The 139961-nt window shown below is 39.9% G+C and overlaps 12 protein-coding genes and 1 long non-coding RNA gene across 17 annotated transcripts in view; 5 read left to right on the top strand and 8 right to left on the bottom strand.

Annotated features, from left to right (window-relative positions):
- The window catches only part of LOC146317304 (tripartite motif-containing protein 16-like), a 2768-nt gene extending 727 nt beyond the window's left edge, over positions 1 to 2041 (top strand). The window contains exon 1 of the mRNA XM_084732994.1: positions 1 to 2041. This exon is cut by the window's left edge and continues 727 nt beyond it. Coding sequence (XP_084589120.1) covers positions 1 to 994 — 994 coding nt within the window. The 3' untranslated portion in view covers positions 995 to 2041.
- Positions 2042 to 5365: 3324 nt separating this feature from the next.
- Positions 5366 to 7787, bottom strand: LOC146317305 (tripartite motif-containing protein 16-like). The gene has a single exon (XM_084732995.1). It carries the CDS (start codon positions 7750 to 7752, stop codon positions 6079 to 6081), a length of 1674 nt encoding a protein of 557 aa, XP_084589121.1. The 5' UTR covers positions 7753 to 7787; the 3' UTR covers positions 5366 to 6078.
- Positions 7788 to 9294: 1507 nt separating this feature from the next.
- Positions 9295 to 14641, bottom strand: czib (CXXC motif containing zinc binding protein). The gene is made up of 8 exons (XM_084733082.1): positions 14568 to 14641; positions 14392 to 14475; positions 13802 to 13858; positions 12141 to 12222; positions 12014 to 12045; positions 11099 to 11176; positions 9886 to 9951; positions 9295 to 9591 (listed from the first exon to the last, which is right to left on the bottom strand). Exons 1-8 carry the CDS (start codon positions 14571 to 14573, stop codon positions 9514 to 9516), a joined length of 483 nt encoding a protein of 160 aa, XP_084589208.1. The 5' UTR covers positions 14574 to 14641; the 3' UTR covers positions 9295 to 9513.
- Positions 14642 to 16473: 1832 nt separating this feature from the next.
- On the bottom strand, positions 16474 to 22482 carry uck2b (uridine-cytidine kinase 2b). 2 transcript variants are annotated; one of them, XM_084732190.1, is made up of 7 exons: positions 22323 to 22482; positions 19560 to 19719; positions 18540 to 18636; positions 18227 to 18369; positions 17887 to 17984; positions 17562 to 17610; positions 16474 to 16966 (listed from the first exon to the last, which is right to left on the bottom strand). In XM_084732190.1, the coding sequence occupies exons 1-7, from the start codon at positions 22425 to 22427 to the stop codon at positions 16830 to 16832; spliced, it is 789 nt and encodes a 262-aa protein (XP_084588316.1). In that variant the 5' UTR covers positions 22428 to 22482; the 3' UTR covers positions 16474 to 16829. The 2 variants fall into 2 exon arrangements, with proteins under 2 accessions (XP_084588316.1, XP_084588317.1); XM_084732191.1 differs by lacking the exon at positions 22323 to 22482 and adding an exon at positions 19875 to 20313.
- A 1100-nt stretch (positions 22483 to 23582) lies between these two features.
- Positions 23583 to 29952, top strand: aldh9a1b (aldehyde dehydrogenase 9 family, member A1b). The gene is made up of 12 exons (XM_084732446.1): positions 23583 to 23736; positions 23956 to 24174; positions 25086 to 25231; positions 25699 to 25828; positions 26571 to 26705; positions 27255 to 27451; positions 27535 to 27675; positions 27750 to 27938; positions 28019 to 28106; positions 28420 to 28561; positions 28994 to 29106; positions 29377 to 29952. Exons 2-12 carry the CDS (start codon positions 23994 to 23996, stop codon positions 29469 to 29471), a joined length of 1557 nt encoding a protein of 518 aa, XP_084588572.1. The 5' UTR covers positions 23583 to 23736; positions 23956 to 23993; the 3' UTR covers positions 29472 to 29952.
- Positions 29953 to 30267: 315 nt separating this feature from the next.
- Positions 30268 to 35030, bottom strand: zte38 (zebrafish testis-expressed 38). Of its 2 annotated transcripts, XM_084732444.1 has the most exons (11): positions 34909 to 35030; positions 34541 to 34685; positions 33440 to 33503; positions 33197 to 33233; positions 33092 to 33112; positions 32968 to 32994; positions 32766 to 32833; positions 31983 to 32131; positions 31664 to 31896; positions 31465 to 31513; positions 30303 to 30399 (listed from the first exon to the last, which is right to left on the bottom strand). In XM_084732444.1, the coding sequence occupies exons 1-11, from the start codon at positions 34957 to 34959 to the stop codon at positions 30338 to 30340; spliced, it is 906 nt and encodes a 301-aa protein (XP_084588570.1). In that variant the 5' UTR covers positions 34960 to 35030; the 3' UTR covers positions 30303 to 30337. The 2 variants fall into 2 exon arrangements, with proteins under 2 accessions (XP_084588569.1, XP_084588570.1); XM_084732443.1 differs by lacking the exon at positions 34909 to 35030 and having other exon boundaries at positions 30268 to 30399; positions 34541 to 34811.
- A 1797-nt stretch (positions 35031 to 36827) lies between these two features.
- prdx1 (peroxiredoxin 1) lies at positions 36828 to 42998 on the bottom strand. Its single transcript, XM_084731328.1, has 6 exons — positions 42857 to 42998; positions 39654 to 39766; positions 39312 to 39465; positions 39089 to 39211; positions 38068 to 38198; positions 36828 to 37251 (listed from the first exon to the last, which is right to left on the bottom strand). The coding sequence occupies exons 2-6, from the start codon at positions 39757 to 39759 to the stop codon at positions 37169 to 37171; spliced, it is 597 nt and encodes a 198-aa protein (XP_084587454.1). The 5' UTR covers positions 39760 to 39766; positions 42857 to 42998; the 3' UTR covers positions 36828 to 37168.
- Positions 42999 to 48707: 5709 nt separating this feature from the next.
- Positions 48708 to 53981, top strand: LOC146317311 (histone-binding protein N1/N2-like). Its single transcript, XM_084733027.1, has 14 exons — positions 48708 to 48862; positions 49015 to 49125; positions 50146 to 50226; positions 50349 to 50461; positions 50574 to 50795; positions 50902 to 50993; positions 51076 to 51155; positions 51251 to 51324; positions 51801 to 51989; positions 52086 to 52258; positions 52711 to 52782; positions 52908 to 52994; positions 53090 to 53245; positions 53794 to 53981. The coding sequence occupies exons 2-13, from the start codon at positions 49025 to 49027 to the stop codon at positions 53225 to 53227; spliced, it is 1422 nt and encodes a 473-aa protein (XP_084589153.1). The 5' UTR covers positions 48708 to 48862; positions 49015 to 49024; the 3' UTR covers positions 53228 to 53245; positions 53794 to 53981.
- A 2222-nt stretch (positions 53982 to 56203) lies between these two features.
- gpbp1l1 (GC-rich promoter binding protein 1-like 1) lies at positions 56204 to 78209 on the bottom strand. 3 transcript variants are annotated; one of them, XM_084732266.1, is made up of 12 exons: positions 78123 to 78209; positions 73313 to 74683; positions 71775 to 71889; positions 68013 to 68142; positions 62613 to 62941; positions 62291 to 62366; positions 61560 to 61756; positions 61288 to 61431; positions 59372 to 59527; positions 57714 to 57838; positions 57514 to 57616; positions 56204 to 56832 (listed from the first exon to the last, which is right to left on the bottom strand). In XM_084732266.1, exons 3-12 carry the CDS (start codon positions 71832 to 71834, stop codon positions 56662 to 56664), a joined length of 1491 nt encoding a protein of 496 aa, XP_084588392.1. In that variant the 5' UTR covers positions 71835 to 71889; positions 73313 to 74683; positions 78123 to 78209; the 3' UTR covers positions 56204 to 56661. The 3 variants fall into 3 exon arrangements, with proteins under 3 accessions (XP_084588392.1, XP_084588390.1, XP_084588391.1); XM_084732264.1 differs by having other exon boundaries at positions 77976 to 78150; XM_084732265.1 differs by lacking the exon at positions 78123 to 78209 and adding an exon at positions 77850 to 77962.
- A 1036-nt stretch (positions 78210 to 79245) lies between these two features.
- On the top strand, positions 79246 to 81159 carry LOC146317313 (transmembrane protein 69-like). Its single transcript, XM_084732380.1, has 3 exons — positions 79246 to 79403; positions 79602 to 79647; positions 80396 to 81159. The coding sequence occupies exons 2-3, from the start codon at positions 79609 to 79611 to the stop codon at positions 81101 to 81103; spliced, it is 747 nt and encodes a 248-aa protein (XP_084588506.1). The 5' UTR covers positions 79246 to 79403; positions 79602 to 79608; the 3' UTR covers positions 81104 to 81159.
- Positions 81160 to 83081: 1922 nt separating this feature from the next.
- Positions 83082 to 91265, bottom strand: ipp (intracisternal A particle-promoted polypeptide). The gene is made up of 10 exons (XM_084731520.1): positions 91156 to 91265; positions 88695 to 89128; positions 88386 to 88597; positions 87427 to 87646; positions 86554 to 86709; positions 86261 to 86428; positions 86027 to 86164; positions 85116 to 85238; positions 84486 to 84706; positions 83082 to 84388 (listed from the first exon to the last, which is right to left on the bottom strand). Exons 2-10 carry the CDS (start codon positions 89035 to 89037, stop codon positions 84164 to 84166), a joined length of 1806 nt encoding a protein of 601 aa, XP_084587646.1. The 5' UTR covers positions 89038 to 89128; positions 91156 to 91265; the 3' UTR covers positions 83082 to 84163.
- A 3-nt stretch (positions 91266 to 91268) lies between these two features.
- LOC146317315 (uncharacterized) lies at positions 91269 to 111565 on the top strand. Its single transcript, XR_014771623.1, has 3 exons — positions 91269 to 91361; positions 100183 to 100270; positions 111480 to 111565. It is a non-coding gene; the product is annotated as an uncharacterized LOC146317315 (long non-coding RNA).
- LOC146317316 (phosphatidylinositol 3-kinase regulatory subunit gamma-like) lies at positions 101261 to 109577 on the bottom strand. Its single transcript, XM_084731521.1, has 10 exons — positions 109223 to 109577; positions 106117 to 106228; positions 105702 to 105800; positions 105417 to 105597; positions 105208 to 105324; positions 104962 to 105104; positions 104664 to 104840; positions 104465 to 104539; positions 103907 to 104077; positions 101261 to 103793 (listed from the first exon to the last, which is right to left on the bottom strand). The coding sequence occupies exons 1-10, from the start codon at positions 109275 to 109277 to the stop codon at positions 103520 to 103522; spliced, it is 1404 nt and encodes a 467-aa protein (XP_084587647.1). The 5' UTR covers positions 109278 to 109577; the 3' UTR covers positions 101261 to 103519.
- Positions 111566 to 139961: the final 28396 nt, after the last annotated feature.

Consider the following 139961-nt stretch of genomic DNA (forward strand, 5'->3'; position numbering starts at 1 on the left):
TATCAATCGCTCTGCTGATAAAGCAGTGGAGGACAGTGAGAAGATCTTCACTGAGCTGATCCGTCTCATGGAGAAAAGACGCTCTGATGTGAAGCAGCAGGTCAGATCCCAGCAGGAAACTGAAGTGAGTCGAGTCAAAGAGCTTCAGGAGAAGCTGGAGCAGGAGATCACTGAGCTGAAGAGGAAAGACGCTGAGCTGGAGCAGCTCTCACACACAGAGGATCACAACCAGTTTCTACACATCTACCCCTCACTGTCAGCACTCAGTGAGTCTACAGACTCATCCAGCATCAATACCCGTCCTCTGAGGTACTTTGAGGACGTGACAGCTGCTGTGTCAGAGCTCAGAGACAAACTACAGGACGTTCTGAGTCAGAAATGGACAAACGTCTCACTGACAGTGACTGAAGTGGATGTTTTACTGTCACAACCAGAACCCAAGACCAGAGCTGGATTCTTAAAATATTCATGTGAAATCACACTGGATCCAAACACAGCAAACACACTGCTGTTATTATCTGAGGGGAACAGAAAAGTAACAGCAATGAGACAAGAACAGTCTTATTCTAGTCACCCAGACAGATTCACAAGTTCTTGGCAGGTCCTGAGTAGAGAGAGTCTGACTGGACGTTGTTACTGGGAGGTGGAGTGGAGAGGGACAAGAGTTTATGTAGCAGTCGCATACAGGAATATCAGCAGAGCAGGGAAATGGAGTGAAAGTGCATTTGGACACAATGACAAATCTTGGGCATTAGAATGTAGCAGAAACAGTTATAAGTTTTGGTACAACAATGTGGAAACTCCTGTCTCAGGTCCTCAGTCCTCCAGAGTTGGAGTGTACCTGGATCACAGTGCAGGTATTCTGTCCTTCTACAGCGTCTCTGAAACCATGACTCTCCTCCACAGAGTCCAGACCACATTCACTCAGCCTCTTTATGCTGGAGTTAATCCTTATAGTTATGGAGACACTGCTGAGTTCTGTAAACTGAAATAGATAGAAGTCATTTAAGGGACAGTGGGTTAAATTCTGTTTTAATTCTTAAACTTATTTTGTCTTCATGTCTGTTGCTGAGAGCTGATTGTTGTGACATTTCTTCACTGCACAGAGATCACCTGTCAATCAAACATTATGGGCGGCACTTTGACATCTTCTCATTTGTTGTTCTGTAAATGTTTACCTTCTTTTAGGTGACGCTCCTTCCTGTGTCTGTTTAGTCATTGAGCCTCTCACTGCTAATAGTGATTTTTATGTTCCTGAACTGACATTTCTCTGCATTTCTCTGTGCTCCAAATGTTTTTTGAATATTTGTACTGATGTATTTGTATGTTGTTGTTTCTCTTCCACTGCAGGGGCCTTTAGAGAGAAAACACCAGACCTTCCTTTACATATTTTCTTCTCATCACTTTGGAAATATGTCAACAAATCTATAATTACATTTACATTTATTTGTCTGGAAGACCAGTGTTGTTAAGAGAGGATTTATAAAACAGATCATGATCATAATCAATAAGGAGATTGTTTATTATTTTCTTTACATAGCTGAGATTCTGAAAAAAAAAAAAATATTATATGGATGAAGTGAATCTGTACATGAAATGATTGAAGAAGACTCATTTAACAGACTTTACTGATGGGATGTGTGAACAAACTGCAGGTTTACATCATTAATAAAGATTTTCAAGAATGAGCAAAGTATTTTCTCCTTGTCTTCATTTCAGGCTCTCAAACAAAACTGATGGAGAAAATGTGAAACTAAAATGAGAGTATAACTGAGACATTTTCCTCCTGAAACACCACAAAGTTCAGTGTTCATGATTAGAGCAGAAGAACGTTTGTCAGTTTTGTCAGTCAGGCACCAGTGAATTAAAAATAATGTTGTTTCAGACACGTCACTTCACTCCATGAAGATGAATCCTTATTTAGTTGTTAGACTTCACCAACAGTCAGCTGTTGATTTCTCCTCATGTTGCTGTGATAAGTTCTGTAAAGTCATGTGACTCTGATCCAGTCAGAACCTGCAGTTTGACTCTAAACATTCTCAACATGTTACCAAAAAGAAATAAGATGCTTCAGCATTTTGGACAGTTGTTTTTGAACTGACCCTCTGTATTGTTTCACCATGAATATGATTCACACCCTGCTCGCCTCTCCTGTCAGCATTTACAACAAACACCACCTGTAACTACACCTGTCCAATGAAATAATAGTCACAAATCATACAGATGTCTTTAGAAGATTTATTTTCTGTTTCCTCAGCAGACACTCAGCAGCAGCAGCTCAACACAAGAAGACCTGAAGAAAAGTGTTCTGGCTCGTTCTAAACAGGCCGGAGTGAGTCTCAGTGTAGTTGTTACTGCCAGACCCTCGGTAACGCGTCGGCCCGGCGGTTCGACCGCAGCTCCGGCTGGTTCATCGAGGCAAGATCGTTAGCTCTGTTATCAAAGCTAGCCGTTAGCTGGAAGCAGAATTAGCTTGTGCTGATTTACCAATGTGTTCTTGCTTAAAATGTCAGTTAACAGTTAAGCTGCTGGCTGAACATCTGTTTTTCGCCGAAGCTCCAGTAGTGTATTGTGCACTTGAGGTCTTCACCCGTCCTCACATTGGCACGGCGGTGAGTGGGTGTCGAGCGCTGTTTGGTTTTCGGGGCGGACTGTGGCTTCAGGGTGACGTCCGACGGTCACGACGACTCGGAGCCTCTCCGCCCGGGACGGGTCCGGCCACCGGGCAGCGGAGGTGCGAGGGCCCGATCACAGCTGCTTGCAGCTTTAATTAAATTTGATTCTCTAACATTTAACAATACAGGACAAAATTGATTTATGTAATGTGGGTCTAGACAAAGCATTTAAGTCATGAAGTTATTTTGAGGAGTGGAGGCCTATTTCAATGGCAGAATAAAAAAAACAAAAAAAACAAAACAAGAATCAACAGAAGAAAGTTCATTTGTTGTTCTAAACACACTTTGGGTGTTTTTACTCAGTTTTTGTCTCTCCCACATTATTTCTTTCTCCCACAGTGTCCATTACAATTACATGCAAATTCCCAATAATGTAAATCAGGCGATTACGTCAATTAGCGACTTGTAGCAACTTGTAGGACAGGGATTTTACCAGCACCTCTGACTTGTCTTGTTTTCCTATATTTTTGTATGTTTCTGTAGGCTACTTTTAAAAAAACAATAACCAAAATTGCTGAGCTTGGTGAGATGAGAAAAGTAGTGTGGATGAAGGGATGAAGTAAGATAAGATAGGATTCCTAAAGTTAGTGAGGATTTGCTTCTGTAATACCAGAATAATTGGGAAAATCATCAACAATTTTTGGTTTAAGATAGGAAAGTTACATTCCAGCCCTGAATGCTGGGTTACTGCTGTGGTTTGTAAGCTGGTTAACTATGCATGGTAACATTTGCATTTTATGATAGGGAGTGTAAATTATATATATATATATATATGCAAACATATATGTATACAGGTACCTTCAGGTAAAATATCATTTTTAAAATCTAATGTCAGTTTTACAGCCACACTGGCAGCCTTGGCAGATGACATTTGCCAACAGAGTATAGTTATTCACCAGTTTCACGTATTTTTTGCACAGTGTTGCTAGGTCATCCTTACTTTCTTGGCTTACAGTACATATGCTTTTGTTGTACTGTGTACTTTTCATGTGTTCTATTCAGGTAGGTAATTTAATTAAGCTGCATTAATTGATTTTTTTTTGGGACACTGTTTTGTTTTTATAATGAATGGGTTATGTTATAATAACATATTGTCACAACAAGAAACTTTTCTTGCTGTAACAATATATTATTTATCTTGTTTTCCTTGATTTTTCTGCCCACCGTAGGTAAATCATCGACCTTAATTTGTTTCCTTGTGTTCTTCATTTTTGAATGCAGGTGTCTGACTTCAGGTGACTTCACTCAGGTTCCTGTCGGGGTTCTTGCAGTGAGAACTGAGGACAGACTGAAGACAGACGACCAGAGCTGAACACCTTCGCGATCATCATTGAAGGAAACCTTCTTATGGTTGTTGACCAGTGTTAAAGCAGCCAGACTAAATGTTGGCAGCTCTGTTTGTTGCTGTAAGTGACATAAACTTTTGTTAATTAATTTAAATATGGCCAAGTACTATTATTGACATTACAGCAGCTCAATTTTTTTGATAAAATTTGGTAAAATCATTACATGCTAAGTATTGTGGTGCTACCAAAATTCCCAGACCTTAACATTATACTTTGCAGACATAAGAGAACATATTAATATTGTAGTGGAGTGACACACTTTTTATTTTAGTAATTTTTTTTTTCTGTCTCCTCCTCATTGAGGCACAATCTTGACCCTCGGTGGTCTCTTTCTACTCTGAATGTAAATGAATGTGAATGGATTTAACAAGATTCAGAATGAACAGCGTGTTCAGCCTTTATTCACTCATCTTATTGTATTAAGAGTGTTACGTAAACAATCTTAATATTTTGCCTATTGTGCACAAATATTCTGAACTTTTTTTCTTTAAATACAGCACATTTTGTGAGTTGTTTTATTTTTAAATCGACTACACTGAGGCATATTAAGTACATTTTATTTCAACTTAAGTAGTGCTTACTTACTTTGGTTAAGTTCACCTTACTCAGTTTTTGAGTTGTAACAGCATGACTGAATTTGACTTTACTTAAATATATTAAGTGCTCAGATTGTTCAAGAAGTACTGCTGACTCAAATAATACATGTTCAGCTTAAACACATAAGTTAACACGACTTGATGAAATATAGTTGCTTTACTTAATGTTTTCAAGGCAGTCGGTTTCTTCACTTTTTTAAAGTAAACTTACAGCTGACCTATAATATTTAGTCATTGAAGAAATGAGAGTTTTGCAGCTGAGTGCAGATGTGACTCAACATGTTTCATAACACAGTGAGTCCTGACAGTGTTGAGCTTTAAGTTGTTCTCACTGCAGCAGGTCACCACGTGGTCCGTCTTCCAACCAGTGATGTCCCACTGCAGGAGCTCCGTGGACAGATGACTGGAGGTGCAGCTGTTTGTGTTCAGCACAGATGCACAAACTTTTTCCCTTGAAGAGCCAAAACTGAAACTTAATTGTGGGTCAAACGGACCAAAAGCAAATACATATTTTATTGTATTGTATTGTTAAGATATACAGTGGTACAAGGATCCCTGAAATCTTGTTGTTTTATGTCTTTTCTTTTGTTTGTTTCAGTTTTCATCTTCATGGAGTGAAGTGACTGTGTCTGAAAAAAGATCTTTTTCATTTCAGGAGGAAAATGTCTCAGTTATACTCTCATTTTAGTTTCACATTTTCTCCATCGGTTTTGTTTGAGAGCCTGAAATGAAGACGAGGAGAAAATACTTTGTTCATTCTTGAAAATCTTTATTAATGATGTAAACCTGCAGTTTGTTCACACATCCCATCAGTAAAGTCTGTTAAATGAGTCTTCTTCAATCATTTCATGTACAGATTCACTTCATCCATATAATATTTTTTTTTTTCAGAATCTCAGCTATGTAAAGAAAATAATAAACAATCTCCTTATTGATTATGATCATGATCTGTTTTATAAAATCTCTTTCGTACATCAATCTGGACAACAACACTGGTCTTCCAGACAAATAAATGTAAATGTAATTATAGATTTGTTGACATATTTCCAAAGTGATGAGAAGAAAATATGTAAAGGAAGGTCTGGTGTTTTCTCTCTAAAGGCCCCTGCAGTGGAAGAGAAACAACAACATACAAATACATCAATACAAATATTCAACAAACATTTGGAGCACAGAGAAATGCAGAGAAATGTCAGTTCAGGAACATAAAAATCACTATTAGCAGTGAGAGGCTCAATGACTAAACAGACACAGGAAGGAGCGCCACCTAAAAGAAGGTAAACATTTACAGAACAACAAATGAGAAGATGTCAAAGTGCCGCCCATAATGTTTGATTGACAGGTGATCTCTGTGCAGTGAAGAAATGACACAACAATCAGCTCTCAGCAACAGACATGAAGACAAAATAAGTTTAAGAATTAAAACAGAATTTAACCCACTGTCCCTTAAATGACTTCTGTCTATTTCAGTTTACAGAACTCAGCAGTGTCTCCGTCATTATAACAACGAAGTCCAGCATAGAGAGGCTGAGTGAATGTGGTCTGGACTCTGTGGAGGAGAGTCATGGTTTCAGAGACGCTGTAGAAGGACAGAATACCTGCACTGTGATCCAGGTACACTCCAACTCTGGAGGACTGAGGACCTGAGACAGGAGTTTGGATATTATTGTACCAAAACTTATAACTGTTGTTGTCACATTCTAATGCCCAAGATTTGTTATTGAATCCAAATCCACTTTCACTCCATGTCCCTGCTCTGCTGATATTCTTGTATGCGACTGCTACATAAACTCTTGTCCCTCTCCACTCCACCTCCCAGTAACAACGTCCAGTCAGACTCTTTCTACTCAGGACCTGCCAAGAACTTGTGAATCTGTCTGGGTGACTAGAATAAGACTGATGTTCTGCCATTGCTGTTACTTTTCTGTTCCCCTCAGATAATAACAGCCATGTGTTTGCTGTGTTTGGATCCAGTGTGATTTCACATGAATATTTTAAGAATCCAGCTCTGGTCTTGGGTTCTGGTTGTGGCAGTAAAACATCCACTTCAGTCACTGTCAGTGAGACGTTTGTCCATTTTTTACGCAGAACGTCCTTTAGTTTGTCTCTGAGCTCTGACACAGCAGCTGTCACGTCCTCAAAGTACCTCAGAGGACGGATATTGATGCTGGATGAGTCTGTAGATTCACTGAGTGGTGACAGTGAGGGGTAGTTGTGTAGAAACTGGTTGTGATCCTCTGTGTGTGAGAGTCGCTGCAGCTCAGCGTCTTTCCTCTTCAGCTCAGTGATCTCCTGCTCCAGCTTCTCCTGAAGCTCTTTGACTCGACTCACTTCAGTTTCCTGCTGGGATCTGACCTGCTGCTTCACATCAGAGCGTCTTTTCTCCATGAGACGGATCAGCTCAGTGAAGATCTTCTCACTGTCCTCCACTGCTTTATCAGCAGAGCGATTGATAGCCTCCACCTCCTGTTGAAGCACCTTCACATCTTTCTGTCTGTCCTGGATTCTCTGCTGGATGTTTTGTCGACTCACCTCCAGCTCTCTCTGCCTCTCAGTCCTTTCTGCTGCTGCTGACACTGTGTCATGGCCTTTATGTTCATCCACAGAGCAGAGATAACAGATACACTGCTGATCAGTACGACAGAACATCTTCATCACCTCATCATGACGAGAGCAGATGTTCTCCTGGAGCTTCTTGGAGGGCTCCACCAGCTTGTGTTTTTGAAATGTGGGAGATTCATAATGAGGCTGCAGGTGTTTCTCACAATAAGAGGCCAGACAGAATAAACAGGACTTGAGAGCTTTCAGTTTTCTTCCAGTGCAGACATCACAGGCCACATCTTCAGGTCCAGCATAGCAGTGATCAGCAGGAGAAGCTTGGACTCCAGTCTTCTTCAGTTGCTCTGCTAAAGCTGCTAACATGGTGTTTTTCAGCAGGACAGGCCTCGGTGTGAAGGTCTGTCTACACTGAGGGCAGCTATATATTTTCTTCTCATCCTCTTCATCCCAGAAGCCTTTAATACAGTTCATGCAGTAGCTGTGTCCACAGGGAATAGTCACCGGATCCTTCAGTAGATCCAGACAGATGGAACAAGTGAAGGTTTCCTGGTCCAGCTGAACTCCTTTCTGCGCCATTTCACCTCTCAGTAACAACGACTGTCTGAGTTTCACTTACTCAGAAACGAAACTAGTTTGAGCTCTGATCTAAACAGCATGTGTTCCTGCAGTGAATGTGGCCTGTCAGCTGCTGCACGTCACCACATGTTGGTTCCACCCATCTTCAAACTGTAGATCTGAAGAGGAGGGAACAAGGAAATACATGAACAGAGTAGAGCTGACTGAAGCCTCCAGCTGCAGCCTTGCAGATCCTCCAAATCACGCCCACCATCATGGCAACAACAAGTAAAGCAGCTGCAGAGTCCAAGACACGCCCACTTTGACAGACTCTACGGTGGCTTAGGAGGACAGGAAACTAAAGTAAATCAAGAATTATGAAAAATGTCATTGAAAATAGCCATTTTAGCAACTATTAGGTAAAGAAATAAGGGAAATCATCGAGTATAATGAATACATGACTTTCAGCACAAATAATGTGATCTAATCAATTATTTAATGCAAACAAAAAGTGTCTTAAAGGGATATTGATATTATAAAAAATAAAATGATTAATTCAAATGAAATTTAAAATTCATTAAAACATTAATTACTAATAAATTGTTGCCGTTTTAAACTGTTGGTTCAGGAAAACACAACATTTGAAAGCCTAGTTTTGGAGAAGTGACTGTGACATCACCAGTTAAAAGTAGCTAATACTCTGAGTCGTTTTTGTGATGAATACTTTGTATTTTTACTTAAGTATAGTTCTAACATTAGTACTTAAACTTGTAACTGAGTAATATTTTACCAATGTATTAGTACTACTGGGAGTGATAAGAGATCTACTTTAAGATTTATGTCCATACTGCAAAGTCCAAAAACAAACCAAACCATCTTTAATGATTAACTTTGATATTTATTTCACTTTCATAAGTTTAGAACACTGATTGTGATTCTCGCTCTGAAGTGTCCCGTTTCATTTCTCGCTCTCAGTCTCTGTTCACAGCATGATATTATATGAACATGTGTGCTGCAAAACCAGCAAGCAGTTCAACTGATACTTTCCCAAGATTGTCAGCTGTCAGCGGGACTTTTAAATAAACCAACACTATGACGTGGTTCTACTACTTTAATTCCTGTAGAGATTAAAGTGTCTTTTGTCGATCAGCAGCCAAACAAGACAACACTGTAGGCCTTTCTTTATCAAATTATTATTATTATATATGATGTAAAAGAGAGAGAAAGAGGTTTAACACACCTGGTTGATACAATCATTTCCTCACTGCTGAACTTTGACAGCAATGTCTGGACGGATTCTGTGTGTTAAAATTTTGACAGAGTGAGACCTCTACCACTTCTTCTCTTTGGTTAATAGTCACCATCAGTTCTTTCCAATCAGCTAATGTTGCTCCTGATGAGATACTGTTGCTCATTTCAGCTTCATAAAAATGATTTAAGTCTCTTCTGACACACAGGTGTTGTCTGACTGGTTGGTTTTGCTATAAAAGTACATACAACTATATATACCTACTGACCAATGAAAGTGGTAAAGTGTGCAAAGAAAAAGCTTAACTCAAAATGTTCACTTTTCAATTTTATTGAGGCAGTGAAAAAAAAAAGCCGTGTTGATTAATCCAAGATGTTTACGGACAACCTGTGGTGTTAATCCACACCTGTTAATGTTCATCATCAATCAAACCACGCCACCTCCATGTTTGAAGTTTCCTCTGACTCCAGGAACGAGGCCTGAGGATGTTTGGCCGTAGTGTTCATTCACCCATCTCTCATCGCGTGATGACATCAGCACTTTATGAACTGGTGTGTGACCTCGTATATTCCCACCGACTCGCTGACCTTCTCATCGTAGTCCGTCCAGTCCTGAAATTCACAAAATGAGGGGTCGTGAAGTCGCACAGATAAAAGATCTGAAAAGTTTCTGCAAACACTGTTGGGATCATTGACGGTTATTTTAAGAAGCAGAAGTACAAAAAAAATGGAACAAAAACTACAGGGATTCACTCAACAATCATATCCAGTGGTGCAGTATCAAATGTGGAAATTCTGTTTCCAAGTCAAGTATTCTCAAAAAAATTTAACACGTGCAATAAAAAAAATCTGAAGAAAACCTGACGTACTCTCAGGAACAGGTTGTTTCCACCAGACTGCACTTACCTTCTCTTGAAGGTTGATTTCAGGAAACTGTGTTCCAGACTCGGCTCCTTGTGCAGCGAAGCCGGCCTGAGGTGGAAATTCAGAATCATCACATGACATTATATTATCATCAAGTTCATGGACTTTTCTTCAGTTACATTAAAGTGATATCTCAGAGTTTTTAAAGACGGGTTGTGTCGACAGTCGGCAGCAAAACATATTTTAGCCACTTCAGTGAATCTGAACTAACCCTTTAAAACATTTAAGTCACACAACAACACAGACAGTCGCAGACCAGAAACTCCCACATTCTGCGAGGTAAAACAGTGGAGTCTGGTTGGTTTGGAGAGTATAGCTCTGCTAAATCACTGATTATGGATAAGTACCTCATACAACCCCACTTCAAAAAACCCAAACTATCCCTTTAAGTGAACTTTCTGACTCAGGAGCCAAAGGCTTTTTCCACAACAAATATTTTAACTCAGGGAGTACAGGTACATCTAATAACAATCAATTTTATTCAATTCATGTGTGCCAATAAGATGTTTCAGTGAGTCAGCATGCACTTTACAAAACAGACTCAATAAACTTATTAAGAAGGCTGGCTGTGTGATCAGATGTGACCCCGACTCAATTTGAAGCAGTGATGGAGAGGAGGACGTCGAACAAACTGCTGTCCATCATGGGTAACCCCGACCAACCTGACAAAGGAGCTCCTTCTCAAACAACACTCTGAATTTTCTGCAATTGGTTCTATATAGTTTTAGTCCAACCAAACTTTCTTTGTTTTGCACTGCTGTTTATTGCACCGTCACTACCAGCTCTTAATAGTTAGTTCATGGAGATAAGCAGCAGGTGGCGCCAGTTCTCCAGTTTAAGAACCATTGGACCGTTGCAGAAGGTGCAGCAAGACGACTGATGATTAAAAGAGTGCCAGTTGAAAAACAAATGAAAAGAAAATGTAGAAACATGACATTTCTGTTTGTTTTAGGTATTAATGTGAGGAAGGTTCCCTCAGATTTGTGTGAATGATCATGGAGCCAGGAGGAGACTGTCAGAGCAGAAACAGCCCATCAGTCGTATGAAGAAGGAAGTTTTAGGAAGTTAGGACGTTGGTTTTTTTTTTTTTTAACTTGAATGAAACAAAACCATTGTTAATGTTATTAGATGCACTTGTTCTGCACTGTTCTCACTGTGAAAAAGGCCTTTGTAAAACAATGTCAAAGATTCTCACTTGTGGTTGGAAGTCTACAGGCTCCAGACCTCGACACTCAAACTGCACCATTGTCTTGAAGCTTTCGCTGTTGTCGGCCTTCAACGCAGCAAACGTGCAGAAACCATCAGAGAGAGACAAACTGTTAATGGCTGGAAAAACAAGCAGAACTCAACAAACTGTCATTCTGTTGGTCTCAGGTCTTCTGCAAAGTCTTTTGGAGGTGCTTTATTTTCAGGAGTAAAAGGCACCAAAGTATTTGAGGCCATTAAAGGAAACATTCACAATAGTCCTCGTTTTTAAACATCTGAATACTTCACTGCCTACATTTCCTTTGAGAGCTCATTAGAAAGGGATCTATTGGTGGCCAATATAAAGAATTTGTGGCATCTAGTGGTGAAACAGCAGATTTCAACAAGAGAGGTTGAAAAAAGTGGCTGCAAATCTTGTGCAAAACGTTAAGATTCCATATCTAGAGCCATTGTTTGGTTTGTCTGTTCTGGGCTACCGTAGAAACATGGCAATGGGACATGGCGGCCTCCATGGAGGACGGCCTCCCTCTGTAGATATAAAGGGCTCATTCTAGTGTAAAAAAAAATACAACAATTCTTATTTTCAGGTGATTGTACATGAACGAATTGAAAAATTGCGAACGTAACCTTTAATTTGACCATCTTTCCTTTAAAACAAGCATCAGTGAAGCGTCATTCTGCTGCTGCTCGATGCATTTAAATCATCTGCGTTTGACTGAACGTGTTTTACTGCAATGAGAAGATAAGTGAAGTGAAAGTCCAGACTATGAGTCATGTGTTCAAGTGTTGGGAGAAGCTGTTTGCAATACAGCTGAACTGGAGACAGAACAAATAAATCTCCTGTTTGGACTGTCAGGCTGCATGAAAACACGTGGGTGATGTGTCCGCTTCGGTGTTTACTCACATTATACGCTGTTATTGTGTCTCGCAGGATGTCTGTAAGAAAACAGTTGACATTTTAAACCACAGCCAGACTTTTTAATCAACAAAACTTGAACACAAAATGAGTCAAACAGCATGTCACGTCGTACCGATAGAATTTTCCCTGGCACATAGTTTACACTTCTGCACCATGCTGGCGCTGCCTCTTCCTCCTTTTAGTGGCACGTTCTCCTATGAAAGAATTAAAAAAAAAACAGGTTATGCAACATAACTGTCCACCCTCCTGTTTTTGCAGAGATTCTCCTGTATTTTACTCTTCTCTCCTGCTGTCCTCCCAATTCAATATAGTCTCCAAAATCTCCTGTATTTTTAACCTTTTACTTTACATACTGTCGGGTAGTTTCTATCTGAGAAAATGTTTACATCGAGATATCTATCATATATCCTGGCATAGAGAAAAAAAAAATCTCAAGATAGTCTTTATAAGCCATATCTCCCCTGTCCGTTCCCCTGTGGTGAAGCAGATGTCAGTATGTAAAACATAAGCTGTAACATCTGGTGACTACAAGTCATTTAGCTGAGCAGCAACCGCCAACACAAGAAGAAAAGGAAGGAGGTCGAGGAGGATGAATGCGAGACAGATGGAGTACAAAGTACCAAAAAGGCTAAAAGTATCTCATAAACTGGGAGGAGGCTGAGCCAGACTTAATGGAGAGTGACGTTGGTGAAAGTCAGGCTTTTGGAAAAATATTCCACCTATCAGAGGTATCAGAGGGAAAAACGATGTGGGCCAGCATGACACATCTGCCAAGCATATGTGCTCCAAACAGATAGTTCACCCCAAAATGAAAATTCATTTTCTACTCATCCTCATGCTGATTCAAGGTCAGGTTTAGTTTGTTAGTCCACAAAACACTGCTGGAGTTTCACAGGAAAACAGTGTTGCAGAATCTCCCAAACAATGGAAGTGAATGGTGACCAGTTTTCAAAAGTCTGAATCTTCACTGTAGATCTTTAGCTCAGAGCCACGTTCACATACACACTGTCTGAAAAGGGTGTGTGTGGTCTGACGTTGTGCAAGTGACATGTCGGGGCTTTAGGAGACCTGGATCATGCAAGACAAGCGTCATGGAGACATTTTATGTTTTCTTTCTGTTGTGTTTTCACATTTGAAAACTTGTCACCATTCACTTCCATTGTTTGTGAGATAATGCAACACCGTTTTTCTGTTAAACTCCTGCAGTGTTTTGTGGATTAAAAAGATAAACCTGACCTTCAATCTGCATGAGGGTGAGTAGATCATCACTGAATTTTCATTTTTGGGTGAACTATCCCTTTAATGCAGGAATAAATTAAGCCAGTCCTTGATGTGCTGATATTTTAAGGTGAGTATTGGTGCTTTTAGGATTCACTGTGAACTTCTGTCTGAATGTAAGGGATAAGTGCACAGTGGTAAATGATCACAAAAATGTTTCGATGCCATAGTAGACTGTGATATCTGACACAGTTACATATTTAATTCTTTTATTTTATTATTTTTATTGTATAAAATGTCTGCTGAACAGCTGCATTGTGGTTCTTTTTCAATTACATGCACATGTTTAAGTGATGTCTGGCTACTTTAACTTCATTTGATTAAAGAAGGAAAGCAGAAGTGCTTTAATTCAACACTTTTTATGGACAAAAAAAAATCCTACACATTAGATTTATTATGGGATCGTGAACAGAGCTAGTCCCTTTTTTTCAAATCCCACTGTTGACAGGTTTGAATCAAAACTGTATGGACACAAAGATTAGTTTTGTTTCTTACCACCAGGGTTACATACTGCCATTTATCCGGGACCTCTCCACAGTTTCCACACTTCAGCTGAATTAAGATGGAAAGATACAAAAACAGTGTGAGTGAGACAGAAAGTTAAAGACACTGTAAACATTTTCAGCAAACTCTGTATCTGAGCATCAGTCATTAAATCAGTAAACAGTCTGTCAACGTTAACATCTGCACAGTTTACAGGTTTCCTTATTTAGTCCAGTGAGGGGTGATATCGGAACATTTACTCTGAGAACGCAGGATAAAATGAAGGAGGATGAGATGATGTACTAATGTATGAAGAAGCAAGCTAACTAGCATGCTAGCTTGACAGCTACCCTACAATCGTGTCTAGAAGAGAACCCCAGACCCGCGAAAAATCTCGCGAGCGTGATAATCTAAAAAAAACAATTCTTTCCCTAACTCTAACTGCGCGTTTTTCTACGTTAACTCCGATCTTAACCGCAGCGTTGTCACAATACAAAACAAAACTAGCTCGTACACTGAGCGCAATAGAAAGAAATAACGCGTACCAAATCTCGCGAGAGTTTCGCAGGTCGAGGGTTCCCATCTACAGGCTACCACCCTACCTTCAGAAACCAGCGGAAATCTTCACCCTCTGGTCTCACGTTGGTGACGTTCTCCAGAGTGGCTTTGAACTGGAGCCCAAACTTCTGTCGTGCATATAACAGAGGGAGAGGTTAACATTCATTCATTTCCCAAACTGAGCTAAATTACACCAGACACACGCTGCAGTGACACATACCACCATCTTGAAGCTTCCACACTAACAACTTTTCGTGTTGCCTTCACGGACACCTCGTAGATTTGTCACTTCTGGGTCATAAAGGACTAGTTTTCTCGATGCACGACAAAGTGGTGTAAAATAGTAACGTTTTGACGGCCGTGTTTTTATTTTAATGATGCAGCACAGGTTTTCTTACATAGTAGTAGTTACTGACTGCTACCGGGTCAGATTATCCACCAAATTAGATGAAACGAGCCTGTGATTATATTTTCCCCACTTAAGTTACAGTGAATAGTACATTATCCAGTTAAAACGAAGCAGGATGAGATTTTTAATCAGATCATTTTATTTTTGACGTTATATTTTGTGTTTATTATGGTGGAAACACTACAGCATTTGTCCAAAGGCGCCTCAGAAATTAACAAAGTACTCCTTGTTCCTTGTAATATCTTTAAACAACAGACTCCAGAGGGTAAATCGCATCGTTACAGAGATGTTACACTCTGATAGAAACACTGAAGTAACGACAGGGCCACCCCCATTAAATAATTGATTACCAACATATTAGTATCTAACAAATATTGCAGGAGCAGATAATTGTGAATGTTAGTCCCAGTGGTGAAAAGTATCCCCTCAAAAAAACTTAATTACAGTGACTTGAGTATTTATAACTAGTTACTTCACCCGTGGTTCTTCCAAATCAAACAGCTGCGAGCACACGCATCCAAATTATCACATGTCCGTCAGCATGTGAAGGCAGCATAACTAACAACGCCCTCTAGTGGACAAACTGAAAACAACCACAGTGACCTACTTTGCTGCCCATTACATTATTTCCCTGCAGGAAGCGTCTTTGTTCGCCTTTACAGTTCATATCATAAACAAATAATGACACTCTTCAGACGGAGGTTACTCGGCTTCATCAGTTTATTGACCATCAATCAAATGACGTCATTCAGTTATAAATCATCCAATATCCAATCCAACAGTCATACAGTACAAATCTTATGGTACAAATCATTCATTCAATTGCACTATACATAACAAATACAGCACATGGAATACAAAATTGATTCAACAGGTATTTTTTTATTTAATAGAACCTTAAATTAGAATGGAAACTGGTTTCTAGTGTGGATACTTACTGTACATGTTAACCTGAGGCAACTTTGCAGAGGCATTGTGGTGGGTCTTGGTGGTTAATAGCCACACACCTGGGAAAAACGGATATTGCTGTGGCATTGAACACCCTTACGACACCCATTTTTTCTGGCATTTTAAATCACAATGGTATCAACCTGAGAATATACATTTTATACTTCTTATTTACCAGGGCTGATTCAGTCATGTGGATGCAAGCAAAACCATCTAAATTGGTGAAGATAGGAAAATTATACATCCAAATTTGAATAACCTTATGATTTCCTTCCTATGAGTAAGATTCATACATGGACAGGTCATTCGTTACAGGGTACATGCATCTTGAAAATGTAACAAATAGCCACAACACTAGTTTGAGTTAATACAGTGTCAGTTGAACCTTTTAGCCTTTGGCTTCATTTGTCTTGTGGTCACATTATTCTGTATGCGACAATCAGTACTGAAAAATCATGTAGTGTGTTCCTGCTGCTGCAGATATTATACAGAATCAATGTGGTGGACACTTTGTGCAGTAAACAGACCTCTAGTGTAACACATTACACCACACAATACAATGAGGGAACTTAAAACACTGAAGAAGAAAAAAAATAATAAGGAAAACACTTCCAAGATTGTCAGTACAAACACAGAGTGCAATCCCGGTTTCTCCGACTCTTCTTCCCATCCGCACTCCTTCTCGTTTGGAACCCACCCCAAACATTTATCAGACTCCCCCCCGCCATTAGGGGTTTCAAGTTTTATCAGACATTACAATAAAAAAAAGTAAAAGGATTCCCCTCTTTTATTCATTAGCGGCATGATTTTCCATGGAGCAGCAGGGGGATACATAAAAAACAAAATGCAATCTGGGAGGAAAATGCATGGGGTCAATTTTAACCCATGGTCTCATCACAAGAATAACAAGAGCTTTTTCTTTTACTCTTCTGACAAAAAATCTAAATCTCAAGTTCAACAATTACAATGAAAGTAACTAATAACAAGAGTAGTCATAATAATAAAAGGCATTTCAATTCTTTTTGCATCTCTTTTTTCTCTTAAATACAGGGATGCCGACAGGCATTATTTACAGCGCGACCCCCCCACACCCCTCTCCGCCCTGTGAAGAGAGGTGTGATGAGGTCAATGAGGCCGGCTGCTGGACTCCGAGGTCCGCCGCTGACGTGGAGTGCTGTGGCCGTTCATGCAGCCGTTGTGGCGCTTGCTTAGTCCACCGTTGAGAATGTCTTGGATGTGCTGTACTATCAAGTTGATGGCCACTGCAGGAAACGAGGAGACGGAGATGATTATCAAGAGTTTAAAAAGTTAACTAATTTAGCACTGTACTTCTAAAACACTGTCAGACTCTTGTTAAAAATGATCAAAACTGACTAACAGAGTTAGCTTAATGTCTTTATCCCACACTCTCCTTCAGAATCTGGTGCCTACATTACCCACAATGCAACTCACACTGATTTTTAAAATTACTGAAAATTAAGCTTCAGTTTCATCCTCTTTAAGCCTCAGTTTAGTTTTACATTAAACCAAGGTTAAATTTTATTGGTGCACCAAAACTCTGAACTGCAATTTAAAGCTACTATAAGGAGTATTTAAACAGTTATGACAGTCTCGATTGAATACTGATGCCTTAATGTTGGAACAGAGCTCTGCTTAATTTTATATTAAATTTACTTCTTTTAAACTTGTTTTTACTAGAACTTGATCTTCAATTAATCTCTGTTGGTGAAACTCAGTCTCAGTCTCCAAAACCAGCTGACAGTCACGATACTTCATGCATCTCCCAAACTTGGAAACTATTCCTACACTGACCGACACAAACGAAACGTCTGCGCACTGTCTGATAATTGTCCTTACCAAGGTTATCTGCTCCTCGGGGAATAATCACATCTGCATACTTCTTTGTCTGGTGGAAATAAAGAGAAGGTCAACAAATTAACACAAAATACAAACAAATATTTCAATAAGGTTTCCTTAAAATTTGGTGTAACATTTTACAGGTAAAAAAGTAAAACATGAGCTCCATGCTTTAATACTCCGATTGGCCCAAATGCATCTTTGGCCTTTCTGTTCGACATCGGCTGACGTGCATTAAAAATATCATATCTGTTCTATATTTATATTGTCTGATAATGCCAGCCGTCGGTGTTACAGATGCTTTTGAATCAGGAGCATCACTCACTGGTAAACAGAACTCCTCAAAGGCCGGTTTCACAAAAGTGATGTACTGAGACAGAACTTGCTCCAGCTCTCTACCACGCTCACCGATGTCTCTTAGAACTGAAACAGAGGGGGAAAAAAACAACAAGATTGACAATATTAAACACAAGGCATTTAACAAAATGACAAAATACATCTGTGTAAAAGCCACACCAGTATTCAGCACCAGTGTTCAGTGGGAGAAATTAAACTGGTGTTAAAAATGTTCCTGCTGCAATAAAACTACTTGTGTCTATAATAATCTGCACTTTTGGATTATAATTTAATGAACACTTAAGTTAGGCGAGTCACAGCCTACACACCTCGGCGTGAGAGTCGTGTGTCTGGATCTGTGTCAACAAACAGTTTCATCTGGAACAGGTCTCTGATTTCCTGTGAGTAGAACATGAGGATGCCCTCGAACAGGACAACATCAGCCGGATACACCGTAACAAACTCCTCTTTCCTGGAACAAAACACACAGAAGAGTTTCCTTCTTGTGGTCAGTGACTAACAGACGTGGTCTGTTAGAATAATTATAATAACAACATAATACCTCAAACACAGGAACCTGTTTAACTTGACATTTAAGATTAGCATCTATTCTGTGGAACACAAACAGACAGAGGTGCTCACCTGGAATGAGTGACAAAGTCATAAACTGGGATCTGGACCGTCTTCCCCTGCAGGATCTGTCTGAGTGTCTGCATGATCAGCTCATTGTCAAAGGCATCTGAGGATAAGAAAAAGGCAAACGCTCAGTTGCCATGTTCATGGGATCATTTAACCCAGTTACCCCCAGCTCGGCGTGCGCCCACCGACACGTGGGGCCCTTAACGCCGCATGTTTGGTAACCTAGGAATCCCTTCCGTGTAACAGGTGTTGGCTTCAGTCTCTGAGCCTTGAAGCAGCTGCTTCTGAGAAAGGCCTGCTGACTGCGAGGATTTAAAGTCAGCCGAGAAAGGAAGCAGGAGCAAGAGGGGGGCAAAGCCAGTCACTCCAAAAATGGAGTCCCATGCTTCTGCCAAAAACACACTAGAAAAAATGATCAACGTGGCAGCAAAGCATGCTGCTGAACACGTTGTATTCTGTTTTGAACATTTTCACATTACACCAGCTATCTTCTAGCTCTGTTTTGCTACTTATGCAAGACTCAGATCTTTAATCTGAGCAGTGATAAAGCAGCATCAGATGTTATCAATTCCATGAATTATTGTATGTGAAACCTGCAGATTAAGTTTAAAATTCTAGATTAAGTATCAGGGGCCTCATTACAGAAACATTTCCTAACTTCTTGTCTTATCTCAAGTTTCAAAGATTGGATATTTCCCCATCTTCCTGTTACAGAAGCGATTCTTAAACTCATAACTGTGTCTGATCTCATCTCAGCACTTGTATCTTTTTGGCAGTGATTTTGAATTTAGGACAGGAAACTCTAAGGAAATTCTTTGGTAATGACAGCTCTTTAACAGCTAAATTCCTACCCTCATGTAGAAAAAAGAAAAATCCTGACCTGAGATTAGAAAGGATTTCAGACTTTAGCAAGTTCCTGTAATGAGGCCATTGGTTTCAGAACGTTAAAAAAAAATCTGTGATACATGTAGCACATGCTGCAGGCACACGAGGCGTAGCAACAACTATTCAGCGTCTGCATACCTGGATGATCAAAATTGAACTGGCCCTTTAGTGCCTTGGCTTTCTGCTCTGGAGTCAGCACCTTGTAGAAGCTATCCTGGCTGAGGATCGCCACCTGCCGCTGGTGGTGGTCGATCTTGTTCTGGCCCAGCAGCTCCATGATTTTCTCACATACTGACGACTGCAGAGACAGAGGAAAATGCTGGAGGTCACTGGGGAGGCAGTGGGATGAAAAACTGCAGCAACAGCAGCGAAAATATGAGTGAAAACATTGCAGTGACAACTGGTTTCAGTTCAGTCCACACTGCACAGAGATGACATTTGTGTTAAACTCACAGTCATATTTGCCAGGAAACAGGGTGGGTGGGTGATTTCCCCACTCTGTATGAGTCAGCGAACACACACCCATAGGTGATCTGCCCGGTGGCGCACCATGTTTGTCCCCTCTGACCTCCCCACCTAAATGAATCTCATACCCAGTGCTGACTGGGCATTCCCCGGCTGCCCCGAGGCTCTGATGCCTTTGTGTCCATGAAACTGTGCTACAATGAATTTGGACGCCCCCACTCGGGAGGTAGGAGGTTGTGTCAACGCACTCGAATGCAACAATATCAGACAAAAGGACATGACTTCGAACACAGGGATTTGACATTTAATGAGCCAATCTATCAACTTTTTTAAATACTTCAATGATAAGCTGACAAACCGACTTGTCTTGTCAGGAAATCCATTGATTTAGTTATTCATAAAGCACTTTTGAGCAAAATTAAGTTGAATTTTTTTTTTCTATATTGCTACTTTTTATTGGTCTATCACCTGCCTGAAATGGCTTTTGGGACGTGCAGGACTACTAAACATTCTCCAAGTCACTTTTAGAGCCTGACAGAAACTGGATTTTTAGAGACGATACTATTATCAGGCCGTAAAAAAAACGATCAATATAAATATAAAATCCAAAATGACATCAGTGCACTTAACGGTTAAACTTTCACTGCCATTTTTAATAATTAGAAATTAGGGCCAGACTGGTATGTCAGCCCAGTATTGACCTAGCACATCTAATCAGTGGCAACGTATATGATGATATGTCTATATCGGCCACAAAAATATGACATCGGTCGAGCTCCACTAATAAATAAAAAAAACTGAATTAAGAAAAAGGATCAAATATACACAAACGCTACCTATTAAAAAACATTATGCTGTGCAGAACAAAAAAGCACCATATTTGCAGATACAGATATTGCTGTCCAAGGCCAATAATATTCTCTGGCTCTCATCAATTTCAAGACAGTTTTCTTTGGTGCCCTGCCAACGTCAGTATTTGACATTCACATTAATTTGGCCATGTTAGTCCATCATCATTGATGGCTTAATGGATGCTGCAACGTATCTGCTAAAATATTTTCCCATCAATAGAGTTTCCCAAGAAAAGCCGATCTATGCTTGACTTGACCAATGAAAATACAGAACAATCTGCATTGCTGCCGCACTGAAGGGAGGGGGGGCTGCTTTCACAGGATGAGGCTAAAATTACACGATCCAACCCCACGAACAACCAAGTTAGTGATTAAAACTCGTCTAGTCTGGCGTCAAAACAGTACAGACAAGCCTTCGTCCAGTCCCTTGTGAGGGGTTTTCAGGAAGGAAAACAACACATGCTCAGTGTCAACGTGCCGATATCTGGGACAGACTGGAGTCATGCGAGTCTTGGCCTTCATATCTAATTCTGTAATCTACCTAAACTCAGAGTGAAACAAAGATTTCAGAGCTTTGGTTTTAAAGAACATCTCGGCTGTGCTTCTCTCACTGTGCGGATTTTCGGTACAACTTCCAGGTGTGGTTTCTAGCACCACTCTCAGACGCAAAATTACAGTCGGCTCATAACAAAGAAATCCAATGACGTCTTTAAAAATACTCACGGTGTGTGTGTGTGTGTGTGTGTGTGTGTGTGTGTGTGTAATTTCAGTGAGCAAGAAGCAGGTCAGAGGCGGCGAGCCACCGCTGGTTTAGCACCGTGACTGCCCACGCATCCGCGCAAGTTATAACAATAATAATAATTTCTGTTAAGGTTGAGCTACTCATCCCGGACAAAACCGATTTATTGTTGAAACTGTATCCGCATAGAACAAAGAGACGTGGGCGCGATGGCTTTAAAGAAATCTTTCGATCTGTTGTTTCCCGCTGGCGCCTGCGTCTGTTATCATCCGTTACGTTGGACCAACATCTAGGTTAACGGTAGAGGTTACCTCAGGTCACTAAAAAATGCGGTTAACGTTATACAACGGGTAATTTCCTGGTAGAAAAACACAGTTACAGTCGGATACAGATATTCTAAACAGGAAACAAGTGGAGTTCAATGTTTACAAACAGCTCCGTTAGCCCTGAGGCAAGCTAACACCAGCCAGCTATTGTCTAGCGCAGCCGGCTAGCGTGTGATGGAATTTAGCATGGCGGCTAAGTGAGCTAACATCAATCTCCACGTAGACTAAAGTTAGCCGGTCCTGCTAACAACCGCCTTCCCCGTACGGAAAGAGAAAGGCGCATCTCAACAAACTCAAAGTCCAGTAAAACAGGCGTGCTAAGCTAGCTAAACTAGTGCTAGCTGTGAGCTGGCTGGTTAAACAGATGATAGAGCTGTCAATCAAGCCTCAACGTTGCTTCGCTGAAGCCACGCGGTCACCGAGCAGCCGGCTGCCGACTGACCATCTGCCGTGAATTTAGCTCAAAATCTGACCATGACAGTTCGCGAAAACCGACAAATGAGTCAGCGAGGGTGCTAACCTTTCCGCTGGCGGTGCCTCCGGAGACACCGATGAGAAAAGGTTGTCGAATAATGTTGGTGTTCTCGTCACGGTCCCTTAGATGTGTCTCACTGTCCCCGGCCATACTTGCAATGTGCTGTCTGAGCTGCAGTGCTGGAAGATCATTGTGGCGAAGCTCCTCCCACAACGGCGCCGCTTCTTCTTCTTCGACGTTTATTGGCGGTTGGCAAACAACGAATAGGCTCATCACCGCCCCCATCCGGAAATAAATATGGATCACAACTTCTTTTTGTCAAGGCACAAATAAATGTATCCATCCATTGTTTGTTTGTTTACTTTCTGCTAGTTAATTAAGTAATCCTAAAAATCCATACACTAAAATAGCATCAGAGTTCTTAATTCGTGAATTTCTCTTGACCTCCCACTAACTTAGGCTATTCCATGGTACTTCACAGCTGCAGAAATGTTATACTATTTATACTAACTATAAAAATATCCCAGTAAGACCCATGATTTGGATTTTGTATGTTGTATTTATATCAAAATGTCTTGTCTGTTGACTGAATGTCTGTTCTGTAAAACACAAAAAGTGAACTTGTATCTGAACAAATGATTGCTCTTGTCTCTTCTACCCACTGCGATGGAAACAGTATTGCAAGCATTTCTCCCGTGCAAATTTAATATTCCCCAATTATCCTTCCTCTGTTTTGAAATGAAAATCTGTTACATAAATGCTGCTCCTATTTGATTTAACTCAGTGTGGATCTGGATCTAAGTTTCACAGTGGCGCCTCTTCTTCTTCTTCTTCCTAATTTACGGCGGTTAGCATCCAGTTTATTGATGCATTACCGCCACCTTCTGCTCACAATCTAAATACACTCCCAATTTTATTTACATTAATTTACATTAAATCACACGTGTTTTACGATATAGTTTAATCTTAATGCGTGTCCGGTTTGACTTAAATTAAACTATTAATTTGTGATTATGAGATTTTTTTGTGTTTGACAGTGAAAATATCCAATCGTTTGATACGTTCGACTGACTGGATGACTGTTAACGCTCAAGCCCCGCCTCCAGGTTGGGTAGTGTCTAGAAGGGAACCCCAGACCCGCAAAAAATCTCGCGAGAGTGACCATTAAAAAAAAAACAAATCATGATCTTTCCCTGAAATTAATTAGTTTTTTTGTCCACAGCCATACCTAGACATTAGCTACAAATTGTCAATTATAAAATATGTCTATTTTGTGCAACGCGTATAATAAATTAACAATGCGTGAAAATCTCGCGAGAGTTAAAAATCAAGGGTTCCTTTCCAAACACGACCTGCAGGTTGAGCCTCGGCAGAGCAATGCTACGTTAACCGAACACTATATGAGCTGTTATTCATATTCATAACATTAAAAGCGTAAAACGTGCGAAGGAGCCACTACGTAAGTTTACCAAGAACTAAATACATTGGTGAAACATTACACATGATAAAGTGAGAGAAAAATAACCAACGTTTTGTAAACTTGGTGCAGCTAACTGCTGAAGTGAGTTTAGTTAGTTGAGTGGAACTTATGTGACGTTTTCTAATGTTGTCGGTTTTGCTTTATTAGGTGTCAGTGTTGTACGGCGTTAACTTACAGTATGTATTGTATGTTTTACAGTTATTGGCTAAACTCCGAGCGGTAGAGCCAGTTTTATTATGCTGCTCCAGAGACTCGGTGCGTCCCTGCAGCGGCCCGCTGCTGCTCCGCTCGCTGCGGCGGTACGGTGCGTCTCCTCGGGCTCAGTGGACATCACGGCCCCGCTGAACTTCTGGGCTGGGAAGAGGAGGACGAGCCGAGAAAAATCCAACAAGGAAAATGTTTACGAACCTGCAACAGGTAATTTACATAAGCTGCCCGTCTTTTCACATTATTGACACAGTTTCCTAACTGGACTTTGGTCACTGTTGCCTGTGTGAAGATGTCTATATGGTGATTTTAACAGGTCATGACATTCTTAACACTCTCTTGTTGTCTTTCTGCATTATAGCTCTACATGTTATATTCTTTTATTTCCTTATCCAAGGACAGTCAGCTGTGCACACGTTGTTTTCAGCAGCACATTCCTCTACCTGCTGACCCATATAGTACATTAGTCAAACCTGGCCACTTGCCTGTTCCTTGTCTGTTACTTAATTCTTAGTAAGTTGTATTTTAAAGCTGTTTGTGTCCTATTTTCTAGTTTTAACTTGGACCGCTTAAAGGGGTAGCCCACCCCAGAATGAAAATTCAGCCATTATCTACTCACCCTCATGTCGATTGAAGGTCAGGTTTATTTTGTTAGTCCATAGAACACTGCTGCACCAAGCAGGTGGACTGAGGTAACTAGGGCTTTCACCCAGATTTACATTTTATTTCTTACACTGGACTGCTTTTGTGTTCTCTTTAACAATATGCAGTGGCAATGAGTCCATCTGTACATGACTGTTTTCTGCACCATACTTAACTTTTTGTTGCACATGGTTTTTGATAACTGTGTTGAGCTAACTGAGAGAATAACCTTTTATATAATATCTTCATTGACTGCGCCACCAGTACATTTCTGACAAATTTAATAAAGCGGAAGTGGAGCTCTGACTGTCGTGCACACCTGTAAGGACACTGTAAGGCATAATGCACATTGAACCTGTACTAAGTAAACAAAAAAACTCAGTGAGATGGCCTTGACAAATAAAAATTATGTAACCCTTTGTTTGTATATTTAACTTGTGTACTTAGCTGTCATCACTGTGATATGCTTCACTTGGCAGGGCGAGTCTTGTGTCATTTGGAGGCATGTGGTGCCGTGGAGGTCGATCAGGCCGTGGAGGCTGCCAAGTCAGCCTTCGGCCACTGGAGCAAAATGTCTGGGATGGAGAGAGCCAGGGTCATGATAGAAGCTGCACACATCATAGAGGTGTGTTTTCTTTTTTTGTTTTTTGTCCATTTGTATGTTCACGATAAAATGTTTGTTGGTGCAAAGACCACACAAGAATTGTTGCAGAGATGATTTTGATCATAGGCTTTGGCCTGGTTTCTTCAAAGCATTCAACGTGCTGAACCCAAAAAAACCCAACCTGAACGCCAAAAAGTTGGGAGGCTGCATGAAACGTAAATGAAAACAGAATGAAGTGTGTTTAATACAAAGACAAGATATGTAATGTTCAAACTGAAAAAAATATACACTTATTCTGAATTTGATGCCTGCAGCATGTTCAGAAAAGTAGTGACAGGGGCATGTTTACAGCTGTGATACATCAGGGATAATAGCTTCTACCTCTAATTTAATTTTACTCAATGTAAAGTGTCCTGTACTGTAATCCAGTGATGGATCTTAGATGTTACGTTCCAATTATCTTAACTTATCCTGGCTTTCGTGTGCAGAGCAGGAGAGAGGAAATAGCTCAAATGGAGGTGGTCAACAATGGGAAGACCATCACAGAGGCCCGACTGGATGTGGACTCTGCCAGACTGTGTATAGAGTACTATGCAGGACTGGCCAGCACCCTGGCAGGTTGGTACAGTACGTCTCTCTCTCTTTAGTTACATTTTTTCTCTCTTTCAAAGAGTGGTGTGGCTGGAGGCAAATAATATAACCAATAGAGGCACAGGACATTCAGTCAGTGTTATAAACTGTTATTCATGCTTTTTATTAACTACAAGATTTAGTTGGAATATGATGACACACGAGTCCCTTTCGAGATGATATTGAAAATGTGATTTAATGGACTTCATGGTTCATCTTTAACACACATTGCTATCGGGATGAAGCTCGCACCTGCTACCTTGCTAACTTCAGGGTAAACACTGTCTGTGGCAGGTAAAAAAATTAGGTATCATGACAGATAAGTTTTTCTTATATTAATAAATATTATTATTCTTAAAAAGCAGCACTTAAGAATACATGAGGATTCAGGTGACATGATATGTTCCATATTTCTACTGTCAGGGACCAGTAATTCAGGGTTTCCAATTCAAAAGTTTTCCACATAAATTTAAGAAGTGTCAGACAAAAGAAAATTGAGTGGCTGATAGAAATTGTTCAGTGACCTGCCACAGTGAGAAAAAAAAAGTCATTTTAGACCTTGATTGCTGTTGTACATGTTAGTAGAAGAACAAAGTTTATGCAAAAATGTTGCATAAATGACATACATTATTCAGATTTCCGGTGTCTGCACTTTTTAAAACTTAAATCTTAAAAAGCAAATTTTTTTAACCCTTTGTTTTACTGTCTATACTTCTTTTCCTTTGTCAAGGCCAACATGTCCAGCTGCCTGGAGGATCCTTCGCCTACACCCGCAGGGAGCCTCTGGGAGTCTGTGTCGGCATCGGTGCTTGGAATTATCCTTTTCAGATCGCTGCCTGGAAATCAGCTCCAGCGCTGGCCTGCGGTATGGGATACTTCTGAAGCTGTCAAGATAAGATATTGTCAAGATAAATTATTAGCTGTCACCCAAAAATGCAAAGTCAGTCATTATCTATGCACCCTCGGCTGATTTAAGATCAGGTTTATTTCGTTAGTCCGCAAAACTTTGCATCTTATATTTGTTAACTATTTTTCTGTATTTGGTTGTCAAACTCTTCGAGATTTGTATTTCTGTGACATTGTGATATTGCATATTAAATTTAAATGACAGTTAAACACGTTTAGTCCTGAAAATTTAAACAGCATTTCACCTGTAGATGGCACTACAGCAACATGGTGAATTTAACTGGTCATATCCCAGTGGTCATGAGTACGCATGTCTTTACACAAATGTTTTGGTGCAACAAGTCCTCACATTCACAGTTTAGACTTTGTCTCAAAATCACAGCAGCTGTCTGTGTCAATCACTATTTATATTTATAAAGAAGATATGTGTAATTTGTAACATCGTGCAGATTTGACAGGTATAATCTATGAGTCTTACTTGTTTCTTCTTGTCTGGCACCTGTAACAGGTAACTCCATGGTGTTCAAGCCATCACCGGTGACACCTGTGACGGCGGCCCTGTTGGCAGAGGTCTATGACGAGGCTGGAGCTCCAGAGGGGCTGTTCAATGTGGTGCAGGGCGGCCAGGAGACCGGCAGCCTACTCTGCCACCACCCTGACGTCGCCAAGGTGTCCTTCACCGGGAGCGTGCCCACAGGAAAGAAGGTCAGTGATATTTACAAGTGAACTTGTCTTGGTTTTATTAGTAACAGGTATTTTCTGTACTAATGTGGATAATCGACCCACAGATTATGGAGATGGCGTCCAAGGGGGTGAAACCTGTGACTCTGGAGCTCGGGGGGAAATCTCCTCTGCTCATCTTTCAGGACAGCGACATCGAGAACGCTGTGAGGGGAGCTCTCATGGCCAACTTCCTGTCTCAAGGCCAGGTAGACAGATGCTGTTACAATGCCAGCTTTGTCCAGTGTAAACATGTTATTTGATACGATTAAATGTGTCACAGGTCTGTAGCAACGGCACCAGGGTGTTTGTTCAGAGGGATATTCTGCCCGAGTTTGTTGAAGAGGTGGTGAAAAGAACCCGCGCGATCGAGATAGGAGACCCACTGGCGGAGAGCACCCGAATGGGAGCGCTGGTCAGCCGTCCTCACCTGGACAAAGTCCTGTCCTTTGTTGATCAGGCAAAGAAAGAGGTAAGACTTTTCCTAACAGCTTAACTTAGCTTTGTATAAACAGTCTATTTAGAGCTTGATGTAAATTGTACTGTTTGTAGGGAGCTACAGTGCTGTGTGGAGGGGAACCTTTCATCCCATCAGATCCCAAACTCAGAGGTGGATTCTACATGACTCCATGTGTACTGGGTAAGACGGTGCATTCAGAAGACTTTTTAAACTTTTTGATTATAGCGTGGCAAACTATCACTATCATCACTATCTCACTACAGTTTAGATAGGTGACTTCTTCCAGAATATTTTCTTCTACTATTGTGTATTTTTATTTTTCTTATTATTATTTTGTCATTTATTACTTAAAGTACTGTTATTTTTTTTAACGGAGCATCCCAAAGTTTTCCACCACTGTACTTGTATAACTGGTTGGACAATAAACATCTTGAATCTCTGAGGTCACACTGGTGACGCTACACTCGTGTCCTTTGTTTTTTTCTTCCTACAGGCGACTGCACAGATGAGATGACCTGTGTGAAGGAGGAGATCTTTGGTCCTGTCATGTCTGTGTTGTCTTTTGAGACAGAAGAGGAGGTGCTGCAGAGAGCCAATGACACCACCCTGGGCCTGGCGGCAGGAGTTTTCACAAGGTAGGTCGGCGATGAGGCATCACGGGCAGCCTCATGGGCTAATAATGGGATTTTTTTAACCGTGATTTAACTAGGGATGCACCTGCCTGAGCTTCCTCATGTCTGTGGAGGAGAAGGCGAAGGGAAACAACTTGCTTTAACCATAGATCATATATTAAATAAGACCTCAACCTGTTTAATATAACATCTTTGGCTGCAATTCGCTATTTGGACTGCAGTACTCATTTCTGGACAGGCAGGTGCTCCTTTAGGTTGAAAGCAGCAAAATGACCTGTAATATTTAGCAAAAAAGTTAAATAATTAATTGATATGTCGGTAAAGGCCAGTGCAGCTGGCAGCACATTAGTGCCTAATTGTTGTCAGTGTTAATGTTATTTTTGGCCAAAAAGTTATAAATACAGGTAATTGTGTTTTTTTTGTGTGTGTCTGCAGGGATGTGAGGCGAGCACATCGTGTGGTGGAGCACCTCAAGGCTGGTTCCTGTTTCATCAACAACTACAACATCACTCCTGTGGAGGTGCCCTTTGGAGGCTTCAAAATGTCAGGTACAGTCTGTAGTTACCGCGCAGACCGGGAGCCAAACTTAATTTACGCCAAGTTTTAAGAATGACCCAAGTCTGACTGCAGTAAATATGCAAAAAAGGAAAATTGTGATATTGTGCTCGCTTGCAGAATCATACAGCAGAACACAGAACACCATCAGTGGTTAATCTGATCATTGTTTGGAGGACTTCTCTATTTAAATACCTAGTTTCAATACTCTCCGGTCAGATCAGCTGAAGTGAAAGTAAACTTTAAATCTCTGCATTCGCCAGGCATTGGGCGGGAGAACGGCCAGGTGACGATTGAATACTACTCCCAGCTGAAGACCGTGTTTGTGGAGATGGGAGATGTGGACAGCTTATTCTGAGAGGAAGGTGGCGGAGCTGTAAACACCGACCCAGAGACTGAAACAAACGATCTGGACCAGAACACCTCCATCACGCAGGGAAGGACCATCAAACGCTGGCGCTCAAAGTGATGAGAAACAAGCCACGATGAAGGGAAATGAAGTCTGTCCAGAAAACGAGCCATGATGATTCTCTGAATGTGAAGAAAATGTAACACTGAGGCAATCAGAAACAACTAGCTGACTGATCAAATTAAAGATTGTTCTCAGTTTTTACTGAACTTTGGATGATTTCAGCTTCTAAAGGATGAGATTCGAGTCTAATATTGTGATACATGATTTGCACTGTGTGTTTTCTTGCTTAATATATTCTGTCATCCGTGTACAGAATAACATCTTACAGTGTTGTTTACAAGTCAAACTTTATTTCTTAAACAATACATGTCAATATATTTTTATACAGGAAAAATACTAAAAAATGAAGCACTTTGTATTGATTTAATTAATCTAGATTGTTCACTCCGTGTACACCTTTTGTACAATGTTGACTAAATTAGAACTGTGACAGTAACATCGTGCCTTGTAGGTAGAGATAATAATGTATGGAACCTGTCCAACACATTTTGCTTATCAGATCAGTTGTAACGTAACATTAAACTGTTTAACATGGCAGTAAAATGAAGAAATGGTTCATGTTTGTGTTTAACTTCACTGTCATTTTGTGTAATGTTGTATCTAAATTCTTCTTTTCTTCTTTGCCAGATTTTTGGCAGCTGCATTTTTCTAAGATAAGACAAAAAAGATAATCACCTGTCCAGTTTGCATTATTACAATTCATGAAGCTCTAATGTTATTTACTTTTCTGTAACCTGTGTACTCCAATATAATCATGCCTCGAGTAACTGTACCTTTGCCAGAGCTCTTCTAGGTTTCTTGAACTGTGCAGACTCTGTTTAAAGGAAAGTCAACAGTGTAAACCCTCTGACATATTTTACAGTTTTGTTACCAGAAGCAACCAGGGGTTAAAGTAGATTTGTAGATTTTCTCTAAAACCCAGCACCGACATCATCGTCCATCGCGATGTTTCACTGTTCACATCATCAATTTGGCAGACATCACCCAAGCCTAATCTCAAAATGTCTCTTGTGTGCACAATGAAATGGCAAACATTTTTTCCATCAAAGCAAAACACACCGGTGTTGGTTTGGTCATGAAAAAAATCAAAGTACAGAAACCGTACAATCGCAGCCCTCCAGCCAGAGTTACAGATCAACCCATGGAAGTCATACAGCTTGTTTGACCTGCTGTCTGTGTCGTCAGAATAAAACTGAACATCATGAAACATCACAACATACTTTATTTGTTATTTTACTTGGAAATGTTTTGCACGAACACCTGACTGCCTGCCAAAACCCCACAGCACTCGATATCAGCCTGTCAGCTGCAGCTGAAGTTCATGTTAAACATCAGTAACTAAACAGTTCTAGAGAGGCAGCGGGGTTCCCTCCAGCACGGATTAAAAACATAAACACTGGAGAAATTTTGAAGCAAAGTATCTGTTCTTTCTGTTGATCTAACATTATCACTTGTTAGAAATGTCATTGTGACGTGTTGTTGCATATGGACTTTGGCAGGCAGCTGCTGCGTCCTCCTCCTGGTGCTGCACACTGAATCTTTTAGTGCTTTTTTAGGGTTCAGTTTTGTCAGTCTGAATTAAAAATTAATGATTCATTTTCAGCAATCAGAACTTAAAAAAAACAAAAGACAAAAAAAAAACAAGCCATGGGATTTTAAATGTGCTATTCTTCATTTTTCTTACATCTCATCACTGGTATGTTTAGTTTTGTGTGTTGATCAGAGTTGTGATTAAAGGCTTGGGTGGTCTGCAGAGGATTTTCAGATTTCAAGTTGGGTAGCTGCACTCTTAAATTTGAAATAGCCCTTTTAATGGTACGGAGTACCGAACCATGCCGGCCTACTTTCACCCCCTGGTAGCATAGCAACAAAGACTTACCATCTTCAGAAGGTAGATCATCTTCCACATATGTTTTCTCATGAGAATCCTGTAAGCAGGAGTTTACAGACAATTAAAATACACCGGCAGCAAAATGCACCAACTGAAAAACAATCATCGTTACATGAAAGAGGGAATGTTGTGTTTGTTTACAGTAAACTGAAAATCCAGCACTGAAATAATCCTCTTTCTCACCCACCTTGATGGCTTCCCTCTGTGGAGGATTGCTCAGAGGAACATGGCTGGTCTCCCTCAGGTGGTTCCCTTCATGAAGCTTGTTCAGCCGCCCTTGCTCCGCTGACACGCGCACTTTCAGGGTGTGGAACGCCGTCTGCACCTCACCCACCTTGAAGTGCACAGCTACGCCTTCAAACCAGAGGCTGTCGCATTCGCCCTCCTTGAAGCCCGGCGGCTGGTAGTCAGCAGGGGTGACTTTGAAAGGAGAGCAGGAGATGTTTTTACCACGCAAGCCGTAAAGTGGTTTCATTTTGTTCTGCTGAGACAGGAATGTCTCTTACTGTCATCGTAATAGTAGAGCTTCATGGTGAGGTAGACGTTGTTGGGGAGGACGTCCAGGTTCTGCATGAGCAGGAAGAGCTTCCTGATGAGCAGCACTGAGGCTCTCTTAGTGTCCTCCAGCGTCACCTGCATCTCCACATCGTTGTTCCTGTGGTTTCATGGAGGTTATATCATTATCAGTCCAAGCACATGTGTGGGTCATTATTCTATCACTATCAGTCTGTACATATAAGTATAAGCTGTCCAATTAATGGCCAATATGAAAACTAGTTTTTCTTTTTCACAGAATATAATGCAGTTCCAGCTCCTTGTTGTCTGCATGTCCACTGCATTTTAAGACCCGTAAAGAAAGGGAAAATTAGTCTGCTGACCCCTGATTTCTGCGTGATTATTTGTGTGACACTACAACAACAACAAGACTTCATCATCTTCCCATCTGAATGGTTTTCCCTGAAACTCCATGCTGATGTGTTGAAGCACAACGGACAAAACCCAACTAGTTTGTGGCTGCATATTTTTAAAACTGGTGGTTGAAATAAAATATTGCAAGCACTCAATCAATCAGACATGCGCTGCGCTGGAAGTCCCACCACCCAACACCCCCGTATGTTGGAAAGTACCACCCCCTGGACGATGCCTTTTTGGGGGTTAAAATAATGTTTCCAGGACTTCATTTCCACCCTGGTCCCTGCAATGCAAACACACTGAGTCCCTCCAAAGCATTCTAGTCCCTGAGGAAAGTTCCTGCAGTGGAAGCACAACTAGAAAGTGTCCATCCAAACCTGAGTATGTCCATCTCTGGTCCCTTCTCAGTGTATCTGAATTTAAACTGGTATGACTCAACAATGCACTGCAAAAAGAAAAAAAAAAAGTCTACATGTTTCATAATACTGATCAGACTAAACACTGGAATTAGAAGTTTACAAAAGCTTGTTTCTGTTCATCTCAACAAATAATTTTTCAGTATATTAAGATGTAACTTACATTAGGTTCATCTGGATTGGTGTACACCTAGATTGCAAAAACATGTTGTACAGAGTTATTACTGGACACTTTTTTCTCCTCGTAAGCAAAGCGTCATATCTCTTGTTGTACTTAATTTACTTACCCCAATGAATACAATCTGCAGCTGTTAAGAGGACAACATTGAACAATAGTATAAGTAGTCAGACCAGATGAAACACTGAACAAATTCACTGTTGCTTTTACTTACATAATGCCTCTCTAATGCATCAAAGCAGCCCATCATCCTGGAAAAAAAAACAAGATTGAACAGTGTGAAAACATCAATTAAGATAGGAAATTATCTTCAAGACACCAACTGCTAGTTATCTCTACAGGTTATCTGTTGTAAAAATGGGTCTGACTTCTGGTGTTGAGTAGTCGTCTGTAGCCAGCAGACGAAAATGTTACTGTACTGTCTGAGAGCTTTCAGGATAAAGGATATTATAATTACCATTTCACAACTTTACTGGCCCCAGAGGCGCTGCAGTCTTCACGCAAAACTTTGAGGCACAAATCTGTTGAAATGGCAAACAACATATGACACATGACATGAAAAAACAACATTTATTACCTTTTGATTAAAAAAGAAGTAGTGATTACCACCATGATCTTGTAAAATGTTGTAAATAGCATTTTTTTTCCCTTTTTAGCCAGGGTTACCACTGCAGCTGGAATTACAGTGCAGATTAACAAACACTGTCTTTTGACTTATTACACTATCACATAATCAATTATCTGCCAGTTATTTTCACAATTAAGTGATTGATCATTTAGACTAGAAAATATGAAAACAACTCATGAAAAATGCTCATCATAAGTTCCTAGAGCCCAAAGTGACATCTTCAAACTGCTTCTTTTGTGCAAACAACAGTCCAAAATCAAAAAAACGTTTAATTTACTATCATAAATGACAAGGAAAAGCAACAAATCCTCACATTTAAGATGCTGGAACCAGCAAATGTTTGACATTTTTGTTTGAAAAATGACTGAAATAATTAACTGATTATCAAAATTGTTGGCAACTAATTTTCTTTCAATCAACAGACAAACATTGCTGCTCCAGTAGTGACTGTATGATATATAAATATATACATATATTATCAGTCAGTCTAAAACTGAAGTGTAAAACTAAACTAAAAACTAAAACTAGATGTGGAAAAAACATTTTAGTTAGAAATAAAAACAACTAACAAACAATATTGTGTACTTACAAAATGAACTAAAATAAAATATAAAATATACAGGAAATGTCTTGGTGCATTGTTGTTGAAACTGGGGTGTCTATGTTTATTCACTGAGTCGTATTATTTTTATACTGTAATAGCTATTCTGAACTTCTTAAATCTTGCCCCGCAGTAAAAGAACATTAAACTAATACTTAAACTAGTAAAAACTAAACATTTGTAAACGACTGAGACCCAGATCCACTCTGGAAACTAAACTGAATAAAAACAAAACTATGTGAAACATAAAAACTATAATAACTCTGTATGAAGTGAGCCATGCGGGAATTTTCCAGGTTTTCCAAAACTTCAAGGATCTTTGTGTTCACCTTCCAGGTATCTGGATCTGTAAGCATCTTCTGGAAAAATCCCTCTGAGGTAGGTGATGGAGGAGACGGCCACGGCCATCATCCTCTTCACGAACACCAGGGACTCCTGCTCGGTTTTCAACTCATTCTGGAACAATCCTGTCCACTTCAAAACAAATAAACACACATGTTGTGTACACGAAGACAACATAGAGCTACGCATAATGCGACAAATGCGCACGATGGCGCCATTGTCTACTTCGAGTGACCTCCACAGCAGACAAGACGTGGAAAAATCATGTCAAACACTGACTCATAAATACATAAACTGAGTTAATTAAAAGTTACACTTCTTATCGTTAGTTAGCCTGTATGTGTTGTGTTCAAACCTCAGCAGTTTCCCCTTTGCTCTTCATAATGCACATCCTCCCAGCTGCCATCTTCTCCTCTGCTCTTCAGGGTTAGCTAGGTATCGATAATGCTAACGATTAATTAACTTCTAATATATGAATATTCCGTCTCAGCTAATACAGCAGACTTTAAGACTATATTAAGGTCAGCTTTTAACCCAGGGTTATTTTAATATGTTACAGCTAATCTATGAAGCCTATTTCATTTGTAAATAGGTTACAATACAGTCAAACACCAACTAAACTTATCCAATATTAGCCAGGGAACCCTTGTTTTACGAAAGTCTCGCGAGATTTGTACGTATTGTTTCTTCGCTGTGTATGTTGTAGAAACTAATTATGTTTTATATTGTGACACTGCTGTGTTTAAGATTATTAGGGTAGATTTAGTGGAAGAAACACACAACTAAGATCATGGTTTGAATTAAAATCATAACTCTCGCGAGATCTCGCGTGTCTGGAGTTCCCTTCTAGACATGACCCTTTTCCCGCCGAAAAATTTAGTTTTAATTGACCGATTATTAGTAAAAAGGGAAAGGGAAATGACTTTCATGTAGTGGCTCGTCTAAGAAATAAACAAAGCAATTACATAAATAATATGAAGCAGTGGTTTTCGTGGCATTCTGCCATTTTCATTTATTTATTTATTTTTTTTTTAATTTTATTTAATTTTTTGTTAAACAAATTAATCAGGAAGGCAATCCAGGTACATATATTGAAAATGCCAACATGTTTCGACCATTACAAATCTTCCACAGTATTAAAATTTATTTTTAGGACTTCCTGGCTCACATTCCTGATTATTCTTTTTTTCTTTCCCCAGTTTTCCAACAAGACAAATTGTTCATCTAAAGCAACGGAGCAACCAGTAATCTGTCTTTTTTTAAATAATATTTTAAAATTTTAAATGTAATGTAGTTAATCAGGTTCTTGGCTGAAAAAAAAGACTGAGAACCTCTTTTTAAAGAATCAAAGTTATATTGTTATACATTTAAACAGTCGAGTCAGGGATTAATCAGTCGAACTTGTTCTGTTGATGCCCACATGGTAATGAGGAGAGGTCTAATCACCCAAATTAAAATTAAAAATTAAAATTAATTCAAGTCAAACACATTGAGAGGACGCTGGCAGTCTGCCACATCCAACCAGAGGTACTTACCAGTTTCCTGCTCTATCATTAATCGTTATAGCAGCAAAAACACAGGTGTAATTAATGTTAATGATGATCCTGTTTGAATTAAAACGCACAATACAGAGCCCTGACACAACAACTAGATTTTACTGAAAGAAAAAAAAAAAAACCTGTCACCTCACACAGGTGTTTTTACTGTACTTTGGCTACTAATTTAAAAAAATCCAATTTATAGGTTGTTCTGTCCGAACAAGTACATTAAAACAAACAGCAGAGTCAGGAAGTTCTGCTGACACCCATACAGTAATGATGAAAGGTCTAATCAGCCAAATCAATCAAACACACCTGTGTGAGGCAGTCAGCAGGAGCATCTGGCAAACAATTAAGCATCATTAACCTGTGAGGGAAAAGCATATTTATTTCAAACTTCAACTCAAGAACATAATATAACATTAGCCTCTAACTTAAACTACTTTAGATCAGAGTTTATTTTGCACCACTCTTTTAATTTCTTTGACTCTGTGCTGTAATTGTTCACTGAGGTAATAAAGGTGATAAATAATGGGAATTATATTACCTCACACACGATGAAACATATATCTGACTTCATGCTACTGACACCACCAAAGAAGAACATATGTAACGACCCTAACTTCTCACCTGTTATGGTCAAAGTAAGTATATTCCTTTAGGAGAGTTTTATAACTTGTATTTTTTATTTTGATGAAACATGTTTTTCACTTTAAAAAAAAGAACAATAACATCATAACAGAGAGACGTGTTTGTGGCTTTGTTACAATGATAATGCTTGTACAGTATGGTCCTTTGCGTCTAACAATACTCAGGAATGACATGAAAGAACAAACAGACATTTAACTCCGTCCAGCAGGGAAAACAGCACACGTTACCGCAACATAATTACACAATTATATGCTTTGGTCATAATTGCACTGTTCATTCTACAGACGACAAAACACACACGACAAAAACTGTCTCCTAAAACCACTCCTCGACGGGCACAGTGGCAGGCTTAAATATTGTTCTCTGGAAATGTAATATCTAAATGAAATCTCCTACAGCAGGCTGCAGACTCTGGCACCGGGCTTATTAATGCTTGGCGAAGAAGTCTTTGCTCTTCTGGACGTCGGGTTTGATGGTGTCACTTCCTGGTTTCCAGCCGGCTGGGCACACTGAAAAGATAAGGCTGTAATGAGTCCTGGCCCGGTGGATGAAACAGTTGAGACTTTTGCTGTGACGCCTGCACATAACCTGCATTACCTTGAGTTTACAGCAGGGAATTGCATCAGAGGCTTTGTTGCATAACGTAAAATGTGTTTGCGCTTGAACCGGCTTATTACCCTCCTTTAACTCCACGAGTATTTCTCAACTCATTGTAAAGTTTGTGTAAACTTTAGCACTGATAAGAATATCAACCTTTGAATCCGAATAAGCCTTTATGGTCCCCGTCTTTCCAAACAGCCAATAGAAACTTTGGATTCAAGTGATGTAATGTGGTTAGAAGTACAATGGTTCAATGATTAATATAATATAATTAGGAGATGGAGAGCAAGGTGAGAATAATTATATTAGGCGCAGCCAGAAACTGTCTTGAAATCTTTTAGTAGCAGTAATCATCTAAAACTTTATGCTACAAGACACAGTAAAAGACATTGCATTAAAGGGACAGTTCTACTTTTTTTTTTTTTAACAGAAAGAAAGTAGTTCCTGAAATAAAATCGATCACAACAAAGTATATAGATTATCTTGAGTAACTGGGTCATGATTTTTGGAAAGAGACACTGGTTTTGACTTTTTCAAATGTGTTTTTTTAATGCTTTGAGCACCATAAGCCGAGTGCCATTTAGTCCCATCATACTGGTGAGAAGACAGACGTCTCTACGGCTGATGTCTCCACAACTCGGCAACTCACACCACAACAATCTGGAAATGTGTTTCTGACTTTGGGGTGAACTGTCCCTTTAAGGTGTCAAACACTACAAACTTACCTTCTCCGTGCTTGTCAGTGAACTGAAACGCCTGAACCAAACGCAGGGTCTCGTCAACAGAGCGTCCGACTGGGAGGTCGTTGATGGTGATCTGTCTCAGGATGCCCTTGGGGTCAATGATGAACAGACCCCTGAAATAAAGAGTTCATGAGTCTCTGAAGAGTCTTAGTTTAGTTTAGTTAAGTTTATTTTGCACAATTAAAGCACACAAAAAAGGCAAGAAAAAATACATGAATAATGAAATACACTGCAGGGAGAGGCAAAAAACCCAAACGGCTTATTTGAAGCCTCCACCTGATAAACTTTTCACAAAGTTGTTAAGAACTCAAGGTACAGAAATTAAGTCCACGTCCTGGAACATCTTTAGGGTGGTGCCTTTAATGGCATGTTACAGGGATAGTTTGAAAAAAGTTCAATATCAGTTTAAGTACACAACATATTTAGAAAGTTTTCACCGCTTTACTTTGCAGTCAGGTAGCCTTTTCAGACAGGAAACTGCCATTATATAAGCCAACCAAACTCCATAGGCAAAACCAGTAATTTTACTGTGAAGAACACTGGAGTTGCTCCTCCTGCTCTACTGCTGCCTCAATCTGTTAGTTTGTTTTCTGTGTTTGAAAACGATAATTCAGATTCACAGAAGTCACATTATTATGCAGCCAAACTATCAGATGGAGGCAGTGGTGGACCAGCAACTCTGTGCTCTCTGAGGTAAAATGAATGATTTTGCCTGTGGAGTTTGGTTGGCTTGCAGAGAGTGACATTCGACTTATATTTTCTGTGAGAAAAGGCTGTCTGAAGGCAAAGTAAAGCTGTGAAAGTAGTCAAAATATATTGTACATTTACAGCAAAATGTCCTTTTTAAGTAGCTAAAATGCCTTTTGTTGCTTCCATGGTGGTGCTCAAATGTCTCATCAAATAATCTAAACTATATCTTTAAGAAAGGTGTACCGTCTTGGTCTTGAAGCAAAAGCAACAGCAACCATACTGAAACAGCCCATCACCACGTTGTTAAACCCACCTGTAGGCGATGCCTTCATCCTCCTTTAGGACGCCATAATCTGTGGAGATGGTGCGACACGTGTCAGACACCAGAGGAATCTTCATGGTACCAAGACCGCCCTGCTTACGTGGCGTGTTGGTCCTTTGAGAACATAAGACAAAAAAGAGAAAAAGCGAGGAGTTTGCAACAGTAAATCCATACAATCACAGTGGTTGCTTAAAAAACAAAGCCCTGTAACTACCATGCAAAATGGGAGAAGTGTGAGTCAACAGAGGCGGCGATGACCTCACAGCCGATCTTCCTAAACTCGTCGGCAGCATCACTGAAAGCGATGATCTCAGTTGGACACACGAAGGTGAAGTCCAGGGGATAGAAGAAAAAGACGACGTATTTCCCTGCACCAAAGGGAAAAAACAATGAGGCTGTTTGTCATGTGACAATGTTTCCATGGTAATTACAGGCTTATTCATACTATCCTTTAGTAGTGTAAATGAAGGTCTATTCAGTGAATCACGGTCCAGCAGAGGGTGTCATCAAAACATCCTCCGCTCAGCTGAGGACGGGACACAGGCGTGAGGTTTACCTCTGTAGTCTGACAGCTTCAGGTCCTCGAACTGTCCGTTTGGCATCACTGCTTTGGCCGTGAAGTCTGGGGCCAGCTGTCCGATTTGTGCCTTTCCTGCAGCCATCTTCAGCCTGAGCAGATTACAGGAAAAGGAAACCGTTTATGCATAACAGCATCAAAATCACAACTGTGCATTGTTTTATCTGTGTGTGAAATCAACAATAAACCAAAACCCTTCCTCTTTTACAGAACAGGGAAATCGTGTCTGTTTTACACTGAATTTGCGTTATACTGTGAGTGACTATTCAAGTGACCAATAAACTTGATTCTTTATACTCTTAAACACTGTTGTGCAGTTGTTCAATTGTTTTAGGGCTGAAACTTATGATTATTTTTCCTTATCAGCTGATCTGATGACTATTATCTCGATTAATGGATTAACTGTTTTGTCAATAAAATGCTCGTCTCATTTCCAGAGTCCAGGGTGACAAATTGAAGTTGTTTGTTTTAGCTGATCGACAGTCTAAAACCCAAATATATTGGCACATATTATATCAAGCAAAGCATCAAAAAATGAGCAAACCAGTTATGAAAAAAATAAGTTGATTAATTTATTGCTTATTGCCAAATAAATGAATAGTAGAATCATTTCAGCTTGTACCATGTGCACATACACGATGAATGGGTAACTACTTTTTATAATCAGTTGATCTTTGGGGTGATTGTTCAATAAAATCCAACACTTCCTTGGTCCAGCTTCTGTAATATAAAGATTGGCTGCTTTTCTTTGTCGTTTTATGTGGCGCTCAGGCGACTTTCTTTAGGTCTGTGACTGTTGCTCAGACAAAAATATCTGTAGACCTTCGATTTCATTAAATTACTACAAAAATAGTTTGATAATTGGTTGACAGTTGCAGCTAATTAAGTTTTCATATAAAACGTCCTCATCAGAATGATATCATCCTCAGGTAACTATACAAATACTGATGGCACATGGAAGTAGGAAATTGCATCATACTGTATAATACACAGGAATATAATAGTTATTATGAAACCAAAAGAAAAAGATGCTAACACTTTATGGTAAAGGTGCTTGACTTATCATGAAATCAGGCATGAAAAAGACTAAAGTCATTTAAGTTGTACTTGAATTAACAGTATCACATAAATGCAAGAAAAATTTTTTAATTAATGCTATATGTAAGGTATTTCAACCACCAAGATTTCTGACTGATTAATGGTGTTCGTGTCTTCTCCATAAGGAAGTCTGTGCACGTGTATTTTGTTGAATTCCAAGTGGTGCAATCATGAACTAAGTATTACTTCTTCATTTACAACTAAAATGGTGACCTGGTCCATATTTAGCACCGACAAATTACCTGTGAAATGCATGAAATTGAATGAATCAAACATTATTGTGCACATAACACTGCACCTAAACATAAGGCTGTAGTATTAACACATCATACCGTAATTCCTGAGGAAAAACGCCCCATAAAGTATGACATTTACTTTAAGAACTTTACTTTTTACTTGGAAAATATAGAAGTAAAATGTATAAACATTTATCATTGTTAAATACATGTATGGACCAGGTCACCACTTAGTTGAAGTACAGCAAATGTGATGAAGTAATGAGGAGGTTGTGCTTAGTCATGATTACAATACTTGGAATTCATCAGAATACAAGAGATCACTGTTGTTGTGACTGATCAAGGCTTTTTTTTTTGTCCTGTCCCTTTAACTGCAGACTCATGAAGAAGACGTGAACATCATTAATAACTCAGAAATCATGATGAATCATTGACTGAAACCCCAAAATGCTGCAGCAGGTACAGGTGTGTAGTGGTGACAGTGACCACTGACCAGAGCCGAGCAGGAACTGGCTGAAGATTTGTAGAAACAGAAACCTCTTTGATTGAACGACTGCTATTGATAATTCATTAATCAGTCGCTGCAGGATTTTGGAGTTTTTTTTTAGAGGGGATTGTTTTGGTCTAAAATGCCTATTTTCACAGCTACTTTTCTTAAAAGAAAAAAAAAACATTTTTAGGTTTTTTTTGCAATGAAATTTCCAGATAAAGTGAAAACTACAACAAAAAGATTTGCCTTTCTTGTGTAATTCAAAAATCTACTTGTTTCAGGGAAAATTACTGTCAAAATCATAACTGAGAACAGAGTAGAAGTTGAATTAATAGTCAAACTTTCAGCGCATTTTTTGTAGCCAATCAGGTGATCAGATTGCAAACAGGCCAATGAAAACCAGGATAAATTGGACGAAAAACTAAACACTGCAGCAGCACAGGTTTGGAAATGAGGAATGAATGAATGAATGAATGAATGAATCGACAAATCACCACTGAGAATTTAATCAATTAAAACTGGATCCATCAATATTTCATCTATAGGCTAGAACTGAAAGCATTTGCATCTTGCATTTTATATTGTTTTGTCTGGCAAAGCAGTTTTAAAAAAATGTTTTTATCTTATATATTATTAATGATTAATCAACTGTTAGCATTTTCAACTATTTAAGTAAAACTGAAAATTTACAGCCCTGGTTTGTGGAGGTGATCATGACCACTGAGCAGAACAGAGAGGAAGATCTGAAGAAACAGAAACTTCTGCTATTAATAATCTAATTAAACATCAACGGTTGGAAGTAACGAATATTCTGAATAGTTTTTGAGACGAATACTTCGTACTTTTGCTTAAGTATTTTCTAGCACCAGTACTACCTGTAGTTGAGTAATATTTCAGTAATGTAACTAACCTGGTTCTTAAAACGGTAACAACCGAAACCATTTCCACTTCTCTGTTTAATTTTACACGTGTTTCCGCATAAGGACATTTAGTGCTATTTCCAACACTTTTATTTTGCTCCAAATTAATTTTTTAACAGTTTTCACTGGTCAAGGTTAAATTATTTTGGTATTTAACGTTAACATCAACCGAAGCACCAAACATGTCGAAAAATAAAAGTAAAAGTAAAGTTAAAACGTTAACGTTAGTCCTTTCTGTCATAATATCTAGTCTGTAAAAACTCGTGTCGAGTTTTCAGCATGAAAATCATCATGTGGGAAAAAAAAAAAAAAAAAAACACTTGTTGAACGGTTCAGCTAAACTAAAAGAAAACTCCGAACAACTTGACAAAACGTGAACAAACTCTACCTGCAAAACAGCCGAGAGAAACATGAATAAATGTATTTTATAACACATACCTTAGTTTGAATCTGAGCACGTCGTTAAACAGCAGAAACAGAGCGGAGTGCAGCGGCTGACAGGCTCGATCAGGGTTTTTATAGCTGGACTCTCACTTCTCGCGATAAGACGGATCAGAACGTGATTACAGCCCACTTCAGTCCGGTCCTCCAATCTCCACTACACAGCATGACTTTGCACATTTTTCCTGATCACTTTCCTGGGAACTTCTTTCCTGCTCTTGTGAAAACCACGTGAAAATGAAAGAGTGAAGGACGAGGAGAAGAAGCCTTAAAGAAAATATTCAGACTTTATTTTCAGAGTTTCACTTTTAATAATAATCTCTGTGGGACAAACGGTATTTGACCTTTTTTGAGCATATTCACTGGTCACATGTAGGCTACAGGTCAATTCCAAACTCTTTGTGTTAATCTGATGCTCTAAAGCAGGTTTTTAATGGTTTGAAAGCTAACAGTCATGCAGGGGTCACAGAATCATGAGTACTGAAAATCTGTACTCTAGTACAAGTACTGTTACATTGCTGAAATATTACTCAATTACAAGTAAAAGTACTGGTGTTATAAATACACTTAAATAAAAGTACCCAGAGTATTAGTTAGTTTTAACCGGTGATGTCACCGTCACCTCTCCAAACTAGGGTTGTAAATTTTGTGTTTTCTTGAAAATGCCAACAACCGATTAATTATGAATAATTTATCAAATGCAAAACATGTTTCGTTCTTTCTTTCTTTTTTTTTCTTTTTTCTTTTTTCTAAATTTAATTCCTTATTCAACAAATGGCTCCACCAGAGAAAACAATGTCAAATGAGGTGTGATTACTTCCGTGTCTAGTGATGAAATATCCATGGATACATTTTTAACTGGTTAAAGTCTTAACAGCAATTAATTGATTCATGATTAATCATTAACATTCTTACTCCAAATGTGTGCTGCTGCAGCCTTGTAGTTTGTTTTCCATCCATATTTCATTGTTTTCATTGGCTTGTTTGCGATCAGATCACCTTATTGGCTACTAAAATGCAGATGAAAGGTTTGGATATTAATTCAAATCCTAATTAATTCACTACTCGACTATGATTTTATAAGTAACTAAGTAGACTTACAATGCATACTTACATACAAGTAAAAGTACAGACTTGAAAATGTACTCATAAAGGTACAAGTATCAAATTAACTACTTACATATAGTAATTTGAGTATTTGTAATTAGTTACTTCCACCCCCGATCATGAGGCTTCATCATATGACTCTTTCTGGGTGTGTAGGCAGCCCAATGTCATCTTGAACAGACATTAAACATCTTCACATTACTATATTTGTCTGTGCGTATCATTTATTTTGGTTTTGTGCCCAAAGATTCCCCAGTATACTGATTCTTATCTTGACCTTCCTATGAAAATGAAGCCCTTTTTATATGATCTTCTCCTTTTTTCAAAGCCAAACAAACAATAAGTTGATTCAGTCCTAATTCTAAAATCAGGGAAGCTATTAAACACATGGACTTTATGTCTATGTTTATGTTTATAACGTTTTTACAGTATGAACTGATTAATGATTTCTGTCAGTGTTCTGATTCCCTGGTGTTATTTCAGTTTTTTTTTTTAATCCAGCACTATTTTTTCTTTCAACAAGTTTGCTTGGTTTAATGACCGTGTTTAAACAGGTGATCTGTTCAACACTTCAGCGTATATATGTAGTCTACACTGCCCAGGACTTCAGGAAAACATTGTCAAACATGAGCTCATATGAAATTATTTTTGCACTGCAATAGTGACTTGACATTAGAGTCCTGTCAGACTGAACTGAGGGAACTCGTTTTCAATGTGAAGAATGGAAACAACAGTTTTTTAACATATAGAACAAAAGATATACTTAATTTGATTTATTCTGATTAAAGACTGAGACCATTACAGGTTTGACATATCCTTTATTCTATTACAGTAAGCTCAGTAGGACCGGTGCACATGCTTGCCAATTTCCTCCATGTTTCCCGGGTTCTCACGTACTCCTTCACTTTCTTCTTCTGTATTTACACTGGGACGTGTACTGGATGGGGCGGTGCACTGTTGCAACATCTTGTAGTTATTCTGCGGGCTGCCAAAGGCTTTTTTCATTCTCATTTCCTCCTCACCACTTCTATGTTTGCTTAATGACTTGGCTGAGAAAAGACAGCAACCTTTATCTTGGCATATTCTCACTGGAAAGAGATTCACTATAATGAAAAAGTGATGTCCTACTCCCTATTAAAGGACTCTTTTATGAATAAAAAAATATAATTTACAACCTTCTTCAGTTAGTTTTGCTATGTCTGTCTGTCTGATGATCTTGTGCTGACCCCTACAATCCATTCAAGAACACCTGTTGGTCCCCAGACCCCAGTTTTAAAACCACTGTCCCAAGTGACATGATGCATTAGGACGTGGTTTTATAGTTTATTTAAAAAATTATGTGCATTTTCCACATTTATATACCTCAGACTGTTGGACAGACGTGTAAAGCTCAGCTGCCTCCAAACGTAGCCCAGTGTGCACGTGACAACAAGCCCTGTGTGCAACAATTACACTCCAAGAGGGCACAAAACAATGAAAGGGAAGTGAAGTTGGTTTCACAGTGACACATACTGGAGGTCACATTATGCTGAGTTTTATGTGTCAAACTGGTTTATTGTCGATTGAGTCAACTAAACAGGCGCCTCTTGTGGAACATTTAGCCTGGGTTACACCCACAAGGATTAATTTTTAAACCCCATTTAATCATGGTTAACTTTAAAGTATGGTGCACCAAATTATTAAACAAGCTTAAAAAATTAAAAAAGATTAAATCTAAACCTCTCTTTAAACCTCAGTTTATTCTAAACATAGATTAAATTTAATTCTGTTGTGCTGAAACATTGTTTTTAAATGGCTGCCATTTTGAGATGAATTAAGCAAAATAATCAAGTTCTTCAAAGAACGTAAAGGGAAAGACTCCACCCTGGCTAACGAGGCTAACTAGCTTTTTAACTAGCTAGCAAACAATGTAAATGTTAGTTAACTTTTTAGCTGACCAGCAAACAATTTAATGTCTGATTTGTTAACTTTTTTAGCTAACTAGCAAATAATGTGATGTGTTGTTAATGTTTTAGCTAGCTAGCAAACAAGATAATATTTAGTTAACATTGTAGCTAGCTAGCCAACAAAATAGCCTAACATGTTTTTTTTTGGTTTGTTTGTTATCTTACTAGCAAACAATGTAACATCTATGTGTTGTTGACTTTTTAGCCATGTAGCAAACAATATAATCTTTAGCTAGCTAGCAAATGGTATAACTTGTAACTTAATGGTATAATGCAATGCCCATGTGTTGTTAGATTGCTAGCAAACAATGTAATGTGTTGTTAATGTTTAGCTACCTAGCAAACAATGTAACCATTAGTTAACCTTGTAGCTAGCTAGCAAACAGTATAGCCTAACATCTTTCTTTACTTTCTTACTTTTTAGCTAACAAACTTTTTAGCTGGCAAACAGTATTCCTTTAAAAGCACTCAGATGTATTTGTTTATTTATTTATTGGTTTGTTTATTTATTTTAATTTGGGCAAGCAAACATCTATTTAATTTCAGTTTACATCACTAAACTTAAATTTAGCAAGCTAAGATTACTTTTTAATTGTGTAATGGAGCTAAATTTCCTTCTAGGTTTACTCATTTTAAACTTAGTTTTGCTAAACTGTGGTGCAACCCAGACTTAGGAACCATAATATCAAATTCCTGACTACAAAATTATTTCAATTATATACAGACAGTCCTTACTCTATATCAGACATCTGAAAAGAGTTGCTGACAGATTTAAGGTCTATATACTCGATGTTATACTGTATGTTTCGAGGCCATCTTTTATAGATAAGTGAAACCTGTATTGTAGTTCAGATTATGTTAGTTCACCTGAGTCTATGTAACCTGGACAGACAAACAGCCCGTCCACCCTGCCTCTTTTCTCTGCTTGTCACAGAGCGACGTCTTTGCATGCCGTTACCATGGCACCACATCAAGGGCCAGATAAGAGGGGGGACACACAATAACCTCCTGTTAGAAGCACCGCGGTGGGCTTGTGATCAAACGTTGCCCGGCGTTCATCTCCTGCTCTCACAATATGCACCTAATTAGTGCATCTGCTCCACTGCTGATTCCAAAGCAGCTGGGTGTTTGAAGGGCACTTCATCACATTCAGCAGTGGAAAATATCAAAACACATCTTTTTTAAAAGGATACGATTGTGGCTCGTTGCAAAGTATTGGTACTCTTGATGCAGTATTGGTACATTGATGCAGTCCTGTGTTCTCTTTGAGTGATTTCCCAGGAGCGTTCAAGTGAGGGTATATACAATACGTTTAATGGCTGCGTGGTGCGTCACTGCTCGGTGGGGGTTTTCAGTCCCACCACATGGAAGCAACAGATCTCAAAGGATCTTACAAAGTGTCTCAATACGTTTGGAGGAAACGCAAATTTTGATCAGAAAAGAAAAACCAGTTCAGACTGTTTTCACACTGATTGTAATTCTGTTGTCTCATTACATTAAAGAGAAGGTCAACATTTGGGGAAATGTGGTCATTTGCTTTCTTGCCAAAATGAGAAGATTGATACCACTCATGATTGTATGGTAAATATGAAGAGCTTAACTAGCTTAGCTTAGCATAAAGACTGGAAAGAGCTAGCCTGGCGTTGTCTGAAGGTCACACATTTTATTACCATTCCACAGAGACAGCTTCGTATTTAAATGCATAATATATAAACTGTGCCATGATGAGTCTCTCATAAAAACAATAACAAAAGAGATAGTCTGATGACATTGTGAAGTAGTGTGGGATCATGGGAATTGTTTGCTCCACTTTTAAACAACCACCAGAGCTGATGAAAATCTATCTGACATGTCACGTTCACGGGTGAGTTAATATTAATTAGGACTCAAAATGTTTATGACTATTAATTTTTTTTAAAGGCCTTCAGTCTTCTGCAATAAACCTAAAATAAATTCCCCTCTGAGAATAAATCCCCGCCCAAACCAATCATCCCTGACGGACAAAAATGTGAACTGAAGAAGCTGTGTTGTGTTCTGCTGGAAGATTTTACTGGAAAATTATAGTTGTTGGAGCGACGTCTCTAATGATGACAGTGAGAGGAGGGTTGAGTATGATTGTCTCTGTGTGAGGCTGATTGGATGCCAGGTCCAGACTTGTCTTGACGAGTCCCTCCACACAGAGCGAGTCAGCAGGAGGAGCTCAGAGGAGAGAGCTGGAGGACCCCGTCACAGCAGGACATGACAGCAGCACTCTGCATGTGTGTACATACAGTGACACACACACACACACACACACACACACACACACACACACACACACACACACACACACACACACACACACATTCAGACTTTCTTTTATCATTAATATTTTGCAGTGAACAGCTTTTATAAAACTCTTCCACACAGTTCACACACGCAGGCCGTAGCAATATCCAGTATAACTGACTGTCATGTTTGTTTGGTCTGATATCAGACTGAACTGACAACAGTTACAGTCCATAAAGAATCGACTGTCAAAGGAAAGAAAATAAAAGATAAAAAAAAAAAGTGTTTTTTGCTAAAAGAAGTGGAATTAAATATAATTTAATTAGAATTATAATATCCTGGGTTTTCAAATATTATACATTATTAAACGTTTTTGTTGCATTTTAGTGTACTTTTTCATATATTTACTCATGCGTGTTTGATAAGGTCATATTTATTAATTTAACACACTCTTTGCGTATAATAACAGTACCAACGTTAAAACTTGCAGTGACGTGTTTCAGTTTGTTCTGTGCCTTTAACGATTCTCCCGCGCTGGGCTACGAATGCGGAAATGGACCGGAAAGGGCAGGAATATTTCGCGCCAAATTGAAACAACGGAGCAGTCAGTCTGAGCGCTGAGACACACACCACCTGCACCCGAGTCTACTTTTACCGTTTCAGTCGTTTTTTCTCATTCAAGGTACGTGAATAGTGAATGTAAGACTCTGTGTTGTAGCAAACACAGAAAGTTTGTATTTAAAAAGGGCTAAAAACTGAAGTTGTGAGTGAGTTCGGGTTTCGTTTGAATTAAGTCGAGCTGATAAGTTGTGTTTTTTTTTTTGGTCTGTTCAGTGTCGCTAACATGGAGGAGGCCAACAAGCTCATCGGCACCGGCAAGAAGCACCTGGTGATGGGGAAGGTGGTGGAGGCGGTGAGCGCCCTGCAGCAGGCCTGCGGCATGCTGTGAGTTCATCATCATCATCATCATCATCATCATCATCACCACCAAAGAACCTAACGCTGAGGCTAAAAACACAATCATACGAAGACAGCGGCAGATAACAGGCTCTAAACTAACAACCAGCTGGAAGAAAAAAGTTTTCTTTTTAAACTTTGCATGAACAAAATACTAATATCTTAAAAAAAAGAGTGGAAGTAACTAATTACAGCAACTCTAATAACTGTATTTAAGTAATTTTGGTTACTTTTACGAGTCTGTAATAACTGCTGATCATAAAGATAGAAAGATTTAGCCAGTGGTTGAAATAATCAATCATTAATAATTTATAAGATATAAAACATGTTTTTTCCTTAATTTTCTTTTCTTTCTTTTTTCCTCATTTTAAGTCTGAATTTTATTGTCAGTTTGTCCCTGATCAGATCACCTTATTTAACTTGTACTCAACTATGATTTTAAAAACTAACTTGATTACATCTTGTAATCGAACTTAAATACGAGTAAAAGTACAGACTTGAAAATGTACTGGATTTTACAGTAATTTTAGTATTTGTAATTGGTTATGAAACACAAACATTAATTCACTAAAAGTAAAGAGCAGTTAGTGCAGTCTTCTGCTTGCTACCCTCAAATACTGTACAAAGTAAAAAGATGTTTGCACTCACAATCTGCATCATGTTCTGTTACAAAATGTTCATATTAGACAACACTGATCCTGATACAGCTGAGAGAGGCCAATAATATCAGCTGACCTGACCAATATCTGTCTGTCTGTAGATTAATGCAAATGAATCATGCAGGAGAGTGTAATGACTTAACCTCTTTATGAGAATAATGTAATTCCTGTGTATATTAACTAACATTCAGTAACTTGTGTGGTAGTTTTTGACTCTTCCAAGCCATGTTGTCAGATGTTTAAGGGGAACATGTTTTCCATATGTGAGGGAAAAAAGTTAGTAGTTACCGTGTGCTTTCATAATGATGATAATTTGACATTAAAACATATTTTTCTGTTTTTATTTCAGAGCTAAAAAGTATGGAGACACAGCAGATGAGTGTGGAGAGGCGTTGTTCTGGTGTGGTAAAGCTCTGCTGGATTTGGCACGGTAAGATCATTTTATCCTTTCACTTCAGTCTTGAGTCTTTTTTTTTTTTGTTACGCAAGAGTGTGTTGGTCATTTTTGCACTGAGGAAACTTGTGCAGATCTAACTGACACTGTTGTTCTAGGATGGAGAACACGGTCCTGGGAAATGCTCTGGAAGGAGTACCAGAGGAGGACGAGGAGCAGGAGGAAGAAAAACCCAAAGACTCAAACGTAGAAAGCACAGAAAACATTGACGGTGAGGAGGAGCCATTTCCACGCTTCTACTCTGACTTTGTTTTGTGCTGATTGACCCTGAGGTTTTATAAGGAAAGTTCTTGTCTCAAGTGTCCTCTCCTGACTTTGAACAGAGAAGACCAGAGACGAGCTGAGGGTTCAGGTGTACGACGCCATGGCAGAGAAGAAGAACGAAGACGCAGAGAAGACCGGCGACGAGCAACAGAAGACGGCAGAGAAAGACGAGGAAAAGAAGAGCGACGTCAACGGGACCAAACCTGCCGAAAGTGAAGACAAGACAGAAAACGACAAGGAGGCTGAAAAAGAATCAGGAGACAAGGAAGAGGAAGCAGAAGGTGACTTTTCTTTTCTCTCTGTCATGTGACCACACAGCCTGATTGTAAGTGGCTGTCTGAGGGTTGTAATGGCATGTTGCCCAACTGATCTTAAATGATCTTTCAGATGAGGAGGAGGAGGAGGAGGAAGAAGAGGGTGATGCAGAAATGGAGGGCGATGCAGAAGAGCAAGGCGAAGGAGACGGCACAGCTGAGAAGGTACTCAACCAATCAGCTCAAGTTCACGTCAAACTGACCCGCGAACATCTGATTTAAGTCATTATGTCTGTTTTATTTTCAGGACAGCGAGGATGAGGAGGAGGTGGGGAACCTGCAGCTGGCCTGGGAGATGCTGGAAGTCGCTAAAGTCATCTACAAAAGGTAACGGACGCCGAGCCACGATCGTGAGGATCTGAGTTTGATCGTCTGCGAGCTGCAGCCTCCGTGTTAACTGATGGTTCTTGTTTTTAAATAAGGAAAGAGACGAAGGAGGACCAGCTCATGGCGGCGCAGGCTCACTTAAAACTGGGTGAAGTTTCTGCTGAATCAGGTACAAATATTCAGTCATCAGAACCCCTACTAATGTCTAAGGGCTGAAATTATTTGAGGGACAGAAGAAATAATTAATAAAATAATTAACGATTAGAGTAAAACTATGAAATTGTTTGTTTTGATTCCAGTTTTTAACCTTCATTTTAACTCTGACATACGTTGAGGTAGAGACTTAATTTACAGTCAGCATGTGTGTTGAAGCTAACATTAAAAAAACGGCATTAAAATGTCTAAAAATGCTCGACATGTTCTGTATTCTGTTGATTTGTGTACTTGCATTATCCCAAATGTTACCAACAATCTTCAAACACAGAAATGCATCATTTCATGCTCCGACATAAACCGAGCAGTCAAAAACTGTTTGCTTTCTCCTAATTGGCAACACATTGAATCTACCATGTCCTGTGTCATACACCCCCTGGTGTTTTGGAGGAATATTGCATGTTAAACAGAAAATCTGTGGCTCCTCTTCAGGAAATTACACGCAGGCGTTGGAGGATTTCCAGGAGTGTCTGAAGCTGCAGGTGAAGCACCTGGAACCAGACAGCCGCCTGCTCGCTGGGACCCACTACAACTTGGGTCTGACCTACAGCCTGAACCTGCAGTACAGCGAGGCCATCGAGGAGCTGAAGCGCTCCATCTGCATCATTAAGAGCAGACTGGGTGAGGTTTAAGTCGTACTCCTGTCCCTTACGGTCACGTTTTGCCTCCGTCTGAAGTTTGTCTTTATGCTGACTTTCCCGCTCCGTCCGGCTGCAGACAAACTGCACGAGCTGCTCGGCGAGGCCGAGGGCCCGGAGGCTCTGCCCGAGGAGAGGGAGGAGATGGAGGAGCTGAAGGCTCTGCTGCCAGAGATCCAGGAGAAGGTGGAGGACGCCATGGAGAGTCAGAAAACGGCGAGCACGTCCTCTGAGGCTGTGAAGGGTGTACTGGTGAGTTGTGCACCTCCTGTGTGTTTTTTTTTTTTTTTTCTTGCTCACTGCTGCAACTCTGCTCTGAGCCGTTCTGTGTCATCAGCAGGCCCAAAGGAAATCTGCAGATTTTTATTTTTTTTCTTAATTAAAATAAGGACACCATACATAGTTGAACCTTTTAAATTCATCACCAACACTTGAAAACAAAGTGAACATTTGTTGGAAAAGTCGACCAACATAAATGTAGGATACAAGGTTAACTGTGGAGCAGAGAGAAAAAACCAGAATAAACAAAACCATTCATCTTAGCAGCAATTAGCAGGCATCATAAAAATAGACTGCAGCTGTTAAAGCAGAACTATCAGCTGCTTCATTTTCTTTTTACTCAGAAGACGAGAGGAGTGTGAAGCTGCTCGATCTTTAAAGGTCGACTGCAGCTCGATTCTAACTTGATTTCATGTTCCTGTCAGGACGGAGGCTCCACTTCGTCCGCGTTCCCCGGTACCACTGCACAGAACGGAGACTCCTCGTCCAGCTCAAAGGTGAGAAACACTCCCGAGAACGTGAACAAACTGAAGAAACGATCAGTGAGAACATGTCTGTGATCAGCCCGTCTGTGGATGTAAGAAAATCTTTCAATGAGTCATGTTTTTATTTCTCCACCCAGATCAGCGGCACGTCAACAAACGGAGTCGGTTCTACCAAGGGTTCCACAGCTGCAGTCTCCGACATCTCCCACCTGGTCAGGAAGAAGGTGAGAGAACCACATGTTCCTGTTATTTAACAGAACAATAAAAAAACAAACTGCACAGACGTGTCGAGGTGACACAAACACTGTGTGTGTTTCAGAGGAAACCAGAGGAGAGTCCAGTGAAGGAGGGCGCGGTGAAGAAGGTGAAGCAGGACGCCGGTCAGAGTAACGGCGCGGACGAGCCGAAGACGAACGGTGTCCACACAGCCAACGGAGAAACTAACGGACACGCTTAACACTGTGGACATCGAGAGGTGAGAGACGCAGGGTTAACGACTACAACTAACAATTATTTTCCCAATCAATCAATTAGTTGTTTGGACTGTAGATCACTATTTTCTAAATCCCACACTGACGTCCACAAATGTCTCGTTTTGTATATATTACATATATATTTATATATATTTTTCTTTTGCAGAGAACATCAAGGTTCTCCTGTAGTGGAATTAACATGATTATGCACGTTGATCTAATAAAAGCGTTCTGATTAGCAGAAATGTTGTTTCAGACCGAAGCAATACTTCATTTTAAAGTCTGTCGGCTGATACAGATGTGCACATATTATCATGCATCCTTATTCACTGTTTTGTCTTTGCTTTATTTTTTTTTTGTAGGATTTTTAATTCTCTGTATTTGTTTTGAATTCTTCCATCATTTTTGTTTTTAATGAGAATCTTTTAAACAAATCCTTAAAAGAAACAACATCGACATGAACAATAATGAAAGGCTCTCTGAACCATTTCTCGCTCGACACAAGTGTTCAAAACCAGACTGAACTCTGACTCCCTCGTTTCTCTTTCAGTCGGTGAAGCTGGACTCGTCCGTGTTCGTCTCCGCTCGAGAAGACATTCACCGCCCGGCCGAGCTCTTACTGCCGCTACACTTGTTTGCTCTTGTAAATATGTGTAACTTTTTCTGTACCTGTTGTAACGTTAGTCTTCATTCACGTGTGTAACCTGTAAAATTCATTAAAGAATATTATTTGATAAACCTGGTTTGTTAAAACTTACTGCAAAACCCTGTGAACAGAGAAACAGTCTGACGTGACTGACTGTATCCACAAGTTTTATCAGTAGTGGAAGAAGGAAGTGCCTTAAACCTGAAACACACAGGTGGTACAACACTTTCACTTCTGTATTCACAATTTCTGTTCCTTTATGACACTTATGATGATTAAAACCTACAGGGCTGCTTTCTTAGACCAGGCCTAGCCCCAGACTAAAATGTAAAATAAAACTGACTGCAGAAAAGGAGAATTGGAGCTACTAGGAGTGAAAAGAAGTTTAAATTAATCCCTGAAAGCAGCAGGTTCAACCTGGAAAACCTGGGAGCAGCAAAAATAAAACTATTAAAAATTGACTTTTTTTTTTAGCTGAAAACATCTGGAGTGTCTGGTTTTTACGTTCAGTAACTGGACGGTTTTGTTTGTAGAAGCATTTTTCAGCCTCAGTCTCATTGTACTGACTGGTGCACTGTTGGTGTATTCGTTCAAGTTAACAGCAGGAAAAGCTCAGCGATGGCACTGTTCCAATTCTGTGTCTCAGCGAACCAGGACTGTTGTGCTTTTCTTGATAGGATGCACCAAAATGTCAACTGTGAAAAAGACCTATTTAAAAAAATATTTTACGTTTGCTGGAATTCTATTTTCAAATATTTCTAATGTCATCTGGGCAGAACAAAAGATATTGATTATTAATCAGTTATGTTATTGGCATGAGTTTTGTTGTAGAGATGTTACGGGTTTAGTGTTGATACAAAACTAGTTAAAACATTACAGAAATATTTATTTGCTGTATCAACCACAGAAATAATAAACCAAATTTTAGCGATGATGCTAATCAAGTTTCTGTTCCATTCAGGTGAAACACAGTGCCAATATTATACACTAAATGGAACAGGACCTTAATTAGTATCACTGGGAACACCTGAGTTGATTCTCCTATTTCATATCAATATGGCTGCCATGAAAAAGGTCTGTTAGAAAAGTGTTTTTCATAAATGTTTTTGTTCTGTTCAAAGACCTAAATGGAATTAAGCCATCATTAATGTTATTAGCATCACCTGTGATTTTTCTGCTATGACAAGTCAAAATGCCTGCTGAGAAAAAGACATTTATAAGATAAACATGAACATTTATTGAGCTTGTCTGTTTGTTTGTTTGTTTTTTTGAGGAATTTGAATGTATTTACATGGAAATGTTTTTAAATCTGAATAAAAGCCAAATAACTAAAACTCAGCATGATTAAACTCTACTGAAAACATTAAATTGGCTGGTTTTTTTTTTGTTTTTGTACAACTGCCAGACTGTAAAAACAATCACGTGCAAAAGTATTTTATCTAAGGACTTCATAGTTCAACAAATACTGCAATTTCAAAAACTAAAATAGTTCATAGATTATGTTTTAATCTAACAATCTACAACTTTTGAAAAATATACAAAATACTCAGTTCTGATTGGTCATTTTTCTGTGAAACAGACAGCTGCTGATTATAGACTCTGAAGGAGCAATGAAATCATTTTTAAATCAGTATTTTTCTGGAAATTATTAATATCTTTGGTAATTAACTTTGTAATAAGCAGGATAAAGTACAGTAAGCAGGTCATCATTGTGAAATAAACCCGGTCAGGATGAGTCGAGACCTGCACCACACCGTCTGGGTTTATTTCACTGTACGTTATCCTCTCATATTTACCTTCATGTCTCCGGGGACGCATCACCCACACGTCATGGTAGAAACCAGCTCGCTCTACACGGGTTTCTGTTTTGACATGGTGCAAATATTTTTAATACACGTCTAATATATTTCTAGAAGATTTCTTGTCTTGTCAAATAGATAAGTATAAAAAATATGAAGTTATTCCAAGGGACGTACATGAGGTGGTCTCGGCTATATTTTCAATCTTGCATGGGGTCCTTGGCTGAGAAACAAGAAAAAAGAGAGAACCGTTTTTTTAAAGCTGCAGTCCTGTCGTCTTGGGAGAAATTAAAAATACAGGCACCAGTTATATTCAGCACTAATAAAAAAATATTTTGCATGTTGCATTTGTTTTTCTTTGCAGGGGAAGAGATAGCTGCTGTTTATCTGCCCAGTCGTTGCTTTTATACAAATTCATTATCTGACCACTCGGCCGGTGAGGATTTGCCTACCTGCAGACGTTCGGCTCTACAGAAAGTGAATTCCATGTGGACTCAAACACCACAGTAGCCAGATTCATATTGAAACATATCAGCTTGTCAGGAACCAATTTTTATTAATATCATTAATAATGTGTCATCAGCATCATCAATGAAATGAGTTAGTCTGTTTAAAGCAGAATCAAGTGTGCATTCATTGCCCTTCTTTTCTTGATGAACACTTCAGTTCCACAAAGCGAGGAAGAAAAAGGAAGAAGGGGAAGGGGGATTGTGGGTCAAAGAGGGCAGGGACTGCAGTGAAGGAGGAAACGCAGGGAAAACGACGTCTGGCGGAGCAGGAATCTCCCCCTTCACTGGGATATGATTGGTTTTTCCCTTGTGCAAGAATGACAACAACAAAAAAAATCAAAACAAAAGAAATTCAAAATGGTGCTCTAAAAACAAAGATGAGAGAGGAAGAGGGGGATTGCTTGCTGGGATGTTGTGTTGGCTGTTGTGTTGTTGTTGGGTTTTTTTTGTTCCGTAAAGCCACGTTAGGATTTGATGCAGTCGTCGTCGTCAGAGGTCTGGCTGCTGCTACTGGTTTCGGACTCGGAGCCCTCCTCGACGTTTGCCTCCGCCACACTCCTCCAGGGGGTGAAGTGGAGGGTCACACCCCGCGCCCTCGGGAGAGCCCCGTTCCTCTGCATGCCGTTCCTCTTCAACTGCTCGGGGGGAAACAACGGACAATTAGCATGTGAAGGAGAAAAGCTTCTATTCTTTTCTCATTTTCATTCAGGGGAAAACGGATCCAAGATTAAAGGGATAGTTTGGATTATTTGACTTGACGTTGTATGAGGTCAGACCCCCCAGTTAGGAGAAGCAGAGAGGAGCTAAGCAACGTACTGCTGTGAACAGGGTCAGTAACAAAACAATCAAATTGTATTCAGAATATTTTTACTGCTTTCTCTGTTCGGAAACCTCCATTATACAAGCCAAATATCAATTACTCCAAACCCACCAAACTCCATAGACAAAATCAGTAATTTTAGCTTGCAGAATATGGGAGTCGCTGGTCTTGATCCGTTAGTTTCTTTGTGTTTCTGTGGGATTTGGTTGAATCTGAACTAAACTTTGAGGACACAGAAGTTACACAATAACAAAAACAAACAAACCAATCGAGGCAGTGGCAGCCCAGCATCCTCCATGTTCTGCGAGGTAAAATGACTGATTTCGCCTATTCAGTTTGGTTTGGTTGGAGAGAGAAAAAAAACTGGCTTATATATCTGCGGTTTCCTGATGGAAAAGGCTGTTTGATGGCAAAAGAGTGAAAACTATCCCTTTAAACACCAAAACAGACACAAAACAACTCAGTGTCGCCATCAGATGTTTCTCTGCGTGCTCACCTGTTCAGTTTTAGTCTGGAACTCTCTCAGCTCATCCTCCGTCAGAGGCAGGAAGTTGTCATCGTTTTCTGGGTACTCCTGCCAGCCCATGGCCTTCAGCAACCTACAAAAGCACAATCATTTTCTGCTTAGTTGACTGTGTGTGTGTGTGTGTGTGTGTGTGTGTGTGTGTGTGTGTAGGGCTGTTAGCATCGTCCTACCGGTGCTCTGCCTCCAGGGAGCTGGACAGGTGTTCGGTGTCTGAGTCACTGAGGGAGTAGGACAGACCATTCTCGTGGCAGACTTCCTCGCTGTAGGCTTTGGGCTCTGGGGTGCTGCTTTCACCCTGAGAACATTCACACAGCAAGAACACACACTTTAAGAAAAAAATATTTGGTTCGGTTTTTTTAAATCACCAGTTAGGGCTGTGACAATAACTGCATTACTGCAAAACCACGGCCATGTGATGCCTACTGCAGGGTTGAGCTCATTACTGTTTTCACTGCAAATTTTATTTTGAAGGGTCAATCTCCTGTTATTGTGACTATTCTAACTTCAGCTGTTGTGTCATGAACTAATTGTCCTTTATTTGCAGATTAAAAGTATGGCGCTCATGTGTGACTATTAAATTATTTATTTCAAAAATGAACAGATAATTTGTCACAGGATTCTCTTAGACTTTTCATGTGGCTGTCCAGTCAGTGGTGATGGTAAATGTTGTTAACTGAAGCACTAAATTCCTCAGCGCTGCTATACTCATCAACCAGTCTGAGTTCTGCTGCTCAGGGAGGCGTGCTGGGTGTGCCAACATGTACCAGGATCCACTGGGCGCAGGCTTCTGACACCTACGCTCATGTTGTCATGTATTACCACCCTAGCATACAGCTATTACTTTGTTGGCTAAAACTTAGCATTAGGGAACAAAAATACTCCTCTAACACGCCCCCTGGATACTGAGAGGTTGAGACTGGAAATCCAAGCTGAAAGAGTCTGTAGTTCTTCTTTAAGCAGGGATCAAAATGAACTTTTTCCCCCCTCGGTGTGTCCCAGCTGTCCCAGACTTAAGAACCGCTGTTGCAAAACTTCTTTTTTTATATTCTACGTAATAAATAAAGTTTCATAACTTTGTTCAGTAACTCGCGTCACTTCACTGACTCACTCTGGTCCGCCCTGGAAATTCTGCTTCTTAAATAAAACACTGAAATGAGCCTTGGTGTTTAGCCATAATCATCTTTCATTAATCTTTTAGTCACTGGTGGGAGTTATTGATTCTTGTTTATTTATAACTCTTTGATCAATAAATGCATCATTGCAAACTGCAGTGCAAATGAAAACTTGTTGCTTATTGGTACACAGTGATGGAAATTTACATACACACACTCTGAACATATCTCATAGTTAATATGTAATTTTATTTTCGACACTAACTGCAGTGTGTTAACGGTGTGTGAGATGCAGTGTCGAGTTCCTGCCTCACATTTCTTGAATTTAAACAACTAGCCATTAAAATTCTATATATTCTATGATACATAAACCTAATAATTTCATTTAGTTTCTCAAGTGTCCCAGAATGGTTTCAGACATTTTATCTTTACGTTCCAGGTGCCATCATGACTGTCCCCCGTCAACAGGACATTATTAATTTCGAGTGCAGTTCTTAACACCATCAACATCTCTGGCTGCAGCGAGGACAACAGATGTTGCAGCAGGAGAACTCAGCTCAGTCAATATAATCACACACTGTGGACTTTATTGCTTCAATTGGCTACTGACTGGGCATCCACATGAAAAATGGTGAACTGTCCCTTTAAATGGAGCATTTTTCTCTAACTCCCGTGTTGTCCATTGTGATGGTTCGTGACACCAGATCGTTGCTTACCTCTCCAGATGTTCCTGGGCTGCTGCTTGTCGTCAGCTCTCCGGTGCCCTCGTCCTTCAGAGCTCGCAGGAACTCGCTCTTACGGTCCGGACCGCGGCGCATCAGCTTCAGCCTCGACGGGGCGATGTCTATGGGAGGAGTCGTGCTGGAAGGGTGCTGTAGGCGTGATGGTGCCACACGAAGGGGGAGAGAGAGATCGGGAGGAGCCATGAAAAGAAAGGGGGAAAAAAAACGAGTTAACAGAATTATTTTTTTCCCACTGAGAAGAAAGCTATGAAATCTATTCAGCCGCTGAAATCTTTCAAAAATAAATCAGATCGGCCATTTTATCTGCATGAAAAGTGGTGAAAAAACTAACACGAAGGGTTTATTGCAGACATTCTGTTCAGTTACTGTCTGATGTGCACATGTGAGTAAGCATCTCAGCCACCGACCACACTAACACATAATTACTATGTTTAGATAAAACCTGTGATTTACTTTGCCGGGGAAAGGCCAGCTACATGAGTGACGCATACCGCCAGAAGAACGAAGAGCTGAACACAGACTGCTGCTGCTGCTGAGTTGTACATTTCACCAGGAAGTCTAAGTAAACTACATCATTTAAAAATCAGTGCTCGTTGCATAAAGCACCTCAACTTTCAAACTTAAGTTTGTCCCTTGAGCAAAAATGTTTCACTCAGCAGAGGGGTTCGTTTAGGAGTGTTGCATAAAGCCTCTTAGGTTGTCTTCTTACCCAAGTGTTTAGATTAAGGCTTTCGTGGCAGCACATGTGCACTTAAGCTACCATGGTTATCCTTTACTTGCATCATCCTTTAATTTTAACTCGGCAGTATTATTGTGAGTTGTTTGCTAGTTCAGCTAACACACTTAGTTAGTCTGTGGTAGCTACCGTCTCCAAAATGAACAAAAAAAAAACAAAAACAAAAAGCAAAAAACAAACAAACAATACAGCTAATGTTAATATATGAGACAGTTACGTTCACATTTGCCTCACTACCTACAAAGTTGTTGATGCTAAAGTGAAACTCTCTTAGTGTCCGGTGGGTTTTCTCTACTGTGAAATTTTTTTGTCTCCCCTCTTCCTCAATCACCATAAATTCAGCCCATGTTATGTTCAACAAACGGTTTCACTTTTAACTGACTGTTATGGTTCCCTTAAAATCTTCTGAGGAAAATGGTCACTAGCGTATAAGCTAAGCTAAAGGCAAACACTAAGAAATGAACCCTGCATTCCTAATCATACATTTAATTAGTTTTAGTACATATTACCGTTCCCTTTACAGAGTATGTCCTGTTGCATGCACTATGCATACAAGTGAGACATGCTACTTCCTTGTAGCACTGCGCCTTAAACTTTGACCTGCTTCCTCATACGCCCATCACAAAGGATTGTGGGTCAGAATAGCCAGAAAAGCATGGTGGCTTGCATACTCAAAATACGACTGGACGCAGTAGTACACCCTGTCCTGTACATATATACACATGTATATTTTTGGGGTGTTTATACCTTTAATGGACATGACAGTTGAAGTGAGGACAGGAAAGGGGGAGAGAGAATGGGAGGTGGACGACATGCAGAAAAGGACCGAAGGCGGGAGTCAGACCCACAGAGGACTCGCAGCCTTGGCACATGCTGCACACACTCCACCAACTGAGCGGACAGGCCACTGACATCCTGGTATTTTTGGCAAACTAAACAGTACGGGTATTGGAACACACAACAAGTTTTCCCTTACAACATCTGAAGAAAATCCTTACAGTGATTTTATGAAGCTCATTTCTTCCTAAGGCATCCTAATATGAAAATTTACAGGAAACTGGGCACTGTTATTGTTGGGGTTAGAAAATCCCCAACTGTCTGTTGTGATCATGGACTTGAAGTCATTTATTTGTCTTTCTCCTGTTGTCCTCACCTCTTTCGGGGTGTTGTGCTGTGGTGCACTGACTGGGGTGCTGGGTTTGGCTGCAGAGACGGGGCTGGTGAAGACTGAATCTCGGCCTGGCATGTGAAGGCCAGGCTTAGTGATCTCTCTACCACCGGATTTCCACTGGGTGCTCTGGAAGAGACGACACATAATGAATCAGACAGACTGCTTCCATCACAGCGTAGCGGAGCTCGATATCTATTTAATACAAATGTGCTTTATTGGTTCATCTTGTGAGTTGTTCAAATGACTCAACGCACTTTGGTGGGGGCCACAGCAGGCTTTGGGACCAGGTTCTTGTAGACGCTGGAGCCTGCGATGGGAGCTTTGCTGCCGTTGGTGGGCAAGGCGCCAGCAGTGGCAAACCCCGCAGAGAAGGCTGTGCTGGGGTCGTCCTTGGAAACCTTCTTGATAACCAGCATTTTGGACACCATCTGTTTGCCACTCGGGGGGTTTTCTGCAACACAAGCAGTTAGAGGCAAAATGTTAGAAAGGTGAGGATAAGAAACAAGAGCTAAACAGACCTTAAAGGGATAGTCTGGATTATTTGAAGTTTTCTACAGTAGATGGCGTTAGAGAAAAGAAGCACAGAGAAGCACCTGTGCAGAAGCTAAGCAATGAACTGCTGTGGACAAGGTCAGCAACAAAAACTATTTTAGCCACTCAGACAGCCTTGTCTGATTGGAAACTGATGTGATATAATCCAAAAGGCAACCAGACTCCTTTGACAAGCTCAATTTTACCTCACAAATCATCCACTGCTGCTGCGATTTCTTAGGTTTTTGTGTTATTGTTTGACTTTGGTGAATCCAAACTAGTCCTCCATTGGCAAAGTCACACTTTGCCAATGGAGGAATGGAAAGACTGACGACAAAGTAAAGTAGCAAAATATTCTCTTAGAAACCACTCAAAAAATCCGATCTATCCCTTTAAACTTTTAACTGTCTCTTGTTTATTTAATTTAGATCCAGTCTGGACTGGGAACTCTTACCCCACACTCCTGCATGAGGAGCCACTGGTCGCATCTGAGTCCCAGGCTTTCCAGTTGTTTCAGGGTTGAGGGAAGGCTAAAACATAAACATGAAGCACCTGCATTAAATACTTTCACATTCAACTTCAGTATTTTGAAGTTATGTTAACATCCAGGAATCTGTGCATGAAGCTGCTGACATGTTTAAGCCTGATCAGTCAGTGAAGGGTGATGCATAATTTCCTAAAAGTAAAACCTCTGCCACTGACTCAGTGCATCTTATATTTCAACAGAGCTTTGTCGTTCAAGGACTACATCAAGGTCGCCAAGGCTATCTACTCACAAAGTCCTCTTCCACGAACTTCAGCTTGTCGTCCTTGCAGTCTTTGCGTTCCTCGTTGGGGAACTTGTCCTGGTACGAGGTGCCCTTACGGGGATGAAAGTTGCCATTGCGCTGCCGGTGCCCCACCTGCCTGTCCCTGTCGCCTCCTACCCGTTTGGGGTGGCGTCCCTGGTGGTGGTGGCCGTCCTGGGCCCCCCGCGGAGCTCCGTGCCAGCTGGGTGTTTCCTTCCAACATGAGCCGCCCGCCAACCCACCGTGTCCTCCTTTTGCCACCCCCGAGTCCACTGAGTCATGTCTCAGAAGCAGAGAGGGCTGCTGCCATGCGTCACCTCGAGAGAGAACAAACAAACAGCATAAATAAGAACGTCATTATGCTTCAGTAGAAGCTCTGAATAGAAGTGAAATGTGGCTTTGACTGATAGATCTGTAAGGTTTCCTTCATAACTTTCTGAAACAACATCTGAACACCTTTAATCTCTAGTCAGAGCTGAACAGCGTTCACCATCTTGGTCTGTGAGCTCATGACATCAACGAAAATCAATAATTCTGTTATCACAAAGTTTACTGAGGGGCTGTTTTTGATACACTGGCACTCACAGAAAGTTGCAGCATTTGAACATCTGCTTACCCGCTGGCTGGTTGGGTAACTGGCATGATGTTAGCTCAGTGTTATTTCCAGTGTAGAACACAAAGCAGGTGTTGGGCCAAATCAACAAAGAAAAACACTGATATTCACTGTACGGGGAAATCTGGGTAAACTGAGACTCTGAATCCTCTCAGGATGGAGAAGGCGGCAGAAGGGAAGCAGTTTCGACTGCAGTGGTAGAGGTAAGAAGCAGGTGCCGCCCACATGAATGTGCACAGATTTTGCTCTGCTGCTCAGAAGTCATCATGCTGAACTTCTGGTGGTTGCCAACTGGTTTTGGCTGATCAAAAAGAAGGAGGTGGGCATCGCAGGTCAAAAAGAAAAAAAAAAAAGCAAACATGGAGGAGCTGATAATCTTGGTGTCTCAGTACCTGGAGCTGCACAACACGGCTAGCCACGTACTAACGTTACTGTACACATATTCAAACAAAGACATGTCCAACCAAGCTAGTACACGTGTTGTCGACCTTTGAGTGGGTTGTTCCATCGCTATGACTTTCACTGAAGCACCTGACCTTTAATTGCAGCCTTGGACTGCAGCGGACGCTTTTAATAACGTTTTGCTTTTCGGGAACACTCTTGCAGCTCGACAGATGTCAGAGTTTTTACTGTGTCTCAATGTAAAAGCTCCTTCAGGGAGAAAATGAGAAGTATGAGGATAAGGAAAATGTGGGATATGCCTCATAAGAAGGTCTTATCCTTAAGTCCGCTGAGTTCTGTTATTATCTTTGGTCATTAACTTTATCTATTTACTAAAAGGAATGTTTCAAACCAAATAAAAGAGGTGAGCAGCAGAAGAAATAAAATTTTGGTCAAGACTAGAAGGACAGACACTTCAGGTGATAAAGTTTTTCACATGTCTCATGGTGCATCACAAGCTGGAAAAACACTTGTTGCACTGCAAACACTTAATCAAAAACTGAAGGCACTGGACAAGAAACCATCATGTTATCACCACTCTAACATCATTCAAAGGCATAATCTCCTGACCTCTGACACCTTTGTGTGTCTTGCTGATGTTACTCTAGTGTACAAATAATTTGTGATCTGGCTGCTCCTCCATTAAAAGAGTTCATACAACTGCACTCAGACAATTGTAAGACAACTAGGACGACCAACAGAGGTGACTGTGCTGTAGAGCACAGATCTACTGAGTTTGGTAGATCAGTCGTCTCTGTTAGACCTACAAACTACTGGAACTCAGAAACCAAGTGAAATAGGGGAGTGAAAAAGCTTTGCCGGTTTTAAATTCAAGACGAAATTGTGGCTAAAATCAACACAATCATGTACTCATCACACATAAACTCACTTGAACCAAAACATTAAAAACATAAAAAAAAGCCACAAAAGGAGCCTGGACTCCAACACCATGTGCTTCACACGCTGCGACATCACCACTGCCTCCACCACCGTCTTCTGAGCCGGTGGCCTCAATTATGTCCTTATAGACTGCAGGGACCCGAATTATTTCCTCTTTCAGTCGAGGTTTGCTTCTTGTCATCTTCAACTTAACACAGCGAGGCCCAGCCAGAATCATTTTACTTGGACTTGACATAACTGACCATTATGTTTGAAACCTACCCAGTGTTATTACCTTAATAAAAGGATTCTTTTAGTAGATAAAAGTAGAGACTCGTCAAACAGTCTCTAAATTCTACCTGTTCATTCTTCACACAACCACTTCTGTCAGAGTTTCAGCCACTAACCAGGACCAGCTTTGACAAAAACACACCGACCACCACTGAAGGTGGTTTGAGATGCATCATCTATCCATCTCTCCAAGACACAACTGTAATCTTTACACCTCCCATAATTTAAGTATGTCAGTAAGTAGTCTGTGGAAACAGCCAACCAATCACAGTCTGATTTACTTAACACACCCACTGTCTGTCTCCTCTGTCCTAGTGATGACGGCAGGTAAAGTTACACTAATGTTACAGTGAAATTAGCTGCTGAACGACCTGTAGGGGTGAGTGAGCGTGAAGACGATAAAACTTTTGTCTCACTTGAAGCTCATAGTTGTTTGCAAACTGTAGCTAAACTGTTATTGTTGTAAATAAGTTATTAAATAGCATAGTTAATCTGCTGCTGCTGTTCTTTGGCAGTTAGTAAACAGCCTCAGGTGCATTAACATCACCCTCCATCAACCATGAGACCGACCCAGATTTGCATGCAGCCAGGAAAACAAAGACCTTACAAACAGATTTGTGACCCGGCCAACAGAGTTTGATTTGACAGAGTGTAAATGAAAGTACCGTAAATCTCATCTGGTTTTCATCTGGATACAATTATTTTCCTTATTGATAAATCTGCAGATAATTTTCACAATGACTTAATTAGTTTAGTCTATAAAATTTCCAAAAATTGTGAAAAATGCTCATCAGAATTTCACCTTAAAACGAACAGTCCACAACCCAAAGCAGCAAATCCTCACATGGAACAGGAACCAACTTTTTTTTTTTCGATCAATCGACTTACTGTTGCAGCTCTACATCCCTGCTTCAAACTTAGCAGGTTAATGAACAGCCGTGGTCAGCAGCAGACTTAAATTTTAAAGATTTTTAATAACAACAACAATAACTTGGATTTAAATGTTTTTCAAGGTACTAAGGCTGCTTTAAAGAGCACAAAAACAAAAATAACTAAACAAACAATGAAAGATAAACAAAAACAAGAAGAGAGCAAGGATTTAAAGCCCCCATACACCCACAGTCCACCCACACAGGTGTCTCCTCTGTCTGATTAGACCTCTCCTCAGGACTGTTTTTTGATGTGAACAAACTCTCTCTCATCCTTCTGTCGGTTTTGATGCACTAGCAGGACAGGACAACTATTTTCATTCTTATTAGTCACTACTTATTAGTCATTCTTATATAGTTTAGTGACATAATTCCTAATACAGCTTTTAATATTTTCCTAAGCAATCATTTTGTTTCAACGTGCTGTGCCTGCACTGTAGTGTTAAAATCAGGGGTACAGCGGATCACAAAGCTCACGGTTCTGAACGGATCACGGTTTTGAGTCACGGATCGGATCATTTTTTGTGTCAGCAAAAAAGCAAAAACAGATGGATTAGGGTTGAATTCATTTGAAAATGAAAAATGAACTTGGGAACCTCTGTCAGCAGTCACCACCATAGTTATGTTAAATACAACAATACTAATAATAATAATACATAATATACTTCACATACAATTCTTTTTGATTGGTTAGAAGTCAGGACTAGTAATAGCCAATCACACTGAAGGCTGAGTCACAGACAGACAGCACAAATTCCAGTCCTACACACTCCCACTCTGTGATGACTGTGACTCTGTGTGGAGTCACTCTCACGGCTGTGGTGGGTCACCTCAATAAGGGGGAGGGTATAAATACACCAGCAAGCTTTGGGACATCTTTGTTTTTCTCTCAGGCTGCACAATATGGTAAAACAAAACAAAAAAAGTCATATGCAAGTTTTCATTTTCACTGGGGAAAAAACTACTAAAATCATGATAATGTAACTTTTGTTGGGGTTTGTTCCAAATAAACATGTTTTCTTAAAACTAGAGAAGAAGATTTTTAGGTCATGGCATCTCTACAGCACCACAGAACATGCAGTGTTTGTCACACATTTTCTTTAATCAGAAAATTGCAGCTTCTGTGATTTGGATGCTGCACATAGCCATATTGCGATTTCAGTAATACAGCATTTAATTGTGCAGCCCTACTTTTCTCAAACGCAAACAGGATGGATATTATAATTAAATAAATAACAAAACGAAAATCCTATAAAAAGCATTGACAAGGATAAAAGTGGCACTGATGCTCATTACATCCACAGCACTGTGAGTTTGTCAAAGGAAAAAAATATTAAGTGAATAAATATAAACTTCCCACAATTCTTTGAACACATTTCTGTTTTGTTGAACATTTTTTCAGCATGTGACCACAAAAAATGTCTGTTTGAGGTGAGGGAACTTATCACTGATCCTGAAATAACTGCATCTCACACAAAACCAACTTTTGTTTCCTCGATCGCAGACACAAAACAGGTGCTGCACCTGAGAGGAGTGTGGCTTGTAAGCCTGCATCAGCGCAGACTTGCTAGTGGAGGGCTTTATAACCGACTCGCCCTTCAGGCTGACCGGTCTGGCACGACACTCAATGTGGCGCAACCTCCACGCCAATATGCAAACCGAGTGAAAGCGGGTAGGGGGACGGTGTAAGGGTCAGATTGGAATTGGGCCAGAGACAGAGCTGCACCAGTGAACTCAGAAGAGCTGTGTGTTGAAGTTGAGGCATCACGCAGACACAACATCACAATCCTATGATCTAATTCTATGATGACAAGAGTGCAAAGTTTCCCCGTCACACCACTGAAAATGTCTGCAGTCAGAGTCAGCGGGATTTCACTTGATGGACATGAAAGTGGCGGCTTTTAAAGCAGTCACTCATTTTTTTAAGACTCTGGTGTCACACAGAATAAAACACAGCAGCATCTGTCTCGTCTTTTCACTGCAACTCTGCACTGAGACTTGGGGAATTATTATTTTAAAAACTAACAACGGCAATAAAACTGTATTTCACTCAATGATGATTTAATCCATGATTCGTGTGCAGACCAGACCATCAGGGTGATCTGAATAATGACGCTCCGTTACACCACTAGTTACTAAACACATCATGGTTTCATTCTTCTTGCTCGTATTCTCAGTTTCAGAACTAACAATAACGGTGTTACCAATAAGATGGTCACTGTTCGGAGCTGTTACCTGCTGGGGCGCGCAGGGAGCCATTGTTGAAGAAGCCATCAGAGGAGTTGTGGCGGCGGCGGCTCACAGCGGTTCTGCCGTCTCTGTGGAGGTGGGGCTCACCTTGTTTCTCAAGGTTGGCAGCAGGGGACTGAAGGAGGACAAAAAAAAGGACATGGTTAGTCAAATTAGGACTCTACAGTAATACTGCAGACAATGAATCACGTGTGTCTCTTTCAGGGTAAAACTGATGACATGAAAAAAACAGAAATAGCAATTACCATGACCATTTTTTTGGGACAAGCTATTTTCTCTACTTTATCCACGTCCTTGTGAAGAAATTTAGATTAGCATAAATCCTCTCCATACTCCGAGTTCCCCTCTTACTCCCTCAGAGAACTAAAATAACTCTGAGTGAAACTGTCAATACAGGAATCTATTCTTAGGGAAAGAAAGTGAACAAAAAACAGACATCTTAGGAACTAAAAACAATCTTGGAAAGGTTTATCATAAGAAATGTGCTGCCGTGGAAGCCAACATGATCAGAAAACCACAGTGGACACAAATTCTGAGTGGTAAGTCCTGAAGTCTCTGCAGTGGCACAGCTGCCTCTTTGATAACATTGACTGCAAATGCTCAGTTCAATTTGAATCGTATCCTCTTCATCGGCGGAGGTTCAAAGATCAAATTAAACTGTGTTCTCCAGCTAATCCCTGCAAGCGTCATCTCAAGGAAATTTATAACTTCAACAGACAATGTGCAGCAATTTAATGTAGGAAAAAAAAACCTGTGAGAGTTAAAGCATAGCTCTAAACCCTGGAGAGCGTAAGGAGACTAATCCCTTAAGACAAACGACACTGAGGTGAAGTCATGTGTCAGCAGGACAGTGACTGTGCACTTATTCCTCCGTCTTGACTCTTGATTTCACAGACAGGCCACTTAGCTGGGCAACTGTCTGACTCACAGATTACACTGAGCCCTGGACAGGAGAAACACATTCACACTTTCAGATGGACAGGGAGACAGTTCAACACTCAACAAAAACAATCCAGTCATTCACCTCACATCCGACCTTCAATCGCGATTTCCCCCCAATTTTACTTTCAAGGGCCAATATTTTGCTTGCTAATTTGTGTTTTACAGACCCCTAAATTGCCGCCACATTCAAAATTATGCCAAGCAATTAAACTAATGTTGCTTCTGTGAACTTATGTTTCTCCTCTTAGAGTCAATAAAAATGGTGAAATTACTGAGCAGTCTGGGACAACTTCAACACAGTTCAGTACAGGAAACGGTTTATATAGTGCTCAGGATGTTTAAAGTGCATGTAACTACAGATTAACAACACACAAGATATATTTGTTTAATGTTTGCTTATTCATTTCTTAGAGATCTAAATTTATCACACCTGGCTATGAATTTGCTTGCATGCTACGTGAGCTAAAAGCCGACATGTTTATCACTGTTACCTGCTTCTGTCAAACATCATCATGAACAGTCTTTAGTTAGATGTCTTTGTGAGGAAAAAAAAATTAAAATAGGGTTCCAGAATTGAAATTTTATCAACATTGCAATATAGCCAACTGCAATACCCAAATTGCAGCAGTTGATAAAGGAAAACTGCATGTGACAAAACATCATTATAATGCAATACTCTGGATGCAAAAATGACCATTCCCACTTATCTTGAGTGATATCACAATCACAGTAAAATAATCACAAAAATATTTTTAACTTTTAAATAACTTTTTTTTTTTTTACCATATCTTGCAGCCATAACTGAAAATACAGCAGGCTGGTACAGGAATCCAGACTGGAATTTTTTGGAGACAGTGTAACTAAATTTTATAACTAAGAGCACCACTGCGACTTCCAAATATTTTGGGTTTGTTGTGTATCTCTTATGAAACACACATGAGCAATATGTGCGTGTGTTTGTGTGTGTGTATGCAGAGTCAGGTGGTCCTTTACGCTCACTATGCAAATTGCGTAGGCTTCTCACTCCCCCTCGTGTCAAAGCGGGTGTCAATCAATGTTTACAACTTAGCGTTAGATGAGAGGATGAAGCTGAACTATCCCTCTGGTCACAAAAAGAGTAAAAAAAACACCATGAGAGTGGATTGTGGGAATGACAATGAGATAAACTTGTTCTCTGCTCTGGTTTGATGTCAGCAAATAAAAAACCGTAACGTTAAGGCATCTGTCTGCCTTGCTAATCTAGCTGTGCAGTGCATCTCCTGGTCTGTCAGTGTCTTGCTCTGTGTTCTGTAACTTTGTGACAAACGTGACAGTGAAATACAACCACATATAAAGTTTTACAGACACCAACAGATTCGGTGTTTATGAACAACAGCTTGGGAAAGATAACTGAATTGTGTGCACGTCCAACAAATAAAAGAAAACTCTTTCCAGCAGCAAACTCTGGTACAAATAAGTTTAAAACAAGATAACGATTACTGAGTCTGTCAGTCAATGTTTAGTTACAACTCTGGACTAATGCAAGATGGACACTAGGAGACTGACATTGACTTTTGATTAAATATTGAGTTTACTGGCTGGGCTAATTATCAGGACACAGAACCAAAGCTCTGTGTTAAATTTAATTATTTTCTACATTTTATATTTTCTATAATTTCTTATTTATGATAATGTTAATATTCACTTATCTTAACTTTCAGTAGAAAATAATGCAATCAACAAAGTATTGTTTGTGAAGGTCTACTTATTCTTAAACTGACAGATGGAGCAAACTGGTTTAAAGGAGAGAAGATTGTATTGTTTGCAGAATTTTGCTTAGGGCCCCAGAGGGTTGCATGACTATCTTAGAGATGCTCCTAAATTTTCACATCTTATCATGCATAATACTGACTGCTGTTTTCTTGAAAAACTCAATTAACTTATTAGAACTTGGAAATACATTGATGTTGGAGTGGCCAGATGTTTCGGTTAGGGTACAAATTGAATCCCAGCCAAACAAAATGTGACCATAATGAATATTGGGAATTTGATTTGTATTTCTTCAGTCAAACCCAGCAAATTCAGACACACTTTAGTTTATCTAGAGGAGCCTGCGATTTTGTCCAATCACCACCAAAAAAAGCTACGGTTCCCTACAGGGCTGCAACTAATGATTATTTTCATTATTGATTAATCTGTCGATCATTTACTCGATTAATCAACTAGTTTTTTGGTCCATAAATTGTTAGAAAACGGCGACAAATGTTGATCAGCGTTTCTCAAAGTCTTGTCTTGTTTTATCCACAACCCAATGATATTCGGTTTACTGTCACAGAGGACTAAAAGAAATGAGAAAATATTCAGATTTAAGAAGCTCTTATTGAAAATAGTTGGCAATTTATTCAATACCTGACAACTGATCAATTAATTGTTACAGCTCTACTTATCCATTTGGAAAAGGACATTGTAGATTTAGCAATGCTTGGATGCAAAAGTCACAGAAATCCTCCTCTTATAATCAGTCTTTTTCAGTGCACAATGTCTGCTGAACCAGGTACTGAGTGCACCGTCCGTCCCTGAGGGTGACTCGTCGCTGACTAAACACACACACACACACACACACACACACACACACACACACACACACACACACACACACACACACACACACTCAGGTGTACAGACACACATTCAGTAAAAGGTGTTAGAGCAGTGACTCTGACAGTTATAATTTCAAGCTCTGTCCATCTCAACTGACAATTTTTTTCCCCTGCAATCAAACAGCACACACTCGTACGGTACGAACACATTTACACACGCACGCACCTTGGCAGGCTGGGGCGTGGAGAAGTTAAGCCAGGCAGGGACAAAGTCATGCTGCGCCATTTAGGTCCAGTGTTTCCGGTCAGTGGATCGAGGCATCAAACCTCATGGCCAGGATCTGACAAAAGAAACGGACAGCAAGAACAACATTTTTAAAATTCATATTCTGCAATTTCAAGAAACACAAATCTCTTGACACCGAATCAAATTCCCTTTCACACCCATCTGTCTTTGATTTCATGTCATTTCTTCCAAGTGTTTTTGTCTACCATCAGTTCTTTCACTGCATAAAGGTCTCCCTCAAGACAAGCCAAAAAGAGTCCTATTCTTAGCAGAAAACAACAAAGCTCGACTTGCTGCAGCTGTGCCTGTGAAGCTGATAACTGGTTGACAGCCTGGATGGAAAATATCTTGTGCAGCACAATACAAGTATTACTTCGCAATGTGTGTATGTGACAATTTATATAAAGGGTTCTAACACCTTTTCCTAAGTCAAATTCAAGCACTTTTCTAGCATTTTCAAGTTCTTCCAGCACTTTACAGCTGTGGCACTGACATATTTATACACATATATATTCTCAAAATGATTAGGCCCTTTGTCATTTCTTCATCACATTAAATCAAATGTTATTCGGCTATAAACAACCAAAATTATGTTTCATGATGTCTACAGAAGGGCGACAAGTTAAAGGAAAACAACAGTTTCATGCTTCAAAATGTGTCATCTGTCTGTAGGTAAACTTGGTATCTGATAGAACCAGTCTGTCAGTCAAACAATTACTAGACAAATAACTTCAACTCAAATAAAACCCGTCTTTTTTCCATTTCCAGGCCGACGTGCATTAAAACAGCTATCAGGGCGAACATCAACGAAGACGGACAGATCACGCCAAGTTTAGCCGCACGTGCAATGTGGCGAGCAAAGTTTGAGCATCGTCGGTTTCACTTTGTGAAAAAGGCAAAAGCGATTATGCTGCCACTAAGTTATTTTATTTATCTAAAATACAAACTATTCAGTCAGAGAATAACTTATTACTAGAGATGCACTGATCCACTTTTTTCAATTTTGACTTGAAACTGAACTGTAGTCTGGAAAGCTTGTGTAGTTTGTGTAATGTTTGTGTGTGTATGTTCTGTAAAGGCATCCATCAACCATTGTGTGGCGCTGTAGGATTCTAGCTTGAAATCCAAATGTTCAGCTGACAGGCTGAGAAGCAGCCCTCATTTGCATGATTTCCCATGATGCATTGCTGAGTTTTTTTGAGCATTTTCAAGCACTTTATCCACAATCCAAGTTTTCAAGGACTTTCAGCACCTGTAAGAACCCTGTATAGAGCTCATCATGCTTTATTTGGCTCAACTTTCTCATTTGACTTTAAAACTATCATGCACACAAGATGGAAAATAAACACCAGCTACCCACAAAATAATGACAAATGACTTGTAAAGAACCACACTACAGCAACTAATTAAATGGTTATCGAGTGCACCCATTCCTGTTTGCCCTAGCCAAGTCAGTGAGGTGTAACTTTGTCATTTACCCCAGAGTCTGTGGCTCTGAAGTCCTCTGCCTCCTCTCTCGGTCCGGCTGGGCTCGGTTCCTCAGGCCTGTTGGCACTGATCACAGAGTGTGTGCACTGACAGACGGGGAGCAGCACGCTGACGACCCCCTCTCCACCTCCGCCAGGACAGCACAGCCCCTTTCCCCAGAGGCAGATCCCTTCGTCCAGGGTGAAACACTGGGAGATGGGTCAAAAGGTCGCAGGAATGATCTGGAATGGCGATCCAGAGAACTGGCCGAGCAGGAAGAAGATTTTTAAAGCCGAAGCACGGAGGTCTGTGAAGGACCGAGTTTTCCTTCTTGAACCAGATTCCTTAGCAGCTCCTGTGCCGGTTACGTCTCTGATGAATTCCGAGTGCAACTGTTTCCAGTCTGGAGAGTGAATCCCTTCAATTTATTTGAACCATTTGCTCTTATTGTCAGGAGTAAGACTCAAAAACCTGATTGGAGTTGATGCTGATTGGCAAACTGAATTGATTCAACAGGTGATTTGTCCCAACGGTGAGGAAGAGCCAGGTTGTCTTATTATTAACACAAGGAAGCAGTCTATGAAAGTCGTCTGCCCTGGAATATGGACAGCAGTTTGTGTAGCAGTTCCACTTTGACACCAGATGGGGGGAGAGAGACAGGTGTTGTCCTGCCACACTGTGTGCCAGTATTTTTTACGTCGACTCACCTTTTACCGAATCATTTTAAGATCTACTGAAGCGCATGCAGAAAAGAAAAATGAGTTCAGAGACAGTCTTACTGGCAATGGAGGTCACTGAAAACCACTGCTCACCTCATTAAACTGATGAAAAAGACTGTCTGACTTTGAAGAAAATAATGCTCAAAGGTTCAAAGTCACATGACAATGAAGGAAGTAAAACCCTATGTTACATCGCCGTCATTTTCAGTTTTGGTTAGTGAAATAGAGATGCTGCTGAATGATGCATTATAATGCCGTTTTTATCTGTGTATGTTTTATTATCACATTTGTAAGATGCCCATTTAATTATCTTGGGTTTTCTGATGGAAGGAGATGTCGAGTATAGCTCTGATTTCATAGATATGCACGCTCAAAAGCTAAACAAAAATCATCCACAAGTCAAAAGATCTTCCTGTCATATGATTCACAAGAGTCCTTTAACAACAATCAAACGTGTCCAAAAAGAAATCCTCAAAACAGCTCCGTCAAAATCTTTTTCTCAGGGAAAAAAGTGAAGGTTGAAAAAAAGCATGCGTCCAAAATTAGTGAAGTGGGTCTTTCCTTTTCTTCTTGAATGTGTTTTTTTTCCCCTCAGACAGACAGTTTCTGTGCACTTTTCTCTCGCTGAGGCTTCACTGGTATCTGCACAGGAACAGACTGGACCTGCAATGAACATAAAGAGTGTCATAATTCAGAAAAACACATCTTAAAAGGTCCAGGTTCAAACAGACAAATGCTAACCTCAGGTGCCAGTTTATTGGTGACACCCAGCCTAATCAATCTAGACTAATATAACAGTCAGGCAATAAATTCTGCCTTTACAAAAGTTATAATGTTCAGTTATTGTTTAAAGTATTTCAGAGGCGTTGATTCATCTGACTGTATGTTTATGATGCTGTTAAAATGTACTGAGAACTGTTTCTAAGATCTTGTTCTCTCAGAAGATTAGAAAACACATCTCAGCATTAGAGATGAAAATATCGGTTTTATAACTCATGGTAAAACTCCTGACGACTAGTATTACAACTAGTGCTGCAACTAACGATTATTTTCTCTGTTGATTAATATGTCGCTTATTTTTCTCGATTAATTGATTAGTTGTTTGGTCTATGAAGTGTCAAAAAATTGTGAAAATCCTGATCTGTGTCAGATCCAGCCCAAGATGACGTCCTCAAATGACTCGTTTTGCCCACAACCCAAAGATATTCAGTTAACAGTCATAAAAGAGTAAAAACAGACCAGAAAATATTCACATTTAAGAGGCTGAAATCAGAGAATTTTGACTTTTCTTAAAAAAAAAAAAAAAAAAATACTACTACTAATAATAATAATAATAATAACTACAAGAAGATTAATCGATTATCAAAGTAGTTGGCGATTAATTTAATAATTATTAATTGTTGCAGCTCTAGTTGCAAATTTAAATAATCATTAAAATCACGTGTGATTATCATGCTTTGAAAAACTGGTAAACTGGTAAATACAGTCCAGTATCAATGAAAGTTAGCAGAAACGTGGGTTTGTTTTGCATCAGTGCAAACATTCACATCACAAAGGACATGATGCCATTTCAAACATTTCAGAGTGTTACTGTGTTTATCAGTACTTGCTGATAACCCTGATAATTTTGGCCACTATAATCATGATATGAGATTTTCATATTCTTTCATCTCTACTCAGTATAACGCAATGTAATGCAACAGCACCACAAACTGCAAAAAAACAAAAAACGCAAAATAACCATTACACTGAATCAACACCTCTCCATAACTGCTTATTAGACTCTGGCTCCACCAGACTGTGTAACTGCTTTATACACCGGGCTGTCCGGATGCTGAACTCTCTCACCTCTACCTCCTAAAAGTCTGGACTGGACTCTAGGTTACCCATCACACAACAATCATAAGACATTTGTGTCCCAGTGTTTCCCCTATCCTGGTCCTCAGAGCTGATCAGCTCGTCATGAAGCCTCTGTCTGACAGCCTGAAGCCTGATAATGAGCTGATTCATTTGAATCAGGTGTGTTGAAGCAGGGAAACATCTAAAACATGCAGGGCAGTGAGCTCTGAAGACCAGGATAGGGGAAACACTGTTTTCTCATACAAACATTTATAAACACACGTTTATCAACACTGGGGTCTGAGAAAAACAGCATTTAGACCCTCTAGTCTATGTGACCTGTGCATATTACGGAATTGACAATATAATTGGCTTGGACTCCATTAGTTTTAGTGAGGTGAGCCTAGTAAACCAGCAACCCAGAAAAACAAACCAATTATGCTTAAAATAACATTTCCCTTCATTAGGGGCGGGCAATATATTGATATTATAGCAACATTGTGATATTAGACTTGATTAGATGGGATTTTGGATATCTTTATATCATGCAACAGCACACATGTTGTCTTTTACTGGTTTTAATGGCTGATTACAATAAAGTGATACAATGTTCTGAATTTACCAGACTGTTCTAGCTGTTGTGTCATTTACCTTAACCCATTTGGTCATTATATCCACATTGCTGTTGAGTATTTAATAAAAATTTCACTGGGTTAATATTTTTGGAAATCACCAATAGTAATCCCTAAAATATTGTCGCAATATCAATACTGAGGTGTTGTGTCACAAATATTGATATTTGACTTTTCCCATATCGCCCAGCCCTAACCTTAATGCCTCTATACCTGTGTCATCCCAGATATTTTAAGTGTACATGATAGATATTATGAGAGATACCTTCACTGAATGCCCTCACTGAACCACAAAATACCTTCCCCTTCAAGAGAAAACCACAGCCTTAAAAGAAACTGTGTTTGACACTTCAAATACATGTTGAGAAGTATGAGAGAAAAATCATGACTCAGGGATCTAAGAAGCATTTCATGCTGAAAGCTGGCGCTTTTATAAAATTGTGTCGGCTTTGGTAAATGAAATATTTATACCAGTGTAAAAATAACTTGAACACTTTCTTCCTCGGCACTTCTCCCCAGACTGCTGCGCATCTAAACAGGCCTGGCAGTGTGTGTGATGCTGGATGAAACCTGAGGTTTACAACCCCAGTGATTCCTGCACCTTCTTCAAATATGCGTTATAATACAGCTTCAGCATATGTTTATGTGTATATACATATATCTATATCTATATCTATATCTCTCTCTATATATATATATATACAGAGTATGCACAGACTCAGAGCTGCCATAGACTCGTTAACGTATTCCCACTGAACTATTACGTAACAACTCAACATCAATGAGTTTGCCACAGACACGGACCACAATGTGCAGCACAGACATTTACCTCCCTGTCAAACAATAATCAGATAAAATGACGGCAACGCTAATGCTGCTAATCTAGGAAAGTACCCACTTTAGCATGATTACACACTGTGGGAAACCCACATGTCCACAAACACTGCAGCAGATCAATTGAACACACAGCAGCGTTACATGCACGTTTCACCATGCTACCTAGCCAAGTAATGTTATGGATTAAAGTGCATCGAAATAAATAAACACGCATTTACGCGGCCGTGGTGCTAGCTAACTAGTCAACGTTAAGCACTGACTAATAACGTTATCAGATCTGCTCTAACTCTGCTGCTAGCTAACTCTGTTTAGTTGACTAAGGTTAACATTAGCGTAGCAATTGTTAGCTACTAGCTGGCGTTACCCAGCCTGTTAACTAGCCCACGAAAACTGCTAGGTAGTTGAAATGAATTAGTCTGGTTAAGGGGCTTAGCAACGTAAAAATGCATTTAATATGCTCACGGTGGCTAAAATTGTCTATTTAGTCAGCTGTCACGAACGTACAATAGAGGTAAACAGACCTGGCTTCGTTGGAACAACACAGTTTCAAAATGGCTACCTTAGCAGCGGCAGCACACATTCATCAGCTTGCTAAGTGCTAGCGAGCTAACTTGCACTGTTTCATGACGATACGGTGTAGCTGTTACCTTCTCCTGAGCAAGAGGGCCTCCGGTGGAGAATTATTCAGATATATGTATAATCTGCAAACATTAAGGAGATTACACTTTTTCGCAACTATTAACTTCTTTAATGATGCGGCTGTTAGTGTTTGTTTGGGTTTTCGGAGCGCTTACCACTGGCGCTGCTGGCACTGAGGGATTCGAACAGCCTCGATGATGCTGCGTTCAAGAGCTGCCGTGATTATACAACTTAACGAGGTTTCGCGGTGTTTTTTAAAAGTCGAATCGGCTTAACAGTGCAGCTTCAGCAAACATTTCTCCCTTTAAATAAAACATCACATCCTTTATCTGAAATTGTTACACGATAATCTATCTGTATTTTTCTCTGGTATTAGCACACTTGAGTCTGTTGTGAAGAGGTTGTGGGGCAGCCCCTGCAAAAGCACCACAAGGATGATAAACATCGGGAACACACTAACACTAACACTGTTTTTAAAGTCATATGCATTGAAATTCAGGGATCTGGTGGAATTTAAAGCTGCACAAATAAGGTCCAAAGCAAGAAATAATTTACTTCCTTGCAACATGCAAAAAATGTTTTCTTTCTTTCTTTTCTTTTTTTTTTTTTTTTTTTTTTTTTTGTTGTTGTTGTTGTTGTCGTTGTTTTGACAGAGAGTGGGGTTACAACCTTATTGAGACATTTCATTTGATGTTTGCACCAGTCTTAGTTTTGTGGTGATGTTGTGGAATGGGCTGGGGAAGAAATCAAACAAAGTTAACTTATCAGACATTTAAAAAAGATGTGCAAGGAAATTATTTTTGCGAGGTACAGAAATAAGGACGGGGAATATAAAAGCATGTGTTATTGGTTTTCTTTTTTCTTTCATATTCTTGATTATGAGTGTTGTTGATCAGTTATTTAAAAAAAATGTATATGATTATTGACGGCTCAGAATAGGCATAGGACTAGAAAAGCATGTGTTTTTGTTTTGTTTTGTTTCTTTTTTTTAATGACAAGCATGTTGCTTCTCCTCACTCCTTTGCGAACATAAAATGTTAATCTATGTTGCTCATTGAAAGTCCGTTGTTTTTTTTTTCTATTTTTTACATATGTGCTTTAATATATTTTATTTGAAAATGTTTACAATTAATAAATAAATTAATCAAATCAAATCATTTCACATTATTCATAGAATTTTATGTTTATTAGCACGTTGCTGTCTTGAATACAACTTAATACCTCCCCCGTCACAGACAGCCAAACCAGTCGATGTCAGAATCAGTCTCATCATTCATCTTGGGAAGATCAGCAGACAGGCATTTAATCGAGCACCGATAGAATGGCAGCCCGTAAACGACCTTAAGTTTAGCGAGTTAATGTTTTGTAATTTTTAATTATATGTAATTGTGCCTGCAGTCGCCGTGGCAAACCACTGAATGACAAACAATTAAAGGGTAACGTTTAAGTTACTGTTACATTTGTTACAGCTCGATAGCTCAGTGTTGCGTCAGGTTGAACAAGGTTGGCTGTCGGAGGTGGGATGCTAGCTGTTAGCTACATGTTAGCCTGGGTGGTTATATCATAGATAAAACTCCAGAGTGGCTTCGTTATGGGGAGTGTTTTAATATTGATTAATGTCGTGTCTTTTTCAGATTGAAAATGATTGGATTTGCATCTGGAAGGCGCATTATTTCTGGGGTAAGACAAAAAGAAAATATGACTTGTGGACCAATATTATTTACTTACTACTGTACTGTATATGGACGACTGTAACAGCTGAATTAAAAAATAAATACAGTAATAAACTAAATAATATGTCACTAAATGCATCAAAATAATATTAAAAACAATCATAAATGCATTCATAAAATAGCAATTAAGTCGATATTTCTGGCTTAATGTGCTCATTTATTTAATTACCATTGTTTTAATTGTAATTATTTACGTTCCCATTTAATTTATTCATTTTTAAATGTATATATTTTTTTTATGTTTTCTTAAATTATTTGAATAAATATGTTAATAAATGCAACAAAGATAATATTAAAAATAATGTATTCATAAAATATGAAATAAATTGATATTTCTGTTTTAATTTGCTTCTGTATTTATTTACCTTTGTTTTAATTGCCCTATTTATTTACTTTCCCATTTAAAATATTCTTTTTTTAATTAATTTGTTTTTATTAATGTATTTCTTTTTAAATATAAGTATTTATGTTTTATTTCTGTATTGTTTTACCCCTTGAATTTTCCCTGCATTTATTTCCCCAAACTTATTTACGTTTGTATTTGCTTTTGACATTTCTTTATGCATTTCTGTTTGCTTTTTTACATGTCTTCACATGTCTCTATTTGTTTTTACCTTTCTGTTTGTATGTGCCATCATTACACATTAATGAGAAATCATGATGTTTATGCATTTCTGTGATTATTATGTTTTCAGGCTCCGGTGTGGAGATGTCTTCAGCAGATAACCAGAACACCAGGCTACGCAACAAAAGCTCAGCTGCTGTTTCACTCTCAAGCCTCCTTGGTTTTAATGCCACCCAGACTCACTCCCAACAACAGGCTGTTGAGCATCAGGCCCGTGAGCTGGCCTGCCTCACGTCTCTGCCACGGGGATTCACAGGGCACCTCAGAGAGAGCTGACAGCAAAGAGGGTTTCAGTTTGAGGGCCCTCAGCCAGGCGCCCAAACCAGCTCTGTACCTCGGTTTCAGTGGGCTCATCCCTTTCCTGTCTGCCCCTCTCCTGATGGCCGCCACACAGTCCTTCTACCCTGAACTGGCATATGCTCAAGTGGTCTATGGAGCCTCTATAGTCTCCTTCCTTGGAGGTGCCCGCTGGGGGTTCGCCATCCCTGCTGGGAGTCCTGCTCAGCCTGACTGGATGAACTTGGGCAACAGTGTGGTGCCGTCACTTCTGGCCTGGCTGGCGCTGCTCTGCAGGGACAATATTGCTGAGGGAGCCCTGGTCGTTATCATGGGACTGGGTCTCTCTCTGCACTATGACCTGACCCTCTTGCCTGGGTACCCCGCCTGGTTCAAAGCCATGCGGACTGTTCTCACTTTGGTCGCCACCTTTTCACTGGTGGCTACCCTGACAATTAAAAAGTTCTGCTCTGAGAAGAAGATCAAAGAGATTCAGAACTGATTTAAAAGGACAGTTTGGACAGTGATCCACATGGACTAATAAAACTGTAAAATGAAGTGCAGATCTGCTGACAGTGTGATTTGTTCAACGTTCTTCATCATCAGATAAAATGACTAGACATTAAAAGTCCCATAACTCACCTTTCTTTTATATTCTTTATTTACAAATTAACTGACTTAATAGCTTACATTCTTAACTAAATTAACTTGGTATAATGATGGAGAGATAAATCAGATAATTTACTGCATTTAATAACTGCAACAATATTTTCATTGTAAATGCTTCGGTAACATTTGAAAGGGTTTGTACAACAATAAACATCGTTGAAACTGCATCCATCATGCAATCACTGAAATGATCCTAGCAGGGACAGAATTACTCTCATTTCTGTCTAACTTTTGCTCCTGTTGTCTCCTGCAGAGCTCACTGTCTTATCCCACTGTCCTCTGCACAGCTTGAAAAGTCGTCACACAAACGTCAAACTCTTTATTTTCATGGTGATTTAGAAAATGTTCAGAGGGCCACCCGGCACCCTACTGGAGGCCAGATTTGGCCCACAAGCCACAAGTTGAGTATTAAAAATGGGCACAAATGTCTAACTTGTGAGGGTCTAGATTAAAATATCAAATGTAGAACAAAACAGGTGTTGGAATGAATTTAATGTTTCTCGGAAAACATTTGTAGAATCTCATTCTTTGCTGTGAAAAGTACCCAAACATAATCTGTTTGAATATGGTGATTTTACAGGTGCAAACGTGAGACACTGGATAAACGTCAGGACGATTTGCATACCCTTCAACTGTTGTTTAACTCCAGACAAATACAATTCAAAACCACAGCTGAAGGAACACATGGCCAGTGGTTTGTAGGAGGTTGTAAGCTGCGTTCCCCGTCTGTCAAACATGAATTAAACAGTATTGTTTTGTTATTAACTTAATCAAAAGTACATATTTTTCTCCTGGCCTGTAGTGCTATTTATCCATCTAAATTGTTTTCTTTACTGAAACCTGCACTCAGGTTTCATGTAGGAACTGCTTTATTTTTACAACAGAAAGAAAGTAGTTCCTACATGAAACTGATCACAACAAGGTCTGTGGATTATCTTCTAACTGGGTCTGGAAGATGACATGGCTGTTGAGCTTTTCAAAACTATTTTTGGCGCTTTCAGCACCACGAGCTGAGGCCCATCTCGTTCAGTTATACCAGAGAGAAGGCAGACATTTCTGCTGCCATCATCTACGAAACTCAGCAGCTCACACCAAAACAATTTAGATCAGTATTTCTCAAACTTTTTACATTTCAAAGCTCCTCAAGTACCACCTTACTCTTTTACGCAGTTCTCGCTCAAAATATTCTGCCTCTGATCGTAATAGTTTCTGCCACGATTGCAGTGTTTCTGAAGCAGACATCATTTTAGCTCTGCTTATTATCTTCACATCCCAGTTTAGCTTGTAACTATCAGTAATTAAGCTGACACAAACAAAAATACAGGAAAGACAAAACTTATTTTAAATTGAATTTCAGTGATCTAATATGTATTTTCATTAGTTTTTTGTAGTATTTTATATTTATAAATAAATTAATTTTATTAAAAACATATTTGACATTCTTCCACATACCACCAGAGGGAGCTCGTGTGCCACCAGTGGTACACGTACCACGGTTTGAGAATCTTGGATCTAGAAGGATTAACAGCACCACAGATGAGAGGCAAGAATGAGAATTTCAAAACTTCAACAATAGCATCCTCAGAAACACTTACTGAGTCTTGTTAAAAGAAAAGGTGATTAACACAGAGGTAAATATGACCCTGTGCAAACTTTCTGGCTTGTGTATATTTACAAAAACAAGGTTTTTTCATCTTGAATGTTCAGTATCTTGCCTTTTACTGTTCTCAACCACAAAGAATTTGCAAATCATTGCACTCATTTAAAAAAAAATAGGTGAATGTAGGTGAATTTCAAACCCGGCACACACAAAACTCTTACGAAGTTTATTAGGTCTGAAAAGCAACCAATAAAAGATAGTTATTGTTGTGCAATAATTCATATTCATTTGTTTGTGAAGGGATAACAGTACATGATAGGAAATACTGTTAGTGTGCAAACGCTCCGCTCAGCTTACAGGTGAGACGAGCTCCAACATCCAGAGAGGAAACATGATCATTTACCATGAAGAAGGTAAACACATTCCTAAACATGTGCATTGACTTTTAGTTACTGAAATGTAAGTTGTAGTGATTTCAGGTACCACTGAAGGGTGAAATGATAGAACACTCTTCACTTTCTTGGATGTAAGTGTAAATATTGACTAAGAGGCACTATTATTTACAGTATCATATGTACAAAAAGGATCCAGTGAAAATTGCTGAACGATAACTGCACTGGTTTGACAACAGTGGTGTGCTGTTCAAGTTTATCTTTATCTTTACAGAAATTGCTTACCATGGAACTTTGGTCCCATCATTAAATAGGCTCAAGTGGTTGATAAATCCTCCAAGCAGCAATGCACTCACCTCAAACGTTTCTTTGAGGAAAAATAAAGAGAAAACAAACTAATAAACTGTTTTCACATCTAGTCCGAGAGCAGAGTTCATTGTCCTCACAGGATTTTTTCACACTTGAGAAAAAAACACTTTAAGGTCCATCCAAAATAGAAGTCCTCCATTATGAAAAAATATCCTCATCACAAGGATCGCTCTCTCTGCAGATACACAATAAAAGAAAACGAGTGTTCTCACTCTGATAGTCTTGTAGATTTCTTCAGTGAATTGAAAATAGAGACGCAGACGAGTCGTGTAACAGTGTAAGCGGAAGTAGTTTTGGCAGTTTTCCAGTTTTAGATCTACTGTCATAATCTTTTGTTCAATAGATGTCAAACATTCTCAAGAAATAAAAAAAGAAAACATGTCTAATTCTTGTATAAATAACATACATGATAATGTGAAAGCCTATTTGAGATCGAGACACGCTTTTGTGTCTCTTAAGGTGCAGCTTTTCTCAAGTTTCATGTGGTTCAGGTGCTGATATGGACGCTCACGGTTTGAATATTTCCTGCCGATCAGAGCACAGCCAGCCCGCCGTCGCAGCGGCTGGTGATCATGTTGCCGACTTCAGTCCAGGTGTCCAGGTGGGGGTCGTAGATTTCCACCGAGTCCACCGTCACCGGGGCAGAGAAGTCTCTGCTGGCGGCCCTCCCCCCGACGGCGTACAGCAGCCCGTTAACGGCTGACACCGACACGCCTGCACGAGCTGTCGACATCGGGGCCACCTCCATCCATTTCTCCTGTAGACAGACACGCACAAGTGAGGGTAGTGTTAGGACAGATTTTACTGAAAACTCACTGAAGATTAAATTCATCACTGAAGGATTTTTAGTTTACCTCCTCTGGACAGTACTTCTCCACCGTCTCCAGTGCTCCCAGTGCCTCATTCCAGCCGCCCACCGCGTAAATACAGTTATTGAGGCAAGCGACGCCCACATAGGCTCGACGTGTGACCATGACGGGCAGGGCGCTCCATCTGCGGGAGATGGGGTCATACACCTCAGCCGAGCGCAGCTCCATTCCTTCGTCACTGATTCCTCCAATCACGTAAATAAACCCTGGAAACAAACGACAGCATTGATTTCAAGAGTAACAACAAGAGGTGGGGAGGCAACAGTCTGAGCTCTGAGCTCATGGATAACATGGAGTCTCTGCTGGGATCGTTTATTGATAGAAGTGATGTGATGATCAAAACTTTATTTAAGTTTATTGTCCATAATAAGTCCAAGATATTTGAAGTTATTGACCTGTTGTACTGTCTCTCCATTGTTTGGGAGATTCTGCAACACTGTTTTCCTGTGAAACTCCAGCAGTGTTTTGCGGACGAACAAAATAAATGCCACCCTCAATCGGCACGAGGGTGAGTAGAAAATGACTGAATTTTTTGGGTGAACTGTCCCTTTAACTACACTTAACACTAAAGTTTCACTTGCATATTTATTGTTTAAGAAACCGTGAGGAACACACCTTGCAGCTCACAGCAGCCAAAGTAGTAACGAGGAACCGCCATGCTGCCGATGACCTCCCACTTGTTCTCCTCGGGGTCGTATCGTTCCATCGTCTTCCCGATCTCAGAGCCGATCCAGCCACCTAAAGAAACACAATGCAATCATCAGAAAAATGTTTTTCTTCCCCCAAGGAATCTGGTTATGAATTATCAATAAGGTTGCACTTACTTACTTCACAAAATAATTTGGTTGAATTTGTTAACTTGCTTTGTTGTTTTGTTTTGCATCTTAACATGACATGTCTAGTTGTGTGTGCATTTTGGATTACGTAAAACGGTTTAGTTAATTTCAGATTCAGCTTTCTCACAAAGTCAACATGTTCAGTGTATGATAGTTTTTTAAAGTACATAAACCTTTTATTAATCAATATTAATATTTAATAGCACAAAATGCAAGCAAATGGGAAGTACAAAAGTACTGACGAATGCCACGAAAGTTTTTAAACTGTTTGCATGCACAATTTAAGCTCAAATCTGTTAGTACGAGCGTTTCATGCATGAGGCCCATTGCTTTTGTGCTTTAAGACACACTCCAGCAATTTAGTATTGCACTTCCGCAAATTTTGGTTACAAACAAGAAAAACAAAAGGTCAAAATTAGAGCAGCAGAAGCTGAGATATCCTGACTTTTAATAGCATATACACTGGATACTACATTTCCCATAACGCAATTCAATAGTATCATTTATTAAACCTTACCTAACTGCACACTTCCTTCTGCTATAAATTGGTAGTAGACATTATGCAACTGTTTTCACAGACTGAGTTGTATCAACCATAAAGAGTAATCTGATTTTCAAAAGTGAAATCCGTGGATCGCCTACAGTTTGTGTTTTGGCACCACATGATGCTCGTGTCACTGCGGCATTTACCAAGTGCATACAGAGCCCCGTGGCAGGGGCACACGCCAACTCCACAGCGAGGAAAGTTCAGAGACGCCACGGCGGCCCACTGCTTGGTCACCGGGTCGTATCTCTCAGTGCAGTCGAAAATCATTGAGTCTTTCTCCCCTGGTGAAAAAAAACAAAAGAAAAAAATCCTCGTCAGACTCAAGATGATTGGCCTTTTTTTTTTTTTTTTTTTTTGGATGACCTCAGTTGTCTCACCTCCCACCACGTAGATCATCCCCTCCAGCACTGCGACCCCGAGCCCGCTGCGGGCCTGATGCAGGGACGACACGGTGGTCCAGTACTGGTTAAAGGTGTCGAAGCGCTCCACGCAGCTCAACGCCCGGCTGTCGCTCCAGCGGCCGCCCTGCAGCCGAGTGTAGCCTCCTGCCAGGAGCAAACAAGGTCCAACATTAAAAGCCATATCTGACATTTCTTAATTGAAAATCTGAAGTTTTTATTCACCATAGTTTTTTGTTTTCTGTGCTGGAGAAAGAGATTTGAAACAGAACCTATGGCGTAGAGATATTTCCTGGCTTTTCTTCTGGGTCTCATCTTAGACGGCTGCAGCTGACTGTACATCTTATTTTCTTTGGGAGATTTTGTGACTTCAGTGTATTCCTTCAGCAGAGTCTGCAGTGCCACCCGCAGGCTGAAGTCTGTTATACCTTTATTCAACGACAAAATGGCAAAAAAAGAAAACATTCAAGATGTTGTTTACGCTGTAGCAGCTGATCAGTTTAACAGCGACACTGAGAATATAAATCATTAAGCCCGGCTGCACCAAGGATTATTTTTTACTTGATTAAATCATGGTCTAACTTTGATTCATGTTTCTTACAATTTTTAAACTGGCTTAAAATTAAGAGAGATTAAATTTAAACCACTTTTTAAACGTCAGTTTAGCTTCTACTCAAACTGTAGATTAAAGTTGATTCTCTTGCACCAAAACTTTAAACTCCAGTTTAAACAGTGATCTAGTATTAACTTAAAACTTACACTTGAGGAGGTTGAACTTCTAAAATGGCTGCTTCTTTGACTTGGATTGAGCAAAAATGATTCTCTGCTGAGCCATCATGAGTAGGCTAACTATGCTAGCCAATATTTTAGCTTGCTAGCAAACAATGTAACATTTTGTTAACTTTTTTGAACTAGCTGGCTCTTTTATACATACTGGATCCCAATAGCGCTCAAATGTAGAAATTATTAATCCATCCATCTTCAAAAGCTTATCCGAAATTGGGTCACGGAGGTAACAGTTCTAGCTGGGGACCCCAAACAAAAGGATTAGAACCTATCTTAGATTTAATTAGTCTCTGTTGGTGCAGCCCAGTTTAATTATGTAAAACATAAAAGGGGAGAACTAAGTTTGATGTTTAACTTACCCTCTATGTACTTGAACAGTCTCTGTGGGGAAAGCAGAGGGAAGCGGACTGGTTCCAGCACCTCCACTACATGTTTTTTCCTCTTGGCCACATCTTGGAGAACCCAGTCCATGGCTGCAGTGAATACCTGATACTCGTCTTCAATCCTCAGCTCTTCGCTTCTCAGCAGCCTCACCAGCTGATCCTTCGACAGGCCCCTGAACTCATCGGTGACGCACACCTAAAGGGAGGCAGTTGATAGAGGCTGTCTGTGAGCATCGAGCTTGAAAATGACAGCGTGAGCTGAAGTGTTTTTAGCAACAGAAATGGAAAAAAGAACAGTAACACTCTGATAAAATACTGATGGTGTTTGACAGGCCTTGTTTTGAATAAGGGCAGATTTCATGTACAGCTAGCTTTAAAGCTGGGGCAGGCAGGTTATTTTTGGTGTGAAGTTCTATAATGGTCCAAGAGAAAAACTAGACCTCTGCACCACCTCTTAAAAAATCTAAACCCACGATGTGAGACTTTGACCAGTCTCAGGTTGGTAAGAGAGTAGATTGTTGTGTCTCATTCCCAGAACTTACAAGAAGTATTGACAACCTGGAAAAGAGAATCTCAACCGTCAGCTGTCTTTCTCAGAATTGCCACCTGCAGCTTTAATTTGCCAGGAACAGTCTGACACCAACACCAGTATTGGCAGAGAGATGAAGTGACATGCAGTACCTCTTCTTTTTTTATACCAAAGGAAACTAATAAAAAAGAAAGGGTCCTTACATCACTAACGAACACTGCAGGCTCTGCTTGGTGCCAGTTCTACTGAAGCTTCTGAAGTGCATGTAGAAGCAAACTTAAACCCAACATATCTACTCTGTATGACCTTTGATGAAGAAAAGCCTCTAAAGAAGGAAAGAACACGTCTGAGAATAACACGCTGACTGATGTGCACTTTCTCTTATTTGCTGTTTCCTTAATCATACCTCCAGAAAGTGAACATGGATGTAGTTCTCAGTGAACTCCAGCATGTCCATGCAGGCGATCTGCTCCAGGAACTGAAAGATGCCCACACAGTTCGACGGGTCCATGTGGCCCTTGAGAAACTCTCCGCAGATAGAGACCACCTCGTTCAGCTGCAGCATGTCTGCCGCCACCATCAGCTCCTGAACGTTCTCCACGGTCACACTGATCACGCCTGATGGGATAAGGGTCGACACCTCCATCAGAAAATGGTACAAAATGTTACAGATTTTAAAGAACACGATGATGGGAATATCAGGATGGATGCAGACCTGTGTATATGAAGTCCAACAGAACCTCGAAGACTTCGGTCTCCACTCCCAGGATCTGCACCTCCTCTTTGTCCGCCTCCCTCATCCCCCCGGAGAACAGAGCGGAGAAGTACGGGCTGCTGGCAGCAAGCACCAGCCGGTGGACCTTGAAGACCCGGCCGCCAACCTTTAGCCCCACGTCGCAGAAGTCCGTGCGGAGCCGCATCTTGTTCATCTGGGCCAGGATGAGCCTGGCGTAGCGGTCTGAGGCCAGCAGAGCCTGCTCAGACGCCTGGGTTGCCATGGCAGCTGCTGCAGCATCACCACCGCAACAAGTGGATGTTGACACAGAGGTGGAGAACATGGCAGCGGGGACAGGTCTGTCTTAACATGGAGGCCAGTGTCCCCAAACCCTCTTCTCTGGTGAGTCTCAGGCCTCAGAGTCTAAAAGAGGCCTGAAAGAGACGTTAAGAATAGATTTTAAGGTCCACCTCCTTACATGCAAAGCCCTTAATGGTTTAGGACCAAGATTGTCTGCTGATGGTTGACTGGAGATTCCCATAAAAAGCTAAAAGAAACTAAGGGATGCATGAGGGAAGTGAAACATCACAGCGGATGATGATATTGTTGTTTTTGGAAACACACTAACATCAGCCCACAGAAAAGTAATGTTTCGACAATGGTATCGTCCATCTATGGATGTATGGCATTGGCCCAAAGCTAGGATGCACCGCAGCCTTTGTCAATAATGCCCCAAAGCTATGGAACACACTAGACCGACACGACTTATCTTTTCACTTTAGCCTTTAACTAGCTGTGACTCTCCAGATACAGGCTGGGACTCTCTTTTGCATTTTGCTTTGCACTTATGCACTGTGGCACTTCCTTTAAAATGTAGTATTTTCCATGATTTTATGTATTCTATTTAGTCTCTTTAAAGGCTGAACAATTCAACAAAATTTTATCAAAATCACAATATGGTCTATAGCAAGTTTTAAATCACACAATGCACAGTATTTGTTAAAAATACCATTTTAAATTAAATACTGTGGTGCTGCACAGGTGTCCTGACCAACACATCATTCTCTACGACTTCAAAAAACATATTTATTTAGTACAGGTCCCTAAAAAATAACACACCTTAATAATTTAATGTCTTTTTCAATTAAAATGAGAACAATGATGTAAAAATTATCCTTTTCTCTAATCCTGCGTATCAGTCAAAATAATTGTAATCAAAATTTCTTCAGAACTGTTCGGCCCTACTCTCTTTCAGCGGTTCTTGTGAGTCGGGACCTGAAAAAGACAAGATCATTTCTGGGGGTCGCCAGATGGTTGTGGAGAATGAAATAAAACAACATATTGTTGCAAGCAGCATGCAACAAACAGTGCCAGTGAATGGTGACCAGTTTTCCAATGTAAAGATAAGTCTCCTAAAGCGCCAACATGCCAAGTCGACTGAAAAAAATGTTATTTACACCATGTTTTTAGCCTGAATCTTCACTGTAGATCTTTAACTTGGAGCCACGTTCATGTGCACACAGTCTGAACTGGGTGTGTGTGTTCTGACGGTGTGCAAACAGCATGTTGGGGCTTTAGGAGACTTGGATTTCACCAGACGAGCAGCATAGAGGCATTTTATGTTTTTTTCCCAGTTGTTTTTTTTTTACATTTGAAAACTCCAGCAGCAACACAACCCCGGTCCTCAATCAGCATGAGGGTGAATAAATAGTGACTGAATTTTCATTTTTGGATGATCGGCCCTTTAAGATATAAACCAGCACAAAAATGACCATGTTCACATCAAAAATAAACATTTACATCTTGTAACATAAAATAGCAAATTTAACAAACTATAAACTAAGCATGATGGGGATTAGAGCCATATTTTGATGTGAGGAAAGGTTTTATTATTCAGCGTTTTTTTATGCATTCTATTTTCAATCTTGCTTTTACTTGTATTACCAAGTGGGTTTTATCCGAGTGAATAAGCATTCTATCTATTCTATTCTCATACTTAAACTTTTTTTTACTAGTGAGTTTCATTCATCATCTTATTTTCTACTGGTTATGGCATTCTAACCTTATTTTGATGTTCATTCTATCTGTCTTTTATGTGAATGACTGGGTGATTGTAATTTCTCTGTGGGCTGCATTTCTTGTATGAAAGATGCTACACAATAAAGTAATTATCGTACATTATTATTATTATTAATGCACAATACCGATGCACTCTTATGTAAGTTAGTGTCCGTGCTTCTGTTGCCATATCAGCTATAAAAACACCTGCAGTCGCCGTTAGCCAGACATGCTAGCCAACAGACACAGCTCGCCAGGCGGGATTCAACCATCACATATATCAATAAAATACTCAACTGAAATCAAAAACCTTAACCGATCGACCTTTATGTGCTCAAGGAGAATTACGGACTCCTATGGAAGAGAAATGTCAAAAATTAGGTTGTTTTTAGCAGCTACTTACCCATAAGTTTACTGATGAGGATGCAGGCAACTTCCGTCGCTCTGCAGACTGTCAATCCTTTTTTCCTGGATCGACTGCTCTGGTCTGGCAGATGGTTCTCCAGTCACGACCAACCAATCCCCGATAAGGTTGCATCTTTTGTGAGTTTGTGTCGTCAGTGACCGTCGTCGCCTCTCTTTACAGACATGACTTTAGATTGCACGAAGGTATGGTTAATTTGCTTTTGTTTTAATTGTTCGTACGTCATTTCTTTTTATATTTTGCTCAGTTTGCGCAAGAATTCACGCCAGGGTTGGTATGACACACAACGCCAGATGGCAGCGTTGCCTTTGAACAAGCAGCCAAACAAATGAGAGTCCTTGACAACAAGCCACAGAAACCTACCATGTAAATTATCATAGTATTCTTAGCATGTCAGCCCCCAGCAGAATGGTAATTTTAGCTGTAGCTGTCCTCCACTGTGTTGGCTGCAACCTCTTCCACTGGAGACTCGACCGAGCCTACAAACCCTGCCTGCTCTTAAACAGTGGCAATGGGGAGTCCAGTTTGTTTTAATCAGTAGCTTGACATCAAATTAGTTTAAGTATTATGTTGGAAACCTGCTATTACATGCAGAACTCTTGCACCGCTCGAGCCCATTAGACCTGTCTGGTCCACTGAAATGAGGTGAAAAAACGCCTGTGACAGTTACAGGAAAAAGTCCTGTAACTGTCACTTGACTTGTATTTCCTGCTATTTCAATGTGTCACCCAGATTTAAACAGTCAGCGGTGTGCTAGACAGTGTGTGGTGGCACCAGCGTCAGCCAATTAAAACTCAAAGGCAGATATGTGCCAACCTGGCCACCCTTTGTGCTACACAATTGGTTGGGTTTCCCTCTTGCTGCCCCGTATTGTTAAATTTCCAGTGTGTCCTGTTTCCCTAAAGGGCATCCACCATCGCCATTATCTCGGCTGAACAATTAGTTTATTGGATACAGCTTAAATTGACTCTTAGTAAGCCAATAGAAAGAAAGCTTGCCCTCTGACCTGAGGGTGGACTGCTTTGGAAAAAGTAAATACACCTCCAGTCACTTTAATGTTCCTCTTTTTTGCAGCCGAATATCTTAGGAGGAATTTGAAAATGTAGACTTTATTTTCTGATTAACATTTTATTGGCATCTTAAATAACAAACATCACAAAACATTGCAGTATTAAAGGGATAGTTCACCCCAAAATGAAAATTCAGTCATTATCTTCTCTCCTTAATGCCGATTTAAGGTCAGGTTTAGTTTTTTAGTCCGCGAAACACTTCTGGAGTTTCACAGGAAAACAGTGTTGCAGAATCTCCCAAACAATGGAAGTGAATGGTTGAATTTGAGAAACAACAGAATGAAAACATAAAATGCCTCCGTACTGCTCGTCCGGTGTAATCCAAGTCTCCTAAAGCCTCAACATGCCAAACTGACTAAAAAAATAGTTTGGGGGTCACGTTCATGTGCACATGCACACTGTGTGACCTGGGTGTGTGTGGTGTGACGGTGTGCAAACGGCATGTCGGGGCTTTACATCAGACGAGCAGTATGGAGGCATTTTATGTTTTTATCCTGTTGGTTTTTTTTATAGTGCAGAAAACTGTACCACCATTCACTTCCACTGATTGGGAGATTCCAAATAAATAAAGACACACAATGACAGGACAGTACCAAACAATAGCCTCGACACTCAGCGATGTCACATACAGTGATAATAATGATGAGATGTGGTGCAGACGGATCCCCTGCCACTCAAATTAAGGTGAAAAAAGGCACTGGAGACGTATGCAGGACTTTGGTTGAAAAATGTTACTGGACTACAGTGAGTTTGTGATCACAGTCTAACTTTGAACAAATGAATCAATAATCTTTAATCATCCCGTATTAAAAAAAAAGAAAATATATTCATGGTAATCAGCTGATATCCCCTTTTTGACTGCATTTGCCCGTCAGCAAATAAGATTCCATTCACCGATGCCAGTGGCTGAGGTTTATCTGTTGTGTTGCATCAATTTTGCACCGACGTCCTGTTGGTTAATTGTGTCGGACTCAGACAACAGTAGATAACAAACCCAGCTGCCGTTTCTTAGAGGAAGCCACTGGCCTGGACACTAGCGGTGGGGCAATATGGCCCTAAAAACATCACGATACTTCTGCGATAATGATATTCTTGAAGATATGACAAAATACTGAAAAACACTCAGCCACTTCCCTTTTTGGAACTAACTCCTCCATCCTCGAGCCAGAAACAGTGTTACTTGTGCTTTCATCCATGTTTGTTGTTGCTGTGAGTAATGGTATGATGTCATTACATCAACAAGTCTGAATATTGGCATTATGATGATAATGATTTTTTTTTAATCATATAAAAGGTTATAATGATATCATGAACAGCATGACATGCTACACCTCTACTGCACACAAAAGGGGAAATAAATAACAACAAAAACAAAATAAACAACCACAAAAAGACATCATCGTCGCCTTTCTCACACTTGACCTCCAGCATAGATCTTTATGTGAGTAAGTACAGTAATATGAACCTGCTCAACAATATCTTAACCTGCGATGTAATATCTTTTTTTTTAAATCATCCCATTTTAATGTTTATAAAACAGTCTTATCTTGCCTACATGAAAATCTGAAAAGGCGAATGTCTTAGATTCTTTTTTTTTTTTTTTCCCTCCATAGCGGCTCGATCACTGTCACTTTCCACACAGGCCTCAGTTATGTGTTAATCACGTCGTGTATTTTTAGCCGTCGTGAGTTATCAGTGCTGTTTAGTGATTCAACAGCCTCGTCGGTGTTTCATTGAAGTGTGACAACAGCCTCCTTTCAGTGAATGGATGATAACATGCTGGTTTAGGGACAAACATGTTCTCTAATCCAGTCATTACCAAACACTGGGTCGGGACCCACAGGTGGGTCACAGGAGATTTTATTTGGATCCCCAACTGAAAAAAAAGATTATGGAAAAAATCTGCACATTTAAGATTTATATCTGCAGTACAGCTTTTTTTTTAACCAATGACAAGAAATGCACTTATGTCTGATTTTTTAAAAAGGTTTAAAGTGTCCTATATGGTTTTTCCTGATAAGAGGAAGTAAAAACAAAAAGATGGTCTGTTAACTCGGCCTAAATGAATTTATTTCTCATTTCTAAAGTTGTAACATGTTCAGTAACAAGTCAGGATAATATAAGGTGATGCAGAAATGGCTGTGATTTAATGCATGAAGGAACAATTTATTTGGGCCGTGATGGTTTGTCATTTTTAAAAAGTGGGTTCCCAGAAAAAAAAAAAAAAAAAGTTTGGTAAACACTGATCTGGTCCAACATAATTCTATGTCCATCATAAGTTAGTTGGGGTTAGGGTTGGCTTCATAAAACAGGCCTCTGCTAAATTATTTGAATTAACCTTAATGACATAATGATCATGTATTATTATCTCTAGTGTTCAGGGGTTATATGTTTCATTTGTAGCATGAAAGCGTCTCTTTTTCTTTGCCTTTTGTTCTTTATGCTGCTGCCTGGGCAGGTGTCTCTTGTTAAACAGGTTTTGATAAGTAGGTGAGGTGCTAAAATGAATTTGAATGTACACTCGTGACACAGACGTCTTTTAGCGAACACGGTTCTGTTACAGCGTGATTGTGCTTCTTTTTTTCTTTTCTTTTTGCGTTTGGCACTGCCGTAGCCTCTCACTCGTCACTTCTCCTATAGGCAATGTTTTTCCTTGTCATGAACGTGATCATTATTCTCACTGATCATCACGTCTCTCCATTGTGGTGATCGCCTCGCTCGCAGAATCTCCCGTGTAGTGGAAGAAAAAGTAAATAGTGTGAGGGTCGTCCGATGGAAAGTGGTCACCATAATTGCCGCTCTGTTTTTAAGTGCAGGGTATGTCTGACTTTTTCATCAGGCCTCTGTCTTCTGGCTAGACGTTGCTTTCAACCAGGAAAGAAAAACATCATGAGGTGAAACTGACAGCCTAAAGGGATAGTTCTCCCAAAAATGAAACATTCAGACATTATCTACTCAGCCTCATGTCAGTTGAGGGTCGGGTTTATTTTTTTAGTCCACGAAACACTGCATTATGCATTATCTCACAAACAATGGAAGTGAATGGGGACCAGCTTTCAAATGGAAAAAACAACAGGATAAAAACATAAAATGCCTCCATACTGCTGGTCTGGTGTAATCCAAGTCTCCCAAAGTCCCAACATGTCATTTGCACACCGTCACACCACACACACCCTGCTCAGACGGTGTGCACATGAACATGACTCTGAGCTAAAGATCTACAGTGAAGATTTAAGCCAAAAACATTCCCAAATACTGGGTCGGGACCCACAGGAGATTTAACTTCGGTACCCAGATACATAAAAGACTTATTAAATTATACAAATTTAAGATTTATATCTGCAGCACACCTTTTATAGAGCATTTAAAATGTGTGTACTGTTTTACTGACGAGAGGAAAAAACAAGAGCCTGTTGATTTTGTTTAAATGCACTTATTTTGTCTCATTTAGGCTAAAAAATTTTCTCATTTGTAAAGTTTTAACATGTATATATTTTCAATAAAGCATCAAAATAATATAAGGTTATGCAGACATGGCAGTAAAATTAGACAGGAAAGTTCATATAAGCACGAATGAACTCGTCACAGAATTTATTGATTAGGCTTACTGTGACTTGGGTCACAGTTTGGTTAGGAGACTTAGATTATGAGCAGATGAACAGTATCGAGGTATTTTATATTTTCTTTTGGTAATTTTTTTGTGTTTGAAAACTGGTCACCATTTACTTCAATTGTTTGGGAGATTCTGCAACACTTCCTGCGAAACTCGAGACTAACTAACACTAAAAAACTAAATCCGGCGTTCAAACGGCATGAGGGTGAGTAGATTGAATTTTTGGGTGAACTATCCCTTTAAGGGTTCTTATAGGAGCAGGTCATGTTCAGACATTTGGCTTTAAATCATACCAGATTAAATAATGACAGCACTCTGTGGTTGGAGCTTTATTATTATTTCCATAATTCCCTGTGTGGTATTTTATTTTGTGTTAATGTCCTTCCTATTATAAATACATTGCAGTTGCAGATGTTATCAGGTCTGTATGTTTGTTCACCTGATTCCAGACGAGGCTCCTGTCCTCACCTGACAGGACTAGTGAACTGCGTAACCCTTCCTTATGTTAGCTCAGAGTTCACGGCCTGCAGCGTACAGACAGTATGCTTTCAGACCGAGCTGTATTCTGGTTTGAACTCTGAAGCTTCTCTGCCATCTGCACCGGAGCCGGTGTCTGTCTGTCAGTCAGCCCTGTGCCACATTGGTTTTCTGGCCGTGTGCCCGTTGGTTCTTTTTTTAATCTATCTGAGAGCTGAAGTCCCGCAATGAGATTGTCCTGAGAGCTTGAGGGACGCTGAGGTCCTTCATTTATTACAGCAGAAATCATTAGTGAGGACTTTTTCTTTTCCTTGAGTACTAAAAGTACAATGTAATCTGCAGGGGTTGAATACTCAAATTACTGTAATTAAGTTTTTTTTTTGGGTACTTGCACTTTTATGTGTACATTTTCAAGTCTGTACTTTAACTCGTACTTAAGTATGCATTACAAGATGTAATCTACTTAGTTACTTTTAAAATCATAGTTGAGTACTGTCTGGATTAATATCCAAACCTTTCATCAGGATTTTAGCAGCCAATAAGGTGATTTGATCACAACCGGACCAATGAAAACAAAGACATATGGATGGAAAACAAAACAAAACAAAACAAAACAAGACAAGACAAAACAAAACAAAACAAAACAAAACAAAACAAAACAAAACAAAACACATTTGGAGTAAGGATGTAAATGATTAATCATTAATCAATTAATTGCTGTTTAGAATTTAACCAATTAAAAATGTATCCATGGATAATTGCACCTCATTCAACATTGTTTTGTCTGGTGGAGACATTTTAGACTTAAAATGAGAAAAAAAAGTGACAAAAAAGCAGAAAAAAATGAAAATAAGGGAAAAAAAACATGTTCTGTATCTTATAGATTTTCGACTATTTGTTAAAGAAAACACTAAATTTGCATTCGTACTTTAGAGATGCATACTTTGTACCTTTACTTATATGTCTAACACCAGTACTGTTACTTGTAATTGAGTAATATTTTAGTACTCTACTGTACTCTTTCAGTACTCTTTCCACCACTGGTTAAGGATGTAAGTCACAGTTTAAATTGGGAAGAAAACATGCGAACAGCTGGGCATTTATCCATAAGGAAAGTTATTTTAGAGTTGAGTCAGAGTCCTGTTCTACCTGTTTCACAGAGGTGGGATCGTCTGCTGAAGCTGGTGTCGGCAAATCAGATTTGGTTGTGGATCTGGACTGGCGTTTTGTGTTTAGTAAGACTGTTTTATTTAATTTCACTTTTAGTTTGGCAAACTTAAAATACAAGTTAAAGGCAATTCATACTGTTAACTGTGTGTTACAGTTCCCACACACACAAATCCATAAATAAATAAATCAATGTGGAAAAAATATATATATAATATATAAAAAGATACAAAAACAGAAAGGTCCCACCCTGAAAGATCATATGCTGCAGAATATGAATAATAATAATAGTAAATACATTAAAAATTAAAATAATAATAATAATAATAATATTTTTAAACAAACTTTCACAACATAACTTTCACTCTAAAACTTCTGTAATTCTTCCAGGCTTTGAAACAGTTATCCAGCTCAGTTTTCTAGCCTTTTTTATGACCTCAGCAGCTCAGTGGATAATAAACCTGTGAACTTATGTTCTTAAATAAATAAATTTATATATGTACATGTGCTGTGTAGCGCCATGCAGAATATACACAGATTGTTTAGCTCTTATTTGTGGTGGTATTAGAAAGGCTTCAAAAGAAAATGGAGCTGGTATGTCTAATGGTTCAGTCCGTAGCCTACATGCTGCTTGGCAGGCAACAGTGTCTCTTGCCTTCAGCCTATAAGCCAGCTATAATGTGAGCTAGTAAAAAAAAAAGAGAGGAAAAAAAAAATCCCTCTTATCGATTCTGCCTCCAACATAGCAACTGCTCGCTGATTGGCCGACGCGCGGCCCGTTCTCGGCCTCCCATTGGCTGAGCGGGTAGCGTGGAAACGGAGGAATCGGACGGAGACAGCGGAGAGGAGAGACGCGATTGGCTGCGGCTAAACTGAAAGCGAAAACCTCTTTTTCTGAAAGCCTGCGAGACAGTTGATGGTGTGTGTATTTTAGGCGTGACTCCAAAGGTAATTCGTCCTGCTGCCACCCCCCCTCCCCTCGATTTAAATTGAGAACTATAAAGCAAAATGACTATGAATTTAAACGAGCCAGTTGTACGACCGAGGAGTGTCAGCAAGGAGAGAGAAAAAGGAGGAAAGTAGAGACAGTCTGTGTGTGTGTGTGTGTGTGTGTGTGTGTGTGTGTGTGTGTGTGTGAGCATACACATTATACATAGATTAAACCCAGATTCGGGGAGCTAAGGGAGCAGTGTAAACTAAACTGCTGTCAAAGCACATAGCTCTGGGGTAAAGCCAGGTGGGAGTGTACTTCAGGTTACAGGAAATGTAGCAAAGGCCCAACTTGACCTTTTCCAGCCTTCATTTTTATACCATCCTGTACAGCAGTTAGAAAAATGTCGAGCACTCTTTCCTGTCCCTCCTCTTTTCCTGTCTTGTCTACCCTCCACACTTTCTCTACCCACTCTCTCCCTGTCTTTCGGACACTCACGCAGCAGCCTGAGTGTGACTCAGCGCCGGTACAGTTTGTCCTATCTATCTATCTGTCTCCCCCCTGCATCTGGTCCATCCTTAGCATAGCACGCGTGCTGCCTGTCCACCGGCTCTCTGTGCTGACACAGGTAAGAGGGAGTAATCCGTGGCCTGGAACTGAGGCTCTCCCACAGTACATCCCCGCCCTCTGTGCCTCATTAATCCCTACCTAACACAGACCTTATGTGATGCTCGAAACAGGCCACCTGTTGCTCTGGTCACAGAGGGCCAATCAATGCGTGGTGGTGCCACCCAGGGCCAGCAGCATCATCATCATCATCAGTAGCCTGTGGTGGAAAGAGTACGGATTGGCCACCTGACAAATTCATATTCCAATTAATATTCCAAAACAATTGCTGCTAACTGTAGCTGCTGTTCGCTAGTTAGCCATGGAGCTAGCAGTTCTATTAGCAGACTGAAGGCGATGAATGGAACTACTGGGGAAGTGTTGTCTAGCACAGTGGCTTTGGCAGGAGGTGGTTTTCTGGCACAGGGTCGGGGTAAAATGGTGTATTACAAGACTGGATGAGCCGCTGAAGTGTTTTCATACTGGGACGTAGCCACGTAAGCAGCGGGTCTTGCTCATTTTTTGTTTTTTTCAGAAAATAAAAGTGGTCGCTGGATAAAACAGCAATGTCAAAGTTGGTGATGTATATTGTGTGAGACCAGAGACGTTGTTTAGCGATTTCACACTAAACTACTCTACAACAAACAAACAACAATATGATTTTCCTTTAAATCCACAAACATTATATGTGTAATTCCTTAACGACCATTCATTTTTTCTCTGAGGCCAGGTCCCATGGTTCACACCAGAATGGGAGGGACTTCGCCTGTCTTTTCATAGACGTCTTTGACATAACATCAAAACTATTATTTCCTCACATTCTGTTGATAATTTCAGTCAATTTTGAAGTGTTTTAAACTATGATTCTTAGACCTTTGCAAGTACCTGAGAACAATGGTATTGACTGTGCTATAAAGTGGTGACAAAACTGAAGCTCGATGCTACCAGATGTTTACAGCTGGGCTGCATTCCTTTCACAGGAACACCAAAAAAGTTCTTTGAAATGATAGCCGGCTCATGGTGAAGTATGTCTGATAGATTGTTTTCTAGTGACTCAACAGCGTCCAGACAGAGAAGGGAAAGGGCCTGCACATATCCTGCTATTGTCTTTATCGCTTCCTTTCTCTTCCATCTGTCCACAGTGTGTCCTCCAGTGCCCCCGCTGCCTCCTATCTCTGCTGACCCAAGGATAAGCTCTTCGGACAACAATGGCCCCACTACAGACAGACGGTATATTTTAGATAACTAGTTATTTCACTTTCTATACTTTGTATTTGGTCATTTTTCTACCCATGTCATATAAATTGTAGCATCACTTGGAAAAATGGGAAACAATAGCTAAAATCTTTTTATGTCGTTACCTTAAAGGGATAATGCAGATTATCTGAAGTGGGGTTGTATGAGGTAGTCAGTGTATTACCTACGGTAGATGCCGGTTGGCACGCCCCCCCAGTTTGAGGAAGCAGAGAGGGGCACCAGCATGGACGCTAAGCGATGTACCGTTGTGGATAGGGTCGGCAACAAAAGGTATTTTAGCCACTCAAAAAAAAGGTCCACCTAAAAGTCAGTGTCAGTTTCAGTGTACATTACATTTAGAATATTTTCACCACTTTACTTCACCATCAAACTGCCTTTTCTAATGAGAAGCGGCCATTGTGCGAGCCAAATATTGCTCTTTCCAAACCAACCAAACTCCATGGGCAAAATCAGAAATTTTACCCCGCAGGACACAGGATCAATCGCTGCCTCATTCTGTTAGCTTGTAGGTATTATTGTGTGACTTTGATGAATCTGAACTATCTTTATAAGATACCAAAGTTGCACAATAACACAAATGTACAGAACAAACACCACATTTAGGCAGCAGGAGACCAGCAACTCCCATCTTCTGCAAGGTAAAATCATTGATTTTGCCTATGAAGTTTGGCTTTTTTGTCGGGAGTGATATTTGGCTTTTAGAACAGTGACTTTCCATCAGAAAAGGCTGTCTGACTGCAAAGCAAAGCGGTGAAAATATTCAAAATATAGCGCCCACTCAAACTGATATTAGTTCCTATAGGTGGACCTCTTTTTAAGTGGCTGAAATACCTTTTGTTGCCACGTTGGTGCACCTCTTTGCCCCTCCTAACTGGCAGAATAATCTGACCTATCCCTTTAAATGATAGAAAAGACTGTTGACAGTGAAAGCAATCGACTCTGGAGAAAGAAAAAGGCGGCGGATTATGTAAGTTGACAAAACCCTCATCAGTTTATTGTCTTTCAGCAAGAAAAAGGTCAGGATCTCACATTGCTTAGCTTCACCCGAGGAGTTTCCTCAAATCTCCCAGTGGAGTTATATTTTTATAAGAGGCTTAATCACCCTCCTTCCATAAACCAACCTCAGAAATACATTTTACAGTTTCTCTGTACAGAGTATCTATTGTCCTCAAACTTGAAAAATGTGCCAAGTTCAACATGGATTCCTTTCCTCTTAAGCTATGTAGGCGGCATGTCATGAAAAACATTCATAGCTCGAGCAATGCCACAGTTCAAGTAATGGAGGCAGGATACTTCCGGACCTCTGGCAGTTCACACAAACATCGGAGGCCACATCATACCGACACCACCAAAAGAGAGTGCATTTTTGTGGCAAATGTCAACCTCTCATAACAGCATTACCTTCACCACCATCATCATCGTCACACATTGCAACAATAGAAATACTGTTGGATTGCACTTTCTTCAAGCTTTCATCTTGTGGCATGTTTATAGAAAAAATATATATAGAATACAAAAAGCTTATACTTCTTTGAGTAACAGAATATAACATACAGTACTTCAGATTATGTTTTGATCAGCACATCAGCAGGTGTACATAAATTGCCCTCCCGTTACCCAAATGCAATTACCAGACTTAACAGGGATGTAGTTTTTGCTCACTATTAAGTGCTTTGGTCAATGGGTTTTAACATTGAGTATGCTCATACAATGGTATTCTACAAGATGTTAATGCTACATAATTATCCACTGTATATGAATGTCTGTTAAGAAAGGGGCAAATTGTCCAGATGCACCACGACTTTTCACATATTCACACGTGGAATTTTTCCCCAAAAATGGTTTGGTCCACCAAACCGAAATGACGGAAACAGCCTGTTTACAGAACCATTTCCCCCTCACAAATACACTACGTAGTAGTAACATATGGAGTCATATGTGCCCCATTACTGCACGTGCAATGCAACATTTTGAGCACTGAAAAATATTTGTTTTGCAAGCACAAAAATTATATTTTGGAGATAAATTATTAAGCAAACAAGGTTTTAACAAACCAAGATCTATTTTTGTTAAGGCCTATATACATTTATTATCGTGTTTCCTATTATCCATATAACTGCACAATGATTTCACTGAGTTTTAACAATGCTGACTCTTTCTCACTCTGCGCAGTCTCGCATTAATCTGTGTGCAGGCTCAACTTGACAGAGGTCATCTCTGATTGGCTGCTTTGTCTCCACTCTGATTGGTAATAGCATTATCAGTAACTAGGAGAGTAGGGAAGCACCAGAAGAATGTAAACCGCTCCACAGCCCTTATAAGTTGTTTATACAGGTTGGATTACATAACTAGGTTTATGAACCTTATTAGATTGCATTTGCAAGTTAGTCTATATTGTATTGCTGTGCAGCCTAGCTATGTTGTTAAGTTGCTAGCTAAAATATGCAGTAGCAAACTAAGCTAGTTGGCTTCCTTGATGATTTGCCCGCTACACAGCAAGGCACTATAATGATTACAGTAGTTCCCTGGAAAAAAAATGGAAGTTAAAATGTGCCTCTGATTTTTTTTTAATTCAGTAGGACATGTGCTGGTAGAGCACTGAATTGATACTAATATTTATTTACTGGGAACACTTTTATTTGCTCTAACAAAAAGTTTCATTGCATGGTTAATATTTTTTCTAATAAATACAATTTCTGTGCTTGCAAGAAATCTTTTTCTGTCCTCAGAATGTGCCGTCGCACGCTCAGCGATTAGGAACAAATATAACTCCATCATAACCAAATATATTTCTAACCTATTGGTCAAATTTTCATAACTGAATAAATTGTAACTAGGGAAATGGACGTCTCTAGCAACATCGACTCTGGTTGTAAAAGTCAAACAAAAGGTGCAGCACCTGATGTCAGTGAGCAATTTTTCTGGTTGTCAACATCCCGACCGAAAACGTGTCCATTTAAACAAATGGCAAAAAATGAAGTACAAAAAAAAATTAAAAGCTTAAACAGTCTCGAAAATCAATAGAAATTGCTAAAAAAAAACAAAACAAAAACAAAAATAAAGTTCAAGCTGACATTCAAGTTCCGGTCCCACTTCAATCTGTGAAATCCCATTCACAAAAGCCGATGGAATCACTGTAGTGCAAAACTTTACACATTGCACCTCGATGCAGTCATTCTCGCAGGATACAGTAAACACGTCCTTTTGTCTCTATCCATTAGATTACATCTCTGGAGCTGCAGGCGGGAGCCCCGCTGTGTGTTTTGGAGTCTGTAAGAGTTTGTGTTCCTCTGCGTGTTGAGAAGGCGTGGCTGCAGCTTTGGCGTGTACCGGATGTGACAGCCGAACATCCAGGGCGTCATTGTGTTGTGCTAAGGAGTGCAGGCGATAGTGCAGGACAAGGTCTTTCAGTGAGCAGTGGACGTCGTAGGGCTCGGCAAAGCCGTATCCGTGTGGTGTGCTGTAGATCATACAATGCTTCACTTCTTCATTCACGCTGTAATTATAAAAAGAAAAAAAAACACATTAATGAGTGCCACACAGTGAGTCATATTCATCTCAAGATCAAGCAATAATCCAGATCCTGCTTTCCAAAAATGTCATACTCACACGACAGAGCAGGCGTAGCATCCCTGTTTGCTGCTCTCACGGATCAGGAAGGTTCCAGCAGCTTTACCTTGCAGCATCTCCTCCGCCTGCGTCCGACTCAGCTCACCAACGAACCAGTTCGTCTCATCCTGATGTGGCAAATTCTTCTCGTCTCCCTTCAACACGTATGTGCTGCAAAAAACAAGAGGAGCACTGTGACACTTTGAAGTTATGAGCTGCATGTTTAACAGAATTAATCAAAAATTAAGCAGTGCAGTCCAAAAAGTGAGGCAGAGATGGTATATTATTTAAACATCTGCTTCTTATTACTCTTTCTAAAAGGTTATTAATGATTTCTTATGACACTAGCTCATTCTGCAAACAGTCAGCATTAATTTGAAGTCTAACAAACGTGAAACACCAGGCTGAAATAGAAATTTCAAAGGACGCCACAGCTGCAGCGTTGTTGTCCGAGAAATGTGCGTTGGAATTTGGCATGTTTCCCTTATTTATTGCAGTAAACATATTACAAATTTCTCTTTTCAATATTATTTACAGATAGAATTTGTTGAAACTTACTCGTCAAGGCTGTCGTTCTGCGTGCCCAGCCAGTCATTTATGCGTTTCTGCCGTACGCCTTTGTGATTAAGCCAGCTGCAGGGAGAGGCGTAAAGAACAGTTTAATTTTAACATAAAATAATTAGACGTATGTTTTTTCCTTTATGTCCTCACTGTGATTTACCACAGACACCACAAACGATATTCTGATGCTGCTTACTTGAGGTACTGGTCTCTGATGTTGCGTAGCTGGATGAGGTCAGGCCGCAAGCTGTTCATCTTCCTGTCCGTCTCTCTGTAGTCCTCCACCTGCGTTCTCAAGTCTTCCTCCAGATGGATTTTGCTGTCGTAGATCTCCCCAAGACGACACTTCAGTTTCTCGTAATTTATCAGAAAGCTAACGGGGGGAGAAAACGTCACAGGTCTGAATAGGGGCTTAATAAACGTGTCATAAATTTCAGCAAAACTATCATAACTATTTGAGTGACTTTTTTTTGGACTGTGATGTAATGATGTACCTCTCCAGATCTTTGTCGGCTCCCTCCGACTGATTGTTCCTCTCAAACTCCTCTCCGTAACGCTCCTGCTCGCGACACTGCTCCTCGAAGATCAGCATCGTCTCATTAAAGGCCTCAATTGCCGTTCGCTTCATCTGGATCTCCTGCATCACAAATAATACGTCCAATAAGAAAAAGACTCAGGAGGCTGATGAATGTCTACTGTTTAGAAAAGTATTGATATTTAGTTTAGTTAACTTGTTTTACCTGTGAGGTCTTCGTGAAAGCTTCATATAGACGATCAAACTCCTTCGTCTTCTCCTGATACTGACTGTGAACCGCCTTGAGCTTTCTTCCAGCGACATCTACGCTGTCCTCTTTCACCTGAAGTCAGAAATTCACACTTAGACATGCACAGTTTCTATTTTTTCTGACCCAACATTTTATGCTCAAACAAAATGACGGTGCTCACTGACCTGCTGGAAGCGGGACACGGGGTGCGTGAGCATCAGGTCCAGTGTGGCGTTGTATTCCACCAACGGATGGTGCTGATAGTGCCAGATGAGCTCCACGACTGACGTGAACGTGAGGGGGTCCGAGAAGCCGTACTTTCCGTCGCGGTGGTAAATCTTGATCAGCTTGTTGTGCCCGTCTTTCCTGTGAAAAACAAACAAAGCAAAGGACAAAAATTAAACCCAAAAGAACGTAAAATAATACTCAACCTGTCACACAATCGTGTTCTCCTTTTTTCCTCTGCTTACCTTAACGTCAGCGTGAAGTCTCCTTGCAGCTTTGTGGACGCGTCACGCACCATAAAGGAGCCGTCAGGTGTGTCCCGGAGCTTCTCGTTCACCTCGTCCCTGAGGGAAAATCAGTTAATGGTTTAACAGATCTGACATTCCCTTATGTTAAACAATCAAACAACACACGCTCAGGACTTTACTGCAATGATTAAAAGTTCGTCATAATGCAAACTGAACCTGACCCCAGAATCAAAGGAAACAAAAAATGTTTATATGAAAGAAAAAAGAGAAAAAAATGGGGATAAGTGCATCAGCTGTAAATCTTGGGTTAGACTAATATAATTAGACATTTTGCCAAGTCTGTCTTTAGGGCTGCAGGGTTAATTTTTTTGTATTTTTTAAATATTGTTTGCTAAAAGTTAAGAAACTTTACCTGGTTATGTCTCCCCAGTACCATTCAGCGTCTTGTAGCGAGTACGCAGGTGGCAAAAGGCAGTTGTTGTTCATGGTGGAGGACACTGGCTTTGTTGACCTGGGAGGGAGCGCTAGACAGCAGAAAAGAAAAAAAAAGAGAAAGAGAGATAAGAAAATGAAATGCAAAAGGATCAGGGTGACAGTTTGTTAGAGAGAGAGAGATATCTATCAGAAATCACAAAGCATTGATCTGTTGTGAGATCGAAACGCGACTCCTTCAATGTTATGGCTTCTGCAATCAAGAGGGTGTGTGTGTGTGCGTGTGAGTGTGTTATGGAGATACAGTGTTCTCAATGTATACCACCCCCCACCCCCCCCCAACAGCACACACTCTCTGTCACACCCTGGCTTGATGGAGCCTGTCAAGACGTGAGGACAAGCCCAGGCATGTTTCCAACAGATATCACTCGCCAAATCATTACCGAGATCTTAAGTGTGGTCAGGACTAAAAAAGGAAATGTGGCGGTTAGTCGTCCTTTCTGAGCACCAGTCAGTCAACAACCGTGAGACATGTTTTCTTTTATTATTCCAGAAATTCTCACATTTAGGCGTTCAGTTGCCTTGCAGAGTAAATTAAACTTCAGCTTCTGAAGTTTGCAGCAGCCAGTCCTGCACATGCATTAAATAAACCATCAGTTATATTCTGAGCCTCTCTGTACCACCCCTCCCATTTAATAATGATTGCACGCTCACAGATCCTCTCAAGTTTTCCGTCAACCTTTAAGGAATAAAAATCTGCGAGTCTGGCCGAAAGATTAAGCGTTTTCCTAAAAATGAAAAAAGGAGGGCAAACCGCATCAAGAGGAGGTGAAGGGCGATATATTTCACTGCAGGACAAAAGTGCCTTTCATGAGGCAGTTAGGGAGAATACAAGAGCACCCTCAGAGAGGAGAAAATGTGGGTTTTCTCCCCACCATCCGCTCTCCTCTTTTTTTTCTGACCTTAAAATAAACAAAAGGCAGGTGCAGCAGCACAGTGGCAGGCACAAAACGTAAAAGCTGCGGCTCCTGAACTCAGCAAAATTAAATCTGCACACCTTCCCCCCCACCCGCCTCCCCTGTCTGTCTCCTGCCAAGAAACTCTACTGGCTTCCAAAACCCACATGCGCATACCAGTACAGACAAGAGCCGCGTAATTTAAGTGTGGAACAATAATAATAATAATAATAATAATAATAATAATAAAAATCGATTCAGTCACGCTGTAGCCTGGTTTGGCACTGAGTCCAGTCCAGAAAATATATATAAAGGTAAGTTAAGTCTTACTAAAACCTAGGCCTTTACAACACAGACCCTACAGGATATACATGTTTGTCAGTAATAATTTAGGGCTGGGCATTATATCGACCTTATATCAACATTGTGACATGAGACAAGATAGATTTTGGACATTGTTATATTATCATATGGTATAAGTGTTGTCTTTTCCTGGTTATAAAGGCTACATTACGGTCTAACGATGTAATTTAATGTAATTGTATTATTTATCTTTATCCACATTACTTACGGTTATATATCATAAATCTCATGTTTATATTTTACAAAAACACCAATAGTTATTCCTAAAATATTGTTACAATATCGATATTGTTGTATATGAAATACGTGATATATTATATTTGATTTTAAGGATATCATCCAACCTTATTTGAGAGTTTACGGTATATTATTTTAGATAAAATGTATATATTGAAAAGAACCTGACCAATATATCAGTTGATCGATATTATCGGCCCGATATTGGCCTATCACAGCTATATCAGTCTGCACTGGTATCGGCATATATGTTGTTTGATACTGACCTACATGAAAAGTTTTTTTTTTTTAAACTTAACATCATACAGATTGTTTTTACTTAACAGCTTTATCGAAAACATTCTTTGTATATATAATTTTGCAAATATTTTACCCTACTTGAGTGGGGGGTTTTTTGTGTGATTTTTTTTTTTGTAAATTTAGAATTATTAAAAATACTGGTGAACATTTACTATTTCAGTGCTCTGATGTCATTTTGGACAATAACGTTTATTGTTGACATACAATATCCTGCCTATATTAAATATCTTTGTTGCAAGTGTCAATTGAAAAAATTGTTTCTGAATATATTTTATATTCTGTACAGATAATAACTGATAGATCGATATTGCATTTTTTTTAAACTACCTTACATCGATATCGGCCCCAAAACTCCAGTATCGGTCAGGCTCTGATATCAAAATATGTATATGTTGTATATGTGGAAAAGCTAAAATTATAGATTTATTATTTATTATCCATACCACCCAGTCCTGTAAGTTCATACTCTGTAGTTAGCAATACAAATCTTAAAATAAGTAATGCATAAGATGATGCAATTTTAATTAGGTAAAGTCAAAATAATTAAGGTAGATAATTATTTAGAATAAGACACAACAGGACTGTAATACAAGTGTAAGACAGTGTTATTACAGTGTAATAACGCTGAGGTCAAATGACAAATGTAAATAAAAAATGAAGTGTTGGTGAGTTTAGTCATGAGACGAGCTGTCTAGTCTGCTGCCTCTAGCCTAGTTTCAGAGCTAGCACACAAATTAACCACGGCTGGCTGCAGAGGAGAACAAAGCGGTCGTTTCATGCGGCGCTCATTAACGCACTCTCAACTCTGTTCCCCTTCAAAATGCACCCCTGACACTGTCATACAGCGGTCATAGACAAGCTGCTTCGTGAGGAGATGCAAAAAACCGCCATGCATTTCAGTCCAGGTTGGTCATATGTGCAGCGGGACAAAAGAAAAGAGGCGAGCAGCCACTGCGCCTGGTCCACAGAAAAGGTATTACGTAATTGGCAAGTGAATTGCGCTATGCATGCCTGGGCAATGCCACTGGCGGAGCGCACACAGCACTCACTCAGGAGGACCTGGCCATTATAACGCCTTACTGACACCTGCACAGCAGTCTGGACAGGTGTCAGCTTCATTGCAGACATTGCACGAGATGATGCCAGCAAAAGGAGAAAGCAGAGAAGGAATAAAACGTTTCCCCGACCCCCCGCAGATCAGACAATGGCTGCCTTTAACCCTAAACTTACCTGGTGGTGCTTGATCCATTTCGATGTAGAATAAACCTTCGGGAGGATAAACCATTCCTGTTTCAAAAGAGTAGTCCAGGTTGCTGTTGTTGCTGTCTCTGCGCGTAATTTAAAAGAAAAATGCACGCAAATCAACCTAATTTAGGTGACTTCAATGCAGTCGCAGACGCCACGTCCTACATAAATGTGGACAAAAAGTCAACTCCTTCGATTCCGAGTGCATAAAACATCCCAAATCAGTCCAAATGTCTTCTCTCAACATAGCATGTCTAACACGGTTTTTTTTCCTTCTTCTCCAGAGGACTAGATTGTCAGTTCGTGTCTTCTTTTCGCTGTGCGGCGGAGCTCTACTTTACTTCATCTCGGAAGTGGAGCGACTTTAAAGGGCTGTTCGTAACATCATCTTGGCGCGGTCCAACCCGCCGCTACAGGAGGGGGTTTCTTTTTCTCGCAGGATTCACCGTCACGTAAAACACACCCTGTCACGCTTCTGTCGTACGGTTACATAAAGATAATCATTTTAAACTAGACTCCGCGAAAGATTACTTTAGTTGGTGAATTTCCCTCGCAGATAATTACTGTGTGCTACATTCGTAACCTCAAAAACGTAATGGTACATTCCAGACCGTTTCATTCAACTCTCCTCAAGCTGCACTGTAACAGCTGAAAAATTCCTTTCAGGGCATGAATGGAAAAGAAAAACCTAGAATATTAGCTTGAATGATTAAATGAGAACATGAACGAACTCATATTTTATATTTTTTTATATTAATACTTAAAACAAAAGGGAATTCAGACATTTTATTGCACTTTAGGAGTTGCCCTAATTTAATTTGGTGAGTGAGTGAGGTTGCAATGAAGTGACATCATGCTATAGGTTTCAAGGTTATTATAGTTACCTAAACTAAACTAAAGTAAACTGAAACAAATAAACAGAGAAAAAAACAACCAAACAAAGTTTACAACTCAAATATTGCATACTTAAAAAACAAAATAAATAAATAAATAAATGTCTTCAGTCTTCGTCGTTGTCGATGGACAAATTTGTCAACATATCAAGTATTATGAGGCAATGGAGCACATGAATATTGAGACTGAAATGTCCACATTAAAGCCTGATTGAAATATTGGTTGATTGATATTATCAGCCCATTATTGGCCTATCACAGCTATATTGTCTATATCAGTATCGGCATATATGTTGTCTAATATGCACATATGATTTTTTTTTAACTTTTAAAATTATAGAGGAGTACAAGAATAATACATTAATAGTAATAATAAAAATAAAAATGTAAATACTAAATGGTAAAACATAAAAAAATGCAGTATCAGTTAAGCTCTAGTTTACATGACTTTGTCAGTTGTGTTGTGATTGTATTGTAATACTTATTATGAACTTAATAAATCTTTCCCCTTCCAAATACCCTCCATTTTATAATAAAAAACTGAAAGTAATAAAACTAAACATTTTTAAAAAAAATAAAAACAAAACTGAAACGAGCAAACCCTCTCTGGAAACTAACTGAAACTAAACCAAACTGTAAAAAAAAAAAAAAAAAAAATTAAAAATGAAATTAAAACTGATAAAACAATTATTATTTTTTTTTTTTTTTTTTTTTTTTTTTACAAAACTATGATAACTCTGATCAGTTCTAAGATAATTTAACTGTCCTCAGCAGTTTGGCATCCAGAGAAAGCACCAGACATAAACCCTTTTGTCTGAGAGGTGACAGAGTTGCCTGCCTAGTTGGCAAGTGTGTATTATATTCTTGTTGAGCTTGTCAAACACGTTCGGTGGCAAAAAGTGGCATCTTGACTGCTGCCAGTTGTAATTATTGCTGCTCTGAGACTATCCTGCTGTAGACACGACAGGTAATAGCAGGTGTGTTAACCACCTGTACACATTAGGGACTTGAAAATAAATGAGAATTAATAGTTTTAAGATTAGTTTTCCATCAGGATTACTTTCTCCTCATGCATTCATGTTGGATGAATACGTGCATTGTTGTCCGTTCATGACACAGAATGACATTGTGCAATAAATTTAAACAGCCAGGGCCTCTTCCACCAGCTGACGTTAGTGTGTGCGAGGAGAGTGAAACAAGGCCTGTATGGTCAGAGGTCCGTCTCTGTTGGTGTCCAGGCGTTTATGGCCGGTCCCCCTTTTGACCCGAGGACAGAGAGGCAGGGAGGTAAATGACTCCAGCATTCCTTTTTCCCATCAGTAAGACGATTCTTTCCTGTGTCCTCCCAGTGCCCATGAAACGTCTAAACTAACTGCCAAGGTGGAGCGTGTTATGGCCAGAGAGGGCACACGCATGAAGACCAGAGGTGGCAAAGGTACACACACATTCTTTACTCAAGTAGAAGTACAGGTACTTCTGTGTAAGTAGAAGTACTGATGCAACTTCTTTAATTGAAGTACAGGCCCTGAAGTGAACTTCAAAGTGTGAAAGTTGTCCTCTGAAGGACATTCTTACCAGCTGTTTCTGTGCAAAGCTAACTGAACCTCATGTTCTTCTCAATTAATTGATTAGTTGGTCAAATAGGTTGATTAGCGCACGGACCGTGTGCGCCACCTTTTTTCACATGTTTGGATACAACACTAAATCGTCTTTTCTGGGCGCCACTGTCCCATCCGTTTAGGATGAAATACGTCTCGGAGGGAGATGTGCAATGATGCAAAATTAAAACAATCAGTAGTTCTCCTCATGTGGATTCAGACTGTGTACTTTTGTACTTACATTATCCCAAATGTTTTCAACAATGTTCAAATATGGAGAAATACATAATTTATTCATGGTAACGGAGCGTTTCCTGTTAGCCGTTGTTAGCTAGCTGCTATAACTTCTGGGAAAACAAGGGATACGTCACAGAGCGAGGAAGGAAGTCTTTACAACCTAATTTGAATTAAATTTTATGAGTCGTGTCAGATAGATTTTCAGCAGCTACGGTTGTCTGAAAGTGAAGATAACAATTCCCACAATCCCACACTTCTTCACAACGTCTGCAAACTATGTCTTTTTTTTATTGTTTTATTGGCAGAATTTACATATTGTGTGTTTCAAACTAAACAGACAAGTCTGTTTTGAAGATGTACGGAGACGAGACAGATATTTGTGTTTATATGAAAAAGTAAAGTATTTTAAGGTACCTGAAAACTCAACTTAAGTACATTATCAAAATATTGTACTACTCCTGCTTAAGACAGGAGTTTATTACATTCTTTTTTTTGTTTTGTTTTTTTTGTTTTGAGATTAAAAAAATCTGTGTCATTTGCATGTTGTATGCAAATTAGGGCCCAACTCATACTGGGTTTTGGGGCCAGTGCCTATACTGATATTAGCTGAGTGAAAAAAAGAAAAATCAGATATCGATGTATTGGCTGTTATTCTTATATACAGAACTGTGACACTATACATAACATACAGCATATAGAATATATACATAAACAAATTTTTTTGAACACAGATTTTTATGTAATGATCCCTCAAATGTCCCCCAACACCTGCGACAAAGATATTTAACATGGGCTGCATATTTTATGGTTTAACAATCAACTTTATTGTCCAAAATAGGGCTGCAACTAAAGATAATTATTTTTACTGTTGATTAATCTGTCGATTATTTTCTCAGGCTGATCTCTAAACCAATAATTTTTTGGTGTATAAAATGTCATCTCTATGCAAAGTACAATATATGGATATTATATAGAAAGGAAATAGTGGTTTTGGTTTTGAATCAGAGAATTTTGATTTTGTTTTCTCTTAAAAAATGCTCAGACTGATTAATCAATTACCAAAATAGTTGGTGATTAATTTAATAATCAGTTAATTGCTGCAGCTCTGGTTCAGAATGACAACATGGCACTGAAATAGTAAACTTTCACTGGCATTTTTAATGATTGTTAATAACAAAAAAAAAAAACACAAATAGAGCATAACATGTTTTAAACCATAATTAAGAAAAGGATCAAATATTAATGCAGGTTCATATCAGACAACTTGCTGAAACCAATAAAGACCAATACAGCTGTGATAGATCAATATCGGTCAACTGATATATCTGTCAGGTTCTTATGCAAAAGCTGCTGAACTTGCCAAATCATAGTTTTGAGCTGTTGGCAGGTTTCCTTTAGACGTTACATCCACCATGACAGGTATGTAATTGAGTATGGGTGTGTGTGTGTGTGTGTGTGTGTGTGTGCAAGTGTGCGTGTGTGTGTGTGTGCACGTGTGTGTGTGTGTGTGCACGTTGGGTGAATGTGCTCACGTGTGACTGTGTGTGTATTTGTGGGTGCGATGTATGAGCGTGTGCTCTCCATGCGTTCCCACTTTAAGAAGCCTCGCAGCCTGTCACGGCATGTCACTTGGCTGCTGCCCAACCCTCCCTCCTGCTCCCCCCCCTCCTCCCTTCCCTTCCCTTCCCTTCCCTTCCCTTCCCTTCCCCCGGTGTCAGGAGACCACAAAGTTTTACCCCTTTAACTCCCAGGGTCTGACCCCCCATGACACATTTCACTACTGCCGTCCCCTTGAGACGCAGCAGCATCAGGGCTCCAGACTCATCAGTCGGGTGGGTGAGGGAGGGGGGAGACAGTGATTCACAGGCCTGATGAGCTCTGGTCTTTGGGCTTTGTGTTCTGGAATCTGTTGCCTTTATGATCAGTATCTGAAAAAAGCTGAAATATCTGGGTTGTGCTGTGCGTTTGTGCGTAGGCCCCCGTTTGTGTTTGTGCGTGTAGTGACTGGGGTGCGCGAGGTCCGACTTGCAGGATAAACCTTGAGGCTTTGCACCCCAGATCCAGGCAGTCCTGATGGGATCAGTGAAGGCTAATCGTAAGATTACGGGATAGGCTGATACGGCAAGCCTGCCAGCTGCCTGCTAGCTGATGTGACTCATCTTGATATCCACTACCGCAAAATGCCACTGGACTGTGGGAGCACTGGGAAAACGCTGCATGAGTTTTAAATTAATAGACAGATGTTTCTCTGTGCTAAAAGTAGATAACAGTTTAACTCTAATTCTGTTAGATTTACATTTCTGACACTTAAAATCACTACAGAGGGACTATTATAGGAAACAGTGTTAAAGGGATAGTTCAGAATACTTGATGTCAGGTTGTATGAGGTACTTATTGATAGTCAGTGTATTACCTGTAGTAGATGTCGGTCAGTACCCCCCCCCCCCCCATTTAGGAGAAGGAGAGAGGGGCAACAGCTTGGAAGCTGACCATTCATTCATTCATTCATTGTTTATTTTAGCCACTTAAATCGGTCTTCCTCAAACAAAAATCAATATAATTTAAAGTGTATGCTATATTTAGAATATTTTCACTGCTTTACTTTGCAGGCAGCTGTCGCTCTCTCCAAACCAACCAAACTCCACAGGAAAAATCAGTAATTTTACCTCAGAACTCAGAAGTTGCTGGTCTGTGACTGATGAGATGATCTGTTAGTTTGTCTGACTTTGGAAAACTCTATCTTACTTCTTAAAACAATGAAGTTGCACAATCACAAAAACAAACTAACAGATCGAGGCAGCAGTAGACCGGCAACGCCCGTTTTCTGCAAAGTAAAATTTGCGTGCACATTGTCACTGTGCTGCATAGTTTTTCTCTCATGCATCTCACTTCACAACAATACAGTTTGTCACAGTGTTTTTTTTTATACATCCCTGTTCAAACTGTACATGTAGTCACTGTTTGTGCACTGCTTCTTAAACATCTCATAACCATACAGTCAAGATTTTGATGTATGTCACATTTTATAATATTGTTTCTACTGCTTAAGTTCTATTTTATTAATGCATACTGAGTATTTCGTACTATGCTTTACTTTTTATATTTAACTTTATACTTTATTGTGCATATTATGTACCATGCTCTCACATTAGTATTAGTATTGTTAATATCTTTACTCTTTAAATCATATTGCCTGTTTTTTGTCTTTCTTTTCCTTGTTTACACAAACAAACACAAGGCACAAACAAACACAATGACAAATTTAGATAAAGGCGGTGAAAAAAAGTAAAAACAATAAAAGTCACACTAAAGCCTCAAGAATGAACACACACCTCAGTAATAATAAATTTCAGTTAAATTCAAAGCAAGTAATTCAGCTAAAATAGGCAAACAGGGTTGGTTTTTGTGTCCTAGAGATTATCAGGTCAGTGTGGTTAAATGTGTTTTACATGAACTTTGTGGTGAAATGATGGAAAGAGCTTTAATCCCCATATTTAAGAGTGTTAAATGTGTACATGATAGGCCTCCCGCTGTCATTCACTCAGCCACACTAAGTCACAACAACCAGTATTTGTAGAATCAGTGGAATAATCTCCTGGCTTTTTAGCGTAATGCTTGTTTAGACGTAGTTCACTAACTGTGTCAAGGAATATTATTCGACAACTGTTTTCATATTTCCCGTGCAGTGCGATATAGGACACGTTTTTTTTTTATCAGGATTATTTTGTTTGTTGTCGATCAGAAAAAGACTCAGAGACACAACACAGAGGAATCATGTCAGGGATTAGTTCAGTTGCCCAGTGTCGGTATCTGTGTCATGGTCTCGCATTGTAGCCCTGGGTGAATTGCACATCTCTCAAATCTTCTGTACTGTAGTGTGCTGCTATTCACGGCCATTGAAGGGATGCATAATGGTCTTGGCAGGGCGTTCGACATTCACCATGGAGAGACTGTGGGGTTTCCCTGATCGCCGGCCAGAACCAGCACACAAAGCACGCAGTAGTCCTGCCAGAGGCAACTCAACTGTGGGCAGAGTGTAGGGCGGCTATGGTCTGGCCCCCAGGACCCTGCCATTGTGGAAATGTAAGTGGGGACAGTGTCTGAACGGCTTGAGTTGGAACAGAAAACTTTGGATGACCAAAACTATGAGCTTCAAATAGCTGGGCCCTGGGAAACATAGCTTGTTCTTTTAAGGAGGTCAAAGAGAAGCCAAGAAGAGGAAAAAAAAACAGAAAACCGATGTTTGGTGGAGGGAATGTCAAATTGGAGGCTACTGTTACTATAGACATCAGCAAAACTGACATACCGTTTTTCCAAACGCTCCAGTGTCCGTCTGCCTCTCTGTCTGTCAAGTCTCTTTCTCCGTCCTCTGCGTTAGCGCCCGGCGGTCATACCCGGCACTCATCATCTGTCACTCCACTCTGCCAGAGCCTAATCTTACTAACAGAGGTGACAACTGAGGTACTCGTGGCATGCCACCGCATAACGTCTACCAGCTGAGTGTCTGAGTTATGCCGGGGATGATGATCCTGTGGTATCAGCGGCCTCTGTCTCTTCAGAGGCTCTCGCCACCTCTCTGCTAAAGTGGTGCACCAAAAAAAAAAGGCCTGACCGTGACGAGTGTAAGCGGAATATATCCACAAGATGCTGTCAGTTTTTCAGGCCTCGTATCGTTGGGTTTGGGTCACAGCAGGGTTTGAGGCTGCGAATAAGGATTTTCACAGTCAGATACAAACAGAATGCAACACAAAGTGCTTCACACAATAAAAACATGAAATCAATGCTGAAGCACACAGGAAGCCAGTGCAGAGACTTTAAAACTGGTGTAATGTGTGCTCTGTTTCTGCTCCTGGTCAGCTCAGCACACATGCACCTGAGTTTTGTAATAAGTGCAACTGACCAGAAAGTAGAGCGTTACAGTAATCAATTCTGCAGGTACTGAGAGCGTCAGTGTCTCTGTGTTGGCTTGGGAGAGAACCAGTCACACTCTGGCGATGTTCTTAAGATGATAAAAATCCAGTTTTGGTTATATTTCTAATATGTGGTTCAAAACTAAGATTCGGATCAAAGATAAGTCCGAGGTTTTTCACATGTTGACAGGGTTTTAGTGTCAGTTCTTGCAGTTTTGCGCTGAGTTTCTCTCTGAGCTTCAGGACCAATAATTTAGACCTCAGGTTTGTCCTGGTTGAGCTGAAGAAGAAGGGTCCCCATCAAGTGAATGGTTCGTTGCCTGAAACAGTGAAGACACCAGTGCCTTTCTGAAACATTTATTTAAGATTTTCAACTAGAAATGCTCACAGCACCCAAACAAAAAAGTCTGAGTGCTCTGGAAAAAGAGGCAGTGCTTTTTCTCCAGACACTCTCACCTCATTGGGAACAACTGTGTGTGTGGACACGTGCCCTTACTTTGAACAACATGAACACTTTGAAGTTTGGCTCATTATTAAGATTGGAGTTGCAGGTCTATCAAACATCTTCCATTTTGACCTCAGCGACTGTAGCTGACGTTAAGTGCATGCTGCTGAATGCTTAGCCAAGTTAGCATTAGCTTTGATACATTAGCATCAGCTAACCCCTTCATGGTCATGTAGTGACCAACACAATACTCACTTTGTGTGCGCCCCACGACTGTTTGGTGATGTTGGGGCTCTGTATGATTGCCCATCCAGTGGATTTTAGTCTGTACAACCGCATCCAGCTGTCAGTGAGCAACATCTGGGATTAGCCTACAGCGAACCGCAGTGAAGTTAGTTTTAAGTCGGGTATTCGACTCGATTTCATTGCAAAGAGTTGTGGCATCATCAAAACAGCAGTTTGTAAAATCGACACACATTCTTACAGTGTATCATTGTGCAAATGACAATAATGCAAGTAAACAAATAACACTGATCTGTAGCCTGTATAAATCTGTCAGGTGTAGAAATTGTTCTTAAATAAGTGTTTCTGTGGACATTTGTACCAGTCGGTTTGACAGCTGTTATCAGCTTGTCAACAGTAACTGACGTCGCTTCAGACTGATGCTAAAAGGAACTGAGGATTTTTCATTTTGCAGCTTCGTCTCCTCTGCCCTCGTGTCTCTTCCTCGTACCTCTCTCTCAATGGGTGGAGCTAAGGTGCGTAGACACAGAGAGGAAGCGAGTGGAGGAGACGGAGAGACGAATTTACTGAACGCAAAGCAGAGTGTGTATATTCAGAGCAGCAGGCTTTTGTTTTTTGGATAACATCGACAGACAAGCGACTGTTATAAACGGCTGATCAACTTAAAGTGTAGGACTCGTCGTTGCTTGTCATTGTCGAATTACAATGTTGTGCGATGGTCTTGCACTCTGGTAGCTTTCCTGCCTGAGCTTCCTCAAGTCTGGGGAGGAGGATGCAGGTGGAAAAAAAACTTACTTCAACCATAGATATATTAAATAAGATTTCCACCTATTCATCAGTTTCTCAGTGCCCAAGTTGCATCTTTACATTGCCCGTTTTGTCTGACCAACCGTCCAAAACCCAATGATATTGAAATCGTATCAGTATTTTTGTTTTGTAAATGAATTAAACAATTGATAGATTGTTAAAATTCAAGGTGTCATTTCAGGACTCGTCAGAAGTAAACGCTGATATTCCCAGTAGCTAAAAACTATTATTTCAGATTCAGCCCACCCGCACGTTGAAATCAGCAGAACTCCTGTGATGCAGCCTCAACTATGAGTCAGCTCTGAGTCTTTGTCTGTAGAGAGGAGTCGTGTGTCTGTGAGTAAAGGATTCATGGCTGGAAGCTCAGTGAAGTTAAGCTAGTCACCTCACTCTCACTCTCTCTCACACACACACACACAAACACACACACACAATCCCAGGCTTTCATGCAAGGCAAAATTGAGAAGCTGAGACCTCTTTCAAGCTCCTCGGCAGTTGCCCCCTTTATATAAAAGGACACTACTCTCCTCGGCTACACAGCCATCACATCAGCACTATAACTCTATTAGGCACAGCTCCAGGACACACTAAGCAACCCATAGCCCACAATGGCATCATTGTCAGTGGGGATTGCGGCCATTGTCGTCCATGCTACAGGATTTATTCCCCTCCTCCCATATTGTGACCTTCACCTCTGACCCCGGCTGCCATCTCACATGCTCTGGGACTGAGAGCTTGTGAGGCTTTATGCCTTCTCCGTCTTAAACGCTCCTCCACAATGACCCAAGCTTGCTAAGTGGCTCCTCTTCCACAGCGCCAGTGTTGGGATGATTCAGGTTAGTGTCAGCAAGGAGTGAGAGGGGAGGGAGGGGTCGCGGTACGGAGTTGTGGTCGGACTGATTGACCCTTAGAAAAGGTCAGTTGGAAGGCATGAGAGGAGAGGAGCTGCCTAAATGGCTCTTTTCTCTCCTTTTTCTCCCCCTGGCCAGGGCAGAGTCTCTGTATGGTTATTTATGAGCGTGTGGGAGAGTGAAGAGGGGCTGCAGTGAAACCCACCAGCCCTCTTTGTTGCGAGGGCTGGGCTGGGCTGAGGTGCCTGTCATTGGTTCGGTTCTGTCATATATACATGCACGTGCACGCACACGCAAGCGCTCACACACACCATTAAGAACCCCTCCCAGAGCTGCAAGGACAGAGGAGAGGACTCTGTTGCGAGGCAGATTTGGAAAGTGAGGTGTGCTTCACACAATAGCTGTCAGCAGTTTGATAGATGCCTCTCAGCCGTCTAAACCCTGTGAAACGTCCAGAAACTGGAGGCCGCTGACGTTACCCTGAACTAAACCAGGCAGATGTCTTAGTGTCATGTCCATATTGTGACATAAGTCAAGATATCATCTGGGATTTTTGGTATTTTTTGCTGTTACAGTTAAATTTTTTAGTTATTTAAAACTATAATATGTAACATTTCTGTATTAAAATGCCTAAAAAAAAGTCTCCAACAGTGTTCAAACACACAGAGAGAGAAACCTGTAGTTTATTTAAGGTAAACTGTGTTTCCTGCTAGCTGTTGCTAGCTGTTGCTAGGTCCTATAACTTCTGGGAAAACACAGGATAAGTTGGATAAAGATTGTCAAAAGTATCGATACTTAAATATTTTTTCACACGTTTAGTTCAGTCTTTATTGTCCTGACTAAAACTTGTCTTGCAACAAAAACAGACAGTGACTTCTTTCTGTACCAGCCCTGTGTGCAGGTTGTTAATTTAAAAAAAGAAATACAACTTTCATTTTCCAAGGACTTTTTTCTTCTTCTTTTTGCCGTGGAATTAAAAGAGGTATCATGTGTTGTTTTTTTGTGCCAGTATCTTATGGAAGTTTAAAGTTCTGGTATAACTTGAGTAAAACTTTAATATTAGCTCGTCCATGAACGTGATTTTTGGCCTGAGTCACATGAAAAGTAAAGACAACAATTCCCATGATCCCACGCTCCTTCGTGACATCATCAGACCGCTCGCCACGGAACTTAGATATTTCTAATTAAACGTACAATATGGTCACTCTCACATAAAAACAATACCAAAGGAGGAAGTTTTATGACATCATCAAGGAGAATGGGATCATGGGAGTTTTTTGTTTTTTTTTCACTTTTAAACGGCCACCACAGCTGATGAAAATCTATCTGATGACTCAGGCAGAAATCTTGGCCGTGGACGAGGTAATATTAAAGTTTTATTCACGCTACGTTTAGTCACGTTCGCTAACTTCCTTCCTCACTCTCTGACAAATCCTGTGTTTTCCTGGAAGTCATAGCAACCGGCAACTATAGCTAACAACAGCGAGCAGGAAACAGACCATTACCTTAAATAAAATATGGATTTCTTTACATTTGAAGATTGTTGGAAACATTTGGTCTATTGTCAGTACAAAATGTAACAAATTTGAATGCAGAAATGTTACATATAATAGCTTTAAGTGACTCTAGGTGACATTTAAAAAAAGCTTATATTAAATATTATATAAAAGCATCATTAAACATACTGTTGCGTTATCTGTGCAGATATAGAGAGTAAAACGACGTCCCTGTCTGTTCTGAACATACACAAGCCCAGCTGAGCCACTTCTTACAGTAAATTCATGATGTGTGAGATTGTCATGAGTCATATACTCCTTTTTAGTTTGATATTCTTGAGAATAAATTAGCTGTGCCTTCCCAGAATTGCATAAAGTTACTGTTCGCACCAGTGCAGCGCTCTGCCAGTGTAACACACACACACACACACACACACACGCACACACCACTTTTTTTTTCTTTCTTCCTGACAAAGTTAAATTAAGCTTGAATTTCACGCTGAAGTCAAATGGTCATGATGTCATGGTTTGAGGACAGAATGACTCGGTTTGTCTGTTGACTGAGAAGGCCTATTCTTGCATGTTTGGGTGGGAGCGTAGCATATAATTGCAGAGCGGGATAGCATGAGGGGATGGGGGAGGGAGAGAGTTAGCACGCAACATGAGTTTTGGCCCACAGTCGCTGGTGTGGGTGCCAAACTTGTCCAGAGGGCTGCTGTGTGTATATCTGTGCGCGAGGAGCTCGTTTCTGCTCTGCCTCGGAGGCTCGCACTGTTCCAAGACACATCTTTCATTTGCACACGCTGAATAGCTTAGGGGAGCCCAGGGCAGTTTGGACTGGGGATGGATCTGGCTTTTTGGACTTTTTAGGGGATGTTGGGTGGATGCCTGGCCGTATGAGTGTGTGAGTCTGTGTGCGAGCACGTAGGGATCTTTTCTGGACGTGCAGAATTCTTCTGAGCGTCCCTTTTCAGTAGGAACCATTGCATTGTTTAGTTGTCAAGTTAGTTGTTAGGGAGCAACCAAACCGCTGTACACGTGTTGCAGCCATTTGAGGATTACACTGATCCAAAAATCTGACAGTAAAAGAAGAGAATGGAAAGCTTTGTCGGCCTTTTCATATCCTCTCAGTGGGAGGTAGAAAGGCAAGACCTCCAGACCTGGGCTAGCAGTGGTGGGTGTTAATGGGGAGGGGTGAGCTCTCAACTGCCAACCAGATGGACAACCAAGCCCTGTGTATTTAGGGAGATCATATGGGATAACCTCGCAAAGACAGATTGACATTTTGCTGACAAAACAAACCACCCCTGTCCTGCACGCAAGTATCCCCCTTCTCTCTTTTTGCCCCTCTCTCACACACACACACACACACACTCGCGTGCACTCTCATATACAAGAGTGTACGTAGAGTGGTATTTGCTTACATAGGTCTTAAGGAAGTTATTTCAGCGTGTGTTAAGCACCCGGTGAGGAGCCATAACAATAAGAGGATAGGACAAAAGAATCTAGGATTACACAACTCCTGCACAAACAATAGCTGCACCGCTGACCTGTGTAAATGAGACAACCTTGAGCCGTGAGGGGAGTGAGTAAACTCATTTTCTGCGTCATGCATCAGGATTTACCTTGATGCTTTAAGGCCTTAAGGTTGAGATGTATGTTCCAGAAGGTTACGAACGTCATTGTCTTGTTTGACTTTACTCTGTGTCCTGGTTTTCTGTGGTAATGTTATTAGACCACCTCGGAAAAGATCAAGCGTTATAGATCAGCAACAAACTAAAGTAGGTCTCTGTAACTGTTTATCACTTTATGAGGCTGTTATGTTTTGGAAAGTTTGTTCTTGGAACTTTTGTTTTTGATTCTGTTTTAAGCCTCCGCTCTGCAGGAATTATGTTATCAGGTTGTCCGTCCATCTGTACATAATATCTTAAGAATGCTTTGAAAGAATTTCTTCAAAGTTGGTGCAAACGTCCACTTGGACTCAAGGATGAGCTGGTTAGATTTTTGGGTGCAGTTAAGGTTCACTGTGACTTCACAAAGCGTGTTTTTGGCCATAAGGTCAAAGGTCACCCTCATTGCAACATCATAATGTTCAGCTCTGTATCAGTTCTCGGTGTAAAAACAGCCTCTCTGAGTGAAGACAGCGTGGAAATTATTCACTGTTATGATGCACACTGGAACCGGAACAGATGCAGTTCTTCTAGTTTGTTTGTGTTTTGTTTTCTTGTTTGTTTGTTTTTTATATTAGAACATGTTATGTAAAAACAGTCGGCCTTGATATAATAACCTAAAGCTTCACCTTTTTGTTCAATTTAATAACTTCTGGTTTTATTTTTATGTTACATTGTTAACCAGGGCCGAAATAAATCACCACCACTACTAATGTTTAATTTATATTACGGTGTAAATGAACCAGACGCTATCAGACGCCAGTACGTGACCCTTTTTTCTGTCCTCCTCCGGTCTAGTCAAAATAGTTCACTCAGTTTCGGTAAAAGCGTCACGAGAACAAAACATTCCCTGACATGAAAGGACGGAATAAATGGGATCGAAGTTATCAGGAGTCACTCTGCTCCTGTTCCCTCAAATCTCTAATCCTCTCTGCAACAATCTGAATGCACTCTGGACAATGCACATAAAACTCCTTCCTATACACACACACACACACACACACACACACACACCACTAATTTACATTATTAATACAGCTCGTACCAACGCTGCATGTTCCAAAATACTGATGACTGAAAACTGCTGACAGCACGGGTTGAAATAGTCATGGTGACCCAAGAAAAATGATACCAGAGGCAGATCTGTCTTTTTTTTTTCTGCAGAATAAAAATTAAATTATTGGCATGGTCACAATTAAGTATTACCAAAACACTGCTGCTACTAATAAGTCTGAATGTAAGAACAAAATACGAATGGTTAATACATTACCACGCTACAAGTTATTTTAGTTATGTATTTTTAACTTGTTTCTATTTTCATTTTATTTAGTTCTGTTTCCAAGGTGGTTTTGGATACACATATATACACTACACAGCACGATGCATCACTGCACAACTTTGTGTAATATAATGAAAGAACAACCAACTGTCCCAGACAAATATATATATTTAAGTTGAGATGTAGTTTAACATTTGGATGTAATTGTACTGGTGAAGAAAACACAAGAAATCAAAAGAGAGGGTATCTCTCTGTTATTTGAGTCTGGCGCATTTTAATGAAGAAAGTAATTAAAGGAAGGCGGCTAAAACAGTCCAATTTTCTCACCCTGTCTAACAGCCTCCTTTGTGTTTTTATGTCCCGCCACAATGGTCTGTGGTGCAGATGTGGGACACCAGAATGTTTTGGTGACATCTGCGTGCGTCTGCATGGACTCAGTGATGTGAACACAACATGTTTCAAATCAAACAGTCTATAGGGGCGGCATGTGTTCACACAGCACAGCGTGTTTCCCCCTATAGCCTGGGTCTTCAACAGAGGGTCCTCAGATTTACTGCAGGATGCCGCCAAATTATTGTTTGATCATTTTTTTGAAAGTTAATGAAAAGTATCTGAAAATACACATTAAAAACACATTGTTACCAAAGATAAATCAGCCTATTTATAGAAAAGACAACACAATATTGACAAAGGGCAACCAATAAATCCTTGTGCAATTATATAAGCTAGCTAACATGCTAAATCACTGCTAAGCTATGCTACAACTGATGTTGCCTTAACATCAGTCTTGAGTTCCCTGCACTATAAAGTGGATGATTTGAACATAGTTGTTAAAGGGCAACTCCAGCGATGCAGCATCACACTTTCATGAAGTTAGGGGAGTCACAAGAGAGTAAGAGCTGGGCACAACAAACACGGGGCCTCGTGCAAGAACCACTCGTACGAGCAGATCCGATCTTAAGTGGTGCGTACGAGTGATTTAGGAGAACTTGTTGCATTCACGAACACAATTTACGATGTCCAGACGTGTCGAAGGGTCATGTGCAGTCAGTGTGCTGTTATCCAAACCAAAAGTTTTTCACTAATGACTGTATCTTTTATTAGTTTGAAGACATTAGTTTGAAGACGTCCTCACTCATTCTATCCTCTGTCTCTGTGATGAAAGCTTCCCTTTAACCCTCTCCTCCCGCTGCAGTCATCAATCGCCCCTTACTGTGACTGTGGCAAGTCGTTTTTTTTCTCTTTTTCATATCAAGACATTTCTTCTTTATTTCAGTAACAGTCCACACCTGTTGGACGGTGTTACAGCGCTCGCTTTTCCCGTTTCTTCGCTTTAGCAGGTCCTTTAATTCCACTGCTGACGCTGTTAAAATGATTTTAAAGAGATTTTCCTTTCTGGATCTCTCTTTAAGTTCTTCTTTTTACTCTAGTAAGAGGAATTTAAGATAAGAATAAGAAAATGTTATTGCCTGTTTATAGAAATTTCTCTCAACTCCCCCAATAAATCAGGTCGGTGTTTGTGAAAGCTACCAAACACACATTATATATGAATGGTACAGACGATGCAATGTAAAAAACATTCCCCAGTCTAAAATATGGCCTTCATATCCCATCATCCTTGTGGAGTAGTTTGTTAAGTTTGCTTTTCTATGTTACAAAATGCAAATGTAAGAGACTTATCTTATCTTCTATTATCAGAAATTATCCTGCGACCCCCCTCGGGGGTCTTGACCCCCAGGTTGAGAACCTCTAACTTCTAGTGATCACGGTTCCAGTGATCAAACGCTCGGATGGATCAAAGAGCTTGGGACAGAATCAGTTCACTTCCACTTACAGTGTTCATTTTGAGTCTTTTCATACATGACAACATGTGGAAAAACAGTTTGAAACTGTGGTGATTCTATTTTTTCTACTTTACTCCCATGATACTTTGCCTCGCGGTCGCCGTCCTGCATTTTCTTTCTATGAAAAATGTCGTTTCCTCGAAGTTTATGACAAACTGCCAAAAGCGAGCCAATGATAGGCTGCGGTGAAACTACAGTAAGCTATATTTTATATACGGCGCTGTACTGTAGTATACAATGGAACAATTTAAAGGGACAGTTCACCCAAAAATGAAAAGTAGGTCATCATCTGCCCACCTTCATTCCCATAAAAAACATAAGAAAACAACTGGAAAAAAAAACATAAAATGCCTCCATACTGCTCGTCTGGTGTAATCCACGTCTCCTCTCTCGTCTACAGTGAAGATTCAGGATAAAAACATGGTGTAAATAACTTTTTATTAGTCAACTTGGCATATTGGGGCTCTAGGAGGCTTTGATTACACCAGACGAGCAGCAAGGAGGCATTTTATGTTTTTTTCAGTTGTTTTTTTTTAAGTTTGAAAACCATTCACCATTCACTTCCATTGTTTGTGAGATTCTGCAACACTGTTTTCCTGTGAAACTCCAGCAGTGTTTTGCAGACTAACAAAATAAACCTGAGCTTCAATCAGCATGATAGATTATGACTGAATTTTCATGTTTGGGTGAACTATCCCTTTAACTATACACAGTACCAACAGCCATTTAATTTGTGCAGCAATTAGAAAAGTGTTCAGTGTCAGTTAGATGGTAATCTGCATGAGAAATAAAGAGTCCTAATAATCATCCACTTATATTGATCAGTTTGACGTGGACAGACGTAATCACTTCAAGAAATAGAACTCAATGTCCGTTAGACGCATACGCTGACGTAAAAAAACATCTGTTGATGAACCTGTTTATCAGCTTAATTAATTACATTGTTAACATAACTGGTTAAGTTGAAAATATCATAATGAAATTTGATGCGCCTTGTTCTGTTGCCCCGCTCCTCCTGTAAAGCCCCCCTGGAGTCAAGTCTAATACAAGCTTAGCGAACGGATTCAATCCTGTTTGGTCATCTAACGAGGATAGAGCGTGCCGCCTGAAGGTCAAAGGCCTCTTAAGCCTGTGTGACCACCTCTCTTTGGCAATTACGCCTGTCGGAGAGGGTTAGCTTTTATCAACACTGGAAATGTCAAAAGGTAAACGGGTCACTAACTGCAGAGAGGTAGTAGTGTAATAGGATGTTTTAAGAGACGCGGAGCGAGCCAGATAAACAAACAGACTGGCAGGGAGGCAAACACGCAGCTGTGACAAAAGGAATCCTCAACATCACATGGTCGTGCAGATAGTTTATGTCGCACGTCTAACCCGTCTCAGTTTGATTACACTCATCATGCTCAAATTTATGTTACCCACAGAGATTCTTGCTTGTGCTATTTTGGTAAAGGCCGTTGCTTGGGCTTGTCTCTGACGATCCAGCTCGGTCTTGCGCTCTCTCCATCTCTCTCTCTCTCTCACACACACACACACACACACACACACACCTCTTTCCCTTTCTCTGTAGTTCCCTCCCCGCCGCTCTGGCCACATTGCCACACTCAGTTTTCCATGGCCTCTCATTCCCGAGCGCTCTGCGAACTAAGTAAATGAACGACACAATCCGGAAATAGTGTTCCAGCCGGAGATGGTGGGAAGGAAAATCCCTTGACTAGTTGTTGGCAGGAGGGTGGGAGAGAGAGAGCGAAACAGCACTGCAGCCATTCACACTTCAGACAAAGCTTGTTCCTCTCGCTTAAACTCCAAGACTGGGTCACACCGACAAAGATGAATTTAATCCAGGGTTCGTTCTGATCAGAGTTTAGCAAAACCAGACTCAACAATGGATTTAAAATTAAGCAGAGCTTAGGTGCACAAATAATAACAGTTTGTTAAATCCAAGTTTAGTGATTCAAACCAGGCGTCTTCAATGTTTTTCTGGCCGGGGATTCTCAAGCTGAAAGAGAGTTGCAGCAGAGCTTGGCAATATGTGGCCTGGGGGCCAGATGCGGCCCACTGAGAGGTTTCATGTGGCCGGCATGGTCATCATGGAAATACCAAAAATAAAAAATCTGATTTATAGTGTTTGGGACATTGCCAACAAAATATTTGTCCAGTCTACTATGGCTTTATTTTTCTGTACACTTAGGATAATGATATAATACAGCTAACTGGCTACTATGTTTAAATAATACGTAGCTAATTAATTCACCGTTTGCTGCACAGTGATTTAGTAGGTTAGCTTACGTGATTGCACAACAACATGGAGATGCTTGTTTATCCAAATTATAATAAATAAATAAATGAAAAATAGACTTGAGTGCTGACGGGACATAATAAATGTAAGAGAACGAGGTGCAATGACGTTTCAGCTGCTCTGTGTTTCTCAAAAAAACACAACATTGTTTGCTAGCTAGCTTAACAAAAGAATAGAAAATGTTATTTGTTTGCTAGCTAAAAAGTAAAGAGACTATATTTTTTGCTAGCTAGCTAAAAAGTTAGCTAGCCTAGTTAGCCAACTCATGTTCTCCTTTGCAAAAAAGAAGATTACTTCATGTGATTATTAGAAAAATTTGGAAATGTTACGTTGCACAAAAAGTTCAGAGGGTTACCAAATAGAATCCTGTAAAGAACATTCCAGGAATTTTATCGGAAAGTTACGTGTTAGCTGGGATTAAGATTTGAATTAATAGTTCACCTGTTGTCCTTAATTGACTTAACTAATTTCCCATCACATTTCTGCTTGACACTGCACTTTTCCCTTATTGCAGACATACTGTAGATACATACTTCAGCATGTACACACACCCACGAACATGCATTATTGTAGAGCTGAAGCAATACTTTATATATCCAGAAACACTGTATATTTTAAATGTAATCCTTTCTTACTTTAAACACAATTCAAAGTTAAACTATGATTTTATCTGGTTTAAAAATCAGTTCTTGTTGGTGCAGCCCAGCCAAGTCTTGACTCCTTATAAACTTGACTGTTCAGCAAAGACGAAACACATTTCTTCTTGGTTTTCCTCAGGCAGACACTGCACATGTGCGCTAACATAACAGCGTTACAAGAGACCGTGCTGGTTGCTTCTCGACATGGTGGTAGAGGTTAACTTATCTTTAGCGCGAGAGGTCAAAGATCGGTATTAAAAAAAAAGGCCAGATGTCTGCGAGGAGGCTGCCGTGGAGTGGGGCACAAGGCTCTGGGTAAATGTTGTCAGGATTGGCCCGGAGTTTTGGAGCCGGGGGTGAAGACAGGAGGTGCGCCGGCAGGTTAAAAGCGGGGTCAACTCTATAACCAGGGTGTTACCTAGATCCCTGTCCACAGCTGCCAATCACAGCCACACAGCAGCGAGACCAATGACAGTCATACACGCTCAGGAAATGTTCCAGCTCTCCTGAGAACCCTGTGCAACGGCCTCTCGGTCAGGGTGGTAAAACGTTCCTCCTGCGTTTGTCGGAGGATGTGGTTTTAAATCTCGAGAAGCCTGGTCATTTTAGATCAGAATAATTAGTCTCCGGTGCGATTTTGAAAGAGGTAAATGCACTTTTGTAGAATAAGCAAATAACGTCTTGTCACGGATCTTTAATTGTGTTTAACTTGGTGCCTGCTTGGTGCCTGTTTAATGGCCAACAAATGCCTCGCTGACATTTTATAAGGGGAGGATAGCCTGCGTGAGTACATTTCACTATAACAGTCAGTAACATGAGATGGGGAACCACACAACCGCTAAATCAGTAAAATGGGAACCCAGAGTCACTGTAATTTGGGAGAGAGCTGGTTAACCACTCCTCATAATGGATGGTGTTTCTGTTTAGCCTAAGGCGTTGGAGCTGAGGTCATATGCAAACAAGGCAGATCCTCGTCCTCGGCTCTTACACGGTGCAAAATGTTTGCTCCGTCTGTTTGATCAGGTTCAGAATTTAAATCTGCACATTTATCTTAAACACAAGGAGCTCATGAAATATGTTCTTAACTGGATACATGAGGTGCTATAATTAAAGTCTGTTAAAATGTTTTACCCATTTTTCTCTGCAAATGTCCCAAAATGTTCTCAGAACATTTGTTGTTGTTTTTTTTTTGTTTTTTTTGGGAACATTGATTGAACGTTCCTGCAAAATATTCCCTGGTTGTTAAAATGGAAAGTTTTTTCTGATGTAAAACCAACATTATTGTTACATTACAAGAATGTTTGGAAACATTTTCTAACCTTCCCTAGATGTAAAAATGGTACATTTTTGTTGCATAAAACCAATATTAATGTTATGTTTCCAGAATGTTCTGGGAGGCTAATATTTGCTGACATTCATTAAATCTTAAAATGGCAAGTTTTTCCTGACGAAAAACCAACATTATTGTAACAGTGCCAGGATGTTCTTGGAGGCTAACATTTGCTAACATTCATTAGATGTTAAAACCGTAGATTTTTCTTACATAAAACCAACATTATTTTGTTACCAGAATGTTCCGGCAAGCTAACATTTTCTAATGTTCCCATTTCCAACATTTCCATTTGTTACGTAAAACCAGTTTCGGGAACCATGTTTGCTGACGTTCCCTAGATCTTAAAACAGCATTTTTTTCGGATGTAAAACCAACATTATTGTCACGTTGCAAGAATGTTTTGGGAGTCTCACTAACGTTCACTGATGTTCTCTATATATTAAAACGGGAAGTTTTCAGACTTACTAGTTATTCTTTAGTCTTCGCCTTACTATATATTATTATTCTTACTTTATCTTATGTTATTCTTCTTCATTGAATGTTAAAGCAGTCATTTTTGGGGACGTAAAACCAATATTATTATCATGTTACTAGAACATTCTTGGAACGTTAGCTGAATGTTTCAGGAACATTTCCCCCAAATGTATAACTGCAAGTTTGCCCTACGTTAAACTAAACACGGAACACTGATCAATATTTTCTGACATTTTATGGCTCGAACAACTGATTGATTAGTGGAAAAAATATTGCCACATTGATCACTAGTTGGGCATTTTCAATTGACAACACTGTGACAGGATAAATTAATCAATTTTCATTATTTTCTGACATTTTATGGACCAAACAACTAATCGATTAGTAGAAAAATTATTGCCAGATTGATATTTTTCACCATCGAAACAGGACCTCTCATTGCTTTTATTTCCTCTCATCTGGAAAACGGTATAGAACATTTTAAGGTACTGAATTATAAGAATATAATTAAGTTACTACTGACATTTTAATCAGTAATGAAAATAATCATTTGTGGTCATTTCAGCCTTGTTTCTATTGTTGCCTTTATTGTTTTTTTGTGAATGTCCCTTTAAAGGATTACATCATCCTCTCTGCTCCTTTTTCTTCCCTCGCCACATTTCTCAGTGTTCAGCCTTTTCTGCCCAGAGACAATTGGCTAATTCACCGCCGGCATGTAACACCGCCACCTCCCGATCCGCAGCCGCCGCCGTCTGCGAGGCCGACACACCTTTCAGTGGCATGTTTAGTTTTGTCATGATGTTTGACATCACCCGTCACACCTCTCTGATCCAGATCATCGCACTCAGACAAACTGCATCACTGCACTGACTGTGTTTTTTTTTAATTATCACATGACTTTCAGGACGGATTTTTATATTAGTGGGAAGAAAAACAGATGCAAGTGCGTTATGGTCATGATGAATCCACTGTGAGCTGACTGGATGGTTTTAGTGAGCTGCTGCTGCTGCAGGTGTTCACAGTGCTGCTCTGACATCTAGTGGCAGGAAACAAGAAAGGTCGCCTACATCAAATTTTCTGACTCCATTTTCCATGAAATCTGTGACATTCTCAGCCAGGATGTTCACATCTTTTGCTCCAGTGCAGCGTGAAACATCAGGGAAGCTTTTTTTTTTTCTTTTTCAGCGTGTTGTTTCAGTAGATCTTTTGTGTGTGTGTGTTTTTTTTTTTTTTTGCAGGCTGGCTCAGCTGACATCCACGAGTCTGTGACTTTAAGAAACAGTCATATCACCGCTGCTCGGCCTCCATGAGCTCTTAATGTCTCTTTGTTATCTGCTCCATAAAAAAAGCAGGTGCTGGAGGGGAAAAAGATTCTTCAGCACAGAGAGATTTTGTTCAATGAAACACATGTCCACTTATAAGAGGAAAAACTAACTTGATTTTTGTTTTATTTTTCTGTCTCTCTGTGCATTTGTGCAGAGGTTGTTACATAATTATTAAAACAACTGGAACTCAAGTTACTCTCAAATTTGGCACCAGTCCATTTAACTTGATTCCCAGTGGTGGAGAGGGTTCTCAGGTACTGTTACTGTATTAAAATATTACTCAGTTACAAGTAAAAGTACTAGTGTTAGAAATATACTTAAGTATTTGTTGCAAAAACTACTCAGAGTATTAGTTATTTTACTGTTGATGTCACTGTCATCTCTCCAAACTAGGGTTGCAAATTTTATGTGTTTTCTTTAATCAGTAGTTGAAAATGCTAACAATCAATTAATCATAAATAATCTATAAAATAACAAAACATGTTTTACCCTCTGAACAGAACTAATCTTAGATTAAATAACTTGTCGCTGCAGCCCAGTCTTAACGTCACGTGATTTTCAGTTTTACGGATGCAGGAAATTCTCGGTCATCTGAGATACTTTTCAGTCACAGATGTTGAATGATAGAATTAACAGACGGCTCAATAAAATGTAGTGAAAAGTGACAGGATTCCTCTTTGGAATTGATTTCATTTCTGCGTGCGTTTCTCTTTTCAACACGTCCTCGTTGCCTTGCTGCCGTTAATATCAGTGGCTCCTCACTGAAGCGCTTTGACTACAACATATCAGACTTCCTGTCAGCTGATCCTCCTGCTGGGAGCGACAGGAAGAGTTCACGGAGGCTTTGGCTGTCTTTGCGGTGGTGGGAAAAAGAAAAAAAAGAAGCTTTGTTGACTTTTCTTTGGCTTTAAATCTGACATTCAGCTCACACTTCCAAAGGTACCAAAGCAGACGCACAGAAGATCACTTTGGTGCCAGAGAACCCCAAAACTGTCATGTTTATCCCGATGGTTGATGAAAAAAACAAACAAAAAAACAACAACACATCAATAGTTTGATAGTTGACTGGAGAGATTTTATTCAGTCTCATGTTATGATAATGCAACAAGGTGGATTTGATTGATTGATTGATTGATTGATTGATTTTTAGTAAATGTCCTGCACCATGGTGTTTTTTTTTGTTAGTTAGTTCTTGTTTTATTTTGTAGTTCTGGTCCTTGGTCCTGATTCTTGTGTTTCTGTTTCTTTGTCAGTTTGTCGTCACTCTTTTGTGTCAATCCCCCTGTACTTTGGATTTATGCTTCATTTCGGGCTGTGCATTTGTTTGATAGATTTTTGTGTTCCACTTTTGCTTTCTTTGGATTTGTTTGCCTCTCTGGATTCATTTTTCGCTTTAGGCAGCCAGTCTAGTTTGTAAGTCTGTGGAACATCCTTCGTTATTAAAATACAATTTGAACTCTCTCTGCTTTGCTCTGTTTCAGAACAACCAGTTTCCATGACGGGAACATCTTATGATGTTGGATACAATGTTCTCAATGTTCTCCTAAAGCCCCAACATGCCAAGCTGACTAAAAAAATGTTATTTACACCATGTTTTTATCCTGAATCTTCACTGTAGATCTTTAGCTTGGAGCCACGTTCATGTGCACACTGTCTGAACTGTGTGTGTGTGTGTGTGTGTAGTGTGATGGTGTGTGTTGGCGGTATTGAGGCATTTTATGTTTTTTTTTTCTGTTGTTTTTTACATTTGAAAACTGGTCACCATTCACTTCCATTGTTTGGGAGATTCTGCAGCACTGTTTTCCTGTGAAACTCCAGCAGAGTTTTGCAGACTAAAAAAATAACTCTAATCCTGATGTGATGAACACTTTGTACTTTTACTCAAGTATATATTCTAACACCAGTACTTTTACTTTTAATTGAGTAATATTTTAGCAGTGTAACTGGACTTGTACTTCAGTACAGATTTTCAGAACTCTTTCAACGACTGCTCTTGGCTTTGTGTGGATTTTAGAGTCGGTGACTAATTAACTATCATCCGTCAAGGCTGACCAAGCCTCCCGTCCTCTGGTGGAAAAGGCCCCGGGCAGGAGGCAGAGCGGCCGCAAGGTTACATCAGCTCACCACGGCCGACAGAACCAACATGACCTGCAGTGACGCTCTGTCACTCTGTCAGCCCCTGACGAGTCATGACGCTTTTACACCCACAGGACGGACAACAAGGACACAAACGGTCTCTGCTGCACAGAGGCAGGCAGACAGTGTGTGTTAATGTGATCTGTGATTATGCTGAAGGAAGGTACATGATGTGTGTGTGAACGTGTGTGTGGTTTATAGCAGGTTAGTAGCAGCAGTGCTTTGAATTCAGTGGATCCTGTCATCATAATCAACTTTGTTGATTTTCTACAACAACGAGCCAGCTGTGATTTGCTTTAAAGGTGCAATATGTTAGAATTTAATTTTAAAACATGAAAAAAATTACTGAAATTTTTTTTGTGGCATTATGTCAAAGATGTATGTGTGTTATGTTGCAGAGATGCTAACCAGCTAGCTTTGGCCCATCCAGTCTTGTAATACCAATTTGTACCTCAAGGGGCGATAGTTCGATGCTGTCAGGTGTCTCCCTCATAGTTTAAGCTGGGTGCAAATGGGGAGTTTCCTACGTTGCACAAGATCTCTCAGCTTTTTTTTAGACAAATAAATGAACAAAATAAACTCACTAAATGTCAAGAAAGAAATTATTCTGACACCTAATTTATTTATTAATCAGAAAAATACAGCCTTATACATTCTGAATTCAAGTTTCTCCCTTTTATCAAACTAAGACGAGCTCAATCACCTTGTTAACTTATTGTGAAACACATTTGATTCAAACTCACCAAATCCATCTTGGTTAGTCTTTCCACTCTCATCAATCACTAACTCTAGTTTGGATGAATTAAGAGTCAGCTGCTGTGTTTTGGTGCCGGTCCAGCTGTGCTCACTGGGAGGCTGTGGACCCCACATCTGTTACCGTCTCACCAGGCTCGGGTTCTAGCGTCCATTCTGGCCTGAAAAACTCTCTCCACCCGGCAATCCAAAATCCCCTGTGCAAGCTGGGTAAATGCCAACTCTCCCCCGGTGGTCCGAGCTCCTGGTCTGGACAGGTTAAAGTCAGTTAGCTGCACAGCTAACTGAACTAACCTGCTAATGGCAGCTACAGTTAGCAGTTACTCCGGTGACATGCTGCCTCCTGTTTGTGGCCACTTCTTGAAAACTGCACCTTTAAAAGCACAATATGTCAATTCTGCCGCTCTCTCTCTCACGTGAAAGATGTAGTTTGATGAGGTAGTGTGGGATCATGGGAGTTTTCCTGGAAGTTATAGCTACAAGCAGCTAGCTAGGAACAGCTAGCAGGAATTACACTGTTTCCTTGAAAAACAAAATTTTTAGACATTTAAATGTAGAGATGTTACGTATTTTAGCTTTAAATCAAGGTGGTGTATGAACGTGCCAATAATATAGAAAAATGAGAAAAGCAAGACAAAAGTGATTAGACTTTTCCTCATATTGTTAGAATTTTGTTGACATTTTACTCTAAAGTGAAATTATTCAACCTTTATTTTAACTCAGAAATGCATTGAGGTAGAGACCTCATTTACAATGTAGCCAAGTAAAACAATAAAATAAAAGCTCCTGGACACAGAAAACACCAAATAGAAACTTAAATAAAAGTGGCAAGAAGAAGTAAAAAGCAATAAAAGCCACAATAAAATTTGAATAAAAACATCAATAATAAATAAAAACAGTTTAAATTTAGGGCACATTAATAAACTAAAACAGGAACATCAAGAAGTCAAATGAGATACAGTTAAAGATTTAAATTACCTGGTGGATAAAAATGAGGAAATTGTTCTGTGTGTAATTAATGAATAAATTAAATATATCACCTGCTCTCCACTTTATCAATATTTATCAAAGTTTGTTTGAGGGTGGAAAAACTGAGCTCATGTGAGCTTCCAGGAAGTTTGTTCACTGGGTGGCAGCATTGAGCCACACAGGAGGAAAGGATTTCCAGTGCAGAGGAAACATGTCACTGTTTCCTGTCATATCATGCACAGTTTTTATTATCATACTGAATTTAATCTATATGAATATAATACAGCTTGGTTTACGTGTGGAAGAGCAGAACACAGCCTTATCAACCCAGGAGCAAACTTTTTTAAAACTACACTTAAAGTGCTTTTTACTGCTTTAACCTCTGAGATGTATTTTTTATTTACCTGGTGTATCTGACATGCAGTAAAAAAAAAAAAAAAAAAAGTTGTCAGTATTCCTCAGCTCACAACTCTCCGTCCGTGTGTTTTGCTCTGTCCAGCTCTCCGTCGCTAATCCCAGTGGCTCTGACCTCTGACCTCTGCCTGGATGGGGTCTTATGTAAGGAGCTGGTTAAGGAAAGCACACGGGAGCAGCCCGTGTTGTCTGTTACACCGGATTAGGTAAGCTCATTAACAGTTACTACAGGATGCCCCGGCTAACAGCAGCTACAAATAAACCTCAGCAGTGGGAGTGGTAAACCAAGCAAGTGACGGCACTAGATAAAGTTGTTAGCTTCTGTCTCTGGGCTTCAATATTCTTAATTTTCTTGCCTCGATGGCACCGAAACTTACACTTTCTGTACATTAAACCAACAGTATAAGGTAGCTCACATAGTCTCCCACCTCACTGACATACAATAGTCTCTTAATGGGTTAGTTTGGATAATTTAATGTGTGCAGTACGTATCGATAGTCAGTGTGTTACCAGCAGTAGATAGCGGTCGACACGCCCCCTGTTGCACCAGCATGCAGTAATGAAACACTGTGGACAGGGTCAGCAAAAACAGGTGTATTTAAGCCACTTAAAAAAGGTCCACCTCAGAAAAATGTTTTATTTAGAATATTGTCACCACTTTACTTTGCTGTTGGACGGCTGTTTCTGATGGGAAACTCTCACTCTCTCCAAACCAACCAAACTCCATAGACAAAATCAGTATTTTTTTATTAAAGGTCACAGGAGTCGCTGGCCTACTGCTGCCTCCACCTGTTAGTTAGTTTGCATTACTGCTGGTGTTATTGTGTTAATTCAGTGAATCTGAATTATCCTTTTAAACCACAACAGCCAGACAATAATGCAATTAAAGTAACAGATGGTGGCAACAGCGCACTACTCACACCAGTGGTCTGTGAGGTAAATTTACTGATTTTGCTTATGGAGTTTGGTTGATTTGAAGAGAGTGATATTTGCTTGTATAACAGCAGTTTCCCATTGGAAAAGGCTGTCTGATGGCAAAATAAAGTGGCGAAAATGTGTTTAATATAGTGTACACCTTTTTTAAGTTGCTAAAATACCTTTTGTTGATTGGCTCCTACCCTCTGCTTCTCCAAACGATGCATCTACTGTAGTTAATACAAGGCCGATCGATAAGTACCTCCTAAAGCGCCACCTTAAATAATCCAAACTATCCTAGACACAACAGAGGTAGAGAAAACACAGCATGTGTAATGTCCAGTTTGCATCTTTTAAAATTACATGACCTCCACAGCAGAAACCTCTCTACACTCCAACTGCCTCCCCCCAGCTGTCCTCTCCCTATCAGTGAGGGTGAGTCACTCTGCTCCACGAAACCAATACGTAGCCATTAAAGCAGCAGAATAATCCTGCCGCTGCTTTCCACTAAAGCATTTTAATTTTTCTACCAAAGTGCAGCACTTGCATTGCAGCAGTATTAGGAATAGTTTGTCCTTTGCCACTCTCTCTTTCTTCCAGGCTAAAACGTGAGGCCCCTCCCCTCACCAGGCATGTGTTATGATTGCAGCTGACAGCGTGTACTCTGCGGTGGTAGACAGACACGCTGTTGTCCTCCACTGTGACACATTTTTAACAATAGAGACAATCTTGCAGCTTGCAGTTGTGCGCAGTCGATATATTCCTCTTTTGTTTCCAGAGTGCTAAAAAAAAAAAAAAAAAAACCCCTGTCGATAAAAATCAGAACAAAATCCTTCCCTCCTAAAATTGGACAAATGATCTCTTTCTCTGCTTTGTCTTGTACTTGCGTCCAACCGTGGCCTTTGACAGTGCAGGACACATTATTCTGATCCGTCAGCTAAAGCACAAACGTCTCTCTGGTTCTTTCTTTGGACTGGTTTTCCTCACATTTATCCAAAACTTTACAGTCTCACTGGGAATTCTTGTTCATCCTCATCTTCCATATCCTGCAGGCTACCCTAAGGGCCTGACTGTCTGTCCAATCTTCTTCTCCATGTATTTTTTTTTTACCCATTTGGCCACATAATAATAGAAGGACATCTCTTTACATCATTATGTTGTTGACATTTAATTTAATCCCTCTGCAAACTTTCTAATCTCAACTATTTCTCTATAACTAAAAATATTCAACTGTTAAAGGTGAAAAACATCCACAGTTATTATTAAGTAATTGTCACATTTTGGCTGTTTCTAAACTGTGATTGGTCCATCACCTTTTTTCAGCTGAGCACAGCTCCACTTCAAACTAAAGTTATTATAATTGACTAAAGGTTAACTAAAAACTAAAAGTTGATGTAAAAAACATTTTGGTTAAAGCTACTACAAGGAGTTTCATATTTTGCTGCCATAACCACAAAATATAACATTAAAAAAAAATTTCTTCAAATAAAAATCTACTCCTGCTTCCTTTTGAATGACTTAAGTACGACTCACTGTAACTTTGCTTTGTTTAAAAGCTCCTTGTTGTAGCTTTAATGCTGAATGTTCGCTGAATGAGTGAGTGTTTGTTTATGAGTCACAAGAAATAATTAATAATCTTTTGGAAGGAGTTGATGTTTATAACGGTTAAAAGGAGCAAAAATGTTAATGGAGTTTGGCAGGCAGAAAGCAGGCAGTTACTTTAAGTTTTGGGGAGCAAACGACTCACTTTCAACCACAGATCGTATATTAAATAGATTCAAGCTTTTTAATAAACCGTCTATGACTCCAACTCACTATCTGGACTGCATTTTTCATTTTTGAACACTTACATATTAGATTTACCCCAAGTATCATCTCCCTCTTCTTCCATTCCCCTCCCTCCCCTGTTCTTTCCTCCTCCTTCTCTCTTTTGACCATTACTTCCCCCTTTTTCTCTCTCCTTTTGTACTTTTCTCTTTCTTATTCTATGTTATTTATTTCTCTCTATTTATTTCCTTTTGTCCCCCACATTTTTTTCTCTCCTTTTTTACTTAATTTCGATGATGTACCACTTTGTGTTTGGCCAATCGGCTTGCGCCTTGACAGGGAACCACACGCCCATTCACCTCATTAGTGTAACACAGCATAGGTGTGAGAGTTACTCCTGCCCCGATGAAGAGCTGTGTTGGTCGACACGCTTTGGTCATTTTGAACTCTTTCTGCCATGTAAAATAAAGGCATTTTAATTCTGTACAAACTTCACAGTGTGCCAGTGTTTTGGATCTTTGACTGAGACTGTTTGACCCATGCAATGAGCAATATTGTCCCCATTATTTCCTCCCTTCACTGGTCCCCTTTTAGTTGCAGAATATTTGTATAAAAAGCTCTCTTAAAAAATAAAAAAAATGCTCTCTTCCCAACATGCAGTACTGCTGAACACCCTGAAGAAACCTGAGGCTCTTTCATCGGGGCTTTTATCTGTCGCTCATTCGAGGACAAAATCACAGAATGCTCGTTCCTCTTCTGCGAGATTATTTTGTCAGTCTATTCAAGATTTCAAACAAAAGACTTGAGGAGACTCTTTTCCTCGCTGGCTTTTTTTTTTTTGTGTGTGCCTGACCTCTTATTTTTATAACCCTCTGTACGTTTGTGGGTGAATTATGTATCTGTCCCACTTTTTGGAGTCATGTATTTTAGGTTTGCTCCTCACTGTCCTGCAAAGTTCAGGTGCCCTGAAATTATAAATAGAAATTGAATCCAGGGTTTCTACAACTTTTTTTTTTCAGACCCTGTTTGACAGTGCAAATAACTGTTTATTGTGTAAAAAAATGGTTTTGAATAATCATTTGCAGGAAATTGTAGCTTAACTGTTAACTCAAACAAATCAGTAACACTAAACCCAAGTTCAGTGCACAGCATTTTATTAAAACTACAGTTTTCCTTAAACCCTAAATTTAAATAATATTTATTTATCCCCTACAGTAACAAAAGGGATGTTCATGTTCAATTCATCAGGAAAAACTAGAACTAATAAATGTTTAAAAAAAAAAATCATATTTGGTTACTTGCATTTGTTTTTAAACTAACTGGCATGAAAGCAGCGGTTCTCAACCTTTTCAAGTCGTGACCTTTGAGAAAAATCAGGTTGGTGTTGGTGACTCCGCCCCCATCAGCCCAAAGACTGTACAGGAATTA

Source organism: Lutjanus erythropterus, chromosome 12, assembly GCF_056507025.1.
Source record: "Lutjanus erythropterus isolate fLutEry1 chromosome 12, fLutEry1.hap2, whole genome shotgun sequence".
Taxonomy (NCBI): Eukaryota; Metazoa; Chordata; class Actinopteri; order Lutjaniformes; family Lutjanidae; genus Lutjanus; species Lutjanus erythropterus.

Bases quoted from the DNA above. Each gene is read 5' to 3' on its own strand.
- LOC146317305 (XM_084732995.1), bottom strand. From the start codon at position 7,752: ATGGCGCAGAAAGGAGTTCAGCTGGACCAGGAAACCTTCACTTGTTCC.
- prdx1 (XM_084731328.1), bottom strand. From the start codon at position 39,759: ATGGCTGCAGGAAAGGCACAAATCGGACAGCTGGCCCCAGACTTCACG. The intron at 39,466-39,653 runs GTAAACCTCACG...CCTTTGGTGCAG, and splicing joins GAAGCTGTCAGACTACAGAG to GGAAATACGTCGTCTTTTTC. The intron at 39,212-39,311 runs GTAGTTACAGGG...ATGTTCTCAAAG, and splicing joins CACTTCTCCCATTTTGCATG to GACCAACACGCCACGTAAGC.
- LOC146317316 (XM_084731521.1), bottom strand. From the start codon at position 109,277: ATGGTTTATCCTCCCGAAGGTTTATTCTACATCGAAATGGATCAAGCA. The intron at 104,841-104,961 runs GTACATCATTAC...TCCCCCCGTTAG, and splicing joins GCCGACAAAGATCTGGAGAG to CTTTCTGATAAATTACGAGA. The intron at 104,540-104,663 runs GTAAGCAGCATC...CTCTCCCTGCAG, and splicing joins ATCAGAGACCAGTACCTCAA to CTGGCTTAATCACAAAGGCG.
- czib (XM_084733082.1), bottom strand. The intron at 13,859-14,391 runs GTAGGGTGGTAG...ATCTTAATTCAG, and splicing joins ATTTCCGCTGGTTTCTGAAG to CTGAAGTGTGGAAACTGTGG. The intron at 9,592-9,885 runs GTAAGTGCAGTC...TGTGAATTTCAG, and splicing joins AAATCAACCTTCAAGAGAAG to GACTGGACGGACTACGATGA.
- LOC146317311 (XM_084733027.1), top strand. From the start codon at position 49,025: ATGGAGGAGGCCAACAAGCTCATCGGCACCGGCAAGAAGCACCTGGTG. The intron at 51,156-51,250 runs GTAACGGACGCC...TTTTTAAATAAG, and splicing joins GCTAAAGTCATCTACAAAAG to GAAAGAGACGAAGGAGGACC. The intron at 52,783-52,907 runs GTGAGAAACACT...TTCTCCACCCAG, and splicing joins ACTCCTCGTCCAGCTCAAAG to ATCAGCGGCACGTCAACAAA.
- LOC146317313 (XM_084732380.1), top strand. From the start codon at position 79,609: ATGATTGGATTTGCATCTGGAAGGCGCATTATTTCTGGG. The intron at 79,648-80,395 runs GTAAGACAAAAA...TTATGTTTTCAG, and splicing joins GAAGGCGCATTATTTCTGGG to GCTCCGGTGTGGAGATGTCT.
- gpbp1l1 (XM_084732266.1), bottom strand. From the start codon at position 71,834: ATGGCGCAGCATGACTTTGTCCCTGCCTGGCTTAACTTCTCCACGCCC. The intron at 59,528-61,287 runs GTGAGGACAACA...TCACGCCTACAG, and splicing joins AGCACAACACCCCGAAAGAG to CACCCTTCCAGCACGACTCC. The intron at 57,839-59,371 runs GTAAGCAACGAT...GAATGTTCTCAG, and splicing joins GCCCAGGAACATCTGGAGAG to GGTGAAAGCAGCACCCCAGA.
- zte38 (XM_084732443.1), bottom strand. From the start codon at position 34,742: ATGCGTAGCTCTATGTTGTCTTCGTGTACACAACATGTGTGTTTATTT. The intron at 33,113-33,196 runs GTAAGTAAAAGC...TCCTCTTAACAG, and splicing joins ATGCATTAGAGAGGCATTAT to CTGCAGATTGTATTCATTGG. The intron at 32,995-33,091 runs GTAAGTAAATTA...TTTGCAATCTAG, and splicing joins TGCAGATTGTATTCATTGGG to GTGTACACCAATCCAGATGA.
- ipp (XM_084731520.1), bottom strand. From the start codon at position 89,037: ATGTTCTCCACCTCTGTGTCAACATCCACTTGTTGCGGTGGTGATGCT. The intron at 86,165-86,260 runs GTGAGACAACTG...TTTTTTCACCAG, and splicing joins GATGATCTACGTGGTGGGAG to GGGAGAAAGACTCAATGATT. The intron at 84,389-84,485 runs GTAAACTAAAAA...GTCTGTCTACAG, and splicing joins AGAAGTACTGTCCAGAGGAG to GAGAAATGGATGGAGGTGGC.
- uck2b (XM_084732190.1), bottom strand. From the start codon at position 22,427: ATGGCCGGGGACAGTGAGACACATCTAAGGGACCGTGACGAGAACACC. The intron at 19,720-22,322 runs GTTAGCACCCTC...CTGTCTCTGCAG, and splicing joins GAGGCACCGCCAGCGGAAAG to TCGTCAGTATGTGAGAAAAT. The intron at 16,967-17,561 runs GTAAGGACAATT...CGTTTCCTGCAG, and splicing joins CCGAGGAGCAGATAACCTTG to TGGCCATCAACTTGATAGTA.
- aldh9a1b (XM_084732446.1), top strand. From the start codon at position 23,994: ATGCTGCTCCAGAGACTCGGTGCGTCCCTGCAGCGGCCCGCTGCTGCT. The intron at 24,175-25,085 runs GTAATTTACATA...TTCACTTGGCAG, and splicing joins TGTTTACGAACCTGCAACAG to GGCGAGTCTTGTGTCATTTG. The intron at 28,107-28,419 runs GTAAGACGGTGC...TTCTTCCTACAG, and splicing joins CATGACTCCATGTGTACTGG to GCGACTGCACAGATGAGATG.